Here is a 144,179-nt window from a genome sequence, read left to right as displayed (position 1 = left end):
TACTGGAAATCTAACACAACATTCAAGAACCTCCCCGTCTAATGCAGTAGTAATGCAGCTTCACGTTCAGCAACTACTGGTACATATGAGCATACCCTTGTAGTCACTTATAGACGAACGTATTATTAATCTGTGCTGGATCCGTATTATGGAGACTATAATATGGAGCTGATGGAAATCTAGGAATCTATTCACATTTCGTCTGCATTTGTCTCTATATTTGCATTCATTGGTATTTTCTATTGGGGGAAAAACAGATCCATATTTGCCTATTAGAAAGTAAAATGAAGAAAGTGAAATACAGATCAAGTACTGGTGATATACTAATGCAATATGGGTGTTATTTCATCTGTGACATACTTGTATTATGGATACGTATTACAGACATGTAACACGTTTGTGTCAAATGGCCTTTGGAGGAATTTAGAGAAGTTTTACACATATGAAGTTATGGACTTGGGAGTAGGAAACAAGTAACATTATTACATATTAAATAATAAACACTTCAGTATTAGTAAATATTAAATGGAATAGCAGAAATCAATGCCAGACAGCTGCTGCTCAGCAAATGAAATCAGGGGATTGATGAAAAGAGTTCCATACGTATTTGATGAAAGCATAGTTTATCACTCGTCACATTATGCATGATCTATTGTGTGGAGGTTTGGACGCCTGTATATGAGAAAGACCCAACCGAGAGGTCTGGAGGCGGATGATCAATATACTTAAGAGAATGGGGGGATAGCTGAACTGAGAAAAATTAGCAGAATTTGGGGAATTTCTTTTGAGAAAAGTAAGCTTAAAGGTGACCTAATTATTAATTTAATAAAGGAATCTGTCTACTGGTCCATTTCTATGGAGGCAGGTATATATAGTAAGAGGGTATCCGTTATGTCTTAGGGCTCGTTCAGACCAGCGCTCTTTTCGCGCTGTTAGCAGCGCACAGAAGGAGCTTCTAATAGAAACCAATAGGTTCCTCTAGGTATGTTCACATGAGATAATGTTAGCGCATCTAACAAAAGATGGGACATGTCGGCGCCGAGGTGCGTGCAGAGATAGGATATGTCCTATCTTTGCTGCATGCTTTCCATAGGCTTCTATGGGAGCCTTGAAAGCACGCAGCAGCACTTCGGATCATGTCAACAGGCTACTTGACGAAGCTTGAGGTCGCCCATTCACACGATCTTTTTAGCACTATAGCAGCGATCTGTCCTCACTGCTAACAGCGCAAAACCAGCGCTCGTCTGAATGAGCCCTGAGGAAATACTCTGTCTTTTAATGGGAACTTGGCTAAAGGCTAAACAGAGCGGCTTCCATAGTTTATATTGCCATCTTCTGACGGTTTTCACCCTGGGAGCATTAACATAGTAACATAGTATTTAAGGCTGAAAAAATACGTATGTCCATATAGTTCAGCCTATTAGCCCCCCCACCCCCGCCCAGTGTTGATCCAGAGGAAGGCAAAAAAACCCCAATGAGGTAGAAGCTAATTTTCCTCATTTAAGGGGAAAAAATTCCTTCCCGACTCTAATCTGGCAATCGGTATAATCCCCAGATCACCGGCCCTTCTGAAGTAATCAGTGACTATACCATGTAATATTTTTACACTCAAGAAAGGCATCCAAGACCCTCTTGAGCTCTCCTAGTGAGTTCACCATCACTACAATCTAGTTCCATAGTCTCACTGCTCTTACAGTAAAGAACCCCCTTCTATGTTGGTGTAGAAACCTTCTTTCCTTTCTGCTGTATGGCGCCCCATAACAAGTATGGAGAATCTCACAAACTATATCAGCCTAGCAGTAACTCCAATTCACTTCTATGGGAGTTATGGAACGAGCGTAGAACGGCTGCTCGGCTGTTTCTGTAAAGCCCAGCCACCTCCCAAACCCTGGATGCAGCAGCTAGTGAGACAAGGTAAGATTGGATGGAGGTGGGTGCCCAGATGTGAATACCCCTTTAAAAGCACTAAAGGCTTTGAAATAAAAAAAATGGAATAAAAAAATATATTATATATATATTCCTTTTTTAAACCAAAGGAATATTCAGGACAAAGCCTATTCTACACGCATGAACCACACTCTGATGCATATGATTCTAGCAGTGGATCATACCCCAAATGTTCTCTAAGTTCCAATATACTGAATATGTTTAGTCCTTTCTGCTTACCTGTAAAACTCCATAAAAGTACGAAAATCTTAAGAAAAAGTGGTAACATCCTGCTAAGATATCCGAAGCGTGAATAACCAGCTGCCGCCTTGGTCTAGATTCAGTGACTTGTGACTTCTACGCAGTGTTTCCTCTTATCGCTGCGCATCAAGAAGTCAACAAGGGCTTTTCACACTCTTTATCAAAAACACTCCTCAGACGGCTCCCAGTGAGGTTCTGTGGAGTTTTTGTATTTTCATTTGAATTATATTTCAGGGTGTGTGCACCTGATGTATGTGTATCTTGTGTTAACTCATGAGTACTTGGAGGGCAGTAGCTACTCTTTCAACTGGAGGTGGTTTCAAAACCCTATGATTTCCTTCACACACATTTTTGTGGTTCATTTATTTATCCAGACATGCATGTAAAAAGCCCACTTTAAAAAAAAAAAGGTTTTTTATGTTCTATAGAGAAGCCTATGCAAATTGGCAGAACAAATTGCCAAACCGAAAACCCGTTAGGGCCCTTTTAAATGAGCCGATATATCATTTGAACGAGAGAACAGGCGAATGACGTCACCGCTAGCTCGTTTGCCGTACAGCCTTTTTTAGACAGGCAGATACATCATTGGCTCGTTCAACTTGTTCCGAATTGTTCAGTCTTTCACATTCATTGTGTAAGCGAATGAGAAGGACTAAACGAGCGCTGTTTAAACCGAACGATAAGTCAACGAGCCAACTCCGATTTTTAGTCCTGCATAAAATGAATGACGAGCGAAAAGTAAACGATTATCGTTCACGATTTTAAAAAGGAGGCAGTGATCACGCTATTTTTGAATTTTGGATAAAAAGGGGAGGAAGACCTGAGAAAACTCAGACCTCAAGGTTGGATTTCAAAAAGGCAGATTTTAATGAACTCAGAAAGAGGGTAGAAAGGATCCAATGGCTGCACGTTCCTAAGGACAGAAATGTCCAAGAAGGTTTGGAAATATTGCGAAATGAGATGCTCAAAGCACAATCGGTAACTATCCCTAAAAGAAGGTAGAATGGGAAGCACTTAAAGAGACCAGGATGGATGAACACAGAACTTGCACACATGTTAAAAACGAGAAACCAATGGAAAGAGGGGGGAATATCTAAAGAAGAATATAATGCGGTCTGCAGAAACTGTAGGGCAAGCGTCTAAAGCTAAAGCTAATAATGAATTGAGGCTTGCAACAGAGGTCAAAAGCAATAAAAAAGGATTTGGGGGGTATGTCAAAAGCAAAAGAAAAGTCAAAGAAGCTCTTGGATTCTTACAAGATGAAAATTGTGAATTGGTTAAGAATGATGTTGAGAAGGCCGAACTTTAAAATTCCTATTTTGTATCTGTCTTCTTTCAGAAAGTAGATGGAACATCAACTGATCTTCCCTGTGCTATTGGGGGAGTAAAAGAATGCAGGCTATCTATAAGCAGACAGATAATGAGAGAACACTTAGCTAATAGAGATGAGCGAGCACCAAAATGCTCGGGTGCTCGTTACTTGGGACGAAATTATCGCGATGCTCGAGGGTTCGTTTCGAGTAACGAACCCCATTGAAGTCAATTCGCGACTCGAGCATTTTTGTATATCGCCGATGCTCGCTAAGGTTTCCATTTGTGAAAATCGGGGCAATTCAAGAAAGTGATGGGAACGACACAGCAACGGATAGGGCAGGCGAGGGGCTACATGTTGGGCTGCATCTCAAGTTCCCAGGCCCCACTATTAAGCCACAATAGCGGCAAGAGTGGCCCCCCCCTCCCAACAATTTTTACTTCTGAAAAGCCCTCATTAGCAATGCATACCTCAGATAAGCACCACACTACCTCCAACAAAGCACAATCACTGCCTGCATGACACTCCGCTGCCACTTCTCCTGGGTTACATGCTGCCCCCCCCCCCCCCCCCCGCACGACGCAGTGTCCACAGAGCACACCAAAGTGTCCCTGCGCAGCCTTCAGCTGCACTCATGCCACACCACCCTCATGTCTATTTATAGGTGCGTCTGCCATGAGGAGGAACCGCGGGCACACACTGCAGAGGGTTGGCACGGCTAGGCAGCGACCCTCTTTAAAAGGGGCGGGGCGATAGCCCACAATGCTGTACAGAAGCAATGAGAAATATAATCCTGTGCCACCGCCATCAGGAGCTGCACACGTGGGCATAGCAATGGGGAACCTATGTGCCACACACTATTCATTTTGTCAAGGTGTCTGCATGCCCCAGTCAGACCGCGTTTTTTTATAAATAGTCACAGGCAGGTACAACTCCGCAATGGGAATTCCGTGTGCACCCACAGCATGGGTGGCTCCCTGGAACCCACCGGCTGTACATTAATGTATCCCATTGCAGTGCCCATCACAGCTGAGGTAACGTCCGATTAAATGCAGGTGGGCTTCGGCCCACACTGCATGCCCCAGTCAGACTGGGCTTCTTTAGAAGTGGACACATGCAGTTACAACTCCGTGTGGACCCTCAGCATGGGTGGGTGCCAGGAAGCCACCGGCGGTACATAAATATATCCCATTGCATTGCCCATCACAGCTGAGGTAATGTCATGTTTAATGCAAGTGGGCTTGGGCCCACACTGCATGCCCCAGTCAGACTGGGGTTCTTTAGAAGTGGACACATGCAGTTACAACTCCGTGTGGACCCACAGCATGGGTGGGTGCCAGGAAGCCACCGGCGGTACATAAATATATCCCATTGCATTGCCCATGACAGCTGAGGTAATGTCATGTTTAATGCAAGTGGGCTTGGGCCCACACTGCATGCCCCAGTCAGACTGGGGTTCTTTAGAAGAGGACACATGCAGTTACAACTCCCTGTGGACCCACGGCATGGGTGGCTCCCTGGAACCCACCGGTGGTACATAAATATATCCCATTGCAGTGCCCAACACAGCTGATGTAACGTCAGCTGTAATGCAGGTGGGCAAAAAATTAATTGGATTACACTGTAGGCGAGGGCCCCCAAAAATTGGTGTACCAACAGTACTAATGTACCTGAGAAAAATTGCCCATGCCCAACCAAGAGGGCAGGTGAAACCCATTAATCACTTTGGTTAATGTGGCTTAATTGGTAACTAGGCCTGGAGGCAGCCCAGTTTAACGAAAAATTGGTTCAAGTTAAAGTTTCAACGCTTTAATGAGCATTGAAACGTATAAAAATTGTTTACAAAAATTATATGACTGAGACTTGTGGGCCTAAGAAAAATTGCCCGTTCGGCGTGATTATGTGAGGTTTCAGGAGGAGGAGCAGGAGGAGGAGGAATATTATACACAGATTGATGAAGCAAAAATGTCCCCGTTTTTGATTGTGAGAGACAACAATGCTTCCATCCGCGGGTGCAGCCTACGTATTGTTTAGGTATCGCTGCTGTCCGCTGGTGAAGAAGAGAAGTCTGGGGAAATCCAGGCTTTGTTCATCTTGATGAGTGTAAGCCTGTCGGCACTGTCGGTTGACAGGCGGGTACGCTTATCTGTGAGGATTCCCCCAGCCACACTAAACACCCTCTCTGACAAGACGCTAGCCGCAGGACAAGCAAGCACCTCCAGGGCATACAGCACAAGTTCAGGCCACGTGTCCAGCTTCGACACCCAGTAGTTGTAGGGGGCAGAGGCGTCACCGAGGACGGTCGTGCGATTGGCTACGTACTCCCTCACCATCCTTTTACAGTGCTCCCGCCAACTCAGCCTTGACTGGGGAGCGGTGACACAGTCTTGCTGGGGAGCCATAAAGCTGGCAAAGGCCTTGGAGAATGTTCCCCTGCCTGCGCTGTACATGCTGCCTGATCTCTGCGCCTCCCCTGCTACCTGGCCCTCGGAACTTCGCCTTCTGCCACTAGCGCTGTCGGATGAGAAGTCTACCATCAGTTTGTCCACCAGCGCCCTGTGGTATAGCATCATTCTGGAACCCCTTTCCTCTTCGGGAATGAGAGTGGAAAGGTTCTCCTTATACCGTGGGTCGAGCAGTGTGTACACCCAGTAATCCGTAGTGGCCAGAATGCATGTAACGCGAGGGTCACGAGAAAGGCATCCTAACATGAAGTCAGCCATGTGTGCCAGGGTACCTGTACGCAACACATGGCTGTCCTCACTAGGAAGATCACTTTCAGGATCCTCCTCCTCCTCCGGCCATACACGCTGAAAGGATGACAGGCAAGCAGCATGTGTACCCTCAGCAGTGGGCCAAGCTGTCTCTTCCCCCTCCTCCTCATGCTCCTCCACCTCCTCCTCCTCCTCAACGCGCTGAGATATAGACATGAGGGTGCTTTGACTATCCAGCGACATACTGTCTTCCCACGCCTCCGTTTCCGAGTGCAAAGCGTCTGCCTTTATGCTTTGCAGGGAACTTCTCAAGAGGCATAGCAGAGGAATGGTGACGCTAATGATTGCAGCATCCCCGCTCACCATCTGGGTAGACTCCTTAAAGTTTCCAAGGACCTGGCAGATGTCTGCCAACCAGGCCCACTCTTCTGTAAAGAATTGAGGAGGCTGACTCCCACTACGCCGCCCATGTTGGAGTTGGTATTCCAGTATAGCTCTACGCTGCTCATAGAGCCTGGCCAACATGTGGAGCGTAGAGTTCCACCGTGTGGGCACATCGCACAGCAGTCAGTGCACTGGCAGATTAAACCGATGTTGCAGGGTCCGCAGGGTGGCAGCGTCCGTCTTGGAGTTGCGGAAATGTGCGCTGACCCGGCGCACCTTTCTGAGCAGGTATGACAAGTGTGGGTAGCTTTTCAGAAAGCGCTGAACCACCAAATTAAAGACATGGGCCAGGCATGGCACGTGCGTGAGGCTGCCGAGCTGCAGAGCCTCCACCAGGTTACGGCCATTGTCACACACGACTATGCCCGGTTGGAGGCTCAGCGGCGCAAGCCAGCGGTCGGTCTGCTCTGTCAGACCCTGCAGCAGTTCGTGGGCCGTGTGCCTCTTCTCTCCTAAGCTGAGTAGTTTCAGCACGGCCTGCTGACGCTTGCCCACCGCTGTGCTGCCGTGCCGCGCGACACCGACTGCTGGCGACGTGCTGCTGCTGACACATCTTGATTGCGAGACAGAGGTTGCGTTGGAGGAGGAGGAGGGTAGTTTAGTGGAGGAAGCATACACCGCGGCAGATACCAGCACCGAGCTGGGGCCCGCAATTCTGGGGGTGGGTAGGACGTGAGCGGTCCCAGGCTCTGACTCTGTCCCAGCCTCCACTAAATTCACCCAATGTGCCGTCAGGGAGATATAGTGGCCCGCCTGTGCTTGTCCACGTGTCCATTGTTAAGTGGACCTGGGCAGTAACCGCGTTGGTGAGGGCGTGTACAATGTTGCGGGAGACGTGGTCGTGCAGGGCTGGGACGGCACATCGGGAAAAGTAGTGGCAACTGGGAACCGAGTAGCGCGGGGCCGCCGCCGCCATCATGCTTTTGAAAGCCTCCGTTTCCACAAGCCTATACGGCAGCATCTCCAGGCTGATCAATTTTGCAATGTGCACGTTTAACGCTTGAGCGTGCGGGTGCGTGGCGGCATACTTGCGCTTGCGCTCAAACAGTGGCGCTAGCGACGTCTGGACGCTGCGCTGAGAGACATTGCTGGATGGGGCCGAGGACAGCGGAGGTGAGGGTGTGGGTGCAGGCCAGGAGACGGTAGTGCCTGTGTCCTCAGAGGGGGGTTGGATCTCAGTGGTAGGTTGGGGCACAGGGGTAGAGGCAGTGGTGCAAACCGGAGGCGGTGAACGGCCTTCGTCCCACCTTGTGGGGTGCTTGGCCATCATATGCCTGCGCATGCTGGTGGTGGTGGCTCCCCAGCTGATCTTGGCGCGACAAAGGTTGCACACCACTGTTCGTCGGTCGTCAGGCGTCTCTGTGAAAAACTGCCACACCGTAGAGCACCTTGACCTCTGCAGGGTGGCATGGCGCGAGGGGGCGCTTTGGGAAACAGTTGGTGGATTATTCGGTCTGGCCCTGCCTCTACCCCTGGCCACCGCACTGGCTCGGCCTGTGCCCACACCCTGACTTGGGCCTCCGCGTCCTCGCCTGCGTCCACATCCTCTAGGCCTACACCTCCCCCTCAGCATGCTGTATTACCAGTAGTGCAGAAACAGAACGCTGTAATTAAATGTGCCACTTATTGGCCTCTGGTTGGAGGCTGACTTCGCTTACGGAACACACAGCAGAGCCAGGAAATAATTTTGTGCAAGCCTGCTGTAACACTTAGCTGGCTGCGTATGAATTAGGAGGACAACTACACCCAGCACAGACCCAGTACACTGAGGACAGTCACAGGCAGCCCAAATAGATTTTTTTTCCCAAATGTTTTTGGAAAGGCCCACTGCCTATATTCAATAAATATGTCTTCTGTCCCTGCGTCACCACTACTGGCCCTGGAGTATGTAAAATAACTGCAGACTGTTGCACTGTGGACATGAATACAGCGGTGATGTAAGAGGCAACACAGAGCCAGGAAATAATTTTGCGCAAGCCTGCTGTAACACTTAGCTGGCTGCGTATTAATTAGGAGGACAACTACACCCAGCACAGACCCAGTACACTGAGGACAGTCACAGGCAGCCCAAATAGATTTTTTTCCCCAAATGTTTTTGGAAAGGCCCACTGCCTATATTCAATAAATATATGTCTTCTGTCCCTGCCTCACCACTACTGGCCCTGGAGTATGTATAATTACTGCAGGGCGCAATGCTCTGCACGGCCGATATACAAAAAAAAAAAAAGTGCAACACTGCAAAAAGCAGCATCCACACTACTGCACACGGTTAGATGTGGCCCTAAGAAGGACCGTTGGGGTTCTTGAAGCCTAAAATACTCCTAACACTCTCCCTATAGCAGCTCCGGCACCAACAGCACTTTCCCTCCTCTATGTCAGAATAAATCTGTGGCGAGCCGTGGGAGGGGCCGATTTTTATACTCGGGTGACACCTGATCTCGCCAGCCACTCACTGCAGGGGGGTGGTATAGGGCTTGAACGTCGCAGGGGGAAGTTGTAATGCCTTCCCTGTCTTTCTATTGGCCAGAAAAGCGCGCTAACGTCTCAGAGATGAAAGTGAAAGTAACTCGAACATCGCATGGTACTCGTCACGAGTAATGAGCATCTCGAACACGCTAATACTCGAACGAGTATCAAGCTCGGACGAGTACGTTCGCTCATCTCTATTAGCTAACTTAAATGAATTCAAGTCTCAAGGTCCAGAGGAATTACATCCTAGGATACTAAAGGAAGCAGCAGAGGTAATTGCTGAGCCACTCGCCATAATCTTTGAAAATTCCTGGAGAACAAGAGAAGTCCCAGAAGATCAAAAAAGGGCAAATGTTGTCCCTTTCTTCAAAAAAGGGAAGATGGTGGATCCAGGAAACTACAGGCCTGTGAGCCTGACTTCTATACCGAGCAAGATCTTTGAAAAAATTATTAAACAGCATGTATGCAAGTACTTGGATAAAAATGGAGTAATTAACCAGAGCCAGCATGGGTTTGTAACAAATAAGTCATGCCAGACAAATCTAATTTCCTTCTATGACATAGTCACCGACTGGGTTGATCAGTGAAATGCAGTGGATATAGTATATCTAGACTTTAGTAAAGCATTTGACAAAGTATCTCATACTATACTTATTGAAAAAATGACCAAATATGGGATTGACAAGGCAGCTGTTGGGTGGATTCACAACTGGCTGGGTGATCGTACTCAAGAGTTGTCATAAATGGCTGCACATCCAAGTGGAAGAATGCATCAAGTGGGGTACCGCAAGGCTCTGTCCTAGGCCCAGTGTTCAACAATTTCACAAATGATCTGGAGGAGGGAATTGATGGGAAACTGATCAAATTTGCCAACAACACAAAGCTAGGAGGGATAGCTAACACTAGGGAAGAAAGAGAGAGCATTCAAGAAGATCTAAAAAAGCTTGAACAGTGGGCGGCGACTAACAGAATGGTATCTAACAAGGAGAACTGCAAAGTCCTACATCTGGGCAAGAAAAATGAAAAAAGCACAGAATGATTGGAATTGGGCTAAGCAGCAGCACATGTGAAAAAGACTTGGGTATACTAATAGATCATAGACTAAACATGAGTCAACATTGTGATGCAGGAGCCAAAAAGGCAAACACAATTATGGGATGTATTAAGAGAAGCATAGAGTCTAGATCATGTGAGGTAATTATCCCCCTCTACTCTTCCTTAGACAGACCTCATCTGGAATATAGATCCAGCTCTGGGCACCCCACTTTAAAAAAGACAGAGACAAACTGGAGTAAGTTCAGAGAAGAGTTACTAAGATGGTGAGCGGTCTGCAAAACATGTCCTATGAGCAATGGTTAAAGGATCTGGGAATGTTTAGCTTGCAAATAAGAAGGCTGAGAGGAGACTTAATAGCTGTCTACAAATATCTGAAGGAATCTGCCCTATTCTTATTTGCAGATCTGTGTTTGCATGTAGGTCTATTGTGTCTCTCTGCTTCCGTAAAGATGGTTTGGACACCTGTAGTCCTTGTCTGTAGTATATGCAGACCCCCTCTTCCCTTCCCCTGTCAGGTGCGGCCTCCAAACGTCTTATGTCTCGTCTTTGTGTCAGTTGGTGGATCCCTGACACAGTTCCCTATGTGAGCTCGGTGGCTGTCTGTCTATCCTCCTGGTATGGGGATACTGTTAGACTTGCTGTGGAGTTTCATCTGTGTGCACGTGAGCTCTGGGTGGGGTCCGTGTGGTTTGCGCTATATGTTGTAGTCTGCTGTAAGCCAGTGTCTGTAAAGTCTGTTGTCTGTGCTGTTGCAGCTTGCGGTGTGAACTGTGTCCAGTGCTGCTGGACTCCTGGTTGGTGTAGGGACTAACGGTATAGCAAGGAGCCATGAAGTGACCCACCAGCTTCCACGTTTTGATCAAAATGTCAACTAATACCTGGTATTTATATATATAGCTTATCACCTGTTACTAGTGGTTGCATTTTGGCTGTTGTATGCTGTGTTTTCTGGCTCTGTGTGTCCTGTTGTTCTGTCCCTGTCATGTGGCATATGTATGTGTCCTGTTCTGGCGGCATGGTTCCTAGGAGCAGCTAGGGCCCAGTTCCGAAGACCGCTGGGTTGCCCTTTATCAGGGCGATGTCCCTGCTCAGGTAGGGCCATGTCATCCTCCCTTGTAGCACACGATCAGTTGATTATAACCCGTGTGTATTCATCTTTGGTCACAATTGTGTGGGCCCCGTGCTTAGTTTGCCCACACGATTGCAACATAATCGCTAGAAACAGTGATTTCAGGTGATAACCATCCTGTGTATACGTGGCCACCGACACGGCACTGAGTGAGAAATTGCTCACTTTTCAGAGTCCCTTGGTTTTTAGCTCACCTAAAAACTAAGAGTCTATCTGCCTGTTTTTTGGGCAGTTGTTCATCTATGAAGGACTGCTAGCTTGCAGTGAATAGAGGCAGCCGATCAGAAGAAATCCCTGGCGCGCTCTTCTATTCTCTGAATGACTATAGCTCCTGTATGAAAGCATAGGGCGGAGAGTCTGTAGGACGGATATTGGGCGCTTATGAGCCCAACGGACATCCCATGTAAAGGCGCCTTTAGAGGTTTCAGTCATAGATGTAAATTCATTATGGATTAGTATTCAACATAAAAATATATATATATTACTATCTAAACAATAAACCAAGAAGTTTAGTGCGTTCATACATACACAAGTTTTTGTGGTGGGAGAGGTTTTGAAGTGACTCAACCAGTAGGAGGAGGGAAAATGAATTGTTATCCATTTGGAAATGGTCAGTACCAGGAGCCGAGTGACTCAGCAAGCAGTTTCATACAAAGATCTGATAGTCGTATGACTGTGTAATCAAAGGTGTGAGAGAGATACAGAGCCAGAAAAATCCTGCACGTCTAAACGGCTTTTTACTCAAGCATTGGAGAAATGTGCGCTATTTTTATTTGCTTAGTTACTACATGCAAATTACAGAGAGAAAAAAAGAAAAAAAGCTTCCCTCATTGAATGCAAAACAAGAAATAATGGCCATATATAGCATCTACTGTCAATAGGAGATTTGTTTAGCAAATCTGTGCTCTCTACTGCCAGAACTAGTCAATGGAGAAAGGAAAGTCTGCCACAATGATGCTGTGCCCTTCTCTTATCCAACCATGACTATCTGTAAATGTAACAGAAACATGCTATAGGGAAGCCTCAGTTATGGTGCTCATTTACTTCTATTAAGGTTCAAAGGTAGCCATACACCTTAGGTATCGGCTCAATAGTTAGCTGCCTCCTCATATACCACATGATTACTCTTCTTGCTTGAGCGTGCAAGTGTCTACAATGGGGGGGGTGGGGGGTGGGGAGAGAATCAGCTGCTATCAAACACCTCTCTCACAGGAACAATGATCAGGCATGGTGAAATCTAAAAAGTCAGGACACCCCCATTTATGTAAGATAGTTAATTGGTCTTGTCAAAATTGATCGGTTCATCTAACATCTAGTGTGTATGATCACCTTTCAGGTCATTAGATTTGCATTCTTTTCAAATTTACAGTCAATTAGTTTTATGAGGAACTGCAAAAACACTTACTAACAAAAAAAAATACACTTATAAAGAGTTGTTGTAATCAGATGAAACTTTTTGTGTGGATATAATTATGATATATGTAAGTGATAACTACCATATATACTCGAGTATAACCCGACCCGAATATAAGCCGAGGCACCCAAGTTTACCGCAAAAAAATGGGAAAACTTAGTGACTCGAGTATAAGCCTAGGGTGGGAAATACAGCAGCTACTGGTACTTCATATGTGGGAATATTCCCCCGGGGAGTCCCCTTGTCACTGAACACTGTGACAGCACTGTTACGGTGACAAGGGTACTCCCCGTGGGGAGTAAAAAATGTCACAGCTGTGGCAGAGGATTGCGAAGCTCTCCCATTGATTTCAATGGGGATGCCGCTGCCAGCGGCCCTATTAGAAGCACTAGAATGTCAGCACCCCCAAAGTCATTAAATATAAGCCCTTATCTGAAAATCATCCCTAGCTGTAGTAAAAAATAAAAAAATATATACTCACCTGTCAGACGCCTGCTGAAAGTGCTGCTTCTGATTGGCTGACCGCTCAGCCAATCACAGGCAGGGCTCAGCCATTTATTGAATGACAGCTGAGTGCTGCCTGTGATTGGTCACAGCACTCAGCCAATCACAGGCAGTGCTGGCCATTCAATGAATTCTATGAATGGCCAAGGACTGCCAGTGATTGGCTGAGCACTGTAACCAATCACAAGCAGCGCTCAGCTGTCATTCAATGAATGACTGAGTGCTGCCTATGATCGGCTGTGCGCTCAGCCAATCAGAGGCAGCCCTTTCAGCAGGCGGGGATTTAAAATCCTCACATGCTGAAAGAACTTCATTACAGTGATGGGACCCAAGCAGCTAGACGCGCCTGAGCCCCGGCAGCGGCGGAGAGGTAAGCATAGATTTTTTCTTTCTTTTTTACTACAACTAGGGATGATTTCCAGGGAAGAGCTTATACTTAAAGCCCTTCCCCGAAAACCACTGCAGGGGTTGCCAACAGACCATTGCTTTCAATGGGGCCGCTGGCAGCAGCTGTGGCCCCATTGAAACCAATGGTGCACAGGACCCTCACTCGAGTATAAGCTGAGGGGGGCTTTTTCAGCATAAAAAATGTGCTGGAAAAGTCGGCTTATACTCAAGTATATACGGTATATTAGAAAGGATAAGTTTATTAGAGAAAATTGTACAATTCAAAGGAGACTCTTGTACCATATTGGGGCGCCTCTACATCATAAGGCCATGGAGGCACACAGGCTCCTTACTTTACCCTGCATCACATTTGCCCACACAACTTAAAAAAATAAAATAATATACGTCTTAAACAAATTTGCTTTCTGTTGCCAGCTTTTAACCCCAATAACGGTTTACTTTTTCCACTGATAGGGTTGTGTGAGGGCTCGTCTTTCGCCATGCAGGATAAATGCAGGGTGTCTGCTGTCAAAGTTGGCCAACATCTGCCATGTACATGTACGACACATGTCGGTAGGGATTTAAAAGATAACATGTTGGCTTTTTTGCAACCATCATTAGAGGAAGCAAGGGAATGTATTACATACTGTTCTTGATTTTAAAGGAGTAGTTTGGACTTTTTTTAACTGTTGACCTATCCTCTGGATAGGCCATCAGTACTTAATAGACAGTGTCGCATCATTTATGATTAATGTCAGGGATGGAGGGTTAGGGTGAGTGGTAAGTGTAACAGCTAGCCTTATATTAAAACTGTAAGGCTAACTGTGACACTTACCCCTCACCCTAACCCTCCATCCCTGTCAGAAATCATAAATGACGCCACGCTGCTGTCTGCCTTCACAGCTTTGCTGGGCGGAACGGAGGTGAATAGCTCCATGGATGTTAGCTACTACATGAGCTTACTGGGCTGCAAGGACCTGCAGCCCATCCAGCTCTGCAGCCAATCAGGTACAGGGGGCGTCACTCCCTGTCAATCTTGACTTCACCAGAACTTCCTGGTGGCGTCAAGATACAATAATACCGACTGAAGCCCTGGGGTCTGTGTATGTGACAGTTCCCTGCTATCAGATATAGCCGATAGCCTGGAGCTGTCATGTGGGGCTGCAGTGTGCGATCCCCAGTCACTCAATCGTCGTTATCCAATGGATAACAGTGACATAAAAGTTTAAAAAAAGTTTTAAAAAATTAAAGTTTCATCTCTCCTCACAGATCCGATCCGTTACCCAAGGCCCCCGGATTTGTCTCTTGACGGGATCTTTATCCACACATAGGAAAACCTGTATCAGAGACATGTCCTTACCCACAACACAATTCATGTTGAAAGTACAGATTTTGCCACTGAAGATTATAAGTTATATGTATTAAATTGCTAGAGATGTGTCATTGATCCACGAATTTAATGTAATTGCCCTATTTGGAGCCGGAAGGAATTTTTTTCCTAATATGAGACAATTAGCAACTTTTTCATAGGATCTTTTGCTCTGGATCAGCACTGTAGGATAAACTTCTGAAACTTTAGATCTCTTTTGAACTTAAGATAGTCAAAAGAGACAAGTTAATGTACAGTACATATAACCACAATGTCAGACAATATCCTAAACTTTCAAATCTGACTCTGAATCCATGCAAAATGCTTTTACTAAGACTCCATAACAAAACCGATTTCCCCCCCTGTTAACCGCAAATGAAAGGTGATCCTTCATTGATTTTCTTGAGATATTGACCACCAGAAGAAAGTTAACTAACCACACTGAATGATTACTAAAATCCCAGCTTTCAAGTGGTAGATGAAAAGATAATCACTGCTTCTTGATGAATGTCCTTTACTATAGACTAAGGGAAGTCTGGATACTTTGATGCAATCCATTTTGAACTATGAGTTGAATCGCACCGCAGTTGATATGGCCTCTTACAGGAAATACTATATATCTCTAATGCATTGCGTTTGGACAAATGAGCCATATGATACATCACATTTTGGGTTTTCTAACGGTTCTTTGTAATTCTCCCTGCATCTAATTTTGGAGAATAATGGATTCATCTAAATTGTGTAGGCACTAAAAGCATTACTAATTTGAAATGTTAAATATTCACAGCTCTCATAAAGTTTCATTTCATAAGATTTATACCTTATGTTAAATGATCTTTCCACTCCTTTAAGATGCTTGTTTATGGTGTCTCTAAAAATTCTTTAAAACTACATGGTTGGCTATTAATAAATACACATTTTCTCATTGTGGACATGTTAAAAACGCTCACTGTTGCCCTCATCCACTCTCGGCTCGATTATTGCTACTCGTTGCTGATCGGCCTCCCCTGCACCAGACTCTACCTTCTCCAATCCATCCTGAATGCGGCAGCCAGGCTCATCTTCCTGTCCAGCCGCTACTCGGACGCCTCTGCCCTGTGCCGGTCACTGCACTGGCTGCCCGTTAAATACAGAATTCAATTTAAACTCGCTACCTTCATCCACAAAGCCCTCCACAGCAAAGCACCCCCCTATATCGCCTCTCTCATCTCAATCCATCAACCAGCCCGGGCTCTCCGCTCTGCTAACGAAACCAGACTGAGCGCCCCTTTAATTCGAACTTCTCTTTACCACCTCCAAGACTTCTCCAGAGCAGCACCAGTCCTCTGGAACGCACTACCAAAGGCTACCCGAGCAATCCAGGACTCGTAGAACTTCAGGCGTGCTCTAAAAACGCACCTCTTCAGGAAGGCATACCATATCTCCTAAACCAAACCCCTCTGTACTCTGCCTGATAACATGCTCCCTGACCTACTGACTGCAATCCCTGCTAGCCATCATAAACCGCTCCTGCAGCCATACTGTTTCTGCCGTCACATGGCTAAATCTCTGACCATTGTCTATGTGTATAACATCCCTCACTCTCCACCCCGCTATACCGTGCACATCTCCAGCCCTTTACCTTCTGTATCACCCCACTATTCGTAGTATGTAAGCTCGTTGGAGCAGGACCCTCACCCCTATTGTTTCCATCAATTGATTACTATGTAACCGTGGGTCTGTAATGTTTGTACTTTTGTCTTTCTGTATCCCCCTGTCTATGTAAGCGCTGCGGAATATGTTGGCGCTATACAAATAAAGTTTAATATTATTATTATTAGAATCAAACCTCTTCGGGATGGCCACTCAAAACGGCAGTAAAAACCAGTCTTCTATGGAATGGTCCTCTCAACAAAATAGCCAATATGGATGGAAGATAAGGAGATAGGGGAATTGAAAATCTGTTCCAGAAAGGTCTGGTCTCGTGACGGGATCTTTATCCCCTGGATCTTTTTCTCTGGCTTCTGTGCATGCGCTCGTCGGTAAAATGGCAGACGATGCCAAGAATTGCCTGGGAAATTTAAAATCTTCTTGTTCCTGGCTACATAAGCACAATATGTGGTGACAAAACAATGTCAAAATCACTATGATGTGCAAAACATTTACGGAGTTATTCTATGTCAAAATGACATGTCAGATTTCCAAAATTTGGCCTGGTTATTAAGGCGCAAACAGGCTTGGTCACAAAGCGATTAAAGCCACATGTGAACAACTACCTAGTTTGGTAGAAATACAGGAAATGAATCAGTGCTACTGGCTTCATACTCATCTGTGAAAAATTGTGTTATCTTAGCTGTAAAGCTCTGCTGATACCATTATGTATCCACTCATGAGCTATCGGTTTAAGAAACAATGAATGGTTTCTGTGTGCACAGGTTCTAATTTCAGTCCAGAAACCACATCAGGACTGTAAACTCTGGTCCAGCATTAAGTACCGATTACTATGCCTGATGGGTTGAATAGGTAATTCATAGTAAGAAACATGAAGATAATACGGTAAAAATGAAAGCATTCTCCATCTTACCCGGGGATTACTCTGCCTGTCCCTATGCTGGTGACCACTGGCATAACTATAATGGATGCAGGGGATGTGGTTGCACCCGGGCCCAGGAGCCTTAGGGGGCCCATAAGACCTATCGTCTCCATATAGGGAGCCCAGTATGATGAATAAAGCATTATAGTTGGGGCCCTGTTACAGGTTTTGCATTGGGGCCCAGGAGCTTCAAGTTATGCCTCTGCGTTAAGGGGTTAAGAGAAGTTGGGGGAGCCCCAAGATAAACTTTTGCACCCGGGCCCTTGACCTTTTGGCTACACCCCTGCTGGTGACCCATTCTGTTTATTAGTTGCCCTTTTTTGAACCCCCTTAAGCACTGCAACATCTTTCCTGAGCACCAGTGTCCAGAACTGTACACAGTATTGCATGTGAGGCCTGACGAGTGCCTTATATAGTGGGAGAATAATGTTCTCATCTCTCGCCCCTGTGGCTCTTTTAATGCACCCCAAGACTTTATTAGCTTTCGCAGCAGCTGACTGGCATTGATTGTTCCAGTTTAATCTATAATCCACTAGTACCCCCAGGTCTTTTTCCATATCACTTTTCCCTAGCAGTACCCCATTTAGTGTATATTGGTGACTTCCGTTTTTCCTGCCCATGTGCATAACCTTACATTTATCAACATTGAACTTTATTTTTCTGCCCAAGCCCCCAGCTTATCTAGGTCTGTTTGTAGCCGCATATTGTCCTCCGTTGTAGTAATTATCTTGTATAATTTCGTATCATCTGCAAATATTGATATTTTACTGTGTAGTCCCTCTATCAGGTCATTGATAAATATATTGAACACAATGGAGCCTAGTACTGAACCCGGTAGCAATGGTGGCCCAGTCACAGTTCGATCCATTTATTACCACCCTCTGCTTTCTATCTCTGAGCCAGTTCTTTACCCAACTACACACATTTTCGCCCAGTCTGTGCTGTCTCATTTTATATATCAACTTATAATGCGGCACGGTGTCAAATGCTTTAGAGAAGTACAGATAAACGAGATCAATTGACTCTCCCAGGTCCATCCTACAACTTACTTCATCGTAGAAGCTGATCAAATTGGTCTGACATGATCGACCCCTCATGTACCCGTGTTGTAGTTTCTATAGGTATCCTTTTGTTATGCATACAACTTTTTGATCACTTTTTATGACATTTCTTCTTGACTTATCGAAGCTGTAGCAGGCGGGTGTTGGCTGTCAGAAACAGACGACACCCGCATTGTATGGAACGGGATAGACCCTGATCCCCCTCTATACAAACCCCTATCTTCCAGGACGTAAATGTACGTCCTGTAGTGTTAAAGGGTTAAAGCATATGTTTCCATGCAATGAATTTGCTACGGATTTTTTGCAGTGGAACAGGTATTTAATTACCTGCAGGTGCCCAATGATTTCCTATGGGCGCAGATCGCCACGCGGGTTTTGATAAACAATTTATGCTGTGGACATGAGGCCTTAGATCCGCATCAAAATCAGCACCATATGGTGCAAAGCTTGACGTAGATTTTGGTACAGTTTTGCTGCAAACTTTTTGCAGCAAGTCCCCCTCATGGAAACCTACCCTTAGTCTTAATTTTGTTCCTTTTCTAAACAAACTAAAGATATACCAAGACACAATTTGGGCTCTTCTCACATCTGTCGGAGAACACATCACAAATGTCGTGCAAAATGCCAGACAAAATAGTGCAGTTTAATGTGTTATTTTGCCTGATGGCATGATGGAAGGTGGAATGACAGAAATGGAATTTGACAGGTGTCATTCATGCTCGTCACTTTCATGATTTTGTTATTTAGCTCCTATGGCAGAGACTTCGAGGTATACTTGGGATCATTGTCCTGTTAAAAGTCCAATGACGCCCAAGCTTCAGCTTTCTCATAGAGGGCATGATGTTTTCTTATAGAATTTCCTGATAATTGATTGAATCCATCTTATGTAGAGATGAGCGAGCACGCTCGGATCAAGCAGTTACTCGAGCGAGCATCGCTCATCTCGAATAACTGCTTACTGCTCCGAGCAGGCTTGGGGGGGCAGGGGTGAGCGGGGGGCGGCTGGGGGGGGGGGGGGGGGAAGAGAGAGATCTCTCTCTCGCTCTCCCCCCCTCGCTACCCCCCGCCGCCCCCCCGAGCCTCCACCGCCCCCCTGAGCCTGCTCGGACCAGTAAGCAGTTACTCGAGATGAGCGATGCTCGCTCGAGTAGCTGCTTGATCCGAGCGTGCTCGCTCATCTCTAATCCTATGTCTCATCACTCTACATAACAGAATCCCAAAATTGTGACATATTCTGTGACTAAGCCATATTTCTAACATCCAATCAAATGTCATAGTCTACAAAGTCCTAACCAGTCCAGGTATTTGATGTGTTTAAGCTCAAGCACATCTGATGCAACTAGTCTGTGTACTCGTCATGGGAAGAACACATCTGGTCATGATGCCATGTAAACAGACCGAAGAACCAGCCTAGGATGTGCTGCTCTCAGAAGTGGCAGACTCTCTAGTAATATATCAAAGTATGTTCACCGTACCCCACTTCCCACTAGGTGCTACCACCCGAGGAGAGAGGCTCCACTTGCCTCATAGACGATGCACTCCTGCCCAGCCTCCCACTGATCAAAACTCCTGACATGTCAGAAGTCTTTTGAAAGTTTAGTTATACTTTAAGCCCAATAGAAGCCACATGATCTGCTATGACAATTATTATACCCATCGTTTCACAAAGTGCAGTTTGCCATCTTCTGCGTAGAATCATATCTAGGATCAGGAAAAATGTCAGTTTAATGTAATAACTGATTTAAACCAAAATACATGAATCAGAAATGCCTATTATTTCTGATTTCCATGGTGGAAGGCATGTGGGGGCAGAGTGGGCATTCACCCTTTAAACATCCTGATTTGAATACAAGAAGTTATGATGTCCACATTTGAATCCACATAATGAGTACAGTATGAAAAAGGTGTTGACATGTTATCTAATAACCCTGTAGAGCCTTTACAAGAGTATTTATTAGACATTTGTCCCAGTTATTATACATGTGCTACCAGGGAACCCAACCAGACTCAGAAACTGAATGCACTGCAGTGACTCCTAGTGGAGATGACCTGCAAATTCTGTATCTTGTGCTGATATCTATTGTGCATCCATTGTGGGAAGTATATATGTATTAGATAAAACCCAGGATCATCAGGGACTGGACAATATAGAAAATGACCACAGACTAACTCACCTTGCTCTTCACAATATGTCTCTGAACCTGCAGAGACTGGGAACACAACATACAGGACTCTGATATACCACTAGGTCAACATGTATGTCTGTAATATTTTTCAGTTAGGCAAAACAGACATTTATCATTAAAGGGGTGTTCCCATCTCAGCAAGTTCTTCCCAATCCACAGGAGATTGTATAACTTGCTGATTGGTGAGGGTCTAACAGCCGGGACCCCCCACCAATCCCAAGATTTCATCCCCAATGAGTTCTGAAGTATTGGCAGCAATGGCTCTGCATGTGTGCCTCTGCTGCATTCACTTCAATGGGACTGCTGGAGATAGCGGAGTTCAATTGCTCGTCAATCTGCATCGGTCACATTGAAGTAAACGGAGCAGAGGTGCACATGCACTGCTCCGCTACCAATACTTCGAGGCTCACCAAGAACAAAATATTAGGATCCCTGGGAATTCCAGTGGCTGGGCCTCCGCCAATCAGCAAGTTATCCCCTATTCTATGAATGGGGGATAACTTGCTGAATTGGAAATATCCCTTTAAGGACAGGTGCAAACCAGTATATTTAAAACCATACAGTAAACTAAGAGATGATGTGGTTAGGGAGGTGACTGGGAACTGGGGGATGTATTTTTTATACTCTCTCGCTCCCTGGATCCAGTGCTGTCACCTGATGAATACTGCATGGTGCACAGTAATCTAACTCTTCTCAGAATTGTCGTGGGCATGCTCTCCCATACAAGTCTATGGGATAGCGCGTATGGCAATCTGAAAAGAGTCAAATTTCTGTGCACCGTGTGATCTTCAACAGGTGATAGCAGTAGAACCAGGGAGCTGGTGAGTATAAAAAAAAATATCCTCAGGCACCTACCCTAACAGCACCCTACCTTAGTTTATGGCACTGTAGAGAGGTGACAACTTCCCTTTAAGACAGCCAGGGCAGGTTTTTCAGCCCAGACAGGAAAGAGAATGTGTTGTGTAGTGTGCTGGAAGAGCGAGAGCTTGTCTTGAATGGTGGAGTAATCCCACTATCAACTATCACCTGTAGTATTCTAGGAGTAGTACCAGAGTTCTCAAGAATGGAAGGCCAACCACTTGCTGGAGTGGTGATGCGGAGACCGGGATAGTCATGAAACAGGGTAGCAACTCCAGAACAAATATGGCATTATACCTGAGCTTTCATCAGCGATAGAAGAGACCATGTGTCTAACAGAGCAAGGGCACCTGGTGTAAGAAGTGATGGATAGTGAGATTACTGTTATAGGGAGGAGTTGCCATATTCTAAGCTGCAGTGTATATAGACTGTCAAATTCAGTCGATATACTGTGTGTGTGTATATATTACAGTGCATATTGCACTGACATATTTTTATTGTCTATTCTGGAACGAAAGAACAGTTAGTTGTGACCACTACTTCAGTGATTTTGTCACCCATCTTCCTGCATTCATTACGTAGACGAGGTAATAGACCTTCGAGGTGTATATTTTGCCACTTTGGTCTGGATCTGGAGAGCCAAAGGAATGTGAACCATGAAACCACTGGAAAACAATAGGTGCTAACTAGGGATGAGCGAGTATACTCGCTAAGGGCAATTGCTCGATCGAGCATTGCCTTTAGCGAGCACCTGCCCGCTCGGGAGCAAAGATTCGGCTGCCGGCGGCGGGCGGGGAGCTGCAGGGGAGAGCGGCGAGGAACGGACGGGAGATCTCTCTCTCCCAACGGCTCCCCCCTGCTGACTGCCGCAACTCCCCTGTCACCCGTGCCGGCAGCCGAACCTTCTCTGCCGAGCGGGGACACACTCGCTAAGGACAATGCTCGATCGAGCAATTGTCCTTAGCGCGTATGCTCGCTCATCTCTAGAACCCAACAAATGCCAGATACAGGCCATTAAATCACTGGGCTCTAGCTGCAAATTAGTAAAGAACTGAGCAATAAACCCCTAAGCAGCATAGAAGGATCCTGCTAAATCATGAGGCCTTTTCATTTTGAATACTCAATATTCAGCTTTCTTTTACCATTACTATCATTTCACATCTTTTAGGCCTCAAGTCTACGGGTGGATCGAAATCCGCATGAGGGAGCCTGACACGGATGCACTATGGAAAGTATTTTAATTATTCTAAATTGCTTTGTGGATTATCCGCAACCCATAGACATCTATGGGGTCCATCCGCACGGAATCCGCGGTGAAATGAAGCCTGCTGCGATTTGATTTCCGCACCCAAAGATCCGCAAATCAAATCCACATGCTTTAATTCACCTGCGGATGCCCATGTTTCCCCATGTGCAGCTTGATTTGCGGATCTCCTGCGCGGATGACCCTCCGCGGATTCCACAAACAGATCCGCCTGTGGACATGAGGCCTTACAGTTTTTTTAGATGAGCGTCAGGGGCGTAACTATAGAGGGTGCAGGGGATGCGGTTGCACCCGGGCCCAGGAGCCTTAGGGGGCCCATAAGGCCTCTCTTCTCCATATAGGGAGCCCAGTACTATGAATAAAGCATTATAGTTGGGGGCCCCGTTCCAGGTTTTGCATTGGGGCCTGGGAGCTTCAAGTTACGCCTCTGATGAGTGTTATATACTAAACTACTAGGAGGACAAATTGCAGGACAACAAGGAAAGGGCTTGAGAAGGTGGGAAAGTCCAACAAAGAAAGGTGTGAGCCTCTCCAGAATGGCTCCCAGTCTGGATAAGAGACAAGCTATTGCCAAAAGCCTGTAGAAGCCAATGTGACCGTATGCACCAAATGTGTATTTTAAGGCTGCTAGGTGGTAGATCCAATGATGACTAGCAAGGGATGCTATATTGTTTAGTTAGTGGCTAGGCAGCCAGGATGTTGTTTATGTGCTGGATTTATTGTTACATTGTGGTTGTAAAGTACTGTGCAAAGTGTGAAAAAAAGCTTGCTGAAGCCACATTTGAAACAGAATCTACTCTTTTGAAGTGAGTCTTATCATGTGCCAACCATCAACCCTTAGAAATGGTGATCCCCTAAACTAATTCGGTATTAGTGCAATATGTCTCCACTGGAAGTATGGGTGGAGACATGGATTAGCCACCTTGAGCTTGCAGATTGGCGTGGCTGTGTGGAGAAGGTGTGTTACCGGCAGCCAATGGGAAGTTTTTGGGCGTGATCTTTAGCTCAGGCAGCCCAAGCCATACTTCCAGTGTGGACATATTGCACTTACACCAGCTGACTCCCCCCATGGTATCACTATAGGCTGCTGTCAATCAGTGCCACAGAGCTAGAGGACCTACAACACAGTGGATCTGCACCTGTAGCATGTTTTACTAGGGTATCTTGTTTTATTGTAACACAGAATTACATCTAAAAATAACTTATTTTTTTACCGTCAATACAATATTCATGAGATTTATCAGAAAATTTGAATGAGTCATAGTTTCCCAAGCATTAATTGTCCTTTTCAGGTAAAAATCTTTAAATATAACTTTGAATTTAATTAACGCCTACAGATTCTTACAAGTATCATTCCAAACTCCAGAGCGGATTCCGGTCAGCAGATAAAACGAAATGTGGGGTTTTATCCACAATACAAATGCAGTATCTATGTTTTTTTCTGCAGGGCCGGCCTCACACGGGCGAAGGGGTCATACACATGATTGATCTCTTCCCGCATGGCATCACGATGCAGGAAAGAAATCGCGGCACGTTCTATCTTGTGCGTGCTCTCGCATCGTACCGCCCATTGTTCTCAATGGGGCTGGCGGCAGCATCACACCACATGCTAGGTGCACAAGATGCCAGGTCTTCCATTGAAAATAGGAGAAACCCCGCGATTCTCCATCGCAGTTGACAGGATCCCCTCTTCCCTGAAGTGATGCGAGGCTGTTTTGACATGAAGACGACTCATATCCTCGGGGATTTTACATGGATAGCGAGCGCGATATGGGGGCAGGATTCATGGCATTGGAAGTTAGCCTAAGGCTGTATTTATACAGGTGCTTTTCACCTGCGAGTTCTGTGCATTGCAAGATGGACAGAACTTGCACATGAATAGAACCCATTAAAATCAATGAGCTAATTTATATGTTTGCACCAGTATTGCGAGATCGAAAAATCGCAGCATGTTCTATTTTTAGGTGATTCCGCTGAGAGATTCCGCTATTATTTTCAAAGGGAACAAAAAATAATGCATTGCTCTTGCATGTAAATGTGTTTCTCATATTTTAACTATCACGTTTCCCCTAAAATAAGCCATACCCCGATAATAAGCCCTACCCCTATTTTTTTGAAGGGGTGCTTGGAATATAAGCCTTCCTCCGAAAATAAGCCCTATCTACACTAGGTTAAAAAAGCAATACTCACCTAGCCGCCAGCGTCTGTGTTCCTCGAGCTGGTCTCCAGCACTGTGTCAGGCTGCAGTCCTCCACGCTGACAGGATTCTCTTCTGGTGATGGGACTTTGAATACCCCGCCTCCGGTAAGAGAGCAGGGTATTGGATCAAGCGCCAGCCAATCAGAGCCAGCAGTTGATGAACCAATCACAGCGCTTACTGGAGGTGGAGTATTCAAAGCCTCGTTACCAGAAGAAGAGAATCCTGTCAGTGCTGAAAAGTGCAGCAGTGCGGGGACCAGTGCGAGGGACACAGAAGCCGGTGGCTGGGTATATATAAAACCCCCGAAAATAAGACACTGTTCCTCTTTTGAGGCAAAAGTTACATAAGACAGTGTCTTATTTTCGGGGAAACACGGCATTAGAACAACATGCGCTTTTTTAAAAGAGAGTTAAAACGTGCGTGAAAATCACATGTACAGGGATGCGGGGCGTTTCTAAAGCTGAAATGTATCACAATCACTAAAAAATTGCAGGTCTATGCATTTGATATTGGTCTGATTTTCTGGGACTGATATCACACTCGCCCGTATATATACAGCCTTAGTAAGATATGTGTGTATTGATGTTTCATGCAGAAAGGTTTGCATTGCCTTTAAACAGTAAGACAACTTTTAAAGTTTTCTTAAAGTTGTCATTCAGAGGGTGACATTGAATAATACTGCAATATGTAATCCTAGCAACCCAGCAGACAACATACAGTATTATCTGTTGTCAGGGAGTGAGTAATGTCTGCTTTAAGCAATGTTTTACAAGGAATGTCCGCAGCATGAGTGATCAGGTTAATCTTTAGCTCACCAAGGTGAGGGAGCCGCTAAATTTAGGTGATAATTTAGGAAACATGAAAGGCTGTCTAACTATTTAAGAAAATTTCTTCCTATCTGACATTGTTCTCTTCTTCCCAGCAGTATTATATAGCAACATGGGAATGTAGTTTTGTTAACTATTTCCAAACCAGAATTTCTTTGCATTATTAAAGGTGTAATATACGACCATGTCCGGCACCACAACCGTGTTTGAGCATAGTATGTGTGGGCTGCATGGGAAAAGCACAACTGTTTTTATATGTATCAAATGTATTTCATTGCTCTTTACTAAAAACTAAGTAAACTAAAGAGTGACTCTAGTAATAGTTGTGGGTACATTTGTGGAGAGCATGAAAATTATAGTGCAACTGTGTAAGGTCGGCTTTACACCACTGGATCTTTACTGCGGTCGGCTTCCGCCCGGAGGATCCATAACAAGTAGAATGCTTTGAAAAGTATTGCGTCACCAGAAACACTGGTACTATAATTTCCTACACAACTCAGCAGTCCTGACAGAACACACTGACCTACCACCACCACAGAGATCCGGTGGGCTGAAGGACCTGTGCTGATGTCCCTGCTGTGGGAGGAGCCAAGCTGTGTTTGTCTTGTGTGTGATGCGCCACCAGATACACTGCTACTATAATCTCCTAATAATTACTTGTAGTCTATAACATTACAGTTGGTACCTTGTTGACATAATGAAATATAATTCTTTATCATCTACTTCTAGTCATGTAAAGAAGAAGAGGTTGGTAATGCCACGGATATCTCACAATATACAAAATACATGCAAACTGACGGTTCATTTATTAATAATTTGCATGTGACAGCATACCGTATTCCTGAATACAATCATAAAGAGAACCAGATGATATCCAAATGTCATGGAGCTGCAGATGATGTTGCAGGGGCATTTAACATTTTTACTTCTTTAAAGGCCCATTTAGACACAACGATTATCGCTCAAAAGCCATCTTTTAAGTGATAAGCGTTGCGTCTAAACGCGCTGCCATTGTGCACTTTCTGTGCACTATTCGTTCATCGCTGATTTTTAGCAAGCTAAAAGTCAGCGATGACTCCTATCAGCACCATGCGCTGAGCTCTCCGTGGGATACCGCTGACAGTACACGTAATAGGCACCATTAAATAAAAATGCAGCAAAGCTCGTAGAAATGGTTCCATTACACACGATACCGTAATGATGGTGCCACCTGTTTCTAGATGGCAGACAACAAAACAGTGGGAGCTGCTTGTTGAACGATCATGTGATCCTCTCTACTGGCGGTCTGTCAATGGCTTATTGAGCCCGGTTGTCTTGTGTGTGTGTCCTCACACATCCACTGGTCCTAACACCTGCTAGCAGTCTGGTTAGAATGTCCCAGGTTACGCATAATTCGTGACTGAGGACAGAGTGTAGACTGGCTGACCGAGGACAGAGTGTAGACTTGGCGACCGAATACAGACTGTAGACTTGACGACTGAGTATGGACTGTAGACTTGGCGATCCAGTACAGACTGTCGACTTGGTGACTGAGTATGGACTAAAGACATGGCGACCGAGTATGAACTGTAGACTTGGTGACCAAATACGGACTGTAGACTTGGCAACCGAGTACAGACTGTAGACCAGCTGAATAAAGATGGACTACGCACTACTTGGCCGAGTACGGACTTAATTTGATGACTGAGGACTGACTGTAGACTGAGTGACCGAAGATAGACTGTAAAGTGGGTGACCGAGGACGGACTGTAAACTGGCTGACCGAAGACAATTTGTAAACTGGGTGACAAAGAATGAACTGTAGACTGGGTGAGTGAAAATGAACTGCGTATTACTTGACCAAGGACAGACTGTAGACTGCGTGAACGAGGACAGAGTGTAAAGTGGGTGACCGAGGATGGACTGAAGACTTGTTGACCAAAGATTGACTGTAGACTTGGTTCCCGAGGATGGACTGTACACTTGGTGACTGAAAACAGACTGTAGACTGGCTGACTTAAGATGGACTATGCACTACTTGGCCGAGTATGGACTGTAGACTTGGTGACCAAAGATGGACTGTAGACTGAGTGACCGAGGACGGACTGTAGACTGGGTGATTGAAGAAGGACTACACACTACTTGGCCGGGGACGGATTGTAGACTGGATGACTGAGGACAGACTGTAGACTGGATGACCATGGACGGATTGTAGACTCGTTGACTGAAGATGGATTGTAGACTGGTTGACTGAAGATGGATTGCGCACTACTTGAAAGAGTATGGACTGTAGACTGGGTGACCGAGGACAAACTGTAGATTGGGTGACCAAGGACAAAGTGTAGAATGGGTGACTTAGGATGGACTGTGGACTTGGTGACTGAGGCATGGACTACGGACCGACTGACCGAGGCATGGATAGCAGACTGACTGACCGAAGGTGGACTTCAAACTGGCTGAGGACGGACTGTGAACTGGCTGACCAAGGACGGACTGCGTACTGCCTGACCGAGGATGGACTGCGGACTGCCTGACTGAGGATGGACTGCGGATTGCCCGACCAAGGCTGGACTGAGGACTGGCTGAGAGAGGCTGTACTGTGTACTGCTTGACTGAAGATGGACTTTTGACTGGCTAACCGAAATTTAGACTGTGAACTAGATAGTAGACATACTGTAACATTACACTGTCCTATAGACTGACTACAGAATTATACTAGATAGTACACTGACTGACTACAGCATAACATGAGACTGTACACTGACTGCCATCTATAATTAGAGAGATCTACACAGCAATATGCAGCAGCACAGATTGGATCCAGGGTGATAGCCGATCCCCACATCTCGGGTCAGGAAGGAATTTTTTGCCCCCTGAGGTAGAACTCTTTGGGTTTTTTCTGCCTTTCTCTGGATATTTGGGTCTGGCGGCTCTCATCTCAGGACATTGGTGGACAGGTCAGGAGGTACTGTGGTCTCCACTAGACCTGACCTGAGAGTCACTCTGATCATTATGCAATTTATTAAAGGACCGATAATATTTAATTATACTGTGAAGATTATTGCTATTCTAATAAATAAAGAATTCTATAAATCTACACGCTGATGTTTGTCTTTTGTCTGGATTACAGAGTACAATAGACATAGGGGGACCTCATAGAAAACCATAAAACACACTAAAGAGGTGTCATTCACAGGGTGCAACAAGTAGCCATGGCGGACAGATAACAAAACCTGGAAGACGAGTCTAATTTATACCATTGTAAGTAAAGTGGGTATGTGGAGTGATTTGTGCCAAATCTAGTAAAATGTCATGCATTTGGTCAGCAGTTTCTGGATTTTTACAACCATAACTGTAAATTCTTATAGGCAATTGATATTCATATTGTGTCTCCAATCCGCTTACCGGACACATGGCTAGGCCTATAATGGAGGGAATATATTCTTTATCATAAATTATTATAACAAACAGGGACCAGACTAACAAAAACGTACAAGAATCACACCAAAATCCACACACAATTAAGGTGGGATTTTTATGTTTACAGAGTGGAGAGATACCCAATAGGTCTGGAAGGGAGAAATTGGTTTGAGGGCAGTTGGGCCAAGATTTCTTGTCCTTTTATAAGTTTGTCCAAGGAAAAACGTGTCCAGGCGGACAATTCGTCCAATCTGAATTTGTGCTATATATCATTATGTCCAACCTAGATTTTATCCACTTAGCTTTGGAAATGCAAAAGTGATTCTGAGCCACTTGTTGTAACCCCTTACTGACCAGGCCTGTTTGTGCCTTAATGGCCAGGCCAAATTCTAGAAATCTGAAATGTGTCAATTTACCATAGAAAAACTCTGCAAATTCTGACAGTGTTTTTTCGCCACATATTGTACTTCATTCAGGTGGTATAATTTGTATGAAGACTCCGCTGAGGGATCCCCCTCTCAATGCTCTGGGGAAAGGATTCCGCCATGGTCTTTCCTTCCTCTACTTCCACTGTTGTGGCTGGACCTCTTTGTTTTTACTTATTTCTTCATTTAAAAAATTGTGGATCTGTGTATAATTGACGTCATCATAGGCCCTTCAGCGCTTGCACTACAGGACCTGTGATGATGTCACTGTCATGTGATCAGTTAAAAAATTTTGAAATTCTAACTTTTTTACTACAGTATTAGGTCAAGAGGTAGCGACATCCGACGTCGTCCTTCAGACAGTGATTTTATATGGACTATATGTTCAAGAGGAGAAAACACGTCTCTTTTCTTAAAGGGGTTGTCCCGTGCCGAAACGGGTTTTTTTTTTTTTTCAACCTCCCCCCCGTTCGGCGCGAGACAACCCCGATGCAGGGACTGAAAAAAAGAACAGCACAGCGCTTACCTGAATCCCCGCGCTCCGGTGACTTCAATACTTACCTGGTGAAGATGGCCGCCGGGATCCTCTACCTCCGTGGACCGCAGCTCTTCTGTGCGGTCCATTGCCGATTCCAGCCTCCTGATTGGCTGGAATCGGCACGTGACGGGGCGGAGCTACACGGAGCCCCATTGAGAACAGAAGAAGACCTGGACTGCGCAAGCGCGTCTAATTTGGCCATTAGGCCATTTTAGACGGCGAAAATTAGACGGCAACCATGGAGACGAGGACGCCAGCAGCGGAGCAGGTAAGTGAAAAACTTTTTATAACTTCTGTATGGCTCATAATTAATGCACAATGTACATTACAAAGTGCATTAATATGGCCATACAGAAGTGTATAGACCCACTTGCTGCCGCGGGACAACCCCTTTAAGTAAGGTATCAATGACGAAATATCAAATGTCTTACTGGACAAAGAAAACAATTGGACGAAATGTGGATTGGACGAAATGTCCTAGTGGACGAGGAAAGCAATGGACAAAATCTATGGATTAGACGAGATTTGGAACGGACGAAAAAAATTGGATGAAATGTCCTGAGATGTTCTCCACCACTTTTTTCTTTGAAAGGTGAAGAGAGGTAAGCCAGGTGACACTTGGCAATGCTCAGGATGAGCTGTATTTCCCAACAATGTTGAAGAATAGCTCATTGTACAGCGCTCCCTTAGACTGACATAATGCTCTTCTGGAACTGGACTTGTAATTCAGAGGTGTCAAACTCATTTTCACCAAGGGCCACATCAGCATTATGATTGCCCTCAAAGGGACATTTGTAATTGGAAGGCTGTATTTTAAAGAATATATTAAAAAGAAGGGGGGAGAACAGACGGATCAGAGAAAGGTTCTAGTCTATAAAAATTGGGGCACATGTCTCCCAAAACAGACACTTGCAGCAGGCTCACAATATACGGACAGGCAGGCTTGAGCAGACTGTCCTCTGCAGCATGGCAGTGAGGATCAGGTGGGATGTACAGACCACCTCATAGTCTGAACCCTGGCAAGCAGTGCTGCACTACTGGATAGGCCCAGCGAGAAAAGCAGACAGGAGAGTGCAAACCAAAGGCTTCGGGGGCTGCAGAAATTAACATTGCACTGAAGGATCAAGATAGCGGCCACGATCCCTGTACGCAGTGGCAGGCCGCAAATAACTCCAGAGTGCGCCATAGGGTCTTTCTGGTACAGCTCAGGACCCTTCAATTTAGGAGAGGCTGTTCTGCATTTGGATCTCGCGGGCCATATAAAATGCTGTACCAGGCTCCATTTGGCCCATCAGCCTTGAGTTTGACATGAGCCGTCCAAAAAAGCACAGCATGTTGCACTATTTCATCTGGGAAAATCCAGCAAAGTATAACAGTAGCCAGACGGACCCCATTATAGCCAATAGGATCTGTCCATTATATATACATAGGATCTGTCCAGCGCTGTTTGATGCCGTCATAGGGCAGATCCGTTTACTGCAGGATTTCTGTTTCTCTGTTCCTATGCCAAAACAAAAGAATGGAAATTTGAATGCAGATGTGAACACAGTCTTAGGCCGGCTTCACATGAGCGTATGCGCAAATACGCTCGCCTCAGCGTAGTATTGTACTATTTGTGCAAGCCGGGCCAGTTCACAACACACCATCCGTGGATTAAAAGGCTATTTAGCCTAATGAGGTCCGGATGTGGTTTTTTACAGCATTGCACAGTGTATTGAGCAATTGCGCGAACATATTTAGGCCTCTATGGGGACCTTTGGTGCGCAAATGCACACAAAAATAGATCAATAAGAATGAACTCATTGGAATCAATATGTTCTATTCTCCGCGTATTGTGCGTGAAAAATACGTCCGCATGAGGGGGCTCTTATACTCGGGACTTCAGTCTTGAATAAGAAGGTATGGCCTGATGAGAGTCTAGCTTGACATTTATCATGGAACCAACATAATCTTTGTCCTCAAATTCCCTGACGGACCAAGAACCTGAAAAAGTCGACTCATTTTTTTATGATCACCTCCTGTAAAAAATTTTTATTCCATCTACTAAGCCACAGTCTGTTGCGTGAGATAATTGGCAGAGCAAGGACGCAAAGACCTCTAAGATTAACAGGTCAGAGCTGTCTAACGTGTCTGAGAGGTGGTAGAGCACGCCTAGCTTTCTTTAATGAAAACAAAGGTTTGGTCCGGTGTCGCCAGTAGAGCGAAATGTGATTGTTCTCAGTGAGAGAAACCAAGTAATCTTGTAGATAGGATACCTTTTAATGGCTAACAAAAATGCATGATGTTAATGCGAGCTTTCGAACCAACGCAGGGTTCTGCTTCAGGCTTAACCCTCTCCAATCCACTGTCTGACATCTAAAGACATTATGATTTAAGGCTGTACAGCTCCGATGTTGAAAGACGTCCGTCGGAGTTCTCTTACTGTATATTTCCAGCCTCTCTGCTGTCAGAGCCTATCCAACATGTCACCTCATGCAGTACTGGCTTTAGCCAGCATATAGCGCCGTTGTATAATGGCAGAAAAAGAGTAAGCCCTCTAGGAAAATCAGAATGAAAATTGGATTGGAAAGGGTTAAAGGGAATGAATCCGAAGAGGCATGCATATATATATACACACATACTTATGACAAGGCACAGACATGGATACGATTGGTTTGCACTTAAAGGAATACTGCAAACATTTTTAACTACACACTGATAAGGGAGTGAAAGTTTTATGGTCCCTGAATTACTGTTGGAGGGTGAATGGGAGGTATGAGACATCTAAAACACAGATAAGACTGCTGGCCTGGTGAAACTTCCTCCAACAGTAAAGGCCTATTTAGACACAACGATTATCGTTCAAAATTCGCTCAATAGCCATCTTTTGAGCGATAATCGGTGTCTAAACGCGCAGCCATCGCGCACTTTCCGTGCACTATTCGTTCATCACTGACTTTTAGCAAGCTAAAAGTCAGCAATGACTCTTATCAGCACCGCACACTGAGTTCACAGCTGGGGATACAGGCTGATAGTGCTGAGAACAAAGCAGCTGTCAGCGCTCCTGCTGTTCTCGGAGCTATCAGTGGTATTCTGCTCTGCCTTCATTTACACAATAATAACCTTTTAAGCAGCTAATTAGCTACTTCAGAGGTTATGCTAAGTGATCGCTCAAAACTGTCACTCAAACTGCTGTTTTAGCGCATTTTGAGCCATCATCGTTCCGTGTAAATGGGACTTAATTCAGGGACCATAAGGCTGGGGTCAAACGGGACGTATTCCCGGCGGAAATCTCGCGGTTGAGCCGCAGCAAAAAAACTCGAGATTTCCTCCGGGAATCAGCTGCTTTAAAACTCGCGGCACTTAGCCACGCGTTTTGAGCGGCTTGGCTGCATGCTTTTCCGTTGCGGCCTGCGCTCTAATAAAGGAGAGCACGGCCGCAACGGAAAAAAAAATTGACATGCTGCGGAATCCGCGCCGCAGCGCCGACTTTGCCGCGACAGATTGGCCGTCCCTTGTGGACGAGATCTTTGACAATTCTTGTCCACAAGGCTGGCTAACCCCGGGATTAGCGGCCGCAGGCAGGTTTGCCGCACCAAAATTTTCCGGACTGAATTTCCGCAGCAAATCCGCCCCGTGTGTACCCAGCCTAAAACTTTCACTCCGCTATCAGTGTCTAGTTAAAAATGCTTGTGTTTCTGTTGCAGTATTCCTGGCCTGGTGAACCCCCAACAGTAATGCCTAATTTAGACACAACGATTATCGCTGTATGCAGGAGAGAAGCGGGGCCGCTGTCTTCTGCATACAGCTGTTCTATCTTTTGGTACACAGCTGAGCACTCAGAGTGGAGTATGTAGAAGACAAGCGGCCCCGCTTGTCTTCACCATACAGCTGCTGTGTTCTCAGAGCGCACAGCTGTATGTAGCGGGGTATACAGAACACAGCTGCAGCGCTGTCTTCTGCATACTCCTGCTGTGTTCTCGGTGCGCTCGGCTGGTATACAGCTGAGCGCTCCGACTGGGGTATACAGAAGACAGCTGGACCGCTGTCTTCTGTAAACTCCTGCTGTGTTCACGGAGCGCACAGCTGGTATACTGCTGTAAATGAAGGCTCACGCTGTATGCAGAGGACAAGCGGGACTGCTATCTTCTGCATACAGCTGTTGTCTTCTCGGAGCGCTCACCTGCTATACAGCTGAGCGCTCTGAGTGGGGTATGCAGAACACAGGCAACCCCCGCAGTGATTTTTGGGGAAGGACTCTAAATATAAAGCCTTCCCTGAAAATCATCCATAGCATGTGTAAAAAAAAAAAAATATATATATATATACTCACCTCTTCGCCGCTGCCGGGGCTCAGCCGCGTCTTCTCCCTGCACTGCTCTGAAGTTCTTTCATCATTCAATGACAGCTGGGCGCTGCCTCTGATTGGTCACAGCGCTCAGCCAATCAGAGGCAGGGATTTTTCAATCTCCGTCCAGAAGATAAGAAGGGAAATTCGCACCAATCGCACGGATTTTCACTGGTTTTTGGATGCGGAATTTGCTCCCTGGCTTTTTGAAACGGCCCTGTACATTTTACAACGATGGACATAAAATATCTTGATGCCACAACAAGCCCCACCCCTGACCGCTCTCCTATGACCTGCTTTGACCCTGGGAGAATCTGGTCACCTAAGGTTAAAGGGGTTGTCCCGCGCCGAAACGGGTTTTTTTTTTTTCAACCCCCCCCCCCGTTCGGCGCGAGACAACCCCGATGCAGGGACTTAAAAAAAAAAACAGCACAGCGCTTACCTGAATCCCCGCGCTCCGGTGACTTCTTACTTACCGGTTGAAGATGGCCGCCGGGATCTTCTCCCTCCGTGGACCGCAGCTCTTCTGTGTGGTCCATTGCCGATTCCAGCCTCCTGATTGGCTGGAATCGGCACGTGACGGGGCGGAGCTACACGGAGCCCCATTGAGAAGATAAGAAGACCCGGACTGCGCAAGCGCGTCTAATTTGGCCATTAGACGGCGAAAATTAGACGGCAACCATGGAGACGAGGACGCCAGCAACGGAACAGGTAAGTGAAAAACTTTTTATAACTTCTGTATGGCTCATAATTAATGCACGATGTACATTACAAAGTGCATTAATATGGCCATACAGAAGTGTATAGACCCACTTGCTGCCGCGGGACAACCCCTTTAATGACCCTGTCCTTGGAAAGCCTACAGCCCCAGAGCAGGTCCATCCTGCCAGGTGAAGGAACAAGGTGTGTCATGCGCTGGACTACAAAAATAGTGACAAATTATACTAAAATAACCCTTTATATCCCGTCCAAAAACAGCACATATAGCCGTAAAGCGAGCTGCTGCATGAGCGCCGCGGCCGGCTGACGTCCCAGCTCTGATTACCACTGCGACCCGTGTTCCCTCAGTGATCCGCTCTCCGGGTGTTCCTCAGCCGCGGCCTCCGGATCCGTGTGATCCAGGGCGGGTGTGGCAGTCGCAGAGTCCGTGCTGTTGGCTGCCGCCTCACTATCCCGCACCTGCTGCTGCTGCTGCTGCCGAGGACACAGGTAGGAGAGTGTACCCCCTGCACTATACTCAGCCGTGACACCCCCGAAATGTACATGGTATATCCTCTGCTTGCTATAATGTGCGCTGCATGGGACTGTACTACTCTAATCCATAGGTGAGTATAAGACTGGCTCCCTTGCGTTCTGCCTCATTTATATACATGCAAAAAGTTATGAAGAGGGAGGACGAGGAACAGGGGAGCGAGGAATAGAGGAATAGATAAATGGAAGTGTTGGCCTCGGCTATGTGAGCTATACGTGCAAATGTCACATATATATGGGGACCGTGTGGGATGTGAGGCAGGTGTGTTGGAAATGTCACAAATGCACTTCTAGTAAAATGACGGAGACGTCTTCAAAAAATAAAACTTTTGAAATTCGTACATAAAAATGGCTGTAAAGCAAAGGCGCCGTTACCAGGAGCAACCGCCGCCATCTTGGCTCTTGGCATTTCCAGTGCAGATTAGTCATCTGTTTGCAGTAAGGCGACAGCCTCAGGTTTACACCCCCTTCCCGCCCGAATGTAATCAGTCTTTTACGGTACAAGACGTTATTTTCTAAGGCTGCGCTGTGACGCTTCCCCCATAAACCCCGACGTGTTGTTGTACGTGTCGGCGGGGCGGCGGCCGTCACACGTGTCGCCTGCAGTCACTCTGGGATCCCCTGAGGGTGAGGTGTCTCCCATCACACGTTCTGTATGGAGGCCGGAAGTGTTGTCTGTAGTTCGCACCTGTCACGGATGTTGTGGGCCTGCGGTCGCGCTCCGGTTTATTGATGCAGCGACTTCACGATGCGTTAGAACATGATCCGCAGCTGTTGCGTGTCTCTGCTCCGCAGCCTTTGGGCGCCTCGCCCTCCGCAGCCTTTGGGCGCCTCGCAATTCCGCATCAAAATCCGCAGTTAGAGCCGCAGATTTGGGTGTGGAATTTCACAGCAGAATTGTGTCCTGCGGTCTAATTTTCATATAGGACAGAACGTTCCGCCGCGGCGTTGTAGAATATGTCCTCCTGTGGAATCTTCAGTCCCAAAATCCGTACCGTTAACATGCGGATTTTGGAATTGAAAAATAACAGAATGCTGCCAGAAATTCCGCATTAAAATCCGCAGTTAGCCGTGTGGAATTTAGGGACGGCGTAGTCCGTAACGCTGTGGCGGAATATTCCTTCCCATGTAAAAGGTCCTTAGAGGACTTTTTGCACGTGAACTTAAAACGCAGCTTAATCTGCTCCGTAACCTGCAGATTTTGGTGCAGAACTTTAGGCCGGTTTCACGCGGCTGAGAATCTCGTTCGCACATGAATTAAAGCGTGCAAATGTGATTCGTGGATCTTCTGTCATTCCACAAATCTGATCCACCGGTGGACATTGGGCTAGCAGAGGAGGAAAACCGGACCCGAACGCAGACCTGAACGAAGCCTCACCTGTATGATGAACCGTTGACGAGCCCTCCGCCAGTAGTGGTATTCTGTATCAGTATGTAGTAGGCGCTGGCTGCATTAGGTAGACCTGCAAGCTCCAGTCTGCCCCTCTATATATCTTCCGTTGGCAGGTCGGAACGCCCCGGCCCGTTCTTTATTCTTCTGCGCAGAGATGGTAAATGTCCTCCGGTCCTCTAAAACCCTATAGTGACGGCTGACCTCCCCTGTGTGGTGCTATACGCTAGCGGACAATGTGCGGATTAGTATTTTACATATTGTTCTTCTGCAAGTTTTCATAGATTGCTCCATAATCTTTAGTTTATAGGATTTTTATTGTGTACTAGCGGGTCTACATTATGTAACTGGTCTTTGTGTGCGGTTAAAAACTTTGTTTGCTGCTGATATAAAGCCAATATAATAAAGTATAGTTCGTTTACGGCGAGTAAAGAAAAATGGCCGGCCTGTTATGTGCGGAAATTTTAAGTCTCACCAGCGGCGTCCCGAATAGATTCTGATTAAAGAGATTGTCTGGTTAGAGGACAGCCCAGCTCCAATAGGACCCTTGTACTAAAACAATAAAGTGAACCATACTTATCCCTCCGCAGCCATTGCAATCCAGTGCTGCAGCTCCGCTGTGGTCCTGGTGATTGCTGTGATGATGTCACAGGAAATAAGGGGACCGCTGCAGCCAATGAGAGGTTGCAGCATCACTGCTCATTCTCTGGGCAATGGCTTTCACATCCTGCGCACCGTGATGCCAGGAGGAGTTGAGGAACGTGACGCTGCATCCTCTCATCGGCTGCATCGGTCACCTGATTTCCCGTAATAGCGTCTGTCACAACAATCACTGGGACCACAGCGGGGCTGCAGCGCTGGATCCCAGTGGCTGTGGAGGAGTAGGTATAGCTCACTTCATTATTTTAATAGAAAGGGTCCTATTGTAGGGAGGGTGACCAGAAACTTGATAAACCATTTAGGCCAGATTCACACGAGCGTATGCTCATTTGCTCCACGTTTTGTTTGTGCATCGGGCATTGCGTATTTGCATGCGCAACAGTTTTTTTTTTTACTGTACTTTCTTGCATGCGCTGAAAACACGCACCAAAATGGCCAATCACGTGGGACGTTTGGCGCAGATTGCGCCGGTGGTTTGGTCGTACATAAAGAACGGACGACAGAAATGTAATAGTCTAGGTATACGGCTCGCTATAATTCATTACCAACGCTTTCCTTGTCTCGCCTTTCTCTCTCATTGACATCTAGGACATACCATGAGGATTAGCCTCACCCACAGCTTTCACTGCTGGTATTTCCGAGCCGCGGCGCCGGTGACGTGGAGCACAGCGCACGCAGCATAAAGGAGTTGTGTCGTCTTGAGATCTGAGTGTTCCTGTCATCTGTGGGAATAATGACCTTTGTTATAGGAAATTGTAAAGCTGCTGGCAAACACAAGTTTCACGTTTGCAGTTTGTACGTATCAACACCCGAGAACATGTGCTACTCATGTATGTAGACTGCGCTCTCGCCCTCTACTGTTCACATACCGGAACTGCACCGATGGCAGCACTTAGGCAAAACCACACATTCTCCCAAAAAATAATAGTTTAAAAAATCACAGGCTTACTTTGTCCATTTGAGTCTATTTTTTCTTTGGGGATAAACTGTAATTTTGATAATCCCATACAATGAACCAAGCTCCTCCGTCTCCCCGTGTGAACGAGGTCTCCACTTTTAGCATATACTGCTTTTAGCGACCAAAGCAGTCACTGTAATTTATTAATATTTAGTGAAAATGATTTGCTAGGTCTATAAAAAGCCTCAACAAACCAAAGTGACGAGAATCGTTTTTCTTGCAAAATAGAAAAAAGTACAATTACTGTTTTTTTAAAGTGAATATCTGTTTTTGGGACCAAATTTTGTCCTGGGACTAGAGAGAGCGGTTATATTACCTGTTGTTTGTCTTCTAAGCCAATGCCTCTCACTTATCCACCGCTACCGGTTCCCATTTTCGGGTTGTCCAAGATGGCCGACTCAGTCTTCAGACTATGTAGTCTCCACCGTGCGTTGGTGGTGTTACTCTGCACTAGAGCTACAGTATACAGCCTGCATTAGGTCGCTAGGGAATCGCAGCGATCTTCTTGGACAGATGAAACCAGGATTTGGAATTGGCCGATTGGGGGAACATCGGCTAAGAACGATAGCGGGTAATATACTCTCCCACTTCAGTCCCGCCATAGAATGTTATCCTAAGACCTGAGGGTTGCTTTAAGAACCTCAGAGTCTTCAGATTTGCTTGAGGGGGTAACTAGTTTGAGCCCCGGTCTCCTGGAGACATCAGCCTTTACTAATGGAACAAGGTTATTTGTTGAAAAGGGAATGTTTTCAGTCAGAGGAGAGAGTTGGCACATAGGGTTGCCACCCAGACGGTAATTCACTGGCCTGGCCGGTATGTTGCCCTCCAGGCCGCTGGCGGTATTTTTTTTCACTTGCCATATTACAGGCCGGTATTTTTGAATACCAGCCCGACCGCCCATCTGACACCAAGGCTGGTATTCTTAGTGATTCCCAACTCGGGTGCCGCAGCTCCTCGCTGGTAATCACACTGAAGGGGGGGGGGGGGGGGGTCTAATACTCATCTACCACCATGGTTCCAGCGCACTTGCGGGTCCCTGTCGCTCCTGCAGGCTGCCGTGATGTCCTCCGTGCCGGCAAAGCTTGAATTCCCCACCTCCAGCAAAGATAATGCTCTGATTGGCTAGTCAGTGCCGGCGTCAGTCAATTAGAAGCTGGCGCTGGGTTTACCAATCACAGCCATTCAATCACAGCCATTCAATTACATCATTGAATGGCTGTGACTGGTTAACCCAGCGCCGGCTTTCATTAGCTGGCGCTGGCCAATGGCACATGGCTGACCTGGTGCCCAGGTGAGAGACTAGATCCAGTAGACTCCGTTGGTCCTGGTTCATAGAGAACAGTTTTCTTTTCAATAAAATCAGGCGGTGACCCTGAAGGCCCTATGGGTCTAAAACAGGGGTCCCCAACTCCAGTCCTCAGGGACCACCAACAGGTCATGTTTTCAGGATATCCTATAGTAAGAACACCTGTGGCAATGTCTGAGGCATTCACAAGAATTACATCACCTGTGCAACACTGAGGAAATCCTGAAAACATGACCTGTTGGTGGTCCCTGAGGACTGGAGTTGGGGAACCCTGGTCTAAAAGACCTGCTTACCTCAGGTGCCTTTAAGCAGTACAACTGTTGGGTACATTAGTGCCGACAGCCGTACCAGCGACTATAACTCATGTGCTTTGCACAGGGGCAGTAGTCGATCAAATGAATAGCAGCGGAGCTGCCGGAAAACATTCCAGCCCACCCGCCTCTGTTTACAGCAAACAGGCAGTCGTTCATAGTTGAAGAACTGCTAAACTTTTACACGGGCGGCTGCCATATCGGGCCGTGAAACTCAGCCTAATGTCGCTCTCGCCAACATGCAATGTCCCCATAGCTGCGAGGTGTTTTCATGTTAAAACCACCCTCGCATCACTTCGGGGAAGTAGCGATCCTCCGCCGTGGCTAAACCGATCGTGGAGGATCGCTGAGGGTTTCCCATTGTTTTCAATCGGTAAACCTTGCATCGCACCTGCGCTGTGCCGCCCCCGTTGAAAACAATATGCGAGGCGTTCCGAGGGAATGCCCAAAGACAGCACATGCCACGATATTTTTTCCCACACCCCGATGCCGGACAAAAAAAAACCGCTCCTGTGTATGAGCCTATTCAGAAGAAAGACGTTCATATTCGTGCAAGATTTGCGCATCTCGCAACGCACAAATGTTTTGCGTTTTGTTTTTTTCTTTTCCCTTCCTCCATGGCCGTGTGAAAACTGCCTTACACGGGCTGACAGTTGCTTGGTTTTTACTTTTATGCTATAAAAAACTAATTTTAATTATTTTTTTCTCCGCGCCCCGCCGGCGGCTGCGTGTACACGGGACGAATGCCTGAACTTGCCAGATAACTTAACCATTAATCGCCCCTCGTAAAGATGCCTTTGTTCTCTGACTAGGATGCACTCCTGCTTTTGACTACAAAGAAAAAAAAATAAAAACTCCCGCGCTTCACCTGTAGTGGGCGCCCTCGGTCTGAGGTCTGCCGCAGGGCGGTTTTTGCATGTAATTTGTTTTCAGTCAAAACTGAGATTTGGATCCGAACGAGCGAGAACCTTTATATCGGCCCGGGTGCTGGAAAACTGCAGATTTTAGAAAGTTTTTTTTTTTTTTTAAATTGGAAACAGACAGCGGGGGTCTGTCATCCCAGACCCCCAATAGCTGTAAGCAGCGTTTACCCATACACTTATGTAGCATTGCATGAAGGTAATTCAACTGATCCATGTATCGCTGGGCACACCTGAGGGGCTCACTACTCTGGCTTATAGAGGACTGATCTGCACATGGGGCGCCCCCTACAGGATGATCATCCGCTTCAACGGCTCTCGATCAATTAGATCAGTACTGCTAGATTAATTACAACTCCATGCCATTTGTTAGTGAAGGAGGCGTCCCGTCCTGATGTCGGCACGGCCCGATACATAGTTTGGCTGACTCCAGTGATGTCTGTCTTTAACCTCTTCTTACTTTTAGTTCCCAGAGCCGTGAATGTGTCAAGTGGGCGGTCCTTACTGCTCATGCGGGATGTCAGATTTAAAGGGGTAATGCTCATTCGCATGCTGTGTTTTACTGTCCCATTGAAACCAATGGGCGATGTGTACAGAGGAACATGAAACGCTAGGACCTCGCTCATGGATGTGACTATTCATATTTGTGCGAGATTTAGGAGTTTTGCAACATTTTTTTTTTACTCCCCGCTCTGTTTCATAGCGTTTTTACGTATCTATCGCCACCCATATGCAATGTATTAAAGGGGTTGTCCCGAGGCAGCAAGTGGGTCTGTACACTTCTGCATGGCCATAATAATGCACTTTGTAATGTACATTGTGCATTAATTATGAGCCATGCAGAAGTTATAAAAAGTTTTATACTTACCTGTTCCGTTGCTGGCGTCCTCGTCTCCATGGTGCCGACTAATTTTCGCCCTCCGATGGCCAAATTAGCCGCGCTTGCGCAGTCCGGGTCTTCTGCAGTCTTCTATGGGGCTCCGTGTAGCTCCGTGTAGCTCCGCCCCGTCACGTGCCGATTCCAGCCAATCAGGAGGCTGGAATCGGCAATGGACCGCACAGAAGAGCTGCGGTCCACGGAGGAAGAGGCCATCTTCAGCGGTGAGTAGAGAAGTCACCGGAGCGCGGGGATTCAGGTAAGCGCTCCGGTGAGCTTTCTTTACCTCCCTGCATCGGGGTTGTCTCGCGCCGAACGGGGGGGGGGTTGAAAAAAAAAAAAACCCGTTTCGGCGCGGGACAACCCCTTTAAATACGGACCGCGTTGCATACTCTGCCCATGGAAAAGAATAGGACTCGCGCTGCGTGGTGCGCCGAGATATAGAGCATGCTGCCATCTTTTTCACGCCCATGTTGACACGCTCATGTGAACTGATCAATGATCTATCTTCTCCATTCACTGCGTGTGACGCCGACGTGCATCGCTTGTGTAATAGGCGCCAGAATCCCAGCCGTGTGAATTAGCCCTTAGGCGGTATTCGTAAATGTGCCCCTATATGTGCTCAGCGCAGCCCATCAGAGCGGTGACCTCAGCGGTGCTGGCACGTCGCCGCTACAGCCAGCGATCCCCGGGCACACGGCGATGGCAAGAGAACGGAGGAAGACGCGTATTGCTCTGTTTTCTATTATCTGTTTGTAAATAAATAGTTATGTGGCTTTAAAATCCCTTTGATATATTTTTCACCAAACGACAGAAGCCGTGCCCCTCGGCGGGCAGGAGAAGGACTGCGAGATGCAAGCACTAATGTGGTGAGCTCACAAATGGCAACGGTGCTGATATGCGGGGTTACGCAAGCCGTTAGTCATGGGAAGTCCCAGTAACCTCTGGGTGAAGGTGACTTCATGTTTGCTTAGTCTAACCGATGGAACGCTTCCCATACTGGAACTTCAGGAAAAATGTTTGTATGTTTCACAGGAGAGGTGATCAGTTTGGGTCTTACCTCTCCGATCCCAATAACGAAGGCCCTGTGTCCCTCTCCATTACAGGCTCACTGCACCCCTGCAGTAAGGAAGACATTGAATGGGAGTGGTGGTCATGCCCGGTGCCAGCGCACTCCTACTTGGTACTGCCGAGATACTTGACTGCTTGTACTCTATTTGTCAGCTGCGTTGACATGAATGGAGCAGCGCCACACATGCATTGTGGGTAGAGATGAGTGAGCATACTCGCTAAGGACAATTACTCGATCGAGCATTGCCCTTAGCGAGTACCTGCCCGCTCGGAAGAAAAGGTTCGGCTGCTGGCGCGGGTGATAGGTGAGTTGCGGCCATGAGCAGGGGGGAGCGGGGGGGAGAGAGAGATCTCCCCTCTGTTCCTCCCTGCTCTCCCCTGCAGCTCCCTGCCCGCTGCCGGCAGCCGAATCTTTGCTCCCGAGCGGGCAGGTACTCGCTAAGGGCAATGCTCGCTCATCTCTAATTGTGGGTTGCGCAGTGCTTTTTCTTCTGCTATTGTGAGCCAGATCTGCACCAGATCTTCAATAGACCATTGCAGTGAGTGGGCAGAAAACCTGCGTATTGGGGCGCCGGGGTTTCATCAGGCCCATCTGTTCTTTTTTGCATGAGAAAATACACTGTGTATTTGGGCACAAAAAAACATGCCGTGGCGACCTTATAATGTACCCCATAGTGGCCGCAGTAATAATAGGATCTCCCATAGTGGCCCTAATAGTAATAGAGTCCCTCATAGCGGCACCAGTAGTCAGTGTTGCCTATATTGGCCCCAGTAGTAAGTGACCCCCCCATAGTATTTCACCCCCTGCCCCCAGCCCCCATTGCCCTCAGACCGGGCAGCATACCTACAGGCATTCTACTTCCCTAGCCTGAGGGTCCAGTGTGGCAGTGCAGTCTGTGACCGGTGACCTCTCCACTAGGTGTCTGCGCTGCATACAGGTCGGCAGACATAGACCCCGAGGAGGAGGGATTAGCGGTCAGACTGCACTGGCGCCACTAGTCCAGAACTGTAGGCTGGGTGAGTAGAATGCTGCATGGTGGCGGGCCGGATTCGGCCGCAGTCCTTGTGCTTGACACTTATGTCCTATTGGGTTAAAGGATGCGCATTCCTTCAGGCTTCGGAGTCTGTGTTTGCCGTACACAAATCAGCACGCCTTGTGGGCGCAAAAACTTCAGTAAAATAACCAGACGCGAGCGCAAAAAAACTCTACTCATTCCACAAATACGCAGCGCTCAGGCGTACGTAAATACGCATAGACCCGTGTGAAGCTGTCCTAAAGGCGGCCACAGGTCAGTGCAGTCAATGGAATCCAATGCATCAGATGGTAGCACCAGCCGGACGTGAAAACGGCGTCCGATATACGCTCGTGCGAATAAGCCCTCATTGTCAGAAAGGTTTTCCTAATTTGTGTCTTCTCCATTTCATCCCATTGCTTCTAGTCTTTTCTTGTACAAATGTGTATCTTTGCAAGATACACATTTCCAGATCCTTTAACCCCTTCCTGCTAGATGACGTACATTTACGTCCTGGAGCGTCAGGGTATGTATGAAGAGAGATCGCGGGGCGACCTCTTCATACAAAGCGGGCGTCAGCTGTTTAATACAGCTGGCAATAGCTGCAATTGGCCATGTGGCCGATCACGTCCATTAACCACTTAGATGCCGCTGTCCAATCTGACAGCAGCATTTAAATCCCCCAATTTACAGTCCCGTACGCCCTTCCCCTGCGGTGAGATCGGGGGAGCCGTGCAGGTGTCATGGCGACCGGGGGCCTTCTGAAAGGCCCAGGGCTGCCTTAGGAGACTGCCTATCAAGCCATCCGTGTGGGGAGCGATCAAAGCATCGTGTCTTGTAGTCCCCCAGGGGGGCTTAAAAGAAAAGTGAAAATAAGATCAATAAAGTTTTATTAATTGTAAATAAAAGAAGAAAAAAAAGTAATAAAAGTTTAAATCACCCCCCCTTTTGCCATATCTACAATGAAAAAATCTAAATCCTAAAAGAAAAATACATATTTGGTATCGCCGCGTCCGTAAAAGTCCGATCTATCAAAGTAGTGCGTTATTTACCCCGCATGGTGAACGCCTTTCCAAAAAAATAAATAAAGAACGCCAGAAATGCACTTTTTCAGTTACCCTATCTCCCAGACAAAATGCAATAAAAAGCGATAAAAAGTTGTATGTATTCCGAATTGGTACTAACGTAAGCTAATAATGAGCCCTCGCACAACTACGTCAACGGAAAAAGAAAAATGTTATTGCACACAGAAGATGGCGGCAGAAAATAATAAAAAAAAATTAAATGTCTTTGAAAAAAAAAATAGTACCTTTTAAAAAAAAAAAAAAAATTTGGCAAGTTTCTGCACAGTTTTTGTTGCAGTTTGTGTGCCGAAGAAACAAGACGCACTGACGGTGGAATGTTGTTTATTTATTTATTTTTTTTCATTTTACTCCACTTAGAATTTTTAAAACGTTTTTCAGTACACTATATAATACGTTAAATAGCACCATTGAAAAATACAACTCGTCCCGCAAAAAACAAGCCCTCATACAGCGACGTCGATGGATAAATAAAAAAGCTACGTTTTTTTTTTTCTTTCTAAGGGGGGGGGGGGAGGAAAAAACAAAAATGGGGAGGGGGGGCGGGGGGAGGAAAAAACAAAAATGGGGAGGGGGGGCATGTCATTAAAGGGGTTAATGCTGGGTTTACATGGTGCAAATTTGCTGCGGTTTGCCATTGCATATCCACACTGCGGCAAAGCTGCTCTCACAGGGTGGAATTTTTCTGCACTGCTACAGCGCGGAATTGCAGCTGCGGCGCTGTTTTAGAATATGCAGCACGTCAATTCTCTTGGATTTTCCACAGCGCTTTTTTTGCCCATAGCCACCACAGACGCAGCAAAATCCGCTGCAAAAGTAAAAAAGTGGTGCGGAAAAAAACACTTGTGGATTTTCCGAGCTGAAAAATTGGCGGAAATACGCGAGCCAAAAAGAACCTTTGAAGCGGCAAAACCACAACAGAAAAACCGCCCCGTGTGAGCCTAGCCTTACCGTTCCTCATAGGACATGATTTACAGGCCACTCACCATCTTGGTTACTCCTCTCTGAACTTGTCAATGTCCTTGTTTTTTTTTTTTTTTGAGTGATTCTGTTCAACAGACGCCCATTATAACCTAGGGGAGCGCAAAAAAATGGTATTGTATTTGCATGTAACTTCATGTGAGTGGGGTGCGATTTTAATATTTTTTTAATTTTTTTTTTTTTTTTTTTTTTTTTTTTCTCCTTACTTTTGAAATATGCAAACTTCAAAAAATCTTTGAATTGCAAGGGTGATATCCGTCTGAGAAATGTTGCACTCGCTTTTGCAAATATGATGCGAAGGAAGCCTGAGGCTGGGTTCACACACAGCGGAATCCCGGTGGAAATCTCGCGGTTTGGCCACAGGTTTTGAAGCGGTCTGGCCGCTCGCTCTTCCGCTGCAACCGGCGCTCCCATAGAGGAGAGCGTGGCCGCAGCGTAAGAAGAAAAAAATTAAACATGCTGCGGCCGGCAAATTTGCGCCGAAGCACCGGCTTCTGCCAGATTTGCCGTGACGGATTCACCGTCCCGTTTGGACGAGATTTCTGACAAATCTCATCCACAAGGTTGGCTAAATAAAGAAAAAAAATAAAGAATTCCTATGGAGCGATTACTGTTTAGCTGTTGACTCAAGTTGGAAGGTTTACTTTGATCTATGTCCCTTCTCCAGTGTGCCAAGGTGTGTGTGCCCGCGCACATCCTGTCTGCACCCACGGCAGGTGGAAGGGCTTAGAGGGCGGAGCGGCTTCATGCTTTCTTTGGTCAGGTGTGCATGAGACGCTGGGAAAGTGTATTCGAGGCGGATTCATTTACATTGGCAGCAGCCCTGCAGGACGTTGGTCTTAGGCTGCATCCGCACGGGCTACGATGTGAAGCCAATGGGTCCTTTCACATGAGCGATGTCTTGTAGCCCGTGCGGATGCAGCCTCGTATGAAGGTTTTGTCGCTGCTTTGTAGTTTTCCGGTTCTCGGAGAGCAAGAAGAATCTTCATGGTGTAAAGTCTGAAGAAGCCAATCCAGTGTTGTACGCTGACCAAGCTAACTGTCTGATCCGGTTTACACATTAAGGGCTTATTCACATGGACGTATATCGGTTGGATTTTCACGCCTGGCTGATATACGCTGCCCCTCTCTGCAAGGCGAGGAGGTGGGACGGGGCAGGAGCTAGTGCGCTGAGCTCCCACCCCCTCTCCGTGTCTCGCCACGGCTTGCAATGGGAGGGTTGGGATGGGCAAACAGTGGCAGTGGCGGGCGCTGAGAGTTTATTAAAGCTACACATTGCTGCTGTAGAGCTTGTACGTTTCTGGCCTCGCCCCTGTTGGAAAGAACTTGTTAAAAGTGCTGTGCGCCCCTCACAAATAGTCATCTGGGTAGTCACGGTATTCACACAGCTGAACTAGGACCGTCGGTCAAGGCAGAATGGGGCTTATTAGTCGGGGTACAGTGACTAGATGACTATTCGTCAGCCTGCAGACATTTCAGAACAATTTTTTTTCCCTCTTGAGGCCCTTTTACATGGAACAATTATCATTCAAAAAATCGTTCATTCAGTCTATATACAGCCGATGATCAAACGATAAATTGTTCACTTTTCGTCTATTTTATGCAGACATAATCATTTTTGGCTCATTCTCTAATCGTTCGGCTCAAACACCGCTCTCTCTCTGGCGCTTATAACAGTAAATGTGAAGGACTGACTAATTTCTCGTGTGAACGAGCCAACGATGTATGTGCCTGTATAAGCAGGCTGCCCGAGCGAACTGACCTCGTTCATCCATTCATATGAGAAATGGTTTGGTGTAAGCGGACCCTTAGATTTCACCAGGGATTTGTCTAGAAAGTGTTAACAAGCTGTGCAGCACTAAGAGGTCCGTATAATATAATGACCGGATCCCGCACCGGAGCCCGGCCGGTGACCCCATGTACCTGGCATTTCTTTTTGTGTGCATGTGGCCTTCTGTACTGCGGATGGTCCACACAGTGAGCCATCAGACATGCGCAGTACAGATATATATATTTTTTAAACCCCTTCTTTTCCCGCGTCTTTTCTGCTATGTCATTGACTTCAATGGAAGCTGTCCGTTCATAATTCGCTCAAAAGTAGAGCATGCTGCGATTTTTAAATGTATTTATTTTTCCTTCGCCTTTTTCCTACGTGAGCGGAAAGTGTTGATTGATTTCTGTTTGTGTGTAGGAGAAAGCACTTTTCCCATAGCATGCTATGGAAGGTACTTGCTGCGGAACCCGGAGGCGGAGGCTCGCTCCAGATACTGCAATGCAAATCTGGCCGTGTGCAGCCGGCCTATCGTGCAGATCTGAATGCTGATAAAACAGTTTGCACCGATTCAGGGTTCGGGGTCTCCAGCGCAGATCCGGTGTGAAATGCTGTACGAAAAAGGTCATGCATGCAGGTAAAAATGCCAGCCAGGTGCAGGAAAGAATGGACCCATCTATAGTGAAGGGGTCTGTTCGGCACAGTTTGGCTCCATTCTGGAACGGATGCGTTCATCCAGGGGATTCTGTGTTCTTGCTCCCATAAGAAGCAGGGAAACGGATTCTGTAGCGCAGATGTGAATTTGGCCTAAGAAAACATCTTATCTAATAAAACAACATCTTGAAGAAAATAACGAAAAGCTACATCTACGCAGACAGATGGCGACGAACATCTTCTGTAGGTGAATGGAAAGAAACCCTCATCCTGTTACATTAGCTAAACCATATTTCTCTCTAGGCTGCGGCGGAGTTGCTAGGATATATACCATCTGTCACTAGAAGAATGGAAATTGTTAAATAGATAAAACTAACATTATCCCAAAACGTCCTTTTTTTAATACACTTTTGGACATTTCCAGTGAAAGGAATCACAACTTCAGTTTCAAGACTTTTATTTATTGGTAAGAAAATATATAGAAAAAGTAGAAAACCCTTATAAAACCCACACAGGAGGCATAAAAAACATAGATAAAATAAAAAAAGTACTTTTATAACTTAGAAATTAGAGCCGAGGGGGTATAATAAATTAGTATAGATATTAAAGGGAACCTGACGCCCCCGTACAGCACCATAGCTGGGAGAGCAAAGAAAAGCAATCGTGAGTTTGGCATTCCGTCCTTACTCTGTGCGGGATAAATATTGTGGTATTTTAACAGTTCGGGCTTTTACATACATGGTGATACCAAATTTGAGGGTTTTCTTTAAATTGCTTATCGGGGCAAAAATGGAGAATGGTGTTTTTTTTTTGTTTAATTAATTTTACTGTTAAACTGTATTAGATATCTTTTTTTTTTTTTACACGCAGGTTTTTTATAAGCAGGTTTCATTGCTATAAGCAGGTTTCATCACCAACACAGAAAAGGGTTCTTTACTGTAAGGCCTTATTCACACGGCCGTGACGGGCTCCGCAAGCGGAATACCACAGCGGAGTCTGTCACAGCACCCCCCCCAAAGACCCCATACTTACCTCTGGATCCGCTAAGCGAAGTCCGGCATGACACTCCGGCATGCATGCGCAGTACAGCACATGCGTGCCGGCAGTGTCACGTGACACGGCCGTCGGTGGGCGCGGCGCATATTCACGCTATGCTTCCGCTGTGCTACAGCAGAAGTATAGCATGACGGGCGGCTTCCATTGACTACAATTGACTAAAAAGATTTTGAGCGATTGTTTTGCATAGGTGGTCTGTTCTCTGCATTCAGCTCCTTTGTTCTGCTGCGGGGCTGCAAGCTGAATACAGTGTAATCAGTGCTCCCATGGAGAATACAGCGCCATGGACAGCAAACGCAGCATGCGGTCTGTTATCGTCTCTCCAGCTGAATGATGGATTTTATGCCCACCTAAAAATCATCGTTCAGCCGAAGAGTAAAAGATGGGAGCAGTTACACACAACAATTATTGTTCAAATGATGGCATTTGAGCGATAATTGTTGTGTGTAAACGGGGCTTTAGTTTAAGGCTATTTCCACACAGAAGTATTTTAGTCCGTATTTTGCATCAGTATTTATATCCAAAATCCGGAAGCAATGCTAACTTTCCATCACACTTTCTCTTTTCAGCTTCTACTCCTGGTTCACAAATACTGATGCAAAATAGTGAACAGAACACTGATGTGTGAACGAGGCCTAAGGCCGTTCTCACACCGACGTATTAAGGGTTGTTCGTGACATGCGATGCCAGTAGCCCATTGGTTTGTATCAGGCCGGTCACACCAGCGCAAAAATGATCGCAGCATGCTCTAATTACGTAGGCATACACGCCAAGATCATGCATGGGGATTGGCAGCACGCATCAAGTAGGCATGTCATTGCGTACTTGCTGTGTGCTGGGCGTAAGACTCTTACATGGCACGTTGGCTCACCTGGTCATGTGAGCCCGGCCTTATGCGCATTATTCATACAAACGCAATTTGAAAAAGATGCCAGAGACCCAAAAAATGCACTTCTACGGGTTTTTACAAAAATAAAAACGACGACAGCAAAAAATACTATTGGGAATGTCATCAAACACGAGGCTTTTTTTCCCCGCTGTGCAGAACGAGCAGTCCAGTAGTGCTACTACACCTATACCTGCCATCTAGCGACCTCCCTGAAAAAGAAAGCAAAAACTACCGTATGCCCGTAATTGCGCCCCCCCAGCCATGCAGAAGGACATCGCTATCGGCAGCAGTGTTTGACTTTCTTCACTGCTGCAGTTTTGTACTTATTGATGGACTGCTTCCATCTAAAGCCGGGCTAGCACGGGCATTTGGTTACCGCGGATTAGGTGTGTGCCGTATGCTTGTGTGACACTTGGTAACTCGCAGGCTATCAGTTACGTTGCTTTACACAGTTACTCTCACATTAGCATGTTGGAATTGCATAATATTAAGTGTAAAAAAACAAACAAAACGCAACATGTTCTACTTTGCCACGTGTATAACCGCGATACAACCCATTGTTCTCTATGGGCATGTGCGCCCAAAAGCAATTACGTCGCGTATGGGCAGCATGTATATGCGCCGTCGCTAAGTGACGGTCGGGAAAATTTAAATAATAGAAAAAGATGGACTGCCCATGACATCACTGCGTAAGGTACAATTTCGCCGCCATACGCGACGCTATGCCGGGTCACCGTTGGCTCCACCGCTGTAAAACTGCATGGCCCACACAATGTTTTACGCTTGCGGTCGTGTGAGCCCGGCCTTATAATACAAGGATATATCGTACTGGAACATTAGGATTGGTGGAGTTCGGACTTTTTGGAACCCTGGCCAAACATGGAAATGAAGGGATTGATGTCCGTTTAGGGCTCTTTAACATGGGATGAGCTGTCAGGGGCAGATGCCCCACTGGTTGTCCCAGCGATGACCGCTCCTGTGTTTTCATACATCGCTAAAGCCCCATTTAGACACAACGATAATCGCTCAAAAGATGACGCTCAAGCAACTTTTGAGCGCTCATCGTTGTGTCATGTACAGCGCAGGATGATCGCTCAAGATGAGCGATCACCGTGCGCTGCCAGCGGAGGATGCAGAAGACAAGCGAGGTGTCCCCGCTTGTCTTCTGCATCCAGCTGTTCTCCGCTCCGACTGTTATACAGCTGAGCGCTCCCAGCGGAGGATGCAGAAGACAACCGGGAACACATCCAGCTATTTTCTGCACGGAGCGCCCGGCTGTTATACTACCGAGCGCTCCGTGCCAGGTATGGAGAACACAGCTGGACCGCTCTGTTCTTCATACCCAGCCCATTATCAGGGAGCGGGATACAGCTGAAACAATAGTATGGAGCAGCGAGACGGGGATTGTTCTGGTCCACCCGCCTCCATTCTCAGTAAACAGGCAGTTCATAGATGAATGACTGCCTGTTTATACAGGCCGATCATAGGAAAGCCCTCTAACTGCTCACGTAGAGTACATGAAAATGGCCCATGGGGCGTTGGCACAGCTGGCACTGACATGGTTAACTTTCAGACATTTGTAAATGACTTTTTTTCACTAGATAACAACTGTTGTGTCAACAGCCTACACCTTTGAAGCAAACAATGGGAAGTTGTCAAATATTTACAGCACACACAGGGAGTATTGGAGGATTTGGTGTGAGCGGTAGGTGTCTGCTGAGGACTGGAACTTACCTTTACACCAGGAACTCTCGTTAGGATGGGCTCAGGACGGTCCTCTAAGCACACAGACGACAGGCGTTCGTTCGCATTTACACAGACAGATGATTTTTTTATTACTTGTTTGCCGAGGTATCATTCACGGATCTTCATGCAAATTCATTCGTACGTCATTCAAATACGAACAACCGTGACTTTACACAAGACGACTTTTGATCAACTGGTAAGCTAAAATGAAACAACTTGAAAAGTATCCCTCGTCGCCCCGTCGGTCGCCATGTTTACACTGAACTACTATGGTTTGAGTTTGCACTTTCAAACGATTATTCGTCCGATTAGTCTTCCCGTGTGAAGGGACTTAACCCTTTCCAATCCACTGACATCTTCCTACATTCCGGTTGAAGCTTGTACAGCTCCAATGTCAGAAGACGTCCGACAGGGTATTTTTACCATCTATTGCCAGCCACTCGGAGCCTCTCTGGCGCACACATACTGGCTTTAGCCAGCAGATGGCACCATTGTATAACAGCAAAAAGGGGAAAGCCTTTTAGGAAACCCTGAATCCAAAATTGGACTGGAAAGGGTTAATATAGTGAACTGGGCTAATTGGTTTTTGAAACTCTTTCCTGACCAGCGCTGTACATGTTGGGTGTCTGTTTATGGGGTGGGCTTGGGAGCAGAGCTCACTACATACACAGCGGGTGTCGGTTAGCTTTGACAGCTGATACCTGCCGGCAACAGCTGCGATCAGTGTTTACACTGATCGTGGCTGTTAGACCTTTAAGTATTGCAGTCAGTTTTGACAGAGGTATTTAAATGCCCCAATCAGGGTGTGCTGGCAATGCAATCGGGTGTATTGTTTGGTTGTCATGGCAGCCTTGGGTCTTCTAAAGGCCCCCAGGGTTGCCATGAATTATTGCCTGTTTGAATGCAGTATAATGCAATACTATGGTATTGCATTATACTGGGATCAAGTGAAGATTATGTCCCCTTGCTGCTACTCCACTGAACCCATGCCATTCTGATCGAACAAGCAAAGATTATGTCCTCCTGCTTCCTCAATGACGTTAGGGGACCTTTATCAAGCTGTCTTATAGCCCTTTGTTGCCTATAGGCTTAGTATATTGGCAGCAAACATACATTTTATTTGTCACAAATGTATATGCTCTAGGCGGTATGTCTTCACTACTTTATTTGTGTCAAGTGACGTTTATGTCCCTGGGTGACATAATCTTCACTTGATCTTTATACTGTATCAACGATCAAATGATTGAAAGTTAGTCTCATGGGGACTAAAAAAATTATTTAAAAAAGTTTTTAAAAAACTAAACGGTAGTAAAAGTTTTGTGTATGGACAGTGAGTGAATTAGAAATATTAGGCCGGGCTCATTAAGGCAAGCGTTTTTGCCTCGTGAAGCGTATCATCTGTGCAAAAGAAAGATCTCTCACTCCCCTCCAGCCGGCATTCTGGCTTTTCTATCTCTTTTCTCATGATGTCGCAAGCGTTCCGCCACTCACATGCAGTGGTAATTGCTCACGGGCGACGAAACAGTCCCATCCATTGACTCCAATGGAGACCGTCCGCTAACATAGAGCATGCTGCTTCTGCTCGTGGAATCTGCTATTCCTACTCTCATGTCTGAGCGAACCGATGAAAGTTCGTGCCTTTCAATGCACGCGTATTACCGCTTAATGTCTGCACGGACGCCAATCGTGAAATCAGCAATTCATATCCGCCCCTGTGAGCCCTGCGTTAAGGCCCATTTAGATGGGACGAATGTTGGGCAGATGATGCCCAACAGTCATCCCCGCATACACTCGCTCCTGTGCAACAGCACGGGAGATAGTATCGCTGGCTCGCTCACAGAGTGCCCAGCAGGGGAGGGGGCTGACAGATGCAAGAGATTTCTCTCATCGCGCTCCCCCGCCCCTCTCCATTCACTTAACATAGCGGCTGTTCAATACTGAACGGCTGCTATCTACACTGAACAATCAGCGATCTGCTGATCCTCCCATCGGTTATGCAGCGTAAATGATTGTTCAGTGTAAATAGCAGCCGTCCAGTATTGAACGGCCGCTATGTTAAGTGAATAGAGAGGGGCGGGGGAGTGCGGGGACAGAATTCTCCTCCAGCCGCCCCACTGTGAGCCAGCGATACTAGCACCCGTGCAGCAGCAAGAGAGCGAGTATGTGGGGGGACGAGTGTCGGCCATAGTTTACTTGACCTTCTTCCCGTCTCAATGGGCCTTTAATGGTAGTCTGTGAAAGCAGAAAAGCATACTGCACTATACAAGCTTTCATATTAAGGGGGTTTCCTTGGAAATTACTATTGATGACCTATCCCCAAGATAGGTCATCAATACCAGTAGTTGATCGTTTGGGGTCCGCCACTTGGGATCCTGGCCAATCAGCTAATCGGGCGTCTGCTGACAGCACTGCAAACACACTTCAGAGCGGAAACCGCTGCTCTGACCCGCGTAGTGGCCGACGCTTGTAACTGCAGGACGGGCTCTCGCTGAGAAATTAACGGGAGCTGCGCGTACAGCTATAAGCGCCAGCCACTACACAGGGTTCAGAGCAGCGGCACCCACCCCTGTGTATTTGCGGCACTGTCAGCGAGTGCCCAATGAGCTGATCAACCGCAGTCCTGAGCGGTGGACCCCATCCGATCAACTATTGATCCCGAGGAGAGGTCATTAATAGTATTTTCCCTGGGAAACCCCATTTTAATGTTTTTAGTGTGTTCTGGTAGTAAGATGAAAGCTGGTTTTACGGAGGTTCTCGGAACTGGAACTTCTGTGAAACCCGGCCAAAGTAGGAGGTTGGTGACCAGGGGGGTGGAGAGCTATGACAGGTTGGCGAGCGGGAGGTGGATGAGCAGGGGGGTGGCGAGCTATGACAGGTTGGCGAGCGGGAGGTTGGTGACCAGGGGGGTGGCGAGCTATGACAGGTTGGCGAGCGGGAGGTGGGTGAGCAGGGGGGGTGGCGAGCTATGACAGGTTGGCGAGCAGGAGGTGGGTGAGCAGGGGGGTGGCGAGCTATGACAGGTTGGCGAGCGGGAGGTGGGTGAGCAGGGGGGTGGCGAGCTATGACAGGTTGGCGAGCGGGAGGTGGGTGAGCAGGGGGGTGGCGAGCTATGACAGGTTGGCGAGCGGGAGGTGGGTGAGCAGGGGGGTGGCGAGCTATGACTGGTTGGCGAGCGGGAGGTGGGTGAGCAGGGGGGTGGCGAGCTATGACAGGTTGGCGAGCGGGAGGTGGGTGAGCAGGGGGGTGGCGAGCTATGACAGGTTGGCGAGCGGGAGGTGGGTGAGCAGGGGGGTGGCGAGCTATGACAGGTTGGCGAGCGGGAGGTGGGTGAGCAGGGGTTGGCGAGCGGTGACAGGTTGGCGAGCGGGAGGTGGGTGAGCAGGGGTTGGCGAGCTGTGACAGGTTGGCGAGCGGGAGGTGGGTGAGCAGGGGTTGGCGAGCTGTGACAGGTTGGCGAGCGGGAGGTGGGTGAGCAGGGGTTGGCGAGCTGTGACAGGTTGGCGAGCGGGAGGTGGGTGAGCAGGGGTTGGCGAGCTGTGACAGGTTGGCGAGCGGTAGGTGGATGAGCAGTGGGTGGCGAGCTGTGACAGGTTTATGAGCGGGAGGTGGGTGAGCAGGGGGTGCTGAGCTGTGACAGGTTGTCGAGCGGGAGGTGGGTGAGCAGGGGGTGGCAAGCTGTGACTGGTTGGGGGGTGGGGGGCAGTATCTTGTGATAGTTGTGTGTCCCAGAGCTGGGGTTGTATCTGTCAGACACCTATAACCTATCCTAGATATCTGAGCTGGGCGTACCCCTTTAATGTCCCTACCGCCTCCACAGAAAGTTATACTTAGTCTCTCCCCGACTGAAATAGCTGATAACAGGGAACAATAGTTTACATTCATCTGCCCAGCAAATGTAGATAAGATTAGGGGAAACAATAACTGCCTCTGCACACTAGAGAGTAGTAAATGGGTAACAACACGCAGGGATACATCTATGCATTAACGCTGCTGGAATAGTTCTGTTCTGCAACTTTTTCTTTCCAACTTCACCCCCCCCCCCTCCCAGTTCTGGTCTCTTTCCAGCAATTGTTCCCTATATAGACGACTGTAGTGTCTGCGCCGGCTGCGGTCCCTTCACAAATCTATACTAACACACTGATTGTCATTGCCGTCTGTCCACAAAGGGTTTTGTTACAATGTGCCAGCGGTTATGCCCACAGGCGGCGATGAGTAAAAGGGTTACTGGGATGATAAAGGAAAGTGGTCGGACAGGTAGACGCTCCCAGCAGACGTTCACTACAGCTCTGCAGATCACAGCCACAACAGCATACAGACTCTGAAAGACCCTCCCGGACCACCGGAGGCAGGCTCCCGGCTCAGGTGACCTTGGACTTTGACGAATGACCTCTGCTGCGTTCTGTCCACAAGCTCTCATGCTCCGTATTTACACAGTTAGTTTTTTCTCCTTCCCCTGGTCTTCCAGTGTTTGCTTTTCCCGTGCCCTTACTTTAGCGCTGATATCACCACATGCGGTTACCTTAACGTAATTTGCCAGCAGCATTGGAATAAACAGGGTTGTGTCGCTTTCTTTGGAACGCGTACCGACGAGTCAATATCCGCCCCCTTGGTACACAGTCGCTCGCCATATGTCATGTTCATCTACAGCTAGAAGCAATCGTTCTTCACTGACCACTTTTGTAACTCTCTTCTTTTCTTCACAGGAAGAACTGTGACGTCTGGAAGGGACCCTTAAAGACTATTGCTAGAGACAATGGGGAGCACTGTAGTCTGCTGGCAGGACTTGGACACGCAGTGAGGGGAACGTGGATGGAAATTATCCTTCATTACGTCTGGATAGCAACTACATTGAAGAGATGAAGCTGCCAAATTTCCACATGTTCCCCTCCTGCTAGCTGCGCTCTTCAAACACAAGTAGTTCCTGCTTGGAGTTTCTTCATGGTTGAGGTTTAGCAGCCTGATTTTTTGAAGTAGTTCTTGTTGCGTCGGCCATGAAGAACAGTTCGGGCACCATGCTGGACCTCAGCTTCCTGACGGACGAGGAGTACAGCAAACTCATGAAAGTCCTGCAGAGGGATGCTGATCTGCAGAAGAAGGACAGCGATCGCATCAGGTAGGACCCTCCGTGCAACGCATGACCCCAAGACCGCAGACCGAAGCTACTCGGAGATCGGATGCTGCACTACTTCTTGTAAAATAGCTTTAACCCTTCATTGCTCCACAACAGCGACATATATAGTACAATATACTTTTAACATGTCGGCTGTTGCTTGGTACAATCTCCCTTGTTTTCACTAGTATGCAATGTAGTTATTGCTGGATATACAATATTTGACCTTTTTATAGTTGTTCTAGAAGTCCTGCAACTAAAACTGTTCAAGGAGCAGAAGACGGCGCTGGATGTTGGGATCACAGGCAGTAGAAAGTATTTTTGCTCATTGCTGACAAGGCAGATTGCATTACACATGTGCGGTGCACTAAAATCGTATGCTTTCCATAGAATTAAAGGGGGGTACGGGACACTTTTGCACTTTTTCTTGCAGGGGATTGTTGATGGGGGGGTCCACTTGGTATTGCAGGAGCAGCTCCCGTTAACTTCAGTGGGTGCCGAGTACCAACCCAAGTCATTGCGCTATGGTCGGTGCTTCCTGCGCAGATGTAGTGACAGTAGAACTGAGAATCAACTGGGTTCCCCACTGGCGGACCCCGCCGATCATCTCTTGATCTGTCCTCAATAGAAAAAAGTGCAAAAAGTTCTGGAGTTGCCTCATTAAGATAAATTTGGATTTTGTTTTTTATGTTTTCTACATCATTATACGTCAGTTAGGTCTACAGTTACAAGAAAAAGTAAATGCACCCCTTGAGTTTACCTGGATTTGACCGTTTATTACTAATAGAATGTGGTCTGATTGTTAGCTGAGGCTGCTATACACGGGACCACGATCAGCTGACAAATGAGCGATCTTCAGCGATGGTTGTTTCATGTAAACGCGGGATCCGACGGTACTGAGTGATGAATCGCTCGTTAGTTTCTTCGTTTGAGCTCGCTGAAGCAAAGTGACAAGTGAAGGACTCCCCGCTCAGCGGTAAACAGGCAGACACTCGTGTTTGAATGACTGCCTGTTCACAGAGATCTCGGCGCGCCGCCTCCATTCACCGAACAGCTATTGCTCCTGTGTGAAAGTACTTATGGCTCGACAGCCGTCTTGTGATGGAACCGTTATTGGTCCAAAAATTGTGCAAACAAGCAAAATTGGACGATAATCATATAGGCTAAACGCACACGAACAATAATCGCTTCTTTTCCGTTCGTCCATTTTTTTTGCAGCATCAGAATCATCGTTGGCTCGTTCACCAATCGTTCAGTTTCTATACCTCTGTCACCTATACAGCGAATGTGACCGACTGAAGGATTTCTCATTTGAACGAGCCAACGATGTATCTGTCTGTCTAAACAGGCTGCCCAAGCTAACGATGACGTCCGTGTTAGTAAATCTGCCCCACTGTGAATGTGTTTCACTAATGTTTCCTGAAGACCACCGGTCTGCCTACTATATCAGGGTGGCCCACCACAGTCCTGCTTCCCCCGATTGTTGTGGCTCTATGGGTGGCTTGTTGCTTACAGAGTTAGGCCCAATGTCCACGGGCGGGTTTGATTTGCAGAATCTGCGCATTGAGCCTTCCATAGGGAAATATGGGCGCCCGCAAATAAATATAAAGCACGCAGATTTGATTTGTGGACATTTTGGTTCGGAAAACAAATCGCAGCACGCTCCATTTCAGTGCGGATCCCGCATAGACTGCCTCCATGGAAGCCGTCCGACCCGCAGCCCATCTGCAATTGAATTGCGGGAGGCCTGCGGATTCTGTGGGAAGGCAGGAATTTAAAAGAGAAAAACTCAGCTGTGCATGTGCGGCGGCGCATCGGCCGGCGCTTCTGCACACATCCGCAGTGAAAAAAATTAAAACCCGGACAGGTTAGCAGAAGACCCGCAGTGTCCTCGGCCGTGGTCAAAATCGGATTCCGCTGCGAGCTGCCACATGTGGAATCTGTTCTGTGCGCAGACATGAGGCCTTATAAGCATGAGGCCTTATGCGGTTCGCTCCCCTACACGGCTAGAACTATATATTTTATCAGGTCCGAGAAGCAGAGCTTCCCTATGGTGTGCGTAGATGTACACGGTGTACATGGATAATAGGTGATTCATCAACATTGAGTTTCGGACCTGAAAATGAAACGATGGACACATTAGCCAATATCATACAATGGATGGAGGATATTAAATGCCATCTATACACTTTAACAAATTGGCTATGCCTGCCTGGCACTGTATAATCTAGCCCTCATCTGGTGGAAGTTGGCAACCCCTTCTCATGTTCATTCCGTACACTTTGTGTAACTCCTCTGTTTAATACCTGTTCCTTAAAGGGGTATTCCGGACTTTACTGTTGACGAGCCATCCTCAGGATCACTAGTTGACCGGTGGGGGTCCGAGGCTCCAGGATCCCCACCAATCAGTAGATGCTTTGGCTTGCTATCAGTGCAGTCGATACGGAGGTCATAATCTGTAGTCAGGGCCAGAGATGTAATACATGACTTTAATCCTATTGAAATCAATGGAAGCCATGCCATGTATTACTCTACGAGCTCTGACTGCAACGAAGAGCCAGAAGTGGAATAGGAGGCATTGATTTCAATGGGAGTGAAGCCGTGTATTAGACTTTCGGTCCTGACTAACGATGAGCACATTCGGCCCCACTACACTGACAGCCGTCTGGAGGATCAGGTGATCAGGAGGGGATTGTGAGCGTTGGACCCTCATAATAAACTATTGATGACCTCTCCCGAGGATAACCTATCTATTTACAGTATCCCGAGGATAGGTCATCAATGGTAGAAGCTCGGAATACGCTTAAAGGGGTTGTCCCGCGATAGCAAGTGGGGTTAAGCACTTCTGTATGGCCATATTAATGCACTTTGTAATATACATCGTGCATTAAATATGAGCCATACAGAAGTTATACACTTACCCCCTCCGGTGCTGGCGTCCCCGCCTCCATGGCGCCGACCAAAGCCTTCTTCTCCCTGGATTAGACGCGCTTGCGCTGAAGGGGCCACTCCGGCGTGCTCGCGCCGCACAGGTCTTCTGCGCATGCCGGACAGAAGAGGGCAGACTGCGCAAGCTCGTCTAATCCAGGGAGAAGAAGGCTTTGGTCGGCGCCATGGAGACGGGGACGCCAGCACCGGAGGGGGTAAGTGTATAACTTCTGTATGGCTCATATTTAATGCACGATGTATATTACAAAGTGCATTAATATGGCCATACAGAAGTGCTGAACCCCACTTGCTATCGCGGGACAACCCCTTTAAATCAAGTAATCAATAGTAAAGACCGAGGTGCAAGAAATAAATTACATTGTAGCTAAGAAAACATATTATGATGTGTCTGGTTTACCCAGAGCACCGCCACCCTCTTCACATCGAGTGACTAATTATGAAACTGCTACTGGCAAATTTCCAATTTAGTTGTGTTGTGGTGATGTACAAAATGTTCAGTTAGATCGAAGTAGAAGAAAGTGGCTGGATGCATACAGGGGTGCTTAAAAGTTCAGGATTTTCCACATTTCTGCTTATAATTGACCTACAGCTACATCGCATTTTCCAACCAGTCCTAAAAGTAGATAAAGAGAACCAAATCAAAGAAATGAGTCGAAAATGTTAGGCTTGGTTGTTTATTTATTAAGGAAAATTATCCAATATCACATGTCTGTGAGCAGCAAAAGTATGTGAACCCTTAGGCTTCATTCACCCGAGCGTGGTTATAGCGCATTATAGATTGCGTATAATAGAACCCATGGCTTCCTATAGAAACGTTCACAGGAAGGAATTTTAGACTCGCGTGTAACAAAGATAGAAGATGCGACTGCAAAGCTCACATCTAAGGTCCGTGCTGCGAGAAAGGATAGGACCTGAACTATCTTTGGTGCGTGATGTGCGGTAGTTTCCATAGTCTCCTATGGGAGCTGGATAACATGCACCTCCGATCGTGTAAATGGGCAATTTCACAGCTAATTAAGCTCGAGACTTAATAGCTGGAAATCGCCTATTCGCACGATTTTCTCCCAAGCGTTGTGTTTTAAAAAAAAAAATTTTGGGATGCTGTTAGAGGGTGAAAAGCACGGTCCTGTGAACGAGCCCGTAGGCCTCCCGCACACAGGCATTTTGTACAGCGTTTACTGCTCCGTTATCAGCGCTGCGCTAAACGCTGTACAACGCATCCATTCATTTCAATGGGGCTGCTCACACAGGGCTGAAAACACTGAGTCTTCAACGCTGCGCTTTGACAGCGATGCATGTTCTATTTTTGGGCGTTTTCAGCCCTGCGTCGCCCATTGAAATGAATGGGCAGCGGTTTCGGCACTGCTGAAAACGCGGCAAAACTTGGTGCCGCATTTTTGGCAGTGTTAACCGCTCACCGATTTTCGGGGGGGGGAGGGCTTGCAATATAAGCCCTACCCTGAAAATTAGTCCTAGCTACACTAGATAGGAAAAAAAAAATTGATACTCACCTAGCCGCTGCTGTCCGGGTCGCGGCCGCTTCTCCAGGCTTCCCTTGCACTGACAAATCTATTGCCATAGGCCAGGTTTAAGAACCCCGCCTCCAGCAATAGATTGCTGTGATTTGTTCTTGGCACTGGCTCGATGCCCAATTACAGCCCTTCATTGACTGCCTCAGCCAATCAGAGCCAGCAAGCTCTGATTGGCTGAGGCAGTCAAAAAAGGGCTGAGATTGGTTCTCGGTGCAGGCTAGATGCCTAATCTATTGCTGAAGGCGGGGTTCTCAAACCTGGCCTATGGCAATAGATTTGTCAGTGCAGAGGAAGCCCGGAGCAGCGGCCGTGACTAGGTGAGTATTGAATTTTTTTTTTTCTTTCAGCATCTTTGGCTATGCTGAAAACGCAGCCAAAACGCTGATATACAGAATGCCAGCGCTGCTGAAACCGGGCGGAATCTGCAAACACCCTGTGTGAGGGAGGCCTTAGGGTTAACAGATAATCTATGAGAGAACAATCGGGTGAGAGTGGGCAACTTATATCAAAGTCTAATCTTCACCACTCATGTTTGTGCAAATGTATCATGACTAGAGATGAGCGAGCGTACTCGGAAAAGCACTACTCGCTCGAGTAATTTGCTTTATCCGAGTATCGCTGTGCTCGGGTCTGAAGATTCGGGTGCCGCTGCGGCTGACAGGTGAGTCGCAGCGGGGAGCAGGGGAGAGCGGGCGGAAGAGAGGGAGAGAAAGATCTTACCTCCGTTCCTCCCCGCTCTGCCCTGCAGCTCCCCGCTCCATGCTGGCACCCGAATCTTCAGGGACGAGCACAGCGATACTCGGATAAAGCAAATTACTCGAGCGAGTAGTGCTTTTCCGAGTACGCTCGCTCATCTCTAATCATGACACAAATAAAGGAGATTTCTGAGGACCACAGAAGAAGAGAAGTTGATGCTCATCAGGCTGGACAAGGTTGCAAAACCATCTCTCTAATCAACAATTACCAGAAACACTTAGAAGCAATTATTGCTGCACATGGGGGTCACACGAAATACTGAAAGCAAAGGTTCACATACTTTTCCCACTCATAGACGTGTGATATTAGATCCTTTTCCCCAATAAATAAATAAATGACCTAGTCTGATGATCTTGACTCATTTTTTGATTTGGTTTTCTTTATCTACTTTTAGGACTTGTGTGAAAATCTGATGTAGTTTTAAGTCAAATATAAGCAGAAATGTAAAAAATTCTAAAAGGGTCACAAACTTTCAAGCACCACTGTGGATATGGAATATGAGGCGCCATCATGTATGTATCTAAGATATTTGGTTAAATGGAGTTCTTTTTTATTTTTTAGACGTCTTCAAGGATCACTGAAAGATGAAAAAAAGAAAAAGTTTGTGACCGGAGAATGGTTTCTGGATGTCAAGTCTCAACGCTTCCAGGAAGACTTACAAGGCTCTGACTTGCTTAGAGCATCAATACGGAAGAAGCGGACTCCGACTCAAAGTAAGTGCGCGGTTTTGGTATTGTTCCGATACTTTGTCAAGTTGATCATTTGCTTGATATCCTTGTATCGAAGGTTTGCTATTTTCCGGATGTGTCCATGTTTTAAGGTCCATTTACATGAAACGATTATCGCTCAAAGTGTATTCAAATGGCCGAAAGTGAGCGCCAATTAGACATGTGCAAATGCTGTCGTGTGATGGAACCCTTAGGAAGAGGGAAGGCGACATGCTCGGGGGGGGGGGGGGTACTCTATTGGCAAACTGGTGAATGACAAGAGGTCAACCGTATCTTGAATGGAGGAAAGTCCCTAAACGCGGGCCACGGGAGACCACTACCGTAGTGATAAAAATATAATTAACTAGTCTCGGCTGAGATCATATCCGCCAATCCCCTGATCTGATCTGACTGGGCCCTGTACAGAGGAATGACTTCCAAGCCCGAGCATGGCCAAACGGACTGCTGTAAGAAAGTGCTGTAGTATGTCGCGCTTCAAGAGAACCTGTCACTAACTACAAGCACCATAAACTAAGTTATGGTGCTTATAGTTTAGGCGACGTGGAGTCCGGGGAGCTTCTTTTTGTACTTGCGCACACAGCAAGCATAACTCCTTTCAGAAGGCTGTGGATGGAAAAGCCTTCTGAAAAGTCATGCCTGCTGTGTGCGCACTGACTTATCTGGGGGACCCTGCACGAATGACGGACCTGGCGAGTATGAAAAGAGGCTCTTAGGACTCTACGTCACCTAAACTAAGTGCCATAACTTAGTACATAGTGCATATGGTCAGGGCTGTGAAGTTGTAAGCCAAACCTCCGGCTCCTCAGTTTTCCAAGACTCCAACTCCCAATCCACAGCCCTGTAGGGAACATACACTGGCCTATTGATTTATGCAAAGTTTATTGAAAGTTTAAGTATGTCTTAATACTGTCTCCCTATTGTCCTTAGCTCTGAGGTGAGTGCAGAATGCCCAGCGCCTCCTTCCTCTGCTCTGCAGAGGCGGAGCTTCACTGCTGAGCATGTGCAGACAGTGCAGCACAGATCATCTCAAGTAAATGCCTTGAAGTAGCAGCATAAGGATATTTAGTCTGATGGAGAGGAAAGGCAAGAACTGATTTTCTATATCCTAGCTATATATTGTGTTTGATAAAGAAGGGCTTAGATTAATAACATATGTTTATAGGACATTTCAAAACTTCCTTAATTTCCTATGAAAGGAAGTCTGCAACAAATTCTGCACTGAATTCCGCTATAGTTATAATTTTACATATATATAATAAAGTTCGGTGCATATTTGTTGCAGACTTCCTTTCATAGGAATTTAGGGAAGTTTTGAAATATCCTATAAATATAAGTTCTTCTAGGCCCTTATTCATCAAAAACATCGGAAACTAAGATATGCAGTTATAAAAAAAATCCATCCCCGACTGCAGCAGGTGACCTCACGTACCTGTGTGTGCGCAGGTGGCGGCTTCTGTGCGGATCTCTCTTCTTCCGGGTTTTCTGTTCTGCGGATGGTCCGCACGGCTTGTTGTCAGACATGCAAATTACAGATTTTTTTCGAAACTCCCGCTTTTCCCGTGGAATACGCGGCCTGTCCGCAGTGTCAATTGTGGACGGGCCGCGGATCAAATGGCTTTAATTGAATTTGATAGAAGTTGTCCATGCAGGAACCGCAGGAAAATGGAGCGTGCTGCGATTTTTTTTTTTTCCCCCACAATTTTTTTTTTTTTGCAATTAGTTTGCATGCTATGAAGGGTTATTGCTGCGAAACCGGAGGCGGACGCCCACTCCAGATTCCACAACAAACATCCGCCCGTGTGCATTGGGCCGTAGAGATTGTAACCAATGTACACTTACAAACTAACACTAATGCAGAAAGTATGAACCATGTTCACTGCAAACAGTAAAAGATTTCCTGGAAAATGCTATAAGACTATTTACACGGAGCAATGATCTCTCAAAGATCACTCAAATTACAGTTTGTGTAACACCTTTGAGCGATCACTTTGCATAAACTATTAAGTAGCTACTCGGCTACTTAATAGCTTATTAGCAAGCAAATGAAGCCTTTAGCTAAAAGCAGTTAATAGCCTGAGGGCTCTTATCTGCATTCAGCTCCATTGTTCTCCGATGGGACACAATGCTATCAGCACTACCCGTGGAGAACTCCTGATAAGACCCCACAACAATTTTTAGGTTGAGCTGAACTTAACGATCAGCTAGCAGTGCCCGAAAAGTGCACGATGGCCGCTCGTTTAGATGCAACGATTATCGCTCAAACGATCGCTTTTTAGCGATTTTTGAGCGACCATTGCTCGGTGTAAATGGGCCTTTACTCTTTTCTTTACATAAAGTCAGACAATCCCCTTAAACTTTGACAACACATTGAAAAAGTTTTTCAATATACCTTTTTGATACAGAGCTGTAATTGCAGTTCCTGGGCCCTATCACTGGCTGCAGGAGCTGCTGCTATGGGGTATATACCATTTGCTATAATGCCTTTTCATAGTTCTACGGTGGGTTTTTTAATGCCATCTGGCAACCTTTTTGTACTCAACAGTTTAATGCCCTCGGAGCGTCACAAAGAGGTCCAGTTTTAGTTTCAATTCCTTTTAATAGTTCCCCGTTCACACTGGGCCTGTGCCAATGCAAACAGTACCTTGCTGCTATATCATACTTGTTAGTCTCCTCCTGTGTTTGCCCGTATCAAGTGACTTTTTTTTTACTAAACAGGAAGTTGTTAAACCAAAGTCCTGGAGTGGATTAGCTTCAGTGGTGATACATTAGGCCGGAGCATGCTATCCGAGTGGTCTCACGTTGGCAATACAATGCCATAATATTCCTTCTATCCTGCAATTCATATATAGATATAACTCAGTAGAAAAATCCTCCTGCGCTCTTAATCGGGGTTTTTTGCAAACCAATAAGGGAAACTGAAAAGTCTCCACAATGAGGAAAATATATTTAATTGTACAATAAGTACATAAAAAACATATGACTAATAAAAATTCTTGCAACGCGTTTCGGCACTATATCAGTGCCTTTTTCAAGCATGACACATTAAAACAAAGCATCTCTATTTATAGGATTACTTACATTTGGTAGTCACGGAGTCCGGAGCCTGCATCGTGGGACGCCAGTCTCCCCCTCGCTGACGTATTGATCAAGCGTCGGGTGGTTAAATATGACGATACGATAAAGTTACGTCATTTACGTAGCTACGCAAAAACTTACGCAGTTTACGTAGCGGTGTCCGTACGTGCTGAGATCCGGACTCCGGCTAGTGAAAAATGTATTAAAACTACGCTAAATAGCAATATACTTACAATCATGTATAATAAATCAATACATATCATTAAATTACAGTTTTTTCTCTCAAAACTCTATTGAGATTGATTGATTTATTATACATGATTGTAAGTATATTGCTATTTAGCGTACAATTAAATATATTTTCCTCATTGTGGAGACTTTTCAGTTTCCCTTATTGGTTTGCAAAAAACCCCGATTAAGAGCGCAGGAGGATTTTTCTACTGAGTTATATCTGTTTCTTTCCCCATTTGTGTGGTACAACACCCACTGGGGTTTTTTCTACTGCTGCATCTCCTCTTATGAGGATTTTTGGGGACCTTGCATAAAGAAGAACATCTATAGTTCTACAGGTGACCGGGGATCATCGGTGCAAGCGGGTTTTTCTCCCTGAGGTGGGGATCCCGCTTTGCACCAGGTGAGTAAAAATCCCCTTATTTCTCTATTTCGGATCCCTGTATGGTGGCGCGGATCTACACTTTGCAATTCATATATACATATATATAAATATTTAGATGATACCTACTGATATACGTATGACTATATGAACTTTGTAGTGTATATTATTAGTGGATAGTAGCGTCTTCCTCACCCTCAAGCATCTTATAGTTTCTCCTTCCCTATCTGTTACAGCCTTTTGTAAATCAGAGGTTTCATCCTGGGAGAGCTTTCATAGGGTTATTGGGGTAGCCTTATGAGGGTGTGAATAACCTAGGGCAGGAAAGTGAATGAGACCCAGAGAGGGAGGAACAGAATGAAAGCGAGGGAGTGAGAATGAGAGCGAGACGGTGCTGTCGGGTTGTGTTGTATGCTTTTGGTATACTTATATCAAAGCATTATTGGCAACCCACCGTGTCCTGTAGTCGTTTTTGCCCAGTTTGATCTCAACAACGGTAAAGACATGCTGAGAGCTGTGGTACATCAAATTAGAGTGCTGCAGACCTTGCATGTGAAGGTGATACGGATGTGACAGAATCGCAGACAGTATACACAGTGATGCTGAGTAAAGGCCGATTTACACGGAGCGATGATCGCTCAGATGACAGTTTGAGTGATCATTTTGCATAAACTATTAAGTAGCTACTCAGCTACTAAATAGCTTATTAGTGTGCAAATAAAGCCTTAGCTGAAAGCAGTTAATAGTTTGAGGTCTCTTATCTGCATTCAGCTCCTTTGTTCTCAGACGGGAAACAATGCTATCAGCACTACCCGTGGAGAACTCCTGATAAGACCGCGCACGCCAATTTTTAGGCTGGCTTGAATTTAACGATCAGCTAGCAGTGCCCGAGAAGTGCACGATGACCGCGCATTCAGATGCAACGATTTATTGCTCAAACGATCGCTTTTTTCTTCCAGCGATCACTCCGTGTAAATGGGCCTTAACGCACAGGTGATGTCCTCTGGACTCTTTTCTTCTTCACCAGCTCCAAATATTCATGAATCATCAGCTAATTCTTGCCTCTGCAAAGTTTGCAGCCCAGATATTATTTTTAGAGGAGCTGAACACTGTATTGCTTAAAAATAGCGTTACTCACTGTGACCCCAGAAACGGTAATCTACACTGTGTGCCTGTAACAAATTATACACCACACCGTGCCCCCAGAAATAAATGATGATCTATCATGTGCCCCCATAATACACTATATTACACACTGCCCTCCTGGTAATTAGGCATCCGCCATGTGGCCCCCACAGTACTTGGGCATCTCCCCACAGTGATTAGTTGCCTCCACGTGGTCCGCACTGTAATTAGGCATCCCTATTGTGACCCTCAGTAATTAGGTGTCCCGCGTTGAGGCCCTAATAATGCAAATTAAAAACAAATACTATACTCTTTTGCTCCCTGCCTTGGCGGCTTCTGTCAGCCTTCCACCAGTCTCTGCTGTTCTTTGGCAGCCGGTCATATGATCAGATCATGTGACCAGAGAACAGCGGGGAAAGTGACTGAAGCTTTCGGGAAGAGTAAAAGAGAGGTAAGTACAGTAATTAAAAAAACAAACATTTTTGACAATTGAGCAGGTGTTGGAGTAGAAACAGGTTTACTGGGGAAAGTGACCACGTGACTGGGAGTGCCGGCCCTAAACCTGGATGTCACTCAGGTGACTTGACACCTCTGCTGAATTTGCACAAACCTCCTCAGTCATCCAAAAAACTGTCTACTATAATACAGTAAATAGAAGATGGGGAGGAGGGGAGATGCAGCTGCAGAGACAGAACACTAAGCAGGGAGAACTAATTTGGACATTCCTGTGGTTAAAACGAACTACTGTAAGTAGACAGTCTATTTTGAAATTTTCTTCAATCTTACCAATGAGTTGTATAACATTTTCTGTGATTGCCCGATAATCCAGCACATTTTATAATCCTATTTGTTTCCATTGATGCAGAATTAGGGCTCCTGTCCACGGGCATAGCGATATCCCGCGGCAGATCTCCGCCACGGGAGCAGGGGAGATATGTCGCCTCTCCGCGCTGAGCCTATCTGACAGATTTAGATGATTGATGATTTAGAAAATGAGTAACTCGGAGAAGTCTGAGTACTGAACATGGCTATCTCCAGCGGTTTAATAAGGGGGAATGGAGCCTGTCCCAACGCTGTTTTCCAACCATCTCTTTTTCGTGATTGTCAGGGGTCCTAATAGTTGGACTCCCACTGATCAGATACTTGTCCACTGATCAGATACTTGTCCCTTATCACCCTATGTGACTGGTGGATAAGTTTTAAACTTGACTCAACTTCTATAATATGTAATATACCTGAAGGTCTAGGATGCCACTAGAGACGCAAACTTTGGCCTGTAATGCAATATAGCGCCTTCTTTTCTAGAAGGGATCTGAAAAGCATAAGAAATAAGAACAGCATTTTAGGGCTCCAGTCCTTCTCTATCTGCACACTGCAGCAATATCCTTTCTTGGCATTCCCTCAATTTAAAGGCTAAACGCTTATGGGTTAATATAATGAGCACATCAAGGGGTTAATCTTTGTGATGAAAACCACTGACATAATCGAGTCCCCAAGATTTGATCATGGGGCTCACAACAGAAGAGAACGTCGCTGTCTTTAAATATTGTTGTATTAAAGCCATTAAGGCTGGGTTCACACAGGGCGGATTTGCCGCAGCAAATCTGCCCGCGGCCGCTAATCTCATGATTAGCCAGCCATGTGGACGAGATTTCTCAGAAATCTTGTCCACACAGGACGCCCAATCCGCTGCGGTAAGTCCGTCCGCAGCCGAGGTTTCAAAAGATGCAGCATGTCTATTTATTATTTACTTTCGTCGCGGCCGCGCTCTCCTCTATGGGAGCGCCGGCCGCAACGGAAAAGCGAGCGGCCGGGCCTCTTCAAAGCTGCCGCGGCTTTTTCCGCGGCGGTTCTCCCGGCGGAAATCTCGCGGTTTTTGCTGCGGCCAAACCGCGGGATTTCCGGCGGGAATACGCCCAGTGTGAACCCAGCCTAAATGGGTTCTGTCACTAAAAAAGGAAAATGCTATACTTATATATTCCTCCCCCATCAGTCTACTTACCAGATCTTCACCTCCCTTATCTTCTCCTGTCTCCTGCAGTCCAGGGGCTCACATCACCTCCAGCTGCCTGATTCTTCTCCTTCCTGTGAGGTTAGGTACATTAGGTTGGCAGTCTGCCAATGTACATTATGTCACAGCTCACAGGCCAGCAGGAGGACTGCCTATCTTCTTCAGAGATTGCTCATGCAAGCTGTCTCTGAAATAGATTACAATTCCTTCCCAGGCAGTGAAGCTACAGCACAGGGATGTGACCTTCACTGACCCAGCCGGAAGGAGTTTGTGATAAGCAGCCTTCATAACAAGCTGGGCCCAGCCTGCAGTGAGCTGACCTGGGGCACAGGAGAAGCTCAACCAGGAGAAGATGTGATAAGGAGACAGACCGGGAAGGAATAGGTAAGTTTTAGATAATTTTTTTTTTAATGACAAAACCCCTTTAAAGAGCGGTTGGTAAACATTCTTTGGAATGTTTACAAAAATTGTGGTATTTTGATACATTTTTAAAATAATTGTAATAGGATAAAAGCAATTAATAACATGTTGTTCACATTTTACGTCACAATCAGATATAAAGATTGGGAAAGGAGGTGATTTGAAAGAAGCAACATACGATCGATCTACATGTGTGAAGCTGGAGTCTCAGGGACAGCAAAGGTAATTTCTTATGAAAGTACCAAAATTAAGAAAGCCTAGCCTGAAAACTACTGGCTGATAAACACACTGCAATGGAATTGGTTGGATAAATCCAGAATAAATTCTCCTTCATCACCTTTCACAGCCCCACAAAATATTCTGAGAATTGTTCTGAAGAGAGAGACATGTTTTTTCTTTCCCCAATTCCTCCCCCCTTCCTCCTTTTTAAGGCCCATTTAGACACAACAATAATCGCTCAAAAGATGTCTATCGAGCGACTTTTGAGCGTTCAGCGTCATTTACAGCGCAAGATGAGCGATCACCTTGCGCTGCCAGTGGAGGATGCAGAAGACAAGCGCGGTCTGCATCCAGCTGTTCCCCCTGCTCCGAGTGCCCGGCTGTTATACAGCCGAGCGCTCGAAGCAGAGAATGCAGAAGACAGAGTGTCCCCGCTTGTCTTTTGCATTCATCTGTTCTTGCTGGGAGCGCCCAGCTGTCATACAGCCAAGCGCTCCCAGCGGAGGATGCAGAAGACAAGGTGGGTGTCCCCGCTTGTCTTCTGCATCCAGATGTTTTCTGCAGGGAGCGCCTGGCTGTTATACAGCCGAGCGCTGGGAGCAGAGTATGGAGAACACGGCTGGACCGCTCTGTTCTTCATACCCAGCCTGTTATCAGGGAGCGGGATACAGCTGAAACACTAGTATCTGCTGTATCCCGCTGTGAATCCCTGATAAAGCTCATCGTTGTCTTGCAGCACGCTGAAAGACAATGATGAGCGACGGGAGAACGAAAACTGCGCAATGTCAGTGCAGTTAGACACAACGATTATCGCTCAAAAGATGGCTTTTGAGTGATCGTTGTGTCTAAATAGGCCTTTACCCCTCCCCCCCCCTTTCTTTTACCTCCGCTCCCCTTACCCCCACCCCCTTTTCATCCCCTTCCCCCTTTCTTCACTGTAGATTGTCTCTTCAACAATTATGTGTCTACAACTATCCTACCAAAAGCAATTGGACCCCTGAGCAAGAATCACAAGTAGTATTTATTCACATATGGTAATACATAGGCCGCCTCTGACCGCGGCCGGTGAACCTGCACACTTGTAGTCTTTCGTTTTCATCTGTACTCCGTTTTCACTGTTGGACATGTGCAGTACAGATTTTTATATGTTTTTTCCATGCCATCCCTAGGCGATGACTCAGGTCCCTCGACCTTTCTGCATTGTGAATTGCAGAAGGGCCGCAGGTCGGATGGCTACCATTGACTTCCATGGAAGCTATCTGTGTGGAATCCGCAACAAAGGTGCATGCAGTAATATTTTTTTTTCCTCCACAAGCGGAAATCCATTATTAGATTCTTCCTGCACACGAGTGGAAACCATTTCCCATAGCATGCTATGGACGGTATTTGCTGCGGACGTCTGCCGCGGATTCCACAGCAACAATACACCTGTGTGCAGGCGGCCTTAGTGCGGCTCCTTTGGCTAAGTGCTTCACAAGGAACTGGACTTCTCACCAATAATACATGCCTTACAGCTTGAGAAGCAGTGGTGTACAATAAACACTAGTGGGCAGCATATGGGGACACAATGAGCACCATGGGGACACAAAATGAAGTAACTTGTAGTAATTTATAAAATAGCACGTTCACGGACGTAGGAGTCTCCTGCAAGTCTGCCATTAGGGCCACCTGCGCTGTGTGGTTTGAAGCACTGTAGTATGTTTCTCATGTGTACATTTACAAATAAGTAGGCATCTTTGATCCGTTTTCATTCACAGTGCCGTTGATGATAATTCCGATACGACTACAAGTGTACCTCGGCTGCAGATAGATTCATCTTCAGATCCCGAATCATCCACTGATTACGTACCAGAAAAGGCAAGTAATTACTGGACAAACCTGTTTGACACTCTGTGTAATTTTTCTACACAGTACACTTATATAACAGACAAATAGGAGGGGCTACAATTCTTAAACACGTACCGATGTCGGCCCCGCTCTGGAGGCAGGTCATCTGTGTGTTTGTATATTATTCTGGATCACCCAATTTTGCACATTATTATAAATACACTACAACTGATACAAAAGAACACAAACAGGACTGAAATAGTGGCTAGAGTTACCATATCTTCCTCATTGTTAAACTCATCTTGTCCCATATTGGAGTTCAAAGAGGAAAAAAGACCAGTTTGTTTTTGTGTCCCAGGAGGCATCGATTTCCCCCCCCCCCCTCTCCAGTGCTAGTGCATGTGACACAACAACTTGAGGAAGTTCTAGGCTGCTGTTTACTTCTAGATCTATTGCCCCTCTAAGGGGATTTTGCAGGACTGGAAAAACATGGCTGCTTTGTTCCCCACCAATGCTGCCACCTCTATTTTTGGTTTGTGTCTGGTATTGCAGCTCCACAGAAGTATTAGACAGACCCTGTAAACGGGCTGCGTGCTGTTTTTGGAAGTCAGAAGCCATGTTTTTCGAATTCTAAAAAACCCCTTTAAATTTTTTTTTTTCTCCAAGAATCACAATAGAAGTGATTCACATGATGAAATTCCAGGAAATCCCAGCCTTATCCGTGCCCATCTGCTGCTTGTCCCGCTGCCCTTGATGATATTTGTATTTTTATTTTTTTACAGAGAATCCTCAATGACCATAAAACAATAGACTGTATGAGTAATGAAGGCCTACCAACGCCCGAGACAAACTTTCCTGAACAAGGTAAAGTTTATGAGCCCCTCTCTTATCTGTTTTATTATGCACGAGGAACATTATGAGAAGAACATGAATCTTACAAACCCTGTATGCATACTATCTTCCAGAATACCTAGTAGGCATACATGCCAATTTTACCAGCGAAGCATTACTTGGCCTTCTTAAGGTGCATTTACACCCACAGATGATCGCTCAAAATTCGTCAGAAACTGACAGTTTTGAGCGATCATTTTGCATAGGTTCTAATGGGCTAAATCAGTCTTTTAGTACTTCATTGCACGTATTTAGAGAACAGCAAGTGGTCTGTTCTCTAAATACATCGCTATTGTTCTCCAGTGCGGAACAGCGGCTGTTAATAGCTGTTAAAGAATGTTATCAGCGCTGCCTGCGGAGAACTCAGAATACGGTCTGTCTTATCTTATCGTCCTAAGGGACGAGGATTTCCTGCGGACATGAAGTCAGCGATGGACGAAAAGTGCACTTACATCCCCAGACTCTACAGATTACCTTTTTTCAGCCCATAAGCTTAGCTTATAGGGCTAAAACTTGGTTACCGATTCTCTTTATGAATAAAATGTATGTTTGAACACAAGTTTACAGTTTAGGCTATGTTTACACCTGCATTAGTAGATTCCATTTTTGATTATACTGGGTATTGTATAGTCATACCATAATGTTGATTTTTGCATTCTGCTATATTTTCATAGGTGAATGTAGAAGCGAGGGCAGTGCACAAAATAAGAATTCAATATCAAAACCTATTCCTCTTCCCAGAAACATAACTGCTCTTGAGAAAAGTCCAAAAGAAGAAAGTGCCGGTCTCAGTAAGATACCAGTCAAAAGAAAAACAAGTAGGGAAGCATCAAAGACTGACATTTCACCAAAATTGGATCATTCAAGCATCGCTTCCCAGAAGACAGAAACATTCGCACAGTCTGGATTATCCTCTCCAGAAACAGAGTTGCCTAAAAATGTCAAAACAAACACAAACTTTGAAGTTCATTCCTTGAAAGAGATGCAAGGAGAGCAAGAGCCCACACTAGACAAAGACCAGTTCATATCCCTAAGGAAATTTTGGGAAAAGGGAGCCGGGAATTCAGGGAATGCCAGTCATAGTCATCTACAGCAAGATGCAGAAGAGGCAAAGAATTTAAACGAGTCTTCTGCAAAGCCAACTTCCTCTGTTCCTCTACAGTCCACCCCAAAAGTGAATAGCGAGGAGAGAACCCTACCCGAGTTTGCACATCGATTGAAGTATTTCTCACAAAGACCTCAAGTTCTATCTTCAAGTGATGATGAAATGATCCATGTGGTTCCACCTCGAAAAACGTCATCCTCTTCGATACCAAGATCAACCTATGCCAGAAGCAAGGGTTCTTCTAATTCTAGAAGCGTCTCCTTATCAGAAAGCAATGGGACAACATCACACAGTGAAGACAATAGTGGAGTTGGCCGCAATTCTAAGAAATCAAAGCTACCAGTTCGAGCTTCTTCAATTGTCAAGGAGCCTAAAGTTGATCCTACCTCTTCTCCGAAAGACAAGCAGCCAACTGTTACTACGCCAGAGCTAACAGACTCAATGGAGGAAATCATTGTTCCACAAAGCAAACCCGAAGTGACAGAGTCGCTTTTCAGCAAAGTTCAGATTCTAATAGATACAGTTTCCTCTGATGAAGACCAAGGAGGCGCAGACAACAAACCCAAGAGTGGAGACATGGCAGAACATTCACCGTTGGAAGCTGAAAATGGTATTGTGTGTGTGTGTGTGTGTGTGTATATATATATTATATAATTTTTTTTTTTTTTAATTATCTCTAAACTGGGTTATTTCAGATCTAAATAACACATAGAATAAATTAGCATTAGCCTGTTATATTTGTGGAATGGTTCAGGAAGGAATCTGATAAACATTAGTGCTATTCCAGGGTGCATCCAATCATTCAGGAGTCTCCTAGACATTGGACAAAGAGATAAATTAATTCTTTAAGAGCATTTTCTACTAGCACAGCTTAAAATCCATTATCAAATTAAGATTTTCATTTCCTTATGTGTTAGGCATGGCAACTCAGTTTTTCTGAATTATAGACCTACTTCCCCAGGTTCCCCAGAAGAGAGGCATCCACTGTGCTATAGTACGGCAGAGCCAGCCAAATGCCCCCGTAATGGTTTATAATAGCCACAGAACCCTGTAAGAGCACCTGCTACAGCTGTATCCATTATAAAAGTTGCAGCAATCACTAGTGCCCCATGTTAAAGTGATTTATTGACAATGCAGTTTGAATTTGGGAAGGACCTCTGCAGAGTTGGTAAAAGTGCTTCATAGCGCTATTTATGACTGAGGTATAAATGGAAAACAGGCTGCGTTTTTACTTCTGCGGATTTCATTACAAAAATCATTTTCAGACATGCTATTACGAATTCAGAGTTAGGCCGGCTGCACACGGACGGGTGGGATTCTGCATGCGGAATTTGGCCCTGTGCCCAACCGGTATCTGCACGCACCTGTCTTCTCTGTACTGCGGATTGTCCGCAAGGCTCGCCGTCGGACATGCGCAGTACAGATTTATTTATTAAACCTCTGCTTTTCCCGCATCATCGCCTAGTGATGACGCAGAATCCGCGGCCTTTCCACAATGTCATTGTGGAAGGGCCGCACACCGGACGTCTTTCATTGACCTCAATGGAAGCCGTTCTTGCAGAATCCGCGCAAAAATAGAACATGCTGCAATTTTTTTCTCCGCAAGTTGAAAATTGCAATTGTTTCCATTCATGTGGAGGAGAAAGCGGTTTTCAGTAGCAGGTTATGGGCAGTATTTGCCCATAAACATGCACACTCTCATAGTAACATAGTATGTTAGGCTGAAAAAAGATAAATGTCCATCTAGCTCCGCCTCCCCCACCCCTGTTGATCCAGAGGAAGGCAAAAAAACCCCAGTGAGGCAGAAGCCAATTTACCCTCATTCTGCGGGAAAAAAAAATCCTTCCTGACTCCATAATGGCAGACAGACTAATCCTCACCAAGCATACTTGTTTTTTTCTTTTTAGGGAAGGATGGTGGGTGGGTGGGGGGGAATTCCTCTGCCAGACCCCTCTGGAACACAAAAATATAGAACATGCCACGATTTTTTTCCCACACCGCATCGCAGTGATGGAAAGCATCGCTCATGTGTATGACCATCCAAAAGAATGAAGTTCGTATTTGCTTGAGTTTTGTGCATCTCGCAACGCACAAAACTTGCATGAGAGTCTCGGTTGTGCAAAACCGCCCTCGGCACATAAAAAAAAAAGCTAGGAGGAACTGCTCGAAGGACAGTTGGGGTCCCTTTTCATCAAATGATTTAACGTTTGCAGAAGTTACACCAGCAGCTGTCTTTGAATGCTTTGCCCCACATTTACTAAGTGTTTTTAGACAATTTTAAACAGTTTTTTCCAACTTGTCTTAAAAGGAGGCGTGGCATAAATAGCACCAAAAATTGCACCAAATTGCCACGAATTGTGCCAAAATTTTGGCACAAGTTTTGGTGTCAACTAAGTCTGACACCAGTTACTAAGTAACCAACCCTAACTTTTAGACCGTATTAGGAAATAACCCCAGTGCTTTCTCTTTATCTCTCCTCCAGTCTCACACTGACAGGAGAGCGGAGGGGAGAGAGCGGGTGAGACGTTGATGCCACGCTGACATAGCGGGAAAGTTTGTAGTATGCAAACTTTCTGGACAGTGTTGTGATTGGCTGTCAATGATGATGTCATCGGGACCTAAACCAATTAGGTCCTGGTTCTGGCACCCAAGCAGGCTGCTACCGTAGTAACAGCCTCTTTCGAGTGTTTTACCCGCTGTAGGGGGCTGCTATGCCGGTGACATAAATTTACAACCCTGCTGCACAGAGCCTAGGCAGCAGCGACATAATTTACTGTCGGCGCTTGTGAATGAGTAGAGTCATGTAATGTCCCCAATGTAGCTATATATACCATATTATACTAGTAATACTGTATTAACATTTTTATATATTTGTCTGGAGTGTTCTAATAAGTTTGCAGGATATGGAAATAATATGCTGATCATGAACCCAATGACTATTTGGTTACCTCTGCAGGCCAAAGTGCCGACGATCACCATGAAGATATGGCCACGTCAAAGTCTAGCAACGTTACCAACGCAAGAAGCATGGTGAATATTTATACGACGACGGAAAGTGAGTTTTACGGGGAAAATAATGTATCGACTGCCTTAGTAATTGTTGTTCTTCAGGTTCGGCGAAGATAAGATTTGTCAAATGTTATTTATGTAATGTCTTTTGAAAATCCTGTTGCAGATCCTTACAGCTCCGACACGGCAGCCATCTGTCCGCGTACCCAGGAAACCAACCGCTCAATTCACAATATTGACTCTATTTCACAAAATCTATTGTTTGTTCGTCCGCATCCTTTTCCTGATACAAGTTGTGGAGTCAGGTGTAAAATAGATTTTCTCCAAGGCTTTATAGAAATATGAAGAACTGTTGACAGGGGGGAACACAGAGGCAAACAGCAGGAAAAGATGCAGAGTAAAAAGTGTGAACTGGTGCAGTGTCATGCAACTTTGTCACTAATCTGTTTGTTGTAGACATTGAAGAATTACAAAACATGGATGATGGCAAGAGTGAGGAAAAACTGCCAAACCTATGTTTAACCATATAAGCTCTGCTGGCACTCAAGGTGGTTGTGCTCCACCATGCTGTGTCCCCTCAGTAGGATGTAGAGATGAGCGAGCGTACTCGGAAAAGCACTACTCGCTCGAGTAATTTGCTTTATCCGAGTATCGCTGTGCTCGTCCCTGAAGATTCGGGTGCCGCTGCGGCTGACAGGTGAGTCGCAGCGGGGAGCGGGCGGGAGAGAAGGAGAGAAAGATCTCCCCTCCGTTCCTCCCCGCTCTCCCCTGCAGCTCCCCGCTCCGTGCCGGCACCCGAATCTTCAGGGACGAGCACAGCGATACTCGGATAAAGCAAATTACTCGAGTGAGTAGTGCTTTTCCGAGTACGCTCGCTCATCTCTAGTAGGATGGTTGTCAGATAGGCAGTCATTCATTTAATTGCTGAGTGATCCGGGATTAGAAAAACATGGCTGACTTTTTTTTCCAGAAACTGCGCCACACGGTTTGTGTATGGTACTAAACTTATTTCCATGGAGCTGAGTTGCAATACCAGACACAACCTGCAAGAAATCAGCCATGTTTTCCTGATCCTAGGCGACCCCTTTAACCCTTCGAGTTCTTGTTTAAACAGGGAAACTGTTAAAATTAAGTCAAGACATTACTTTTTATCCCTAAATTGAATCTCCTCGGGACACCTTAAGGACTTTGATAACCAGTCGTCCCGCCCCTGAAGATACTCATTTTAATATGAGATGTATGAAGATTATATTTGAGGGGGTCCAGAAGTTGGAACCTCCTCTGATATCTTACGGGCTTGTCCTGGCAGTTCGTAAATAGCTGGACAGGTTTGTCTCTGGCAGCGTACATGGCAATGACTGTATTGAAATGAATGAGTTTCTATTCTTGACTATCGTAAGTTAAGAAACTAATGAGCCAATAAACTAAAGTTTTAGGCACTCGTACCTCTTCGATCAGGACACTGGGTGACGTCACAGTTCCTGCTCCTCCAACCATGTAACCTTCTGATACCCTTGGATATCTCGTTTAGAGATGTGTATCTCGGATATTTCGCAACCAATTAACCCCCAGCAGTCACGTTAAAATTGGAAAAACCCTCCTTAAAAGGTCACTTTTTAATTGTAGATTTTGAATTTGTCTCATGTAAATGTATTTGACACAACTCGGTCACCTTAAGTGCGTTTTAACTCTGTAGTAACATAACTAATTTTAGCCATAAGTGCCAGTACATCGTATCCACTTTTATGTTTTAGTGGTCATTAGCTTTAAATTTATGGCTTGCCCTTCTTCTCTAGACTAGATGTCAGGAAAATTTAACAGAACATAACTTGAAATGAACGTTTATAGACTTTGGTCTCACTCATTAGCAGATATCTGTTACAGGTTTGAGGCCCATTTACATGGGACGAATGTCGGGCAAACGATGCCCGACACTCGTCCCTGTGTCTCCGCGCTTCCATGCTCCTGCACAGGAGCTAGCAGAGCTGGCACGCAAATAGAGCGGCCAGCAGGGGGGCAAGGCAGTGCAGGAGATTTCTCTCCTCTCGCTCCCCCGCCCCCCTCTATTGAGACACACAGCAGCCGTTCACTACTGAACAGCGTCTGTTTAAACAGAGCGATGAGCGATGAGCTGATCAGCCATTGGTTATGCTGCATAAAAGATCAGCGTTAAAGCTCATCACTCAACGTTCAGTAGTGAACGGCCGCTGTGTTATCTCAATGGTGAGGGGAGCGAGAGGAGAGAAATCTCCTGCACTGCCCCGCCCCCCCTGCTGGCCGCTTTGTGTGCGAGACAGCTCTGCTAGCTCCTGTGCAGGAGCACGGAGACACAGGGACGAGTGTCGCCATCGTTTGCCCGACATTCGTCCCGTGTAATTGGACCTTTAGCAGTAGACTTTCTTAAAGACACACGTCCATTTTGGCTACGGTACCAAAGCAAGGTGATGTCCTCCCTGAAATTCACTTTAATTTATTCTAGTAAGTAACTTCCAAAAAGTCACTCTTTATTCTTGCAGGAAAGTCACAGGTTATAATAGAAGAACTTGCAGAGAAAAGAGAAAAACACATTTTTAAGTCCGAGTACTAAGGACACGGCTGTGGCCGCATCAGTATTGTGTTGCCAGTCTGATGTATCCTTTTTAGTTTTCCAAGGTTATGTCTATGACTATTAATTTCCTCCTTTTCTTTCTCTAAGCGTATAACAAGCCGAACACGTTAAGCCACCAACTTCTGGAGCCAGAACGGGCGAAAGAGCTGAGCAGATCCACCCCTGCCCTGCATTCTGAGGTAAGGAGCAGGAGAATCCCAAGACGTCTGCTTGTACGGCTTCTGTATCATGCCAGTCATTGTTACAGTTGCGAACAGGAATACGAGTTCTCTTGCTACATTTTACTGGGATGTTTCTCTCTGCTTTGGTTTTAGACTGAATCGGACACTGCTTCTGAAATAAGCTTCAACTTCAAGAGGCATAGAAAGACCCTTAGCAGTGGCAGCAACTCTTCCGATATGGCATCAGTGTCTTCTGTAAGTATCTGATGAAACGACGCCACCAATGCTTGCACAGATGGACTGTTTCATAGCTGCCTCCACTAGCACAGCCTAGTAATGCTTCATCATGGCTGGGTATCAGGGCTCCTTCATGTCTTGGATTCTGTGTCTCCTATTGTCCATCCCCGACTGAAGGTATGACCTGTTACTAGAAGACGCCATCACTTTGATGTGCAGGGAACTGAAGCCCAACCCCATTCAGTTGGACTGTACTGCAGGTCTCTGCAGAGTTAGTGACCAGGAGCGACGCTGCGGTGGGCAAACTAGGTTAGTAGTGTTGGCTCAGGATTGCGGGGATCCGAGAGGTTGGAAAAAATAACTCCTTTTTGAACCAGCAAAGGCATTTGGATGTCGTTTGCTTGAGAAATTTAATATCATCCGCATCCCCCTTTTCCTACCGTGTTTCTCCGAAAATAAGACAGTGTCTTATATTAATTTTTATTCAAAAAGGTTTAACTTTTTTTTTACATGTATAGCTGCCTGGACACTATTTAAATTGACTTTTTAAATTAACTGTTAGCAGGGCTTAATTTTGGAGTAGGGCTTATATTTCAAGCATCCTTAAAAAGCCTGAAAAATCATTTTGCATCCTCAAAAATTCTGGAAAATCATGCTATGTCTTATTTTCAGGGAAACAGGGTATATATTCATTAGACCCAATTCTAGTAATCAAAAATATGTTGGTTCCTTGGATGTTGATGAGCGCCCTTCATGGTTGATGGGATACTGATTGCCATTCTGTCCACGCTTTTTGGTAGTTTTTAGTTGTGCTTTTTGCTTCGACTTATCTCCACATGATCATGTTGGTTTCTTGGAGCGCTAATTTGTAATTTCCTTTTGCATTTGCTTGTGGATAAGGAGAGCGCTGTCACTGTAGGGGATACGGACAGAGAGGGACCGGTGTGGTCTCTGCCCCCCAGGACTCCAAACTCCTTTCGGAGTGGATCTGCAAAGTATGTTTGTTCTGAAATGCCACAGCACTTCAGAATAAGACATACATGCCCACAATGCACATACTTTCCCAGGTCCATGCTTTTGTCATTCTTAATGCATGGTAGTGAATTTCAAAAATTTAGCTTTTTTGGAATGCTTTCCAAAGGGGATGATAGAACTGCCTTTCTAAGGCTTAGTTCACACCAATTACCTTTTTTCCTATTTGGCTCCATTTGCTGAGCAGCAAAAAGAACGGAAGCGCTGCATCCAGCATTTACGGATCCAGACAGCGCCGGATGAACCTCACTGACTATAATGGGGGGTGTCCAACTTCCGGTATGCCAGAAGAATTTTTTTTAGGCAGAATAGTGCAGCATGCGGCTCTATATAGTCTAGGATTTAATGCCAGATCTGTGCTGGAGGCGCTGAATGGAGCACAGATGTGAGCAGAGCCTCAGCATGGCCCATTGTACATACATTGGACTGAATACAGAATATGCCAATTCTTCACATTGTCCATGGGTTGTCTAGTATTGCAGCTCAGCTCTCATTAGCTTCAATGGACAAGCATGGTGCTGTATTTGGAAGAAAGCAGCCATGTTTTTCTAGCCCTGGACAACCCCTTTAAGTGCTATTTCTCTCCATGTGTTAATAATGCTTTGACCTATTTTCCTATGGCAGGTCAGTAACAGCGTCCTCAGTGTGTACAGCGGTGACTTTGGAAGTGTGGATGCACAAGGAACAGTTCAGTTTTCTCTGGATTATGACGAGAAGAACCGAGAGTTCCAGATATACGTGTCTCAGTGTAAGGACCTGGCTGTGGTAGATGAGAAGAAGGGACGATCAGACCCGTTAGTATTACAATATCCTTAAACTGTAAAAATATAAGGCCTTACCAATGGCCTCTTCATCCCCGCTGATCCAATCACAAAAGGGACTGCAGCTCTCACGCCGTTCATTCCTCACGTGACCATTTACCCAATCACTGGCCTCAGCGGGCATCTGAGCAGCATATGACCACTGAACCCCGTGACTGACTGGTAACGTGAGCAATCAATGGCACATCACCGCTGCAGTCTCTTCCAGGTTCGGCCTAGTAAGGACCATAGCAGTGCTGCTGGATGAGAAGGGGCATAGGAAAGAGAAGGCTTTTTTTAATGCTTTACATAGTTATCTGCCACTTTAAGGGCTCTTGCACACTTGTGTGTTTTTTTTCACGTGATATCGCTGCACTTTTTTTTTTTTTTTAATTGCCAATGGGACTTTCTAATGTGACAGACGCATCACACAAAAAATGCGCAAGAAAAACGTAAGTGTGCAAGAGCCCTAACACCTTTTTAAGGATATGTTTACCCCTTTGCTATGGATTTTGTGCAGATTTTCTGCATGGAAAATCATCAGCCTTTCCGATGATAAAATCTGCTTTTGAAATCCACAGCTACTGTTGCAGATTTGGTGTGGATTTACTTTGGATTTCGGACTCCATTGAAGTCTGTTGGCTGAAATACGCAATGTATCCGGTATAATAGACGTACTGCGGTTCCAAAATCTGTTCAACAGTTCAATTTCTGCACAGATTTGGTAGATTTTTGCAGAGCGTGTGAACCAGATTCAGAAAATCTCATTCACTTTGCTGCTACAGTAATCTAAACGCCGCCTTGTGAGCAGATACCCTAATAGTGTACTGTGGCTGTTGTGTTTTATATACCTTGTACTTACTATCCACAGCAAACGTATTGGATTTCTGGATTAGGCTGCTATGTAGTAACACATGTGGTGGTGAAAAGAATGTGTATGCTTATATGTACGTAAAGGGATTTTCTGGGCTTTTATTATTTTTACTATATATATATAATATTTATTTATTTATTTTTTTTAATATATATATTATGTGCTGGATTTAATACCTACCAAATAAGCTTTTTTTGGGCCCATATCTAAAGCTTACAGCTGCTTGTGAGGCATATGGTATTGAATGAAGAGATCTTGTGTGCACTGGACATAGGCCAAATGGACACAGACATATTTGCATAGCGTAATCTGGAGTGGGCGTTCGCCTCCGTATTCCGAAAATCGCAGCATGTCCTATTTCGGCAAGGATGGCTTCCAATGAAGTCAATAATTGCCGTACGATCCGCGGCCTGTCCGCAGCTGTTGCTATGGACAGGCTGCTGAGTCCGCATCATCGTCTAGCGACGGCGCTGCATCATCTGTACTGCGCATGTGTGGCTGCCGTCACATCCGCATTGCAGATAGAGATCACTGCAGACAGGCACGCAAGGGTCACCGGACAGGCACTAGGTTGGATTCCGCTGTGGGATCCGACTCGGCCGTGTGCATTGCTGAAGGTTACATGAAGTTCATTCATGATAATACAGTTTATGTGCCGAACAGTCAGAACGTGTAATCGTACCTTAAGTCTAGCACATTTACCAGACAACCCTTTTGATTCCATTGTGGTCCTCAAGCCCATGAGCCAAAGTCATTGGATATTTATTTGGCGTACCGTTAGAGCCAGACAACGTGGATTTGTGCAAATCAAAAATAATCGTTTATATTCCCATAACTCCGACCATGTTCTACACTTGAACACGCCACTGGAATGGGTCATATATATACCTAAGTGCTGCCATTGTTCTGCTCGGCCGATGTGCTCCTCAGTACTGACAAGGTAGAATGTGTCTTATGACATAAAGGATGATGTCTTTTGGATGTTTCAGGAGAAACCTGTTTGACGAATGTCGTGTCGCATCCAAGTGTAAATAATCTCTCCCTTTTCGAACCGTCTGCTCTAATATGTACCTGGGCCATGGTTGTTTTTTTTATACTGGTGCCAAAAATAAGAATAATTTCTTGGCTGCGCCAACAGGTAAAAAACCCCGAAACACTGAGACGTTCTATAGATCTAATTGCTGGCAGCCGCTCCCGGTGTTTTCTGTATGAGTAACCCTTTCTCTAGTGTTCAGGGAACTATTCCCACCATACAGAAGTGCGGTGATATCACTACACAAACATGATTAATGGAGCGGAACACAAAGGTAAACGCCAAACCAATTGTTATGCCCCTTTTACACACAACGAGAAGAAACTATTCTGTTTGCTGGAGCGAGTGAGCTGGGAATGTCCTCACCAACTCGTCCGCGCTCTTAGAGAATTGCGCAGTTCTTGCTCACTGATCGTTCACTGTTTCATGTTCCTATGAACAATCAGTGTTTAAGTTGCCTGAAAAGCCAACGAGTCGGCGCCGATTTGTATGCCGGCTGAAACCGAACGATGAACTGGAAGCTCTCTATTCTCGTTCGTCGTCCGTACATTGGCTGCGTTTAAACGGAACGATTCAATTTCCCTCGTTTGACCGATTTTTCTGAACGATTATCACTCAGTCTAATCGCAACATTATATACTGTATTTTATTACCCGACAAGAGAGAGGCATCACAAATCCTTCCCAGTACATACAGTATATCCGTTATGTATCCACAGCATACGGTGTGTATCCACTAGTTTAACGTATTTGTGCTCATCGTATCTACAAGATAAGTTATACCGGTCAGTGGGGAATTATTTCCCTGTTTGCTGTAGCCACTCCTGCTTCTAGTGCATGAGGTTTATAGCAAGGGTCCAGAAGTAACGATGTCCTTCACTATATAATCTTTCTGGATGCTATCGGTAATCACAGACATTATCTTTGTAGATTTGTGTCTGTACCTGCACCTATATTACATGGATATCCCCATCACAGAACAAGCAGCTGTTTGTAATCCCAACCAAGCAGTCTATCTATTTGTTCAATTGAAATCTGTATATTAGAGGCATGAACCACATAAGGCCCATTTACACGCAACGATTATCGCTCAAAATGTGTTCAAAAGATTGCAAATGAGCGATAATTGCTGCGTGTAAACATTACCATTATGCACTTTTTGTCTGAACGATGATTTTTAGGCAAGTTTAAAATACATAATTCAGACCACATACTGTGTTCTCCACTGGAGCTAGGGATAACATTGTATTCTTCTGGCAGCCCGTGCGAGAAAACAGAACTCGGGCTGTTATCTCCATGCGAGCTGGAGATTAAATTGTTTTCTTTCAGCAGCCCCTGCGAATACAATGGAGCTGATTGCAGAGCTCAGGCCACCTGCTGGGCACTACAAACCGCTCCCTGAGGCTCATTTACACGCAAATGAAGCTAATAAAGTGTTAATGGACATCCATGTCCATTAATACTTAATGCAAAATGATCGTTAAAAGTGGCAATCTTTCAATCCTTTGACAGATTATCTGTGCATGTAAAAGGCTATAGTCAGTCTTTCAATTGCATTAAACTTCTAGAGCATCTCCTACTTGGATGGATTCCAGTACAGCATATACCCAATTTGCTCATACACACGACAATGTGTGAATACTGATATTGCTTGGGTATTTCGGATACAGGACACATCAATGGACTTCGGAGCGCTCCGATTCTTTTAGTAGTATTGTATCCCATTTCATTCTCTTCTATTAGAAATATGTGATTCAAGCACTTGTTTACAGTCCTCAGGAATAACGGCAATTGCAGTAACTGTAATGTATAATATATGTGCTAGGTATGTCAAGACTTACCTGCTACCAGATAAGGCAAGGATGGGAAAGAGGAAAACATCAGTCAAAAGAAAGACGACCAATCCGGTTTACAATGAAGTCTTAAGGGTAAGTCCCTCCATTTATTTTACATCACAGCAAACGGCCATTGCTGAAATCTGAGGTTTTTTCCTGCCCTGCGTCCCATATCTCTAAGTGGAGTTGTTGTGATCTCACCTGGTGCCTTGTAATATCTAGAAGAACAAAGGCGGCATTGTCGGTCCGGGCGCACATGAAAACTTTGATCTGTTAGCTGAGCATTGCTTAACACCTTGATCTGTGTGTATATAGAGTGGGGTGCTTTGACTTCTGTACAGCACTCTAGTAAAGCAGTATGACTTGGGCCACCCTCACATGACTGTAGGTGAAAGGGCTGCGTTTTTTACGCAGCATTTTGCTGCTTTCACAGCTGCGTTTTTGTGAGCATTTGTCTGTTTTTACTGTTTTGCCCAGTAAAAACGCAGACAAGCAAGCAGATGATTCCAAAACTTTTTTTTTTTTCCCCTCCTGGGAACCCTGTGTAATGCTTCATGCCCACAGGCGTGACCGACTCCGCCAGTGGAATATCGCAGCGGAGTCCGTCACGGCGCCCCCAAAGACCCCATACCTCTCCGAATCCGCTGTGTGCATCCTGCTTAGCAAGCCGACGAACATGCGCAGTACAGCGCGTGACGCGCCGGCAGTGCGGGATGACGTGGCCACCAGTGGGCGGGGACGCGTAATCACACGATTCTTCCGCTTTGCTACGGCAGAAGTATAGCGTGACGGACGGCTTCCATTGACTACAATGGAAGCCGGACGCACGTATTCCCACGGCAATTAGAGAATGCCATGGTTTCTTTCACGCTGCAGAATTCCGCAGCGTGAACATTGAGCTATTAGGTTCGTTAGAACCGAATAGCTGCGACATAACAACATCCGTGGGCTTTAGCCCTAAGTGCAGTAAAAACGTAGTATTGCGCGAGCAATTACATATTTCCAGATTTTTTTTAGACACCTCATTCATTTCAGTGGGTGATTTATAAGTGGAATACACGCTAAATGCCGAAAATGGGACATGCCGTGTGTGATAATGCATGCGTTAAATACATGGCACAAAAACGCTAGTGTGAGATACATGGAGGTTTAGTGCTGCATATTTCACGCACACAAGATACACATGTAATATGCATCTGAGAGTGGCCTTAGAGAGACGGGCGTCTATGGATGCCCCTTTCTACAATGTAGTTTATGGGAATTGCGAAATGCCAGACTGCAAAACAACCATAATATACAATGAAGAGAGCATGTTTGCTTTTTTTTGCCTTCCTCTGGATCAACAAAGGGGTGGAAATGGGCTGAACTGGATGGACACTGGTCTTTTTTCAGCCTTGCGTACCATGTTACTATCTATGGTCTCTTCTTTGGGGTGCTGATTGCACAGGATGAGAACCTAGTTACCTGAAGAGGTGGGAGTCCTGGAAGTGGAATCTGCAGCTATCAGACATTTTTGGCATATACTATTCCTATACCATAAATGCCTCAGATAATACCACTTTATAGTTTTTGAGTGTGATTCGATATGACAATACTGTTCTCGGACCAGAAAAGGTTATTCCATTTTCTATGAGCCTGAATAGCTGATACTGAATGCTTTGTTCTTTCATTCTAGTACAAAATCGAAAAAATGGTGTTGTTGATTCAGAAACTTAATCTCTCTGTGTGGCACAACGATCCACTCGGCAGGAACAGTTTCCTTGGAGAGCTGGAGGTTGATCTGACCAGCTGGGATTGGAGTAATACGAAGCCTAACTGGTATACCTTGAAACCAAGGGTACGTAAACCTACTAGTAAAACACTAAGGGCTACGTAGTTATTGTGTATGGACCATCAGTGCAGAGGTCTCATGTAAGAACTATAACTAGTAAGCACTAGGGGCTCCATGGTGATAGTGTATGGCCCATCAGTGCAGAGGTCACATTTAAGAAGTGTAACTAGTATGCACTAAGGCGCTACGTGGTTATAGTGTATGATCCATCAGTGAAGAGGTCTCATGTAAGAAGTGTAACTAGTAAGCACTAAGGGACTACATGATGGTGTATGGCCCATCAGCGCAGAGGTCTCATGTAAGAACTATAACTAGTAAGCACTAGGGGCTCCATGGTGATAGTGTATGGCCCATCAGTGCAGAGGTCACATTTAAGAAGTGTAACTAGTATGCACTAAGGCGCTACGTGGTTATAGTGTATGATCCATCAGTGAAGAGGTCTCATGTAAGAAGTGTAACTAGTAAGCACTAAGGGACTACGTGTTGGTGTATGGCCCATCAGCGCAGAGGTCTCATGTAAGAAGTGTAACTAGTAAGCACTGAGGAGCTACATGGTAATAGTGTATGGCCTATCAGTGCAGAGGCCTCATGTAAGAAGTATAACTAGTAAGCGCTAGGGTCTCCATGGTTATAGTGTATGATCCATCAGTGCAGAGGTCTCATGTAAGAAGTGTAACTAGTAAGCACTGAGGAGCTACATGGTAATAGTGTATGGCCCATCAGTGCAGAGGTCTCATGTTAGAAGTGTAACTTCTGCACACCAGGCAGATTTAATCCTGAGCATTGTTTTTCAACTATGTTTTTAATGCGTTTTTTTAAAATTCTGTAATAGCAAACTTAATCTTTGCCTGATTGTTTACTTGATGAATCATTTCTCGGTTCTGTTCTATCCAGGAAACAATTGCCATTAACCTTTGTGTGCTGCCCATAGAGCAAAAAAACCCCATTCTATCACAGCTGTTCTTGCTACTGGGAAGTTATCTCTCTACATGTTGTAGGCCCAATGGTATACATACACCCCCTAGTGGAGGCTGACCAATCAGTGCCAGACATGAGCTCTATCATTGGCTGCAGTGCCTATGCCATTCCCTAAACCGAGTGGAACTGTAGTCTGTAACCAAAGGAGCAAGAACCAAGCAGTGTCACTGGACAAACGGTCCCCTACATGGCATGCAGTTACAGCATTGTGTATTTCTTCCCACAGAGTCTGTCTGCAATGAATGGTGTGGATCATCTTGGACTTATGAATTTATCAATTAGGTATATTCCACCAGGAAGTGTTGGTAAGATACTAAATGGGTAGTATTCATTAACTATAAGGTTTTGCCTGAATGGTGTTGGAACTAGGAGGAAAAGACCATAGATTTTAGCCCGAGCATCAGGCGGGGTGGTTCGCTAATCTAACGGCTCTATCTCTGTGAAGAACAGGGCTAGAGCCGCGGTTTTGAACTTGTTTGAAAGCCAGTAGCCCCATTCTTTTGCTAGTAGCCCAGTTCTAGCCAGAGATGCAGCAGATTGAAGTGGGATCTGCAGGTACTATCTTTGCAGGTCTCACTGGAGACTCCTCTTCTGGAGGCTGGGGATTGAACAATCAATGGCACTGCTGCCACCGGCCCCATTGAAATCAATGGACAACAGCGCAGATTTTTCTTAGCGCTGCGAGGCTTCAGTGAAAACATCGTGAGGATGAAACCATTGGTTTCATAATCATGCGTTTTCACTCACTCTCGCATCACAAGGAAACCTTTGGCTAGTGGGCAGGAGCCCTAAACAGGACGTTCATTAATGAAGGTCTGCCTGTTTACACAGATGGATCGGCGTTTGATTTTTATGCCTGTAAAAACAGAACAATAAACTAATTATCATTCGCTGTTCAGTCACTGCGGGCATTTATACTGAACGATCACAGCTCAGATCCTCACAATCCAGTAGAATCTGAATGATTACCGGTTCATATAAAAGGGCCCCAAGTCTGCACAAAGTTGGGCCTATATAAAGTTAGGTCACCCCCGCATGCAGACATCGCTGATATTGCTGCTTTTTGACACACAAGCCCTTATTTATGAAGATGACTAACACGGCACCAGTTTTAACCAAATTAACAAAAAGAGGAAAAAGCTCTGACGAGCTCGGCCATTTTTTTTTAAACCTGAAAGTGGGCGTGGCCAGCTCCGGTCTAACTTCCTGACACATTTATAAAGTGTTACTACAAAAAAGTGTCAGCAAAAAGTGGCGCTAATAAAACCTAATGAAAGTTGGTGTAAATCAAGAAATTAAAAGGCATTTGGCGCACATTTATGGCGCACTCTTGTTCTGGTATATTTTTTGGCGCGCTACATGGGTAGGCTGTTTTTTTTTTTCATATTTTTGCCCCCATTTTATGTGTTCTGATCAGTAATTTGACATCTGACTATTTTTATATTAGTACAGTAAAAAAAATTGTACAAATGCAAGCTGCCCGGGTGTTAAAGGATCAGTCTCCTGGCATACACTGGGTCAGCTGAGACGGGCATCATGGAAGGTATGCCAAATGGTAGAATAGCAGAAACAAAACGTGAACATAGCCAGAACCCAACACAAACATTCTAAGGCCAGGCTCGGGGGCGGATGCCAATTCCTGAATCCGTGATCGGCGTCCGCGCAGAGGATCCGTGGCAAAACGCAGGCATTGAAAAGCATGTAAAATCGCTTTTTGCATTCACACTTGCAGACACGAATTGCGTATTCCATGAGTGGAGGAAAAATCGCATGCTCTATGTTGCCACGAATTCCGCACAGATGGCCTCCATTGAAGTCAATGGAGGCCTCCGACCCGCAGCCCATAAACTGAGAGCTGAACCCGAAGTGAACAAATTCTCATTCGCCGTTCAGTCGGGATGCATTTTTACGGAAAGAGTTTAGAATCCCAATGGATGCGAGAATCTGAAGGATTTATTGGCCCGTGTAAAAGGGTCCTCAATCACAAATGTAGTTAAAGGAATCCCGACCTAGAGGCAAGGACTACAGGCCATGGGATACGACTTGCTAGCGTACACAGTATATGACTAGACCGGTAAGAGAACTTCTATCCAGGAATGTGAATATGTGAACATTTATAAGATACATATTATGGGGGAAAAACCAGCTTTCTTTAATTTTCAGCTCCCAAGCATCCGGCCTCAGGAGAAGTCCATATTTGGGTGAAAGATACTAAAGATTTGCCACAACTTAGACCTTCTGGGGTCGACTCCTTTGTAAAGTGGTGAGTATATACTTAGGATTTAGACCATATAGACCACCGTCTGAAGCATAGTAGCTTGGAGTCTGCCAGAGTGGGAACTACTATGTAGTACATAGTTGCTCACCAATTAGAATAGAACCATGTAACCCTACATCTAGCCCCTGGCAAATAGCTGATCGCTGGGGGTTAAGGAATACTGGGCCATATCTTTGAGTGGGTCGCCATGTCCGTTTCATTTCAAGATAGGTTTGTCCTAGTGGGACAGCCCCTTTGGCGCTAGGTTAGGTACCAGGTCTGAGGGTTACATTCAGTGAAACTCTGTGCCCCAGATGTATACAACTTTATGCCTACTATGAAGTGTTCTGTAAGTTTTAACCATTTCACAGCTGAGCCAATTTTATCCCTGCGTTTCCCAATCTAACTGGGCTCACTCACACAAGTGCTCGGGGGCTGCGCGTAATACGCTGTACAAAGTTAGGGCTCATTCACATGGGAATATTGACACGGTATATTACGCATGCGTATTTCCTGTGCGTAACACACGGTGAATGGAGGCAATGAAAGTCTATGGACTCTCATTCTTCCATTCACACCTGCAGGGACATCTATATAAAACCATCATGTGCAGCTCTTAAAGTCGGAAACGCTGTCGAGTTGCAGGCATTGTGAAGGGGAAGCATTTCAATACGTAACTCCGCTCTGCACAGAGGGGGCGGGGAATATCACACTGCGCATGTCCATGATGCCAGATCCCCGGGCATGTGCAGCGCCAATCACAGCCCGTACGCGATCTCTGCCGGAAATGCTAGTGGGCTGTGATCAATACAAGATACTTGCAGCATTGTACTTTATACACCGTGTGAACGAGCCCTTAAATACGCATGTAACCTGTGTATTTACTGTGCATTTTAAACCCCACAGCCTATAATGGGTATATTACATATGGTCTAATGTAAACCAGTGAGCTTTTAGGACTGCATATTATGTGTATGAACAATACGCACATAATATGAAGCCCCCATGTTCCCCTGTGAGTAAGCCCTTACGCCAAAGGAAGCATATAGACCAGTCTAACTTGGTCTAACTTAATCTTATGCGCCTTCTGATCAAGTAAAGCTTTATTTTGTCTTCTACGTTATTTCTATCTTACTTTCTGCTCAGCTGCATGAAGAATTTGCTGCCTGAGATTTATTTCCATATTTCTTGCCCCTGGCTGTAGCAGTAATTTGTGAATTCAGTTATGGTAAAATCCCTAGCAAAGCCTATATTTACTTTAGGAGTCAAATCCATGTTTATGTAGTAGTAAATGCGTATTTGTCAAGCAAATTATAGAGATTTCTTGTTTGTACAATTTCATGCATAAATACATACAGGGAATGCTTCAGTCGGATGGAATTGGCTTTTCCAGCATACATGTTTTCTTTGTATATACCTAGTTGTAATTTAGAGGATTTCAGGTCATTTTTTATACCCCTGGGGGAACTAATACAACAAAACTAGAGGCCTGGCCTACGGAAACCAATGAAATCACGTCTTTCAAGATCTTCTAGGATGTGATTGACTGCTCTGAACCAATCAAATCACGTCTTGCAAGATGTTCTGAACCAACCAATTTGAAAGTGTCTAAAGCATGAGAAAACAAATGATGATGCAACACATGGAGCTAATTTAATTTCTATATGGAAAACGATTAGAGATGAGCGAGCACGCTGGGTAAGGGCAGTTACTCGAGCGAGCCTTGCTCATCTCAAGTAACTGCCTTCTCCTCCGAGCGTGCTCGGGGGGGGGGGGGGGGGGCAGCAGGGGTGAGCGGCGGGGGGAGAGAGCGAGATCTCTCTCACTCTCCCCGGCTACCCCCACTGCCCCCCCGAGCACGCTCGGAGAAGAAGGCAGTTACTCGAGATGAGCAAGGCTCGCTCGAGTAACTGCCCTTACCCAGCGTGCTCGCTCATCTCTAAAAACGATCCTCATTGTTTGATCTTTGTTTGAACGTCCTTTTAGCAACCAGCATGTTAGGCAAAGCCATTCAGTGATTGACCACCTCCTGCCACAAGACAAACCATAAACAAGTATCGTGGCCATTTATGTATAAATGTACTTATTCTAAAAAGTGGCGGAAAATGTTCATTAATGAGTTGAGTCCTGTCATCTTTTACCCATGGCATTTTCTATAAATCCCCCATAACACATTTTGTTCTGTTCCACAAATATTCCTTGTACCATAGTATGAATATGTGGCATATAATGACACAGTAAGGTCCCATTGACGTCTATGGTTGCCGTCTAAGTTGTATTATGGCTCCGCACAAATCCCACCCGTGTGTATGAGCCCTAATAGCCGGTTCTAAACTATTGGACCATCTTTCTAACTTTATTTTAACACCCACTGTTGGCTAGAATATGTTCTAGCATGTGAAGAGTGACCGCAGCGGACCACTGTATATATTTTATATTCACACACAAGCATACATTATATATTCAGTAAATGTAATCAGTAGGCGGGAATGTTGAAGTCTTGTATTGTTTTATAAGAGGGTATAACGCTCCTTTTTGTGTCGGGTGATTAAATATTAGTAGTTACCAATTTACATCTAAAAGGGTCTTTCCAGGACTTTAATATGGATGGCTAGGCGAAAGGCCCCTTTAGATTGGACGATTGAGGCACCTGACAGTCGTCCTAGTGATTATCGCTCCTGTGCTCTCACTGAATAGAGATGGAGCGCGCCGGAAATCGCATCCTGCTGACTGCCTCCATTCATAATAAACAGGTGAACGCTCGCATGTTTACGCAGGCCAATCGTTTGATTTTTATGGCTGCCTAACATGAGCGACGAACAAATTATTATTCATCGCTCGGTTGCTGGCAAGGTTTAGGCCTCCTTCCCACGGACGGATTTCCGCCGCGTTGCCCGCAGCTATTAGGTTCTATTGAACCTAATAGCTCAATGCTCACGGTGCGGAATTCCATCGCGGAATTCCGCACCGTGAAATCTCCCGTCCTCACCCGCAGCATGCTCTATTTGCCGTGGGTGTACACGCGGACGGCTTCCATTGCAGTCAATGGAAGCCGTCCGCTCACGCTATCTTCCGCTGTAACAGCGGAAGATAGTGTGAAATCGCCCCACCGCCGCCGCGTCATGTGACGCTGTGGGCGTGTCTTGTGACGTGGCCGGCGTGTCACATGACGCTGCGCCGCGTCACGCTGAAGCGTCATGCGGGACCCAGAGCGCCAGATTCGCTGGTAAGTATGGGGTCTCTGGGGGGGGGGGGGGGGCGCCGTGACGGGCTTTGCCGCGGAATATTCCGCGGTGGAGCCCGTCATGTTATTGTTCAGTTTCACACGAACCAGCGAGAAACTTAATGATCGTTCCTTGTAAAAGGACCCTAAGTATATCAGATCGGTGGTGGTCCAACACCCAATAACCCACCCAAGTAAATAGGACTGAGCTGCAGTACTAAGCATAGCTGCTACTAAATGTATAGCGCTGTTCCTGGTAAACCAGCAACTGATTGGTGGGGGTTCTGGGAGTTGGTTCCCCACCAATCTGGTTATCCTAAGGATAGGCCAGCAATATTAAAGTCACAGAAGACCCCTTTAAACAGTTACTATGTTCCGAAAATAATTGTCATCACTTACCTTGTAGCTATGTATTACCGGATACCAGCAAGAAAAGTTACCAGAAGACGCGTGTCATTAAAAAGGATTCAAACCCAGTATTCAACCACACCATTGTCTATGATGGCTTCCACACTGAGGACCTGAAAGATGCATGTGTGGAGCTGACAGTCTGGGATCATGAAAAACTTAGCAATCATTTCCTTGGGGGAGTAAGACTTGGACTTGGTACAGGTAAAGTATTTCTAAGCAAATGATAAGGAAGACTAGGACAAGGGCGAAGTCATGTAGTCACCTGCTTAAGGGGGCAATGCAAGTAGCTAGAATTGAGGATGCTACTACCATACTGCACACCTGAAATATGTCATCTGCATTGTATGCTCTCATTAAAGGGGTTCTGTCACTAAAAAAGAAAAATGCTCTACTTATCTTTTCCTCCCCCATCAGTCTACTTACCAGATCTTCACCTCCCTTATCTTCTCCTGTCTGCTGCAGTCCGGGTGCTCACTTCACCTCCACTTGCCTGATTTGGCTCCTTCCTGTGAGGTTACCTACATTAGGTTGGCAGTCTGCCAATGTACGTTACGTCACAGCTCACAGGCCGGCAGGAGGACTGCCTATCTTCTTCAGAGATTGCTCATGCGAGCTGTCTCTGAAATAGATTACAATTCCTTCCTAGGCAGTGAAGCTACAGCACAGGGATGTGACCTTCACTGACCCAGCAGGAAGGAGTTTGTGATAACCAGCCCTCATAACAAGCTGGGCGCAGCCTGCAGTGAGCTGACCTGGGGCACTGGCGAAGCTCAACCAGGAGAAGATGTGATAAGGAGACAGACAGGGAATGAATTGGTAAGTTTACATAATTTTTTTTTTTAATGACAAAACCCCTTTAATGCAAAGTACTACTTGCATTAAGCTTCCATTATATATATACAGTATTTGGTAAATCTGGCTTTGGTCATATAGAGCTTTATTTGTGGTTTGCAGTGCAGTTTCTTTAAATATCGAAAGCTGGGAAAAGTCTCCTAAAGTTCTCACCAATTACATTTTTCTCTAGTACTGTTTTATCTAGAAGTTATGAATTGGAGTATTGGTAGTAATGGTAATATGACTTAACCAATGTTTGGTCATCTTCTATTAAGGTTACAGTTACGGGATTGCCGTCGACTGGATGGACTCGACACAGGAAGAGGTGGCCTTGTGGCAGGAAATGATGACGACTCCCAGCGAATGGATTGAAGGATCCCTCCCCTTAAGATCCTTGGTGGGGAGAAGGAAATTCAAATAAACTTGCTGTTTTGCAGAGACGTCCTGGTACTCGTAGAATATAGGACTGTATATATAATTTTTGGGGTGGGGAAGTTTTTTTTTTTTTCCCCCTCAAATCTACATTTAGTGTAGAGGATAGAAAACTTTTTTTTATCTTCCTGCTAAAGTTTATTTTCTCTGTTGCTGCAAGCAAATAATTTTTTCTGTGATCTTAATAATAATGACCTGCATACAGGTTACCTCCTAATGCCACAGCACTTTATTTTGGATGTACTTTGATGGCTACCATGAAAGTCCCTCAAAGGGGGATATTTGGCAGAACCTTGACTTTTTTTTTTAATTTACATGTTATGTAGAAGATACAACAATTTTGTCATTTTGTTGCAGGCAGTGTTTAGTTGCCTAAAGGCCCTTTTACATGCAATAATTATTGTTCCAAAAATCGTTTAAATGAGCAAAAATGCGTGATAATCAGTGTAAGCACAGCCAATGTTATCTTATCACTCATTTCAGGCAAGCATGAAAATCATCGTTGGCTCGTTCGCTAATCGTTCACTTTAGATACTGATCATTCAGTCGTTCTCCGTCACTTATACGGGAATGTGAACAATTTGGGGAGTGAGCGAGCCAACGATGTATCTGCCTGTATAAGCGGGCTACAAGAGCGAATGAGTGAACTCTGATATCATTCGCTCGTTTGAATGATAACTTGATTGAGGCGCTTTTACACCTAACAGAACTTTTTGGCTTTCGTTGTAAGTCTGTGTGAAGAAACTTTGTACTACAGCACAGTGTGAAGGTCTTTGGTGAAGACTGCAATGATCTCCTGGTCAACCTGGTTTCAGTCAATAAAGTCATAGTTCTTTGGTAAAAGACTGACAAAAAGAGAAAAAAAAACATAAAATCACGCAAGAGGCAAGCAAATAATAATGGTTTCCCAATCACTGCCAATGATGTCTGAGGAGACGTGTGGATACTTTTACTCTATGTTGTGGGTTGCAAAAATTACCGTTTTGTTCTGTTTTATGGAAATTAAACCTATGGATTCCGAGTGCTTCAGTGTTGCACTTTACATTATGAAATAGGTTAAAAAGTAAAGTAATTGTACTTGTGGTTTTTTATATTGTGCAGCTCTTGTTTTTGTATATTTTAAGAATTTGTTGTGTAAGTGCTCGTTCTCTGGGGGTTACATGTGCTGCAAGTATTAATATGTAACGCAATGGAATCTTCACATCCTCAACATTTCCTTCTGTTCTAAAGTTCCGATCATAGAACACATTGCAACGCCTTAAAAATGTCTTTAGGTGCCTTTAGATGGAACGATTGTCGTTCCAAAAATCATTTGAGTGAATGATGATCGTTCAGTTTCAACGCGAGCCAACGACTAACGAGAATCAGTCATGGTTCAGTTTCAGCCGGCATAAAAATAATCATTGTCTCATTGGCTTCTCGTTACGTTTAACCACTGATCTTCAGCGTTTCACGTTGGAATGTGTAACTCTGAGCGATAAGTGAATGAGAAGTTCACGATTCCCAACAATGATTTGCCCATCTAAACGGGCTGCCCGAGTGAGCAGGTGATGATGTCATCAGTTTATTTCCTCTGGCAAATGAGGATTGTGAGGTTCTCGTTGGGTGTAAATGGGGCTTTAGTAAGGGGCCCATAGAAAAGTCAGCGCTTGGGAAATCCAAACATGAAATTTTAAATTTTTACATTTGCTTGCCTAGCATATGACACTGTCAAGCTCTAGAGATGAGCGAGCACGCTCGGATAAAGCAGTTACTCGAGCGAGCAGTGCTCTTCTCGAGTAACTGCTTACTGGTCCTAGCAGGGTCGGCGAGGGGTAGCGGGGGGGGTGGGGGGGTGGAGATCTCTCTCACTCTCCCCCCTGCCGTCTCCTGCTCACCCCCGCGCCCCCGAGCCTGCTCGGACCAGTAAGCAGTTACTTGAGAACTGTCTAACTGCTAGACATTACCTGCCGTGGAGAAGGAGACTCCTGCTCTGTTCCTTCTATGTACAGTTCTGTAACTCATTTCTACTAATTAGATTTTCAAATATTAAACCATTGGCTAGATTATTAGCAGTTCTTGTCACATTCAGTAGTTTCTAAATTTAGGAGAACACATTGCAGACTTATTCATGGGGAACGGTGGTGCAGATCTTCATAAACGCCCCATCCAAACAAGAGTGTCATATCGCCAGTGATCCAGGGGCCCGATGTGAGCAGCCCACATTTTTCAGGCTTGTGGGGAACGGCAGCCATTACAGTTGTACAGAAATTTATTGTATGTAGTGTAAATGCTCCTCAATTAAAATAAATAAAAAATGCTCAATACAATCCTCCATTGCATCTTTTCGTAAAGAATGTAGGTCCGTAACAGAAGGTTTGAATGTATCTCTGGTTGCGTCATTGTTGTTGTTCCCTTCGAAATGCAATCGAGACAGTAAGGCTTTGTTCTGCACATCAGTCACCAATCTTTAATAATTACATTTAATAAATGAACACCAGAGCTTATTTAGAATAACCTGCTTGCTTCTTCGTGAGGTTCATATCTATATGTCATCTCATAGCCTCACAATGCTGTAGTGTTTTGCTTGACATTAGTTTCCTAACCATGCCACAACACATCCCTTGCACCATCTCCATACCCTAGCCATGCCACACTGTCCAATTCTCTCTTGTTCTTACAATCTTGCTCCCCTGTGGTCTGCATCACACACGCCTTTGCAGCTGTCCTGTTGGGTCCTTAGTCGATGATGGTATGCGCGAATGCAGTTCCTTTTCCGGTCATTGCCCAGATGACACAGACCTTTTAACCTCTTCAGGACTGGTGAACTATAAGCATCCTACAGTTGTGAAATGGAGTCACCCCTGTGGGTATGGCGCAATCAGTTTCTCATAGCTGACAACTGCCAGTAATGCCACCATCAGTTGGCCTTGATCGTGGCAGTTTAACTGTTCTGGTGCCACAGTCAAAGCTGACTATGCGTCTAAACAGATAGCAAAAGGGTGGGTGCCCCATCAGCACTCCACCCATTGTGTGATCTGATGGTGCTGATGGGCTAGCATGGCAGCCTATAGACATGGCAGCCCTGCCCGAGGTTTGAAAGGCAACATCAAAAATTGCTATTTACTGAAGTACAAGTCCCCTGTGGGGACTAAATAGAAGTGTTAAAAAAAAATGTTTGAATCTGTTTTAACTGTTAAAGCAAAGTTAAGTTCAGCCCCTCCTTCCCCATTTTTGTTATTAAAAAAACCCCAAATAATTTAAAAAAACAAACCACATATTTGGTATCGCCCCGTATGGAAAATAGAGTGAATCAACGGACAAGCACTCCAATCAAATGGACAATATAACAATGCTTGAGAAAGTGATTCTAACCCTTGAAACGCATTGTATGTTACATTCTATTTACCTATGTTTTGTGCCTATATTTGCGTGTGTACCCATAAACCAGCCACTACTGAAACTCTCCAGGAATAGCAGAATTGCCTTTTTTTTGTCTTGCAATCCCAGCTCCAAAAAGATGTATGCAGCCCATTATGGAAATAATTAAAACTATCGCTCACTCCCCCAAAAAAGAGCCCTGACCTCATCCGTGAAAAAATGAAAATGTTATGGGTCTCAGAATATGGGGACGGAAAGCAATTTTTGTTTAGGAAAACTTTTATTTCCTTTTTAAGACTAGAAAAACAGAAAATAACTATATAAATTTGGTATCGCTCTCATTGTACTGAACCATAGAACAAAGTTCATATTCCATTTTTTACCACACTGTGACCGCTGTAAAAACCACACCAAAAATTAGGCAATTTAATTTTTTTCATTTCTCCCCATGTTTAACTTTTTTTTTGCGTACATTAGTACAATAAATGGCACCATTAAAAAATATAACTCTTCTTGCAAAAAAATAAGCCCACCTTCGCCTCCGTCAATGCAATATTTGATTCTTGGAAGACTAAAACAAAAACAAAAAAGTGGTAAATCTTTGCTACTAAAGTAGTTAAGGACCCTTACCCCATCACTGGGTGCCTGAATGATAAGGTTCTATCCTGTACTGTGCTATGGTGTTCATTTGCTCTGTGTATTATGGTATTTACTTTGTTTGATTTCTGACTTCAGCTCCTGTCTGCTGCCTGCCTTGATATTCTGCCAGTACATCCTAGACTGTAAGCACTGTCTGCTGTCTTGGAACTGTCTATTGGTGATCATCGTCCTCCAGTGTGTCAGTCTTTGTTAGCAGAGACTACTCCAGTTGTGGCATCGGGGGATTTAAATACCGCTGTCCGAATTGACAGCGGCATTTAAAGGGTTAATAGTGCCACTGCCGTTACTGCCCGCGAGTGTCGGCTGTAATAAACGACTGACGCCCACGCTGTATGAAGAGGAGTCGCTTCTCTCCTCCACCACCACCAGTAACGTCAGAATGAATGAAGCATTGGCCAAGCATGTGCGGTTAGTTATCGACTCCTTTCAATGGTGCTGATGGAAATTCCCAAGTGGGTGCCGCTCAGGTACCTCCTTACACGACCAGCGCTCCATTCAGACTCCTTCTGCTTTCTGCGGGGTGCAGTAACCCTACAGTGAGTTGGATGGAGGACATGGGATCAGCGTTCTTGAGATCTCTGGAATAACGGGATAATTTCTAACTCTTGTAAAACCCCTTTAATAAAAACACACAAAACCTGCAGAAAAAATTTGTGGCGTGAGTGGGTCTTTATTTAAAAACTGTTACAACATTTTAGGATAACACTGGGGAACAAGAAAAAAGTTTTCTTATGGTGCCTGAAATTTTTAGACCTTATTTTCGGTATTTTTGTGCCGCTGAGTCCGAACATCCCATCCATTTTGGTCTAGGGGCTGTAGTTTTTGAGATATTCCTGATGTCATTATCTATTTTTGTTATACGAATTTCCTTTATTTTCCCGCCAGCATTTGCTTACTATTAGTACATATGGTACATATCGCCACCGCTGCGCAACAAACTTGGTTTCATGAGACAATTTGTAAAGATATTGAAGGGAAATGGAATGTGTTTTGGCTAGAAATGTAGAAAATATCCTTCTATGAGCACAAAGAAGCAGGTAAATTTGAGGGACCACAAATCCAGGAACACATGAAAGACTAGCGTTAGTGAGATTGTGGGTGACTTTGCGGCGCGTGCGCGGTCGTTGTTTTTGTAGGGTTGTAAAGCGACAAACTCCAGTGAACTTGTGAAGAGTATGTGCACTTCTGCTTTTGAACACTTGGGTGTAACATGAGCATCAAATTGCTGGACCTGTCGTTTTGGATCGATGTCTTTGTGATTACCAAGATGAATGATTTCACCAGGAAGTGATGAGCATGGAAGAACAGAACTGTGGATGATGGGATACGCTTATGATGGAGGACTATGGGTGATACATCCAGCGCAAATGTCCAGGAACATCTCAACGCAGGCAATCACAAAAATGTAGTTTCATCGACATCTCAATGAACAAGCTTTTGTTTGATTCGTGTTCTAGGCTTCTTGGGATTTATCGTTGTACCTTCAGCTTTTAATTGTCAGTCATTACATGTATAATACTATATGTGCACATTCATATGGACATATGTCTTATCTCGAGAAGCAGACGTGATGGAGAAAAAAAATGTCATTTTCAGAATCTATGACCCCAAAGCACTCCAAAAAAGTTCTAACCTCTCAGTCGCCAAAAAGTTCCCCAGTGTAATAATAGGTTACTTAAAAAGTAGTTTTTTTTCCCCATTTCAACGTAACTGTGTATATTACAAAACAAAGATCAAGAAAAGATGGACATTATAAGAGAAGGGATTGATCGTCTGGAAGCTGGGCCTACGGTTTTCCCTGCTACTGGAGATGGTATAAGATCACTTTTAGAGATGAGCGCGCGTACTCGGTAAGGATAGATAGTCGAGCGAGTATTGTCCTTCCTAGTACCTGCCTGCATGCCTGCAGAGATTCGGGTGCCGACGGGGGTAAGCGCTGTGTTTCGGGAGTCAGCAGGAGGGAGACGGGGGGGGGGGGGGGGGGGGGGAAGAGAGGGAGGGAGAGATCTCCCCCGCGAGCACCTGAATCTTTGCGAGCAGGCAGGTACTCAGTAAGGACAATGCTCGCTCGAGTATCTGTCCTTACCGAGTATGCTCGCTCATCTCTAATCACTTTCAGTCTTTGAGTGGACTGGAGTGAGAAAAAAAAGGATTAATGTAGAAAAATGTTGACGTTCAAAAATGGTTTCACTTTAATTTTATATAAGTGAAATGCTTGTACAGCAACTCCTTAATGCATAGAGATGGCCAATTGTATGGGACAACTATGGCATCCATGTATATGATGGAACTGTTGTGCATACCACTTACTTACAGGACTGAGGTGCAAACTTCAAAACGTTACATACATGAAATATGAGGTTCTACGTCACCAGTCATAACAGCTCCTCCATGTTGTACACTCCCAGTCATCACAGCCCCCACATCCCATGTACCATGCTGCTGTATAAGTAGCAGTACCTCCAAAAGGGGATGGCAACATGACTACTCCAATTGCAGGTCCTTGTACTTACAGTTTCTCTTACTGGGCCTTGTCACGGAACTCCGGCATGTCATTTATGTTCTTTGACTTACAATATCACGCTCTTCTTTTCACCTACACAAAGAAGTGGAGTTAGCAATATGGCGGACAAATGGCAGCATGGCTTGATGTGTCGGCACAATGTTACCTGGATGGTCAAGATCTCAGAGTCCCTGGAACGGCTGAAAGCAGTTAATATGGTGTCAGTGTACATGTCCTGTGACACCTCTTTCCCAAGTATGTTGTGTTTTATATCTATGACTCGGCCCACCTTTTTGCATTAGCCATCTACTCCTGCTTAAGTTTTTCCTCTTCCATACTTCTATCACGTTCCAGCTTATAACACATCTTTACCTCAAAGGAGCACTGTCCCAGCTGCAATCACCTTAAAGGAACAAGATTACCACATAAGTATGGGGACTTGTCTACTGCAAGTGACAGAATATCAAGGAAGGCCAGGAAGCTACATGAAGCAGGCGTGCCACCAACGCCAAGTGTAGTTTAGCACCAGTGACAAGTCTGGTGGGTACACGTTTGGGAACACTATACACACAAGCTACTCAATCCTTAGACTCCAGTGTGCTGTCAGGAATAAACCCTAAACAGACACCCCCTCAATAGAAGGAGGGTTTGCGATTAGCTGTTCCATCCGTGTCCTTCACATGTGTTTTTTTGCTCCTCCCTTTAGGAGTCTGGCTGTCTGCATGTTGGGGGATAAGTTGTGTATATGCATGCCCTCTTGTATCAGTAAGAATATGGCTGTTTTCTGTGATTTTCCTGATTAGCTAACCGTTATTTCCAGCTGTAACACGCATTTGAGGAGGAGAACGGTGAACCTGGAGCCCACCTATGAATGGCAGAATATAGGTAAGCGAGGGCCACACCTCCCCCATTTAGTAGTGATGACCCCAAAGGAGCAGCCAACAATTCTTACCTTCAACTCATACAGAATGAAGACGCTGTGCCAATCATTGCCATCATCCTTCTGTGTATTCAGATTAAAGCATTAAGGCCTCCCTCACAGAGATGTTTTTGTACAGCGTTTAGCGCTGTGCAATGCTCCTATTTATTTCAATGGGGCTGTTCCCACAAGAGTCAAAACGCTGCGCTCTGACAGCGATGCATGTTCTATCTTTGCCCATTTTCAGCCGTGCGTTTCCCATTGAAATGAATGGGCAGCACTGCTGAACACGTGGTTGCTGCACTACCTTAAGAATGAAATACTCGCCCAGCTGCCGCTGTTGGGGTCCCTGCCGATATTCTCCGGACTTCCAAGCAGGCCGCCGGGCACTTGTCAAGCTGACAAGGCATCTAGTGCTAGTGACGGGGGTTGAAATCCAGAAGCGCTGGGTCCACCGGTCAGAGCCAGCACTCGACGCACTAATCGCAGACATTCAATGAATCATGGCCCAACAGGGTACTAGAGCCTCCATGCTCACCCGTATCAGATCTTGCATACAAACTAGAGTCCTCCCAACAGGGTACTAGAGTCTCCATTCTCGCCCGTGTCATATCTTGTTGGGCTGCCTCTAGCTTGGATACAAAATGATATTGGCGAGCATGAAGGCTCTAGTAACCTGTTAGGCTGCCTTGGATGTAAGCTGTGATATGGGTGGGCATGCAGGCTCTAGTACCTTGTTGGGCCATATCTAGCTTAGATACAAGAGGTGATACTGGCAGGCATGGAGGCTATAGTACCCTCTTGGGCCGCCAGTAGCTTGCAAACAGGATACTAGAGCCTCCATGCCTGCCTGTATCACATCCTCTCTCCATGCTCGCCCGTGTCACATCTTGTTGGGTTGCCTCTAGCTTGAATACAAAATTATATGGGCGAGCATGAAGACTCTAGTAGCCTGTTAGGCTGCCTTTAGCTTAGATGTAAGCTGTGCTATGGGTGGGCATGGAGGCTCTAGGACCTGGTTGGGCCAGCTCTAGCTTAGAAACAAGAGGTGATAGTGGCAGACATAGAGGCTATAGTACCCTGTTGGGCCGCCAGTAGCTTGCAAACAGGATGCTAGAGCCTCCATGCCTGCCTGTATCACATCTTGCGTCGAAGATAGAGGCGGTACAACAGGGTACTAGAGCCTACATGTCCCCCTGTATTAGATCTTGTATCCAAGCTAGAGGCGGTACAACAGGGTACTAGATTCTACATGTCTCACTGTATCACAGCTTGTATCCATGCTAGAGGTGGTACAACAGGGTGCCATAGCCTCCATGCCACTCATATCACATCTTGCGTCCAAGCTAGAGGGGGTACAACAGGGTGCTAAAGCCTACATGTCCCCCCGTATCACATCTTGTATCCAAGCTAGAGGCGGTACAACAGGTTACTAGAGCCTCCATGCCACTCATATCACATCTTGCGTCGAAGCTAGAGGCGGTACAACAGGGTCCTAGAGCCTACATGTCCCCCCGTATCACATCTTGTATCTAAGCTAGAGGCGGTATGACAGGGTACCAGAGCCTTCCTTAAACTGTTACCTTTCTCACAATAGATTGTCCTTTTGCTCTGATATTGTAATCACTTATATCAGTGTTACAATCACACAGAGGATTCACTACATTCCGGCAACTCCTTGTAGGGGAGGGATTGTTTTTTTACAATCTCGGGACGCCACGCTAGTAATGCTAAAAAGAGGCGTGTGTGTGAGAGTGGCCTAAGGGGGTGCAAACTAACTTACATGTAGTGCAGGAAATACGTCATGTTTGGAAAGATTACGCCAAGGGGCTAAATCATGTATGGAAATTTTGTTTTTGCAGCTGTATGCAGCACAGTTTAAGTATGGGTATGAGGAGGGGCCCCGAGGTGAATTTCTGCCCCCGGGCCCCTGAGCCTTTAGGTACGCCCCTGGCTGCACTCAGTGTACAATCTCATGTTATATTATGGTCAGTCAGTGTACCATCTAGTATATTCTCCTTTCCTTGTTTTGTGTTCCCACAGACATCCCTGCACACCACACCTTAGCAGTCTGCACATGTGTGATACTTACATGTGGGAAGCCTCAAAATCTGAATCTGGCGGTTCATGAGTCTGGAGATTGTCTAGCAATCTTAATTTCCGAAGATTTAATGTGTAATGTTCAACCTTTGCTAAACAGAATTAGACTTTTTTTTCAGAATTTTGTCTTGTCATTCTGTTATGTGTATTGTACAGCTGCAGCAAATGAGAGGTTAATGTCTGCAAAGTTTGAGCTCACTGTCTGTAAATGTATCAATTTATGTCCTGTCATGTGGTATGAGTGAGGCTATAAATGTGAGTGCCAGAGAGCGGGAAAGGGATTAAGTTCAGGGTCTTCCATCTTCTGGAGCTGAGAGAAAGCAAAGCACAGAGGCACATGAGGGCACCTTCAGCCCTTATGTGTTGAAGATGGAAGAGGAGGAGAGATTTCCTGAGCGCAAGGATCAGCATGATCAGTAAATGAGCCCCAGTGAGAGAGAACATGAGCCAGTCCTAAGTTTGTCCTACACAAGGCCCAGTGCAGAGGTACTCTTTTTCTCTTCAATTGATCACGCCCAAGCATCCTGAAGTCTGCGACTGCTGCGTGGAGGTACGCATCTACAATTCTCACACACACAGGCGTCCTGAAGTCTGGGATCATTGTGTGGAGATACCAATCTCCAGGTCTGTCTGTATATATCTATAACGCTAACTGCACTTGGAACACTGTCTTTTTTTGCCTTGTATCTGTGGAGTTGTTACCCAGTAAAGTTATTGCAGGCCCTGACCATTCCCAGGGACCTCAGGTACTATAACATTGTCCGTGGTTCAATTATTTCCTCATCAATGTTTGTGCCAGTGCATGCCGCAACAGTGGTGTCACCTGTGACAACCCCTTAACCTTTTCTACTGTTTATTGGGCATCCCCATGCCAGGGTGTCCAGAAGAGGTCCAGTGCTGCCCTGGCATTAGCTGCATGCCTCCCTCCAAGAGGGAGCGTGGTAAGGGCCACAGTGATAAGCCAGCATCTTGCCCCCCCCCCCAGCTCCTCAGAGTATGCCATGTGCCTTGGATCACCCTACGGGACACTGCAGGATCCTACTTCTTTTTGGCGTCACTAGGAACAGGATTGAATCTTTTGTTCCACACTGTCATGTCTCCGATAATGGAGAGGTACAACCCAGAAAGAAGAAATGTTTCAACAGTTTACAAATGTTTGAACTGCACTTTCCGCCCGGGACTACCCAAAATGGCGCTCAATCACCAAAGCTCTCCTCTTTCCAGCTCACTCCCACCAAAATCATCCCGCAAAATATTTGGTGCCAAAAAAACCACGCCTTGGCCAGGTTCAAAGTAGGGGGGAGTACCCCTTTCTCCCTATTAAGCACTATAAGAAAAAATATAAGCCCGCACCACCTCGTTCTATCCAACTCTGCTTCAGTAGCCAGCTTGATCTTCTTATTCAGAAGCAGATTGAAGGATGCATAGCCCTTGAAGTGGTGGCTTAAACTGCTGCCCTATGGTGGAATGGAGCTGCCTCTCACCTGGATTGTGATCCATCGGGCCAACCGGGCAGCCCGTGCTATTATACCCCCGGGGTTGCATCCCTTTTGTCTGGGACTTTAAAGGGGTTGTCCCGCGGCAGCAAGTGGGTCTATACACTTCTGTATGGCCATAATAATGCACTTTGTAATATACATTGTGCATTAATTATGAGCCATACAGAAGTTATAAAAAGTTTTTTACTTACCTGCTCCGTTGCTAGCGTCCTCGTTCCCATGGAGCCGACTAATTTTCGCCCTCCGATGGCCAAATTAGCCGCGCTTGCGCAGTCCGGGTCTTCTGCAGTCTTCTATGGAGCCACTCGTGCAGAATGCTGGCTCCGTGTAGCTCCGCCCCGTCACGTGCCGATTCCAGCCAATCAGGAGGCTGGAATCGGCAATGGACCGCACAGAAGAGCTGCGGTCCACGGAGGAAGAGGATTCCGGCGGCCATCTTCACCGGTAAGTATTGAAGTCACCGGAGCGCGGGGATTAAGGTAAGCGCTCCGGTAAGCTTTCTTTAAGTCCCTGCATCGGGGTTGTCTCGCGCCGAACGGGGGGGGGGGGGTTGAAAAAAGAAAAAACCCGTTTCGGCGCGGGACAACCCCTTTAAGGCCCCGGGGTACAGGTGTTCTTTAGTGCCCACGATCACCATCGTATTTGGAGGCAACAACGAGCCCCCTTCACCAGTCCAGCTGCCTTGGAGAAACCTCGCCCTGCAACCATTCCACCCAGGACTGTGACTCGGCGTGTGTGCAGGACCCACAGAATGCCTCTCATCTGTCGCCTCACTGTGGATCTGCTCCTGGAGCAGTACACACCCCCCTACAGGTTGGTCATCGAAGTCGGAGAAGAGGAGTTGTGTGTGTGGTAGGTGATCTGGCGGAGTAAGAGCCAGACAGGACTCTATGCATAAAAGACTCTTCATGTAAGAGACAGTGTTCCTGACCCCAGTTTAGCCCCTTAAGAAAAGGGGCTTTAAAGTTTTATTCCCCCTTTCATAGTTACACATATGTTTTTTCATGTTGAAAAGTTTATAATGTTATACAACATTCAGGCAATGTGCAGGCGGAAAAGTTTATTACAGTGTGGTTATTCTCTCATGCTCTCAAAAGTCAATTTATTTTTAGAGTCTAAAGCAATATATTTTCCTATAAATGTAATATGCACATTTAATTATGTTTAGCTTAAATATGCCACCGTGCGTGTGAATCTGTGTGCATGATATGTATGATTTATGGAGGTTTCTTGTGTCCCCCATGTCGCATCTCAGTGTTTTCAGCCCGTCTAGTCTGTCCAGTTGGCGGGGCCTTCCTTTTACCTAGTTCTACTTGTTTCAGGGAGAGTGATGGCCATTCCACTCATCTCTTGTTTCTTTTTCTGCCAGTCGCCCTTTCTAATTTTTGGTTTGGTCACAGTGTGTTTCATTCTCAGTAGAGAAAGTGATGGTCATTCCACTTATCTCAGTTCTTTTCTGTTTGGATAGAAGAGTCATGAATGTGTTTTATAGCAATACTAGTGTCCCTGAATTCCATTCAGCCTAGTAGAATTTCTAAATGTACTTGCATGTACGTCCTAATCCTTACACGCTGTCAAACAAAAAGTCATACACAAAAACGACATTTCTTGTAGTCTCTGTACACTTGGGGTGGGTTAACCCTTCACATAGGTAACCAGAGGTAGGAGATTTGTTAATGGGTTTCGCCTTGCACACTCTGTGACTGCGCAGAGGTCTCTCAGGTGAATTGGAAGTCAAACACTGAAGATGACCCAACTCTGGATTCGTGCATTCTGTTTTGGAGGGGCCAGAGTTGGCTTATTTTTAAGTAGGGAGGAACTGTAGTTGCCTATTACATGCTTTCCTGGCTCCCTCCATAATGTCATACATGTAATGTATTGTGTTGAAGCAGTGCGCAAAAATGTCCTGTCATTCTGTTATGCATATTGTACAGATGCAGCAAATAAGAGATTAATGTCTGCAAAGTTTGAGCTGACTGTAAATGTATCAATTTATGTCCTGTCACGTGGTATGAGTGAGGCTATAAATGTGAGTGCTAGAGAGCGGGATAGGGGTTGAGTTCAGGGTCTTCCATTTGCTGGAGCTGAGAGAAAGCAAAGCACAGAGGCACATGAGGGCACCTTCAGCCCTCATGTGTTGAAAATGGAAGAGGAGAAGAGATTTCCCGAGCGCAAGGATCAGTATGATCAGTAAGTGAGTCCCAGAGAGAGAGAGAGCATGAGCGTCCTAAGTTTCTCCTACACAAGTCCTAGTGCAGTGGTACTCTTTGTGTCTTCAATTGTTCGTGACCAAGCATCCTGGAGTCTGGGATCGCTGGGTGGAGGTACGCATCTACAATTATCACACACACAGGCGTTCTGAAGTCTGGGATCGCTGTTTGGAGGTACTCATCTCTAAGTCTGTCTGTATATATCCCTAACTCTTCCTGCACTTGGAATGCTGTCTATTTTTGCCTTGTATCTGTGGAGTTGTTACCCAGTAAAGTTATTCCTGACCCTGATTATTCCCAGGGACCTAAGGTACTATAACATTGTCTGTGGCTCAATTATTTCTTCGCTGATGTTCATCCTGGTGGGTGCCGGAACAACGGCGTGACCCGTGACAACCCATTTACCTGTTCTACTGTTTATTGGGCATCCCCATGCCGGGGGCGTCCAGAAGAGACCAGCGCTGCCCTAGCCTTGGCTGCATGCATAACTGGTAAGTGCTGCCGTGACAAGCCAGCATCTTGCCCTCCCAGCTCCTCAGTGTATGCCATGTGTCTGGAGTCACTCTTTGGGACGCTGCATATGCAGCACGGTTTAGGTATGGGAACTCCCCTGGTCCCCACCACAGCTTTATAGCTAGAGTCTCGAGGGGCTCACTCATAAGAAGCTGCAACAGACTGTATCGTCTTAAGCTAATGCTTGTGGGTGAGTAGGTCGCTCATAGCCAAACCTTATCCAGGAGAGACAACTACAGCTCTGAATATACAGAGCTAGAGAACGATGGTCTTGCCCATAGATCAGAAAGAATTGAATATACAAAGACGGTATTATCTCTGCGATGCTGTTATATTCTTTCCTAATTCCCCACCAGATCTATTTCCCTGCCTAACTATTGATTGCTCAGGATAACAGTAGATTTAATAAAAAAAGATGTGAAATGGCCTGTAGCCTTGATTGTACACAACAGTAAGTATTTACATAGAGGTACTGGCATACTCTGTCCAGCTGACAGGAAGGGGTCATCGATTCATGCTGCTTGTGCAAATTCTGACCTCCCAAAATTTCCAACACGTCTTCCTGGTTCAATAGCATATGCTCCGGATGTGACTGGAGTAGAAGACGCAAAGTGACCGCAGTTCTGGGTGCAACCGGAGAAGAAAACATGAGGTGATCACAGCTACGGGTGTAAACGGAGTAGAAGTCGCGACTTCAGCTTTGGATGTGACTGCAGCAGAAAATATTATGTGATGGAGTAAAAGACATGATGCAACTGCAGCCCTAGATGCGACTGGAGTAGGGGACATGATGTGAATGTAGCTCTGGGTGTAACTGGAGTAGAAGAAGTGATCCCCCTCTGATCAGTGTCTTCTTACCATTTTTTTTTAATCGTTACAATTTTTTTGCGCATGTAGGTTAGCTGTGCAAATTCCCTTATGTGAATGAGCCCTAACTGTGCTGCTCTGAATTACATGTATGTCTAGTCTAATGATATTCGCTGTGCTAAAACTGCTAAGTACATACAACGAGACCAGAGAACCCAAATAATACAAGTAGTAGGGTAAGGATGCAAAGAAAATAAACCCAGACACACAAAGATATTGGGGTGAAAACAGAGAATTTTATTGATTTATAATTTTATTAATGAGGATGATTTGACGTGTATTTTAAATAAAAGTCAAGGATATGATAGATCCATTGACTTCCATTGATTCAAGGGAAGGCGAAAAAACCCCTGTAAGGGGAAAAATTCCTTCCCGACTCCACTGAGGGCAGTCAGACAAGTTCCCTGGATCATTTATTGAAATACATTAATCCAGGGGAAGGCGAAAAAACCTCAATGAGCCATCTGCCAATTCAGCTTCAATGAGGAAAAATTCCTTCCCGACTCCACATATGGCAGCCAGAACAGTCCCTGAATCAATGAATGACTCGTTTGTCCCAAGCAAGGGACAAAGTATTGGGAAGTGGCCAAATGGGGGAGGGAGGGGTTTGGCAGTTATATTGATCCAGAGGAAGGCGAAAATCCCCCCAGAGAGTTCTACCTCAGGGGGGCAAAAAATTCCTTCCTGACCCCAGATGTGGCGATCGGTTATCACCCTGGATCCAATCTGTGCAGCTGCATATTCCTGAAATTATAGAAGACAGTCAGTGTACAGTCTCATGTTATGCTGTAGTCAGTGTACTATCTAGTATAATTCTGTAGTCAGTCAGTCTATAGGACAGTGTAATGCTACAGTATGTCTACTCTCTAGTGCGCAGTCTAAATTTCGGACAGCCGGTCGAAAGTCCACCTTTAGTCAGGCAGTACATAGTCCAGCCTCTCTCAGCCAGTCCTCAGTCCAGCCTTGATCAGATAGTCCATAGTGCGTCCTCGGTCAGCCAGTCCACAGTCCCTCCTCAGTCAGCAAGTCAACAAAACTGTCCTCCGTCACCAAGTCCACAGTCCGCCTTCGGTCACACGATGTGTGGACAAGGCCTCAGCACTTACTGAGGAGCTACTTACCTGCACCTGTCCTCTTCAAGATGTCACACTAAAGTCCTCGGTCTGTCCTCGATCACCAGCTCCAGAGACCGTCCTCGGTCACCAAGTCCACAGTTTATCCTCGGTCGCTAAGTCCACAGTCCATCCTCGGTCACTAAGTCCACAGTCTATCCTCGGTCACTAAGTCCAAAAAAATCTTTAGTCACCAAATCTACAGACCATCCTCGGTCACCAAGTCCACAGACCATCTTCGGTCACAAAGTTCCCAGTTCGTCCTCAGTTATACGATGCGTGAATTAGACCTCAGCACTTACTGAGGAGCTACTTACCTGCACCAATCCTCTTCAAGATGTCATGCTGAAATCCACAGTCTGTCCTCGATCACCAGGTCCACAGGCCGTCTTCAGTCACCAAATCCACAGACTGTCCTCGGTCACCAAGTCCACAGTCCGTCCTCGGTCACCAAGTACACAAACCGTCCTTGGTCACCAAGTCCACAGACCATCCTTGGTCACCAAGTCCACAGACCATCCTCGGTCACCAAGTCCACAGTTCGTCCTCGGTCACTAAGTCCAAAAAAATCTTTAGTCACCAAGTCCACAGACCGTCCTCGGTCACCAAATCCACAGTTCGTCCTCAGTTATACGATGCATGAATTAGGCCTCAGCACTTACCTCTTGAAGATGTCACGCTGAAGTCCGCAGTCTGTCCTTGATCACCAGCTCCGCTGACCGTCTTCAGTCAGCAAATCCACAGACCGTCCTCGGTCACCAAGTCCACAGTCGGTCCTCGGTCACCAAGTCCATAAACCGTCCTTGGCCACCAAGTCCACAGACCATCCTCGGTCACCAAGTCCATTTACTGTGGACCTACTTACCTGCACTTGGCCTCTTCAAGATGTCACGCTGAAGTGACACAAGCTGGCTCTGGTTAGAGCTTTAAACATTCCGAGCCCATTGTGATGTCATATCTATGATGTCATGTGCCTTGTGATGTCACAATATGTCTGTGATGTCATGTGCATTGTGATGTCATCATAACTGCCAGTGTATATCCAGATTAAAGCATTAACCCCTTCATGACATGACCTATTTTGGGCTTAAGGACGCAACAATTTTTGGCGGATTTTCTTCTCCGTTTATCAAAAGTCATAACTTTTTTATTTTTCCGTCAACGCGGCCGTGTGAGGGCTTGTTTTTTGCGTGGCGAACTGTAGTTTTTATCGGTGCCACTTTTGGGTACATAGACTATATTGTAGAATTTTTTGAATTTTTTTTTATGATAGCAGGGAGAGAAAACGCATCAATTCTGCCATAGATTTTTTTATTTTTTTTTACAGCGTTAATCATGCAGCATAAATCAGATATTCCATTTTTTCTGCGTGTCAGTACGGTTACAACGATACCAAAATTCTTACATTTTTTTTAGGTTTTCCCACTTTTCTGCAATAAAAACCCTTTTTTTTGGAAAACTTTTTTCTATTCTAATTCGCTGCATTCAAAGTCCTGTATCTTTTTTATTTTTTGATGTATGATGCTCTGTGAGGGCTTATTTTTTGTGAGACAAGCTGTAGTTTTTACTGGTACCATTTTGGGGTACATATGGCTTTTTTGATCACTTTTATTGCGTTTTTAGTGAGGCAAAATGCTAAAAATTAGCATTTTGCCTCAGTTTTTTAGGGTTTTTTTAGTGTTTTTTTTTTCGTGCACAGTCAAAAGCATGTGCAACTTATTGTACGCGTCGTTACGGATGCGACAATACCAAATATGTGGGGTTTTATTTTTTTTTTACCTTTTTTTATGCTAATCTGAGAAAAAGCATAAAAAATTGGTTTTTTTACATTTTTTTTACATTTTTTTAAATTCATTTTTTTAATCTTTGTTTTTGTTACACTGTTTGTGTCCCTCTGAGGGACTTTAACCACTGCCCTGATGATCGCTGTCATAAGGCATGGCAGAGCTACTGCTCTGCCATGCCTTATCGCTTATACAGCGATCATAGGCAATACAGGACGCCAGTGTCTGGCGTCCTGTTGCCATGGTGACAGGCCGGGCTCTCGCGATGACATCGCAAGTTCCGGCCGGAGACACAGAGGGAGCCGTGCTCCCTCTGTGAACTCTTTCCCTGCCGCGATCTACTTAGATCTGGGAAGGGAAGGGGTTAACAGCGGGGGGCGCATCTCCGATGCCCCCCCGCTGTTGCAGCAGGACGCCGGCTGTGACTGACATATGTGATCCGGCGCTATCTCCAGGACGTAAGTTTACGTCCTGTTGCGGGAAGTACCAGGCTGCCAGGACGTAAACTTACGCCCTGCAGCGGGAAGTGGTTAAAGAAGTATTAAATTACCGTATTTTCCTGACTATGTGCACAGCTGAAAACTATACAAAGCAGGAGTGCCACCAACGCAAAGTGTAGTTTAGCACCAGTGACAAGTCTGGCGGGTACATGTTTGGGAACATTATACACACAAGCTACTCAATCAAAAATTCACAGTTAGAGCTGCAGATTTTGGTGTGGAATTCCACAGCTGCAGATCTGGCCGTGTCCTACGGTGTTATTTCGTCCGGGGTAAAAGGTCCCTTAGTAGTCTTGCTTTACCTTCTTGTAAGCCTAACATCACACAGGCGAGCACAATATCGGACCGTAAATCCCCAACATGCCTCGCATCTCTTCAGGGATCACGGAGTTTTTCCCCTTGTTTTCAATGCATCTCTCTCTAGAGGACCTGGCACTTTTGGACCTGACTATGGATTAGCAACAATGTAATACTGTATTTCTCCTGTGGCGGCAATGCAGGAGAATTGGACACTTAGTAGCAGGTTCCCCTATTTATGGCTGCAGGTTCCAGTGGTCATGAACCATCAGCTTACTTTATGGGATCCTTCTACCAAAAAAGATTATCTAAAGCAGACAACCCTTTTAACCCCTTAATGACAGGGCCTATTTTGGGCTTAAAGACGCAACAATTTTTGGCGGATTTTCTTCTCCGTATATCAAAAGTCATAACTTTTTTATTTTTCCGTCGACGCGGCCGTGTGAGGGCTTGTTTTTTGTGTGGTGAACTGTAGTTTTTATCGGTGCCACTTTTGGGTACATAGACTATATTGTAAAATTTTTATTTTTTTTTAATGATAGCAGGGAGAGAAAATGCATCAATTCTGCCATAGATTTTTAAATTTTTTTTTTACAGCGTTTATCATGCAGCATAAATGAGACATTCCATTTTTTCTGCGGACCGGTACGGTTACAACGATACCAAAATTCTTACATTTTTTTTAGGTTTTCCCACTTTTCTGCAATAAAAACCCTTTTTTTTGGAAATCTTTTTTCTATTCTAAATTGCTGCATTCAAAGTCCTGTAACTTTTTTATTTTTTGATGTACGGCGCTCTGTGAGGGCTTATTTTTTGCGAGACGAGCTGTAGATTTTACTGGTCCCATCTTGGGTTACATACGGCTTTTTTGATCACTTTTATTGCGTTTTTAGTGAGGCAAAATGCTAAAAAATAGCATTTTGCCTCAGTTTTTTAGCGTTTTTTTAGCGTTTTTTTGCATGCACACTCAAAAGCATGTGCAATTTATTGTACGCATTGTTACGGACGCGACAATACCAAATATGTGGGGTTTAATTTTTTTTTTACCTTTCTTCATGCTAATCTGAGAAAAAGCATAAAAAAGGGGGTTTTTTTACATTTTTTTTTACATTTTTCTTTTCTTTTTTTTACAGTATTTGAGTCCCTCTGAGGGACTTACATCACTGTACCGATGATCGCTGTCATAAGGTATGGCAGAGCTACTGCTCTGCCATGCCTTATCGCTTGTACAGCGAGCATAGGCATTGGCAATACAGGACGCTAGTGTCTGGCGTCCTGTTGCCATGGTGACAGGCTGGGCTCTCGCGATGACATCGCGAGTTCCGGCCGGAGACACGGAGGGAGTCCGCTCCCTCTGTGAACTCTTTCTCTGCCGCGATCTACTTAGATCGCGGCAGGGAAGGGGTTAACAGCAGGGGGCGCTTCTCCGATGTCCCCCCGCTGTTGCAGCAGGACGCCGGCTGTGACTGACAGCCAGCTCCCGCTGCGGGATAGCGCTGGATCATATGTGATCCCGCGCTATCTCCAGGACGTAAGTTTACGTCCTGTTGCGGGAAGTACCAGGCTGCCAGGACGTAAACTTACGCCCTGCAGAGGGAAGGGGTTAAAGGTGATTAGAACAGCTTCTTACCACCCCTGTCTAGAAGATGATCTGCAGTGAAAATAATATGGGCTCCTATTTCATGTGTGTGGATATAATTCACGGCTTGTCTCATATTGTCGGGCTTTTATAAGTTTCCAGTTTTATGGTTCAAAAGGAGTTTTATTGTTCTGCCATGCATGTGCATCAAAAACAGTGTTACATTGACAAAATTAGCAAATTAAAAACAAATCCGTGTACAAACATTATTTGTCAATGTTATTCTTAATTTCTTGTAGTAAGGCAGTTTATTTTATCTAATGAAGCAATCCTAAACTTCTAAACATCTTTGAAATATCTAGCACTAGCATTTCGGTTAATTATAAACTTTTAATAATCTCGTTATCTCCTGCAAACATATGTAGACGTTAGGAGTCTAGTGAAACGGGGGAAAAAGAAATAAAAGATGAGAAAGATTGTAGAAAGGTGGGCTAGACGGGGAGGGGGGAAGGTCTAGGTATGGGTGTTGGGGATCCGGTCTGTATCTCTTAAAAATGGGTATGCGTGATTGATACGTTATTGATTCAATCGACATGTTGGCCTTAGTTATGGTGTGTTCCCATTCCTGTTCGGGAGGGCCCCAGATTCTACCCATGTGGGTAAGTCCGAAGAGAGTCGGAATTGGATCCAAACCCACCAGGTCGTAGTGTACTTTTCGTATCTTAGTTCATCCCTGGCAATGAGCTCTTCCATTTGTTTCATTTGGTCTAGGGCTTCCAGCCACATCAGTCTAGAGGGGGGTGTCGTGGACTTCCACTTTTTGGGAATTATCTGTCGCATGGCCATTATAAAAAATCCTAGTAAGGAGCTTTTGGAATGTGCCACTGATCCTGGAAGCATAGATAGTAGTGCTATTTCTGGTGTGAACTGTATCCGGCTTCTGCTGACCGTGGAGTACAGAGCATTAACCTCCCGCCAAAGGGGGCAGATCCGGGGACAGGACCACCAGACATGGACAAATGTCCCTCTGCCCGACTGGCATCTCCAGCAGGTATCCGGATACTGGGGGAAGATCCTGGCTAGAGTCACTGGGGTCCGGTACCATCTTATTAATATTTTATAATTTAATTCTTGTAGTTTACTAGAAGTCGACATTTTGTGTGACAAGATGTATGATTTTTTCCAGGACTCCTCCGGGGGTGAATCACCAATATCCTGCTCCCACAGCCTCTCTATATCTTTCCCGCAATTGCGCGTTTCTCCTCCGACTAGCATCTGGTATAGTGTCGATATTGTGTATTGTACTGAAGAGGGTGAAATGCATGTTTTCTCGAAGGTGGTAATGGGACGGCTCAGTTGTTGGGTAGTTCCTAGGGACCTAATATAGTGGCCAAGCTGTAGATACTGGAACCATGCTCCGGGTGGTGGCCTCCTATCTCCAAGTATTTCGCTAAGCGGTTTAAGTCCTTCCGTTGAGACCACGTCCTGGACCCTTAGGATAGTGTTTGGAGAGCTGTCTGCTATCAGTGAACCTTTAAAGAAAGTGGGGAATTGAGGATTTCCTGTCAAGGGAGTAAGAGGGCCAGGTTTATTGATCAATCCTCTTTTAGTTGCGTACTCTAACCATGCTGTTAGTATGTTTTCTGCGAAGGGTGATAGCCCAAGTTCTTTGTGTTTGTCTCTACCCGGTAGCCATATGAGGCCCAGACCCTTGGAGGGAACCAATTCCTGTTCAGCTTCTACCCAGGTCCTCTGTGTTCCGATGTGGAGCATATCGAGCACACGTTTAGTTAGTGAGGCTTTGTGATATAAGGCCAGGTTTGGGATGCCCATACCTCCTGACTCTCTAGGTACTGTAAGAGCTTTCCAGTTGCGCCTTGGTCTTTTACTCCCCCAAATGAAATTCATTATGGATCTCTTGGCTCTAAGTAGGAATGACTCTGGCAGCTTAATGGGTACTGTTTGGAAGGCGTACAGAAATCTCGGGAGGGCGTTCATTTTGATAGTGCTTATCCTTCCGAACCAAGACAGAGGGACTGTTTTCCATCTATCAAAGTCCGCCTCCATTTTGGTCAGTAGGGGTTTATAGTTTTTAAGGAAAAGTTGGTCTATGTCTGATGTGATTGTAACTCCTAAGTATTTGATCTCATCTGTTTTCCAAGTGAAGGGAAGGGCTGGTTGTAGGGCAGCAACCTCTGAGCCTGTTAAGGTGACATTTAAGATTACTGATTTGCTTAAATTTACTTTAAAATTGGAAAGCCTCCCGAACCTTTTAAATTCCTCCAGCACCATGGGTAGAGCTATAAGTTTCCAGTTTTAGAGCAAGTGCTCCCTCAACCCCTTAAGGACAAGGTCTATTTTGGCCATGAGGACACAACGATTTTGGGGGGATTTTCATCTCCACTTTCAAAAGCCATAACGTCTTTATTTTTCCGACGTGTTTTTTGCGCGGCGAACTGTAGTTTTTATTGGTACCATTTTTAAGTCAGATTATGTATTGTAAAACTTTTATTATTTATTTTTAAGAGCAGTAAGAGAAAATACATCAATTCTGCCATTGTTTTTAATTTTTTTTTTTACAGCATCAGGGCTTCTTCACACGAGCGTATATCGGCCGCTGTTTTCACAGACGGTCTATATACACTACGATCTGATGCATTGGATTTCAATGCTTCAGATCACACAGGTGAATTTCCGCAGCATAAAAGCACCCGGCTGGGTAGGAAAGATTGCCCTGGAACTATCTTCCTGGCTGGACTACGGCCGCTGCCATAGCCTCCTATGGGCGCCAATGACAGCGCCCCGGAGAAGGGAGGTGGGAGGGAGTTTAGCAGTGTGAAAACGCCAGCCGATATATGCTCATGTGGATAAGCCCTCAATCATACAGCACAAATGACACAATACATTTTTTCTGTGGGTCAGTACGATTGAAACGTTACCAAAAATATGATCTTTTTTTTTTAGGCTTTTTTATTTTTTGCACAATAAAAATCCTTTTTTTCGGAAATTATAATTACTTTTACATCGCTGCATTCAAAGTCCCATAACTTTTATCTTTTTTCATGGACGGAGCTCTGTGAGGGCTTATTTTTTGCAAACAGCCAGAGTGGAGGAGAGAGGCAGAGAGTCGTTGTGCGGGAAGGAAGGGAGATGACATCTCAGACGGTAGCGTATATCGGCCGGCCGTGAAAACGGTGGCCGATATACGCTGTTGTGAATAAGCCCTTATTGCGACTTTTGGGTGGTAAAATGGACAAAATAAGCATTTTGCCCCTAAAACACTGGGAGTATATGTTTGATAATAGCCTGGAGGCTGTTGGAGGGAATAGCGAGTAATATTCGCATGGGCAGAGACAGTCTATTAATTAAGCACTCTTCACAGAATAGATGTCAAACTAAAACAAAAACTTTATTAATTATCATTAAAACCTCGGGCTGGACAGACACACACCAATACCATGGGATTCCACTAGAAGAACATGGGTCCGTGTGTAAAGAGCAATTAATGGAACAAAAATAAAGGATCCGAACCAGAACACTCGTCAACCTAATCAGGTATCACGGAGGTCTAGATACAAAGTAATATAGTATGTTAGGCTGAATGAAGACAATGTCCATATAGTCCAGCCTGCTTCAACCCCTTTTCTTGTTGGTCAGGAGGAAGGCAAAGAAAAAACAGGGAGCCAATTAGCTCCTATGGAGGAAAAAATTCCTTCCTGACTGCATAATGACAGCGAGGGTAATCCCTGGATCAACATTTGAGATCAACAATCCCGGTGGATATGTAATGTCTGTGTCCTGTAATATCATAGCGCTCTAGAAAGACATCTAGTTCCCTCTTAAACTCCTCTATGGATTTTGCCATCACCACGTCCTCAGGCAGAGAGTTCCACAGTCTTACTGCTCTTTCAGTAAAGAACCCCCTTCTATGTTGGTGATGAAACCGGCTTTCTTCTAGACGTAGAGGATGCCCTCTTGTTACCGTCACAGTCCTGGGTATAAACAGATCATGGGAGACATCCTTGTATTGTCCCCTAATGTATGTATACATAGTTATTTGGTCGCTTATTATATCATCTGCTGATATTTTATATTGATATTTTACTGTGCAGCCCCTCTATCAGGTCGCTGATAAATATATTGAACAGAATGGGGCCTAGTACTGAACTTGAATAAGACCCCAGCACCAGAATGGAGATGTGTAATAGGCTGCACTGGTTGGGCGAGGTGATGTAGAGATAATTTACTACCCCACAGATCAGTATGAAGCCTAATATCGTGATAGTAATAATGAGATTTAATTTCAGACTTCAGCACTGATGTTATCGGAACTCAATTTTTGCCAGACTTAGGTTACACTTTTATTATTGGTTCAACGCGTTTCATCTGTCTATCTTATCTATCTGTCTCTCTCTCTATCTCATATCTGTTTATCTCATATCTATATATCTCTCTATCTATCTATCTCTATCTCCTATCTATCTATCTATCTATCTATCTATCTATCTATCTATCTATCTATCTAGTGTCTATCTATTTCATATTTTTTATCTGATATCTATCAACTTCATATCTATCAATCAATCTATCTCTATCTCATTTATATCTATCTATCTCATATGTATATCTATTTATCAATATCTATCTATCTATCTATCTATCTATCTATCTATCTATCTAACTCTCCAGCTATCTCATATCTATCTATCTATCTATCTATCTATCTATCTATCTATCTATCTATCTATCTATCTATCTATCTATCTATCTATCTATCTGTCATATCTGTCTCATCTCTCTCTCTTCCATCTATCTCCGGTATGAGTTATACATCTCCCTGTGTATATTGTATATAATTGCACACTTTAGGCCAAATGCAGACTGTCGGGTCGGATTCCGACTATGAGATCCGCGCAGCTGGATGTGACCCTGTGCCTCTGTGATGAGCTTTGGCTTAACTGTCGCGGCCTGTGCGAGGTTCGAACTGAAATAGGACATGCTGTGATTTCCACCTCATGAGCAGAATATCGCAGTTGATTTCAGCTCGTGGGCATGGAAGTGCATTTTTCAATGCATGCCCTATGAGCTCTATTTGCTGCGGGATCCAGAGCTTTTGGTCCCACAGTGCAAATGCGCCTGTGTGCAACTGTGCATAAGGCCTTACAGACAGTTAAAAATGCATCCAAAACACATGCGTTTTGTAAGGTACTGAGGGGCGGGATAGTGGATGGTCGCTACGTCACCCCTAGGTTCCGCTATTATGCCTAGTGGGGCTGGAGGAAGTTCATCTCCCACTGTTTGAGACATGGAAGTCCAGGGTTGCAATGTAATTTCCAGCAAGTAGTTGCTGGAGATGTTTTCTTTAAAAGTCTTTGGGCTTGTATTTTTGGAATGGATAGCAGGTTGGTAGTGGGGCCATCCATTCCACTTCCTCCACCGCGGCTTGAGAGGCAAGGTTAATCAGCACAGGTGCTGAGGGTGGGCCAGGAGAGATGTATATAAGTGGCAGTTTTCACTGACACAGGGAGAGACTGGATGGCTGCTGGACCTAAGCAGCCTGATATACCTGATATAGGAGGTAAAAGCCTTGTTTTGTGCACCTGCAGCAAGTGACCTGTACAGGCAGGAACTGTCTGTGAAACTTATACTGGAGTAGCTGGACTGTTGTTTTCATGCCTGAAGTCAAGGCTATATTTTCTTTTGATATTTTGGACTGAAAAATAAACACAGGTCACGCCTGTACTTGGACTTTAAAACGTGTCTCTGTCTCTGACTGCCGTATACTCCGCAAACCCGCACTCTACCGAGCTGTCTTCCCACAGTATGTGTTCTTTAAATACCGCATGCAGTTTTTTTAATGTAATTTTCTTAGTTCTGGTTAGAAAGTTCAACAAAAAACATGAACACACCATGAGGCCTCTCACACATGCGTTCAGAACATATAGCTTGAAATTGTGGCATTTTTACCGCAATTTTGAATGGCGGTTTTGAACACAAGGTACAGAGTTTGACAGCACTTTTTAATGCACCCCATCATTGTGTTGGGTTAGGAGGTGCGTTAAAAAAACTGAAAAAGCAAAAATAAAACAGATAGCTCTCCAAAATCGCGGCGCTAGAAACATCGCGTTCGAACGCAGGTTTCATTTACCCCATTAAAAACCAACAAGAGCATTGTACCGTGGTTAGCACGGCGCTCAAGATGCCATGCTAGTAGCGGTAAAAAGCGGGCGTATGACAGCAGCCTACGGGGCTACAAACAAATTTTCATGTATTGCAGTAAATTAGTCATATTTGCAAAGATTACACAAAGGGGCCAGATCATGTATGGAAATTTGTTTGGCAGCTATATGTGTAGTGGCCCAGTACATGCTTTCCTGGCCCCCTCCATAATGTCATATATGTGTATGATGCGCTGTGCAAAAATGTCTTGTCATTCTGTTATGTGTATTGTACAGCTGCAGCAAATGAGAGGTTAATGTCTGCAAAGTTTGAGCTCACTGTCTGTAAATGTATCAATTTATGTCCTGTCATGTGGTATGAGTGAGGCTATAAATGTGAGTGCCAGAGAGCGGGAAAGGGAGTAAGTTGAGGGTCTTCCATCTTCTGGAGCTGAGAGAAAGCAAAGCACAGAGGCACATGAGGGCACCTTCAGCCCTCATGTGTTGAAGATGGAAGAGGAGGAGAGATTTCCTGAGGGCAAGGATCAGCATGATCAGTAAATGAGCCCCAGTGAGAGAGAACATGAGCCAGTCCTAAGTTTGTCCTACACAAGGCCCAGTGCAGAGGTACTCTTTTTCTCTTCAATTGATCATGCCCAAGCATCCTGAAGTCTGCGACTGCTCCGTGGAGGTACGCATCTACAATTCTCACACACACAGGAGTCCTGAAGTCTGGGATCATTGTGTGGAGATACCAATCTCCAAGTCTTTCTGTATATATCTATAACGCTAACTGCACTTGGAACACTGTCTTTTTTTTACTTGTATCTGTGGAGTTGTTACCCAGTAAAGTTATTCCAGGCCCTGACCATTCCCAGGGACCTCAGGTACTATAACATTGTCCGTGGTTCAATTATTTCCTCATCAATGTTCGTGCCAGTGCATGCCGCAACAGTGGTGTCACCCGTTACAACCCCTTCACCTTTTCTACTGTTTATTGGGCATCCCCATGCCAGGGTGTCCAGAAGAGGTCCAGTGCTGCCCTGGCCTTAGCTGCATGCCTCCCTCCAAGAGGGAGCGTGGTAAGGGCTACATTGACAAGCGAGCATTTTGCCCCCCCCCCCCCAGCTCCTCAGAGTATGCCATGTGCCTTGGATCACCCTACGGGACACTGCAGGATCCTACTTCTTTTTGGCGTCACTAGGAACAGGATTGAATCTTTTGTTCCACACTGTCATGTCTCCGATAATGGAGAGGTACAACCCAGAAAGAAGAAATGTTTCAACAGTTTACAAATGTTTGAACTGCACGTTGTTCCGCCCGGGACTACCCAAAATGGCGCTAAATCACCAAAGCTCTCCTCTTTCCAGCTCACTCCCACCAAAATCATCCCGCAAAGTATTTGGTGCCAAAAAAACCACGCCTTGGCCAGGTTCAAAGTAGGGGGGAGTACCCCTTTCTCCCAATTAAGCACTATAAGAAAAAATATAAGCCCGCACCACCTCGTTCTATCCAACTCTGCTTCAGTAGCCAGCTTGATCTTCTTATTCAGAAGCAGATTGAAGGATGCATAGCCCTTGAAGTGGTGGCTTAAACTGCTGCCCTATGGTGGAATGGAGCTGCCTCTCACCTGGATTGTGATCCATTGGGCCAACCGCGCAGCCCGTGCTATTATACCCCCGGGGTTGCATCCCTTTTGTCTGGAACTTTAAGGCCCCGGGGTACAGGTGTTCTTTAGTGCCCACGATCACCATCGTATTTGGAGGCAACAACGAGCCCCCTTCACCAGTCCAGCTGCCTTGGAGAAACCTCGCCCTGCAACCATTCCACCCAGGACTGTGACTCGGCGTGTGTGCAGGACCCACAGAATGCCTCTCATCTGTCGCCTCACATGTGAATTTGTGTGCATGATATTTATGATTTATGGAGGTTTCTTGTGTCCCCCATGTCGCATCTCAGTGTTTTCAGCCCGTCTAGTCTGTCCAGTTGGCGGGGTCTTCCTTTCAGCTAGTTCTACTTGTTTCAGGAAGAGTGATGGTCATTCCACTCATCTCTTGTTTCTTTTTCTGCCAGTCGCCCTTTCTAATTTTTGGTTTGGTCACAGTGTGTTTCATCCTCAGTAGAGAAAGTGATGGAATTCCATTCAGCCTAGTAGAATTTCTAAATGTACTTGCATGTACGTCCTAATCCTTACACGTGTTAGGGAATTCAATGTTCCATCAATATGCTGTGGGGCTCCAAATCAGAGGTGGTTATGGCGGCCGCCGTGAGAAAGCTATGAAACACAGAGATCAGGCCTGTGTCTAGAAGCAATCTGAGTTTATTGTGTACATTGTCTTATTCTTATACAAAAAGAAGTAGGCGTATCCAAGTGTCGTCCGAATCAAAGGCTAGCGTTACCGAGGTTGAACTGCTATACAAAGGTCGACCTGTTTTACTGGTTAAACATAGACTTCTTGTCTGGTGTCTTGATTCCAATCTACCTTTTCAATCATATGCCCTACCTAGACAGCAGACAATGATCAAAGCATTCCTCACAACCTTTGTAAACAAAAGGTAAAGAGGATCTTGGAGACATGATGGACATTTAAGATTACACCTCTACTTAATGTAATTAAGTACTAACCTAAATGTACAAGCATTTAATGTATGCAATTCAGGCCTAAAGCCTCCGGAAACGTATATCACAGATGGATGAAATGTATACATATATAAGTTTTCATGTTCATAACCCTCACAGTCCCCCATTTTGAAACAGTCCATCTTGAAAAGAGCCTTTGTAGTGGTACTATCAAGGGTGCTAAGCCACCCCTGCCGGTCTTTCTATCCTCTTCGCCGGATCCCCACTGTTGTTGCTCTTTTACGTATGACTGTTTTAACGATATCGTAGAGGGAGCGATTCCAGATAATTTGCTTGTCTCCGTATCCCACAGAATGTCCATAAATTGCAAACACTCAAAAGAATGAACAAAAGAAACAGTATTAGTAAAGGGTGAAACATAAAATCCATCATCTTTCCTGCAATAGGTGACCATCCAGTAAAAATATCATACCAGTTATACTCTGTGTCTACCTGGATCTTAGTACCTAGGCTGACTAGCTTATCTCCTACCCATACATTTTTCTAATTCCATAAGGGAGAGGTTAGTAACATCCAAATGTTTTTAAAGGTGTTCAGTATCTATCATTAGTCTTACAATTCTACCCAAGGATACAGTCAGAGTTGTCATAGGGATAGCATCTGGGTGCCAGTAATACTTTATTGCAGCTTCCGCATCTGGCAAAAAGGTGTAAGTTTCTGTAAACCAATGTATCACCGATATGTTCTGTAAACATCCAGAAAATGGAGTGGTGAGATTATACATACTGGTGGTTTTAGTTTGGTTGGTAACAAAGCATATATATTGGGGGCCAACTTCTATCAGCATATGGAAAGACGCAGGTAGCACCGTCCAATCACATATGCTGACTGAAGGCTGCAGGAAACATGGCTCATATGCGGCTGTACTCCGTCCGCATGCTAGGCCATCCAGTGTTTCTTCACAGTTCTCTATACCATGGGTTTTATTTTCACTATAAATCATCATACCTGTGAACTTGGGCAACCAATATTGTAAAGCATATAGAGGCGGTCCGAACACCACAGGTAGTACTACAGACTTACACATCAGGCTTGTGTCCTTTACATCATAAAATCATTTCCCCAGTGCTATACTCATCAGAGCATTCTACACCATCAGCCCCGGGCCGTATCCAAGATGCTACTGGAATTACATTATTGAGAATATTTCTCCACAATTTTTCATTATTTGTCATCACATCTGACTGCTTTGTCCCTCTCGTGAATCATATATACATATTGCAGGCTACATTGTGTATAGTTCATGAATTTACTCATATTTACAAACAAATCCTTTTAAACCGCAAAACCAGATTAAAAAGCGTTAATACATCCTTATCATATCCTAATGCAAGACATCGGGGGAGGAACAAGGAAGGCATGCATTGTGCCTGAACATTTATCAATCTAGAAACATCCTGTCCTACCCCAGCCATTTTATTCTTCATCACCTCTAAATCTATAGAGTTCAGAACCCCTACACCTGTACCAATTCCCCCTAATAGGGTATCATACCATTTTCGTTTTCCTCTGGTGCAGGGTTTCATTGCCTGAAGAGAAATATTATAATGCACAATTGTTTTCTGGCTCTTTGTGGATGATAAGGGGGTGTCAAATGCCTGGGAGTTACCCAGGGCAGACATGAAGTGTTGCATTATTTCACCTGTGAAATGTGTACCTCTATCTGACTCGATTACCTCTGGTACCCCGTATCTGCAGATTACCTTATTCATGAGCTTCTTTTCGGTTACCTGCTCATTTACTTTTGTAACAGGGTACGCCTCCAACCTGAAAAACATCAACAACAACAAGCACATATTCAAACTTCCCAACACGTGGGAGCTGAATGTCGTCAATTTGCAATCCCTGAAATGGGTAGAGTGGTCCTGGCAAGTGCCTTTGTGGTCAATTTACTTCTACCCTGTTGCTTACGGCATAGCTCATGCAAAACTGGACAAATGATGTAGCAGCTACAAAGAACCCAGGGGGCAACCCTTTCTCTCTCAAGCGTAGGTAACATAGCTGCCTTCGATAGGTGAGTCTTTCCATGGATCAGCTGGGCCATCATGGGGTACAGGGATCGTGGTAGGCAAGTTACTGACTGTTTGCCATACGCCACCCTGTTCTACTGCTCTCATATTAGTCCATTTATCTTTTTCTTCTTTGCTGGCTTGTGACTGTAATGTCTTTAGTACATCAATGTTCAAATTTTTATCAAAGTCCAAATCATAGTCTCTGACTTGTGCGGTCAGTATCTTCTTTTCTTCTTTCTTCCACGGCTTGAGGGCCGCTGTCTGCGCTGAAGTCTGCTAGGGCGTTGCCTTTTGCTTCTGCACTGTTGGCTTTAGTATGAGCTTTCACCTTCAGGATTGCTACTTTGTCTGGTAGGAGTAGGGCTTTCATAAGGTTCTGTACTGCTACACCATTCTCAATGGGTTGTCCTACAGAAGTTAAAAAATGTCTGGCCTTCCATATTGGGCCGTAACCATGATCTATGCCGAATACATACCAGGAGTCAGTGTAAATGGTTACCTTCTGTCACTCTACACGCCTCAGTGAGGGCCTTCAGTTCCGCTTCTTGTACTGAGACATGCGGAGGCATTCTGCTTTTAGAGATCTTGTTGTGTGAATATCTGGTGTGGAGTCGTCAATCACCCTGGTACCATCTATAAAATACAACTCAAAATATGTATTAACAAGGGGTTTCAATAACTCTTTAAAACTTAAACTTTCTTGTTGCATCAATGCTAGACAATCATGCTGATATTCTATTCCAAATAGATCACGTTCTTATTTGCAAAAATTTTTTTTTTTTTTAAAATAGCTGATCTGTAATACATAGATCACCTATGCATCCCCCTCCCCCATTTGATCACCTATGCCTCCCCCTCCCCCATTTTAAACAGGATACTCGATTGGAAGAAGAGTAGCCGGGTTCACCATTGAAAAGAAATATTAAAGGGGGGGGGCATGAGCAAAGCACATTGCAACCTTATTTAACGAGCTAGAGACAGATGTTTAGGTTGCACTTGAGTGAGTATACTCTGGATGTCATGAGGGGTGAGAACCACTAGAAGGGTAGTTCAGGACCAACTCAGAAGACTTGTCAACCACTACTTGTACTGCTGCCACCGCACAGACACAGGAGGGGGCTCCTCGGGCTACCAGATCCAATCTCATGGAGTAATACCCAAGTGACCGTGGACATCCTCCATGTTTTTGCGTCAATACTGCTGTCGCATGAAAGGCCAGGGACGGCAGTATGAGACAAGTCCCAAAAAGGTGCGAAGCTTTGGCAGCAGAAGAAGATACAGAAATGGCTTGAACTGCAGCCCTGTGTCGTTCTGTGAGATGTCTGCCTTCTTGAGCTAGACAACAACCTTTTGTTTACAAAGCTGTAATTTCTCCTTTTTAAGCCTTGCAGCCATTTTATGCTAAAAAAAAAAAAAAAAAAAATTTTTTTTTTTTAGAAGAGAAATAGATGCAGATTGACATGTTTCAGATCCTCAGCACAAAGCTGGAAAGTCATTAACATATTGCAACAGCACAGTCCCCTCAGGCGGAGTCCAAGCCTGCAGGACAGTTACATAAATGCCCTTTTGTCTGAAAAAGGGCCGGAGATTCAGACTGTCTCCACTCTGGCTTATTATCTATGACCTTAGGGATTCCAATAGACCTTCTACAAAGGCCATACTAAGTACATGTTTGCCCATCTTTTCTATGCCCCTATACCCCAGATCTGACTAATGTTGTTGAAGGGGGGGCATAGAATTGTTTTACACTTTCTTCCTTCTCTTTGTGTGATATTAGAAAGAGACAAGGAGGATTCTCTCAAATTTTTGTTTTTCTTTTTCCCAATGTTCCAGACAAATTAAAAATATTTTACCACTTCTCAATTCTCTATGTTTAATTTAATCCTAATCTGTGCCACAATAGTTTTTCACATAATTTTAGATTATCGTTCCCACTGCCTTCCCTGTTTTACATCTGCTCCTATTCCACCCTCCGCTCCCTGCATCTCTTTCTTGTCCTCATGCTTCCACTCACTAGCCTAGGATCTAGTGAGCATAGGCATAACCGGTTTGTGCCGAGGAGCTCTGCAAGCAGGGCAGCTCTCTCTCCAATCCGGGTTCTGTTGTCCACAATGCCAGCAGGTCCATCCCTCCAGTCCAATGTTTGACCTTGGAGTGGATGACTTGGCATAGGGTGGGGAGGAGACGGTTGGAATTGAGATGAAGGAGGGGGTGAAGATGGAAGAGGGAACTAACCCGACAATGAGAGAACATCTTTGAATTCTTTTCTCATTTCATTTTCAGCTACTGAACAGTATATATATATATAATACAACATACTTCCTGTGTAGCCAAATATAACCAATTCTTAATTCAGATTTCTTTGCAAAGACAAGTAGGTCTTCTAAAGCCCAGTACTCCCCACCCTTTGAAATTTATCTTATCTTCTATAGAACACAGAAACTTGTCCAGACAGATAGCAAAGCTGTATAACAGGTTCCACTGCCTGTGACCATCTTCTATCGTGTGTAAATAACCTGGGCTGTCTATTTAAGATTAACCCAGAATGTAATACACTTGCCCCCACCTTACAAAAACTGCAAATTCACACTCACTAAGGGGGGTTTTATTCATTCCTATACGGACTGATAATATGTGAAGTAGAAATTGGGATTGTATTTACTGTACACCAGACTTCCAATAATGAGCGAATTATGTATAGATAAGAAAAACTCTTAGTACCGCGGTTTTTACACAATTTGCTCAGAATAGGCTACCCAATGACAAACACAATACAACTTATGCCCATTTCTACCCACATACTGATATTCATCACACTGCGACCACTCAGCGGCCAATATATTATAGGGGGCTTTATTCCACCCTGGCATAATTAGCAATTCATCGGACACTTCTTTGTTCTTAGCTACCGACATTTTCGTACTATTGCGGATTTTCTTAAACAGCGACATTTTCACACTAAGCCCGATTATCACAAGAAATTCTTCAACTATCAGTTTATCAAAATTTTCCTTTAAAACAAACTAGTGTATTACTCTCTGCGTAATCCGGTTCACAGCGCCATTTATGTATTGCTGCAAGGAGCAAGACTTAGTTCAAATTACGCTTAAAGAGAATAAGACACCACAAAAGGCCCATACTGTAGTTGATCGGGACCCCAACAAGTGGGATGGGGACCAACACTCATCCGCCAACCTCCCCAGCCATCCTTCACACCTTATCCTCTTTACCAGCAGTATGGACAATGGCTGGCGGTTTATGTACACCAAGAGGCTTATTATTTTTATTCTTTCACACACATAAAACAATTGTTTGTTTCACTATTTTTCTGTGCAGTCTTCCGCACCTTATCCTCTTTACCAGCAGTATTGACAATGGCTGGCGGTTTATGTACACCAAGAGGCTTATTATTTTTATTATTATTTTCTTTATACACTCTTCAAATAAAATACTGTTGTTAATTGGAAATGAATTACACTTTAAATAGAACTTTTGCTATTAATTTGACTAAAGTACTTATCAGGTGTTTCAAGTACACAATTATCTCATATTAATATCTTAATTCAATAATATTCAAATTAACACAACTCAATATTTTTGAATTCCACATATTCCACGAATCTGTATATACATATATACACTGTGGTAATCCTGGGCTATTATCTCACACAACTAGTCTCATGAATAAAATTGGATGCCCCTCCTTTGGTCACTCCATTTGTTCAAGTGAGAGACTTAACATGGAGTCTAAGAGTGACCTTCACTCTATACATTACCACAATATACATATATATACACCAACATCCACTTAAAATGGAGACACACTTCTCACCTAGGCTGGACTGTGTGTAGGGTGGAGCAAGACCTGTTCCTATTGTTTTTCCCTCCCATCTCCTTACATCACCTAGCTCCACCCCCTATGGTCTGGCTCAGCATTTGGTCATTTTTGCTTCATTTCGTTTCTGGTTACCGGACAGTATACACCATATAACACAGTCTAACTCTCATACAGGTCCTTCCATTTATACACACACATAAAGACAAAAACATTTGCATGTCAGTTACTAAGTGTCAGTACTTTTTTTAAGTGTCAGTACTTCCTCACTTGTCTAAAAGTGTCGGTACTTCCCAACCCTGCTTATTTCCCCCCGTCTCAACTACTTCTCTTATACCTATAAGAGGCTCCCATCAGGGATTTTATCCCCTGAAAATTTTAGGCTTCCCTGGTACAATTTATACCATGCCTTCCCGAGATCGGCAAGCGGGTTTCATATTCTGTACTTCCTCACCCTGCATATTTTACCTTGTCTCTACTACTTCTCTTATGTTTATAAGAGGATCCCATCAGGGGTTTTATCCCCTGAAAATTTTAGGCTTCCCTGGTATAAGTTATACCATGCCTTCCAGAGATTGGCAATAGGGTATCATATTCTGTACACTGACCATGCAAAGTAACAAATAAAGACAATAACAGTTAAACACCCGCACAGCATATTCAGCCCACCATATGAATTCTTAAAAAGCTTGAAGATTTATAAGAGGCATGCACTTCTTACCCCTCGGACAGGAAAGGAGCAGCCAGGAAGCACGGATAGATTGTGGCAAGATAAAACCTTACCTTACTGCGCAGTTTTTGTCAATCCGTGGTTCCGAGTGGCTCCTTATCCCATCTGGGTCCGGGGGGGGTTCGAGGTGTAGGTGGTCCTCTTGTTCCATCAAGCCCCGCGATCGGGCGCCAATTACTGTTAAGGAATTCAATGTTCCATCAATATGCTGTGGGGCTCCAAATCAGAGGTGGTTATGGCGGCCGCCGTGAGAAAGCTATGAAACACAGAGATCAGGCCTGTGTCTAGAAGCAATCTGAGTTTATTGTGTACATTGTCTTATTCTTATACAAAAAGAAGTAGGCGTATCCAAGTGTCGTCCGAATCAAAGGCTAGCGTTACCGAGGTTGAACTGCTATACAAAGGTCGACCTGTTTTACTGGTTAAACATAGACTTCTTGTCTGGTGTCTTGATTCCAATCTACCTTTTCAATCATATGCCCTACCTAGACAGCAGACAATGATCAAAGCATTCCTCACAACCTTTGTAAACAAAAGGTAAAGAGGATCTTGGAGACATGATGGACATTTAAGATTACACCTCTACTTAATGTAATTAAGTACTAACCTAAATGTACAAGCATTTAATGTATGCAATTCAGGCCTAAAGCCTCCGGAAACGTATATCACAGATGGATGAAATGTATACATATATAAGTTTTCATGTTCATAACCCTCACACACGCTGTCAAACAAAAAGTCATACCCAAAAATGACATTTCTTGTAGTCTCTATACACTTGGGGTGGGTTAACCCTTCACATAGGTAACCAGAGGTAGGAGATTTGTTAATGGGTTTCGCCTTGCACACTCTGTGACTGCGCAGAGGTCCCTCAGGAGAATTGGAAGTCACACACTGAAGATGACCCAACTCTGGATTCGTGAATTCTGTTTTGGAGGGGCCAGAGTTGGCTTATTTTTAAGTAGGGAGGAACTGTAGTTGCCTATTACATGCTTTCCTGGCTCCCTCCATAATGTCATACATGTAATGTATTGTGTTGAAGCAGTGCGCAAAAATGTCTTGTCATTCTGTTATGTATATTGTACAGATGCAGCAAATGAGAGATTAATGTCTGCAAAGTTTGAGCTGACTGTAAATGTATCAATTTATGTCCTGTCACGTGGTATGAGTGAGGCTATAAATGTGGGTGCTAGAGAGCGGGAAAGGGGTTGAGTTCAGGGTCTTCCATTTGCTAGAGCTGAGAGAAAGCAAAGCACAGAGGCACATGAGGGCACTTTCAGCCCTCATGTGTTGAAAATGGAAGAGGAGAAAAGATTTCCCGAGCGCAAGGATCAGCATGATCAGTAAGTGAGTCCCAGAGAGAGAGAGCATGAGCGTCCTAAGTTTCTCCTACGCAAGGCCTAGTGCAGTGGTACTCTTTGTGTCTTCAATTGTTCGTGACCAAGCATCCTGGAGTCTGGGATCGCTGGGTGGAGGTACGCATCTACAATTATCACACACACGGGCGTTCTGAAGTCTGGGATCGCTGTTTGGAGGTACTCATCTCTAAGTCTGTCTGTATATATCCCTAACTCTTCCTGCACTTGGAATGCTGTCTATTTTTGCCTTGTATCTGTGGAGTTGTTACCCAGTAAAGTTATTCCTGGCCCTGATCATTCCGAGGGAGCTGAGGTACTATAACATTGTCTCTAGCTCAATTATTTCTTCGCTGATGTTCATCCTGGTGGGTGCCGGAACAACGGCGTGACCCGTGACAAACCATTTACCTGTTCTACTGTTTATTGGGCATCCCCATGCCGGGGGCGTCCAGAAGAGTCCAGCGCTGCCCTAGCCTTGGCTGCATGCATAACTGGTAAGTGCTGCCGTGACAAGCCAGCATCTTGCCCTCCCAGCTCCTCAGTGTATGCCATGTGTCTGGGGTCACTGTTTGGGACGCTGCATATGCAGCACGGTTTAGGTATGGGAACTCCCCTGGTCCCCACCACAGCTTTATAGCTAGAGTCTCGAGGGGCTCACTCATAAGAAGCTACAACAGACTGTATCGTCTTAAGCTAATGCTTGTGGGTGAGTAGGTCGCTCACAGCCCAACCTTATCCAGGAGAGACAACTACAGCTCTGAATATACAGAGCTAGAGAATGATGGTCTTGCCCCATAGATCAGAGAGAATTGAATGTACAAAGACGGTATTATCTCTGCGATGCTGTTATATTCTTTCCTAATTCCCCACCAGATCTATTTCCCTGCCTAACTATTGATTGCTCAGGATAACAGTAGATTTAATAAAAAAAGATGTGAAATGGCCTGTAGCCTTGATGGTACACTACAGTAAGTATTTAGATAGAGGTACTGGCATACTCTGTCCAGCTGACAGGAAGGGGTCATCGATTCATGCTGCTTGTGCAAATTCTGACCTCCCAAAATTTCCAACACGTCTTCCTGGTTCAATAGCATATGCTCCGGATGTGACTGGAGTAGAAGACGCAAAGTGACCGCAGTTCTGGGTGCAACCGGAGAAGAAAACATGAGGTGATCACAGCTACGGGTGTAAACAGAGTAGAAGTCGCGACTTCAGCTTTGGATGTGACTGCAGCAGAAAATATTATGTGATGGAGTAAAAGACATGATGCAACTGCAGCCCTAGATGCGACTGGAGTAGGGGACATGATGTGAATGTAGCTCTGGGTGTAACTGGAGTAGAAGAAGTGATCCTTCTGATCAGTGTCTTCTTACCATTTTTTCTAATAGTCACAATTTTTTTGCGCATGTAGGTTAGCTGTGCAAATTCCCTTATGTGAATGAGCCCTAACTGTGCTGCTCTGAATTACATGTATGTCTAGTCTAATGATATTCGCTGTGTTAAAACTGCTAAGTACGTACAACGAGACCAGAGAACCCAAATAATACAAGTAGTAGTGTAAGGATGCAAAGAAAATAAACCCAGACACACAAAGATATTGGGGTGAAAACAGAGAATTTTATTGATTTACAATTTTCTTAATGAGGATGATTTGACGTGTATTTTAAATAAAAGTCAAGGATATGATAGATCCATTGACTTCCATTGATTCAAGGGAAGGCGAAAAAACCCCTGTAAGGGGAAAAATTCCTTCCCGACTCCACTGAGGGCAGTCAGACAAGTTCCCTGGATCATTTATTGAAATACATTAATCCAGGGGAAGGCGAAAAAACCTCAATGAGCCATCTGCCAATTCAGCTTCAATGAGGAAAAATTCCTTCCCGACTCCACATATGGCAGCCAGAACAGTCCCTGAATCAATGGATGACTCGTTTATTGGGAAGTGGCCAAATGGGGGAGGGAGGGGTTTGGCAGTTATATTGATCCAGAGGAAGGTGAAAAACCCCCCGGAGCGTTCTACCTCAGGGGGGCAAAAAATTCCTTCCTGACCCCAGATGTGGCGATTGGCTATCCCCCTGGATCCAATCTGTGCAGCTGCATATTCCTGAAATTATAGAAGACAGTCAGTGTACAGTCTCATGTTATGCTGTAGTCAGTCAGTGTACTATCTAGTATAATTCTGTAGTCAGTCAGTCTATAGGACAGTGTAATGCTACAGTATGTCTACTCTCTAGTGCGCAGTCTAAATTTCGGACAGCCGGTCGAAAGTCCACCTTTAGTCAGGCAGTACATAGTCCAGCCTCTCTCAGCCAGTCCTCAGTCCAGCCTTGATCAGATAGTCCATAGTGCGTCCTCGGTCAGCCAGTCCACAGTCCCTCCTCAGTCAGCAAGTCAACAAAACTGTCCTCCGTCACCAAGTCCACAGTCCGCCTTCGGTCACACGATGTGTGGACAAGGCCTCAGCACTTACAGAGGAGCTACTTACCTGCACCTGTCCTCTTCAAGATGTCACACTAAAGTCCTCGGTCTGTCCTCGATCACCAGCTCCAGAGACCGTCCTCGGTTACCAAATCCACAGTTTATCCTCGGTCGCTAAGTCCACGGTCCATCCTCGGTCACTAAGTCCACAGTCTATCCTCGGTCACTAAGTCCAAAAAAATCTTTAGTCACCAAATCTACAGACCATCCTCGGTCACCAAGTCCACAGACCATCTTCGGTCACAAAGTTCCCAGTTCGTCCTCAGTTATACGATGCGTGAATTAGGCCTCAGCACTTACTGAGGAGCTACTTACCTGCACCAATCCTCTTCAAGATGTCACGCTGAAATCCACAGTCTGTCCTCGATCACCAGGTCCACAGGCCGTCTTCAGTCACCAAATCCACAGACTGTCCTCGTTCACCAAGTCCACAGTCCGTCCTCGGTCACCAAGTACACAAACCGTCCTTGGTCACCAAGTCCACAGACCATCCTCGGTCACCAAGTCCACAGACCATCCTCGGTCACCAAGTCCACAGTTCGTCCTTGGTCACTAAGTCCAAAAAAATCTTTAGTCCCCAAGTCCACAGACCGTCCTCGGTCACCAAATCCACAGTTCGTCCTCAGTTATACGATGCATGAATTAGGCCTCAGCACTTACCTCTTGAAGATGTCACGCTGAAGTCCGCAGTCTGTCCTTGATCACCAGCTCCGCTGACCGTCTTCAGTCAGCAAATCCACAGACAGTCCTCGGTCACCAAGTCCACAGTCTGTCCTCGGTCACCAAGTCCATAAACCGTCCTTGGCCACCAAGTCCACAGACCATCCTCGGTCACCAAGTCCATTTACTGTGGACCTACTTACCTGCACTTGGCCTCTTCAAGATGTCACGCTGAAGTGACACAAGCTGGCTCTGGTTAGAGCTTTAAACATTCTGAGCCCATTGTGATGTCATATCTATGATGTCATGTGCCTTGTGATGTCACAATATGTCTGTGATGTCATGTGCATTGTGATGTCATCATAACTGCCAGTGAGCATCCAGATTAAGGCATTAAAGAAGTATTAAATTACCGTATTTTCCTGACTATGTGCACAGCTGAAAACTACACAAAGCAGGAGTGCCACCAACGCAAAGTGTAGTTTAGCACCAGTGACAAGTCTGGCGGGTACATGTTTGGGAACATTATACACACAAGCTATTCAATCAAAAATTCACAGTTAGAGCTGCAGATTTTGGTGTGGAATTCCACAGCTGCAGATTTGGCCGTGTCCTGCGGTGTTATTTCGTCCGGGGTAAAAGGTCCCTTAGTAGTCTTGCTTTACCTTCTTGTAAGCCTAACATCACACAGGCGAGCACAATATCGGACCGTAAATCCCCAACATGCCTCGCATCTCTTCAGGGATCACGGAGTTTTCCCCCTTGTTTTCAATGCATCTCTCTCTAGAGGACCTGGCACTTTTGGACCTGACTATGGATTAGCAACAATGTAATACTGTATTCTCCTGTGGCGGCAATGCAGGAGAATTGGACACTTAGTAGCAGGTTCCCCTATTTATGGCTGGAGGTTCCAGTGGTCATGAAGCATCAGCTTACTTTATGGGATCCTTCTACCAAAAAAGATTATCTAAAGCAGACAACCCTTTTAAAGGTGATTAGAACAGCTTCTTACCACCCCTGTCTAGAAGATGATCTGCAGTGAAAATAATATGGGCTCCTATTTCATGTGTGTGGATATAATTCACGGCTTGTCTCATATTGTCGTGCTTTTATAAGTTTCCAGTTTTAGAGCAAGTGCTCCCTCAAACCCTTAAGGACAACGTCTATTTTGGCCATGAGGCCACAACGATTTTGGGGGGATTTTCATCTCCACTTTCAAAAGCCATAACTTCTTTATTTTTCCGACGTGTTTTTTGCGCGGCGAACTGTAGTTTTTATTGGTACCATTTTTAAGTCAGATAATGTATTGTAAAACTTTTATTATTTGTTTTTAAGAGCAGTAAGAGAAAATACATCAATTCTGCCACTGTTTTTAAATTTTTTTTTTACAGCATCAGGGCTTCTTCACACGAGCGTATATCGGCCGCTGTTTTCACAGGCGGTCTATATACACTACGATCTGATGCATTGGATTTCAATGCTTCAGATCACACAGGTGAATTTCCGCAGCATAAAAGTGCCCGGCTGGGTAGGAAAGATTGCCCTGGAACTATCTTCCTGGCTGGACTACGGCCGCTGCCATAGCCTCCTATGGGCGCCAATGACAGCACCCCGGAGAAGGGGGGTGGGAGGGAGTTTAGCAGTGTGCAAACGCCGGCCGATATATGCTCATGTGGATAAGCCCTCAATCATACAGCACAAATGACACAATACATTTTTTCTGTGGGTCAGTACGATTGAAACATTACCAAAAATATATATTTTTTTTTTAGGCTTTTTTAACTTTTGCACAATAAAAATCCTTTTTTTAGGAAATTATAATTACTTTTACATCGCTGCATTCAAAGTCCCATAACTTTTATCTTTTTTCATGGACGGAGCTCTGTGAGGGCTTATTTTTTGCAAACAGCCAGAGTGGAGGAGAGAGGCAGAGAGTCGTTGAGCGGGAAGGAAGGGAGAAGACATCTCAAACGGTAGCGTATATTGGCCGGCCGTGAAAACGGTGGCCGATATACGCTTTTGTGAATAAGCCCTTATTGCGACTTTTGGGTGGTAAAATGGACAAAATAAGCATTTTGCCTCTAAAACACCGGGAGTAAATGTTTGATAATAGCCTAGAGGCTGTTGGAGGGAATAGCGAGTAATATTCGCATGGGCAGAGACAGTCTATTAATTAAGCACCCTTCACAGAATAGATGTCAAACTAAAACAAAAACTTTATTAATTATCATTAAAACCTCGGGCTGGACAGACACACACCAATACCATGGGATTCCACTAGAAGAACATGGGTCCGTGTGTAAAGAGCAATTAATGGAACAAAAAATAAAGGATCCGAACCAGAACACTCGTCAACCTAATCAGGTATCACGGAGGTCTAGATACAAAGTAATATAGTATGTTAGGCTGAATGAAGACAATGTCCATCTAGTCCAGCCTGCTTCAACCCCTTTTCTTGTTGGTCAGGAGGAAGGCAAAGAAAAACCAGGGAGCCAATTAGCTCCTATGGAGGAAAAAAATCCTTCCTGACTGCATAATGACAGCGAGGGTAATCCCTGGATCAACATTTGAGATCAACAATCCCGGTGGATATGTAATGTCTATATCCTGTAATATCATAGCGCTCTAGAAAGACATCTAGTTCCCTCTTAAACTCCTCTATGGATTTTGCCATCACAACATCCTCAGGCAGAGAGTTCCACAGTCTTACTGCTCTTTCAGTAAAGAACCCCCTTCTATGTTGGTGATGAAACCGGCTTTCTTCTAGACGTAGAGGATGCCCTCTTGTTACCGTCACAGTCCTGGGTATAATCAGATCATGGGAGACATCCTTGTATTGTCCCCTAATGTATGTATACATAGTTATTTGGTCGCTTATTATATCATCTGCTGATATTTTATATTGATATTTTACTGTGCAGCCCCTCTATCAGGTCGCTGATAAATATATTGAACAGAATGGGGCCTAGTACTGAACTTGAATAAGACCCCAGCACCAGAATGGAGATGTGTAATAGGCTGCACTGGTTGGGCGAGGTGATGTAGAGATAATTTACTACCCCACAGACCAGTATGGAGCCTAATATCGTGATAGTAATAATGAGATTTAATTTCAGACTTCAGCACTGATGTTATCGGAACTCAATTTTTGCCAGACTTAGGTTACACTTTTATTATTGGTTCAACACGTTTTATCTGTCTATCTTATCTATCTGTCTCTCTCTCTATCTCATATCTTTTTATCTCCTATCTATCTATCTATCTATCTATCTAATATCTATCTATTTCATATTTTTTATCTGATATCTATCTACTTCATATCTATCACTCAATCTATCTCTATCTCATTTATATCTATCTATCTCTCCAGCTATCTCATATCTATCTATCTATCTATCTATCTATCTATCTATCTATCTATCTATCTATCTATCTATCTATCTATCTATCTATCTATCTATCTATCTATCTATCTATCTATCTATCTACCTGTCATATCTGTCTCATCTCTCTCTCTTCTATCTATCTCCGGTATGAGTTATACATCTCCCTGTATATATTGTATATAATTGCACACTTTAGGCCAAATGCAGACTGTCGGGTCGGATTCCGACTACGAGATCCGCGCAGCCGGATGTGACCCTGTGGCTCTGTGATGAGCTTTGGCTTAACTGTCGCGGCCTGTGCGAGGTTCGAACTGAAATAGGACATGCTGTGATTTCCACCCCATGAGCAGAATATCGCAGTTGATTTCAGCTCGTGGGCATGGAAGTGCATTTTTCAATGCATGCCCTATGAGCTCTATTTGCTGCGGGATCCAGAGCTTTTGGTCCCACAGTGCAAATGCGCTTTGTAAGGTACTGAGGGGCGGGATAGTGGATGGTCGCTACGTCACCCCTAGGTTCCGCTATTATGCCTAGTGGGGCTGGAGGAAGTTCATCTCCCACTGTTTGAGACATGGAAGTCCAGGGTTGCAATGTAATTTTCAGCAAGTAGTTGCTGGAGATGTTTTCATTAAAAGTCTTTGGGCTTGGATTTTTGGAGTGAATAGCAGGTTGGTAGTGGGGCCATCCATTCCACTTCCTCCACTGCGGCTTGAGAGGCAAGGTTAATCAGCACAGGTGCTGAGGGTGGGCCAGGAAGAGATGTATATAAGTGGCAGTTTTCACTGACACAGGGAGAGACTGGATGGCTGCTGGACCTAAGCAGCCTGATATACCTGATATAGGAGGTAAAAGCCTTGTTTTGTGCACCTGCAGCAAGTGACCTGTACAGGCAGGAACTGTCTGTGAAACTAATACTGGAGTAGCTGGACTGTTGTTTTCATGCCTGAAGTCAAGGCTATATTTTCTTTTGATGTTTTGGACTGAAAAATAAACACAGGTCACGCCTGTACTTGGACTTTAAAACGTGTCTCTGTCTCTGACTGCCGTATACTCTGCAAACCCGCACTCTACCGAGCTGTCTTCCCACAGTATATGTTCTTAAAATACCGCATGCAGTTTTTTTAATGTAATTTTCTTAGTTCTGGTTAGAAAGTTCAACAAAAAACATGAACACACCATGAGGCCTCTCACACATGCGTTCAGAACATATAGCTTGAAATTGTGGCAGTTTTACCGCAATTTTGAATGGCGGTTTTGAACACAAGGTACAGAGTTTGACAGCGCTTTTTAATGCACCCCATCATTGTGTTGGGTTAGGAGGTGCGTTAAAAAAACTGAAAAAGCAAAAATAAAACAGATAGCTCTCCAAAATCGCGGAGCTAGAAACATCGCGTTCGAACGCAGGTTTCATTTACCCCATTAAAATCAACAAGAGCATTGTACCGTGGTTAGCACGGCGCTCGAGATGCCATGCTAGTAGCAGTAAAAAGCGGGCGTATGACAGCAGCCTACGGGGCTACAAACAAATTTTCATGTATTGCAGTAAATTAGTCATATTTGCAAAGATTACACAAAGGGGCCAGATCATGTATGGAAATTTGTTTGGCAGCTATATGTGTAGTGGCCCAGTACATGCTTTCCTGGCCCCCTCCATAATGTCATACATGTGTATGATGCACTGTGCAAAAATGTCTTGTCATTCTGTTATGTGTATTGTACAGCTGCAGCAAATGAGAGGTTAATGTCTGCAAAGTTTGAGCTCACTGTCTGTAAATGTATCAATTTATGTCCTGTCATGTGGTATGAGTGAGGCTATAAATGTGAGTGCCAGAGAGCGGGAAAGGGATTAAGTTCAGGGTCTTCCATCTTCTGGAGCTGAGAGAACGCAAAGCACAGAGGCACATGAGGGCACCTTCAGCCCTCATGTGTTGAAGATGGAAGAGGAGGAGAGATTTCCTGAGCACAAGGATCAGCATGATCAGTAAATGAGCCCCAGTGAGAGAGAACATGAGCCAGTCCTAAGTTTGTCCTACACAAGGCCCAGTGCAGAGGTACTCTTTTTCTCTTCAATTGATCACGCCCAAGCATCCTGAAGTCTGCGACTGATGCGTGGAGGTACGCATCTACAATTCTCATGCACACAGGCGTCCTGAAGTCTGGGATCATTGTGTGGAGATACCAATCTCCAAGTCTGTCTGTATATATCTATAACGCTAACTGCACTTGGAACACTGTCTTTTTTTGCCTTGTATCTGTGGAGTTGTTTTCCAGTAAAGTTATTCCAGGCCCTGACCATTCCCAGGGACCTCAGGTACTATAACATTGTCCGTGGTTCAATTATTTCCTCATCAATGTTCGTGCCAGTGCATGCCGCAACAGTGGTGTCACCCGTGACAACCCCTTCACCTTTTCTACTGTTTATTGGGCATCCCCATGCCAGGGTGTCCAGAAGAGGTCCAGTGCTGCCCTGGCCTTAGCTGCATGCCTCCCTCCAAGAGGGAGCGTGGTAAGGGCCACAGTGACAAGCCAGCATCTTGCCCCCCCCAGCTCCTCAGAGTATGCCATGTGCCTTGAATCACCCTACGGGACACTACAGGACCCTACTTCTTTTTGGCGTCACTAGGAACAGGATTGAATCTTTTGTTCCACACTGTCATGCCTCCGATAATGGAGAGGTACAACCCAGAAAGAAGAAATGTTTCAACAGTTTACAAATGTTTGAACTGCACGTTCCGCCCGGGACTACCCAAAATGGCGCTCAATCACCAAAGCTCTCCTCTTTCCAGCTCACTCCCACCAAAATCATCCCGCAAAGTATTTGGTGCCAAAAAAACCACGCCTTGGCCAGGTTCAAAGTAGGGGGGAGTACCCCTTTCTCCCTATTAAGGACTATAAGAAAAAATATAAGCCCGCACCACCTCGTTCTATCCAACTCTGCTTCAGTAGCCAGCTTGATCTTCTTATTCAGAAGCAGATTGAAGGATGCATAGCCCTTGAAGTGGTGGCTTAAACTGCTGCCCTATGGTGGAATGGAGCTGCCTCTCACCTGGATTGTGATCCATCGGGCCAACTGGGCAACCCGTGCTATTATACCCCCGGGGTTGCATCCCTTTTGTCTGGGACTTTAAGGCCCCGGGGTACAGGTTTTCTTTAGTGCCCACGATCACCATCGTATTTGGAGGCAACAACGAGCCCCCTTCACCAGTCCAGCTGCCTTGGAGAAACCTCGCCCTGCAACCATTCCACCCAGGACTGTGACTCGGCGTGTGTGCAGGACCCACAGAATGCCTCTCATCTGTCGCCTCACTGTGGATCTGCTCCTGGAGCAGTACACACACCCCTACAGGTTGGTCATCGAAGTCGGAAGAAGAGGAGTTGTGTGTGTGGTAGGTGATCTGGCGGAGTAAGAGCCAGTCAGGACTCTATGCATAAAAGACTCTTCATGTAAGAGACAGTGTTCCTGACCCCAGTTTAGCCCCTTATGAAAGGGGGCTTTAAAATTTTATTCCCCCTTTCATAGTTACACATATGTTTTTTCATGTTGAAAAGTTTATAATGTTATACAACATTCAGGCAATGTGCAGGCGGAAAAGTTTATTACAGTGTGGTTATTCTCTCATGCTCTCAAAATTCAATTTATTTCTAGAGTCTAAAGCAATATATTTTCCTATAAATGTAATATGCACATTTAAAGGGGTTGTCCCGCGCCGAAACGGGTTTTTTTTTTTTTCAACCCCCCCTCCCCCCCGTTCGGCGCGAGACAACCCCGATGCAGGGACCTAAAGAAAAATCCGCACAGCGCTTACCTGAATCCCCGCGCTCCGGTGACTTCTTACTTACCGGCTGAAGATGGCCGCCGGCATCTTCTCCCTCGGTGGACCGCAGGGCTTCTGTGCGGTCCATTGCCGATTCCAGCCTCCTGATTGGCTGGAATCGGCACGTGACGGGGCGGAGCTACACGGAGCTACACGGAGCCCCATTGAGATAAGAAGAAGCCCCGGACTGCGCAAGCGCGGCTAATTTGGCCATTAGACGGCGAAAATTAGTCGGCTCCATGGAAACGAGGACGCTAGCAACGGAGCAGGTAAGTGAAAAACTTCTTATAACTTCAGTATGGCTCATAATTAATGCACAATGTACATTACAAAGTGCATTAATATGGCCATACAGAAGTGTATAGACCCACTTGCTGCCACGGGACAACCCCTTTAATTATGTTTAGCTTAAATATGCCACAGTGCGTGTGAATCTGTATGCATGATATGTATGATTTATGGAGGTTTCTTGTGTCCCCCATGTCGCATCTCAGTGTTTTCAGCCCGTCTAGTCTGTCCAGTTGGCGGGGCCTTCCTTTCACCTAGTTCTACTTGTTTCAGGGAGAGTGATGGTCATTCTACTCATCTCTTGTTTCTTTTTCTGCCAGTCGCCCTTTCTCATTTTTGGTTTGGTCACAGTGTGTTTCATCCTCAGTAGAGAAAGTGATGGTCATTCCACTTATCTCAGTTCTTTAGTCTTTGGAGAGAAG

At 45.2% G+C, this 144,179-nt stretch overlaps 2 protein-coding genes across 3 annotated transcripts in view; one reads left to right on the top strand and one right to left on the bottom strand.

Moving 5' to 3' along the window:
- Window positions 1–2,215, bottom strand: part of VSIG1 (V-set and immunoglobulin domain containing 1) — a 24,167-nt gene extending 21,952 nt beyond the window's left edge. The window contains exon 1 of the mRNA XM_066579872.1: window positions 2,167–2,215. Coding sequence (XP_066435969.1) covers window positions 2,167–2,215 — 49 coding nt within the window. The remainder of the gene's footprint in view (window positions 1–2,166) is intronic.
- Window positions 2,216–35,820: 33,605 nt separating this feature from the next.
- Window positions 35,821–98,802, top strand: LOC136580840 (synaptotagmin-like protein 2). Of its 2 annotated transcripts, none has more exons than XM_066581707.1 (17): window positions 35,821–35,851; window positions 57,282–57,691; window positions 63,487–63,638; window positions 71,032–71,119; window positions 72,874–72,973; window positions 73,726–73,807; window positions 74,509–75,549; window positions 77,896–77,994; window positions 80,644–80,735; window positions 80,871–80,972; window positions 82,611–82,780; window positions 86,518–86,620; window positions 88,203–88,364; window positions 89,563–89,641; window positions 91,500–91,599; window positions 95,223–95,428; window positions 96,337–98,802. In XM_066581707.1, the coding sequence occupies exons 2-17, from the start codon at window positions 57,570–57,572 to the stop codon at window positions 96,480–96,482; spliced, it is 2,844 nt and encodes a 947-aa protein (XP_066437804.1). In that variant the 5' UTR covers window positions 35,821–35,851; window positions 57,282–57,569; the 3' UTR covers window positions 96,483–98,802. The 2 variants fall into 2 exon arrangements, with proteins under 2 accessions (XP_066437804.1, XP_066437805.1); XM_066581708.1 differs by lacking the exon at window positions 35,821–35,851 and adding an exon at window positions 56,767–56,940.
- Window positions 98,803–144,179: the final 45,377 nt, after the last annotated feature.

This window comes from Eleutherodactylus coqui, chromosome 10 (assembly GCF_035609145.1).
Source record: "Eleutherodactylus coqui strain aEleCoq1 chromosome 10, aEleCoq1.hap1, whole genome shotgun sequence".
Lineage (NCBI taxonomy): Eukaryota > Metazoa > Chordata > Amphibia > Anura > Eleutherodactylidae > Eleutherodactylus > Eleutherodactylus coqui.
This window is presented reverse-complemented; position numbering and strand designations above follow the sequence as displayed.

Bases quoted from the DNA above. Each gene is read 5' to 3' on its own strand.
- LOC136580840 (XM_066581707.1), top strand. From the start codon at position 57,570: ATGAAGAACAGTTCGGGCACCATGCTGGACCTCAGCTTCCTGACGGAC. The intron at 73,808-74,508 runs GTAAAGTTTATG...ATATTTTCATAG, and splicing joins GACAAACTTTCCTGAACAAG to GTGAATGTAGAAGCGAGGGC. The intron at 95,429-96,336 runs GTAAAGTATTTC...TCTTCTATTAAG, and splicing joins AAGACTTGGACTTGGTACAG to GTTACAGTTACGGGATTGCC.